General features: G+C 43.6%; 3 protein-coding genes across 5 annotated transcripts; 2 read left to right on the top strand and 1 right to left on the bottom strand.

Annotated features, from left to right (window-relative positions):
* Positions 1-3,531: 3,531 nt before the first annotated feature.
* Positions 3,532-36,805, top strand: COG2 (component of oligomeric golgi complex 2). Its single transcript, XM_050894829.1, has 18 exons — positions 3,532-3,599; positions 4,432-4,593; positions 5,390-5,455; positions 6,392-6,472; positions 7,100-7,203; positions 8,519-8,627; positions 10,388-10,567; positions 13,574-13,698; positions 14,960-15,086; positions 18,938-19,077; positions 22,375-22,436; positions 23,718-23,869; positions 25,288-25,488; positions 26,323-26,395; positions 27,081-27,223; positions 30,141-30,280; positions 34,551-34,731; positions 36,370-36,805. Exons 1-18 carry the CDS (start codon positions 3,543-3,545, stop codon positions 36,469-36,471), a joined length of 2,205 nt encoding a protein of 734 aa, XP_050750786.1. The 5' UTR covers positions 3,532-3,542; the 3' UTR covers positions 36,472-36,805.
* Positions 36,806-42,039: 5,234 nt separating this feature from the next.
* On the bottom strand, positions 42,040-48,645 carry AGT (angiotensinogen). Its single transcript, XM_050895113.1, has 4 exons — positions 47,835-48,645; positions 43,690-43,954; positions 43,057-43,201; positions 42,040-42,231 (listed from the first exon to the last, which is right to left on the bottom strand). Exons 1-4 carry the CDS (start codon positions 48,622-48,624, stop codon positions 42,040-42,042), a joined length of 1,392 nt encoding a protein of 463 aa, XP_050751070.1. The 5' UTR covers positions 48,625-48,645.
* Positions 48,646-66,696: 18,051 nt separating this feature from the next.
* On the top strand, positions 66,697-94,069 carry CAPN9 (calpain 9). 3 transcript variants are annotated; one of them, XM_050893346.1, is made up of 20 exons: positions 66,697-66,909; positions 71,588-71,657; positions 72,118-72,236; positions 72,844-72,977; positions 73,568-73,736; positions 75,304-75,387; positions 75,626-75,711; positions 77,447-77,524; positions 81,994-82,154; positions 82,852-83,009; positions 83,672-83,880; positions 84,525-84,561; positions 86,086-86,166; positions 86,667-86,724; positions 87,301-87,365; positions 89,745-89,813; positions 91,216-91,294; positions 91,966-92,082; positions 93,108-93,166; positions 93,992-94,069. In XM_050893346.1, exons 1-20 carry the CDS (start codon positions 66,697-66,699, stop codon positions 94,016-94,018), a joined length of 2,073 nt encoding a protein of 690 aa, XP_050749303.1. In that variant the 3' UTR covers positions 94,019-94,069. The 3 variants fall into 3 exon arrangements, with proteins under 3 accessions (XP_050749303.1, XP_050749305.1, XP_050749306.1); XM_050893348.1 differs by lacking the exon at positions 77,447-77,524; XM_050893349.1 differs by lacking the exons at positions 71,588-71,657; positions 72,118-72,236.
* Positions 94,070-111,192: the final 17,123 nt, after the last annotated feature.

Genomic DNA, 111,192 nt, shown 5'->3' on the forward strand with positions numbered 1-111,192 from the left:
CAATGATGACTTCACCACGTCCCTGGGGAGCTTGTTCCAGTGAATGATTGTTCTTACTGCAAAAAATTTCTTTCTTATGTCAAGATGTATGTTTGTTTGTATCATAAATATAAAATAAAATTTTAATATAATCACAAAATAATGGCATTACTGCATTTTCTAGTTGGCTTCCGAGACCCACCACTTGAGGAATTTGCAAACTTCTTCTTTACCTTGTTCATTTAGGACCAAGGCTTTTTTAAGCATGACTGCAGCCTCACTGGCTGCAGTAGGATTATTTACGCCTTTGGAGTTAGGCACGGTGTTAGTGTTGCGGTGACTGACAGTTATCACAGAAATCAGCAGCATTCACTCATTGGCTTCCGTGTTCAGGACTTCAGCCAGGGACATAAACTCTTCTACCTTTATTCATGTAAGCAATTCTACTCCCAGAAGAAAACAAAATAAAGGCACTCAGTAAGATGTCAGTATTAGGAAAATATCCTTTTCTGCCTTGAACTTCTGTTTATTAATTGGCGTTCACTGTTTTTAACATCTACTGAAAGCAGCTAACAGAACTTTTCTTCCACGATTTTGCCAGACAGCCAAGTGATACCTTGATGGAGATATCATTTTAGGAAGGCAAGATATTAAAAGTAATTAATCAGCACTGGCACATTAGTTTGTCTAATACTATGTACATTTCCTGAAGGTTCTTGGTACCTGGAGTGTCTACCACAAACTAATTGTAGTATCTTTGTCCTGGCATGCAGCACACTGTCACACTTTTCTCCTTTATCATAAACTGTACGCAATGCCTTCAGCTTTTCAAAATAATAAAACCAGACAGAAATCTTAAGAATGTGGTGGGAGGTAAACCTAGCTACTTTCCTTCCCAATTTAATTGATATATACTGGAATGGAAGTATTTCCAAGATAGTGCATTAGTCATTGGCAGCCTTCAGGAAAATGATGATACAATTATATGAAGCATCATTTGTCATATCATTACACATCCCTTTAAATGTTCTTTATTTGAGAATAAGAAGGGATGCTGGAATCTTTAAAATTCAGCACCCACACAAAAACTAAAAGTAGCTCTTCTACTGTCTGGCACCTACATCATCCCTATTCAGATAACAGCAATAATACTGAGACAGACTTTCAGATGCTCTCTCTTCATTCATCTAATGGGTCCATTAATGATATGTTATCCAAAAACTGCAGATTAAATAGTGATTACAGTTTTCACAAGAAATCATTGTGTCATGTCTTCATGGTTGGGAAAGGATGATGGGAAAAAGAGTTTAAAACTGTGTTTTCTAAGCCTGGAAATCTTGGAACGACAGTGATGAGAGTCAGGAAAGGAAAGGGATGAAGGGGCTTGTAGTAGAAATGAACTAAGTAATCCTAGCACAAAAATAATGGAAGTAAAGAGAGCTTCGTATGACTCTTTGGAATGGCTAATTCTCTCACTGCTTTGCTAGTCTCTTCCATCTTGGAGAAACTTTACTTTGTGCACCACTGCCCCAGGTGAAGATAGCTGGTCAGGGACAGAGTGTGGAAATAACCCATGAGTCCTAATTCTGGTTTTACTGTTAACTTACTGAAATTGCAGTTTCCATTGGCAAATTATTAAATTCCGCAAACTTCATATTTAACTTACAATGACATCAATAAATGCGAAGAGTGTAAAGAGCTCATCAATAAACAAATTCATGTGGAAGCATACTTTTTATTTCCTCAAGGAACTTCGTAATTAGAGATTTGTAAACAAAAACATAAATGGCAACAGTAGGTCTTTCTAGAGCAAGATTTGTCTTAGCTAATACATAAGACCGTAAAAAAGTAGATGTAACACCTTTGTTAAGGAGTTAACATTAAAAACTGGTTAGAATTTTAATTTCAAGCATCCTGCTCATTAAATTAAAAAGATAGCTGAGTAGTAATGTGGCTTTGTTCCTGTACCAGAATGCAGACATTTAAATATCACAACATAAGAAAACTTTTTTGATCTGATACGTATAGTCATAGCTATTGCAAAAAAGGGCCACTGTGGATTTATGTGGTGGGTGTATCATTTCTGCTCTGTGCCTGACAGCACGTGACAGCTATAAGCCATGCCTGCCAACATTTGAGATCTCTGAGAGGGCTGGACACTGTGAAATATGTTGGTCTTGAAGAGCCTTCCAAAGGGACAGGGTGAAAGCAAGCAGGGGCAATTAGCACACAAGGAGCCAGCCAGCAGGTGCACATGCCCACCACGTTCCTCACCGAACTGCTTGGCTCTTCATACTTCTTATAACTCAGGGAAGTCCTAATGAACTCAGCGCCAGCCATGAATCACTGGCACGAATCGCCGCTGGTTACAGGCCAGCCGGGCTCTGCAGAGGTGCTGCCGGAGTTAGGTGGGGATATATGTGTTGGCCCTGCCGAAACCCCAGCTGCCCAGGAGGTCTGGGGGTCTCCAGCCCAGCGTACTGCTGCAGTGCCACTGAAACCACATCCGTCGGGCCCGGGGAATCTTCTTCGCCCTTGCCAGTGGAGCAACCAGCAGAGCTACAATGGATGCGCCCTTACAACTGCTTGGTAAGGTGCTGGGCTCCCTCCTCATTTGAGCTCACCGAGACAAAATTAAATCCATAAAATGTATGTGCGAGGAACGAGATCGTTTGCCGTCTTCCATCCTGAGGCGGCAGACAGCAGGGAGGCTTTTTATAGCTAAATTTGTCTTCACTAAGGCATAAGCGACTTTGAATGAAAGATTTTGAAGGAAACAAGACCCTAACAGAAGAGTCTGCTGAAAAGCAGAAGGATGGAGGAGGTAAATTGTGCTCTGACTCAATTCCTGATGCTCAGGACCACGTGGGCACAAACTGCAATAAATTCAAACATAAGGAAAAGCTTTTTTTGCTGTTAAGAGTGGTCAGACCCTGGCACAGCTTGCCCAGAGAGGCTGTGGGGCCTTCACTCCTGGCAATACACAAATCTCAAGGGGACATGGCCCTGTGCCTCCAGCTCCGGGTCACCTCCTCAGGGCCAGGGGACTGCACTGTACCATTCCCTGGAGCCCCTTCCCACCTCTGCAGCCCTGGGTCTCCATGGCTTGTGCCATGGCCCTGACGACTGGCCACCTAATGTTTACGTGATAGGCCGGTTTTACGTGCTGGGGGCCTGCCGTGGGGCACCAGGCACCCACTTCAGCAGCGTAGCCCCCCCCGACTTCATACGGCGGCATGAACCGGAAAAATTCCTCCGAAGAGGCTGGGTAGGCCAGCTTTAAAGGCCCGCGCCCCACACGCCGGCACACACACGCCTCAGCCGCCGCCCCGCCATTTTGAGATCCCTGCCGCCCCGCCCCGCCCTTGGCCGCCTGCAGGGCCGCTTGGAGCCCTCCAGGGGGCGCTGCCGCGCTGGCGGGCGGCCGCTGCGCCTCTCTTGGCGCACGCTTTTGGCCTGCCCCGCCGGTGCCGTGCTGGCGGAGGAGGCGTTGCTGTGGCAGCGGCGGGGGCTGCGGTCGCGTCGGGCCTGGCGGGCGGGGGCCGGTCGTGGAGGCGAGGAAGATGAACCTGCCGCGGGGCCCCGAGAACCTCTGCTTTGACAAGGACGAGTTCATGAAGGTGGCGGGGGGGGGGCTGCCGAGGCAGGCGGGCTGCGGAAGGGCGCTGTGGGCCCGGGGGGGCCCTCCTGAGGAGGGGGGTGGCGGGTTCCCTGGGGGGTGAGAGGGGCCCGGAGCCTTGGTCGGGATCTTTTAGCTCTGCCACAGCTTTTTCCCCGGGCTGAGGCCCCCGGAGAAGCGCCGAGTGTGTCACTGAAAGGGAGATCCGGGCCGTTTGCAGAGCCAGGCGGCTTGCACCTTCGCGGTTCTGTCCAAGCAGGGGTTGCGCCTAAGTCTGGCGAGACTGAAACGGAGTCTGAGCGGCGGGGCGGAGGGGGAGGCCTGCCCGAGGAGAGAGCCGGCAGGTTTGTCACCGGGTGATGCGAGTGCCTCTGTCCCGGGCCGGGGCCGGGTGCTGCAGCTCACCTCCTAGGGCAGGTCCGAGGCGTACTTCCTCCAAATAGTACTCTGCGTGCTTTGAAGCCAAGTTGCAGACAGACTGATAACCAGCATTCAGGCCTCGTTACTTGGAGAGCTTAAAGTAGTTCTTAATACTGTATTTTGACTTTTGGTTGGCTGGGGTTTTTTGAAGTGTATACAGGGAATATACAACCCTGTATTTTGGAGAGTGAGTCTTTTAAGTACTCTGACCCATGACATGGTGTGCTTTTGAGATTAAAGACCAAGACTTTGGAACATTGGAAACTACTCTGTTAAGTAGCCTTTTTGCCCCCCACAGCTTTAGTTTGGTTAGCTCACTGGCATATGGAATACTATTTTGGGGGTGAGGAGAGGTGTGTTCCTGGTTTGAACTCTTTACTTACATCCTTCTCTCTTTCCTGTTTCATTTTCAGCCGGATTTTGATGTTGATCACTTTGTATCAGACTGCAGGAAACGTGTGCAGTTGGAAGAGCTCAGAGAGGATCTGGAGCTCTATTACAAACTCCTTAAAACTGCTATGGTAGAACTCATAAATAAGGACTATGCAGATTTTGTTAATCTCTCAACAAATCTAGTAAGTGTTACTAAGTTGTACTGTGTAGTTCAGACTTAATATGGTTTAGTGGGATTTTTATTTTTCATATGAAAAGTATAGGGCTTTTATTTTGGCATTGTTAGATTTAAGACATCTTAAACTGTGACCCCTTGCTTTGAGAGAAACTGAAAGATTCATTCCTGTAGAACTTAGCTACTGTACAGAATTGCTCTTGACCTGTAATAAATGTTTTAGATGTATGCTTTTTGTCTCGAAAAACTAATTCATTAGGAAGTTAGACTCCAGGCAAACTTTTTTTTCATACTGGCAGTAGTTGTAAAATTGAATGAAATTAATAATTAAAATAGAATAGGAATGATACAAATAAGGCCATTCTGAAGGATTCTTTCAGGAATCTTTAAATTTACTATACAGTCAATATATCTTAAAAAAAACCCCAGCCTACTTGAGTGAAAATTGTAATCATTTTCATATTAAAATGTCTTGTCCACTGTGTCTTCTGCTCTTTCACTCCAGTTCGTCCAGGTTTCAATTATACATGTTCAAAGACTGAGATTTAACATTTTTTTAGGAAAAAAAATTTCCATAGCTCGAAATTTTCTTTAATTTTTGGTTTTGTGTGACAAGCAGTGTGATATCTTTATGCCTGTAATTGAGGTGACATATTTTTGTGTTGTATTTAAAACCGGATACTATAAAGGGAGGTATCTTTTCTCAGTTCTCTTTTAGTACCTGTAAAATGACAGGCTTTGTCAGTAATTCACGTATGAACTTATCAAAAAAGTCATAAATGTTTTTACGGTGATTTCTTTAGGTTGGCATGGACAAGGCTCTTAATCAGCTTTCAGTACCCTTGGGACAGTTAAGGGAAGAAGTTATGGTATGCTCAAAACAATCATTATACACAGCTTGGTAAACTTCAGCTTACTTTCATATGATGTATGGAATGTCTTTTACTCATGTTAATAATTATTATAATAAACTTCTCTTTGAAAATTGATGACTTAGAGTGGTAGTAGGAGAGGCAGTGTGTTTTCAATCAGTAGCAGTAGCAGTAAATTTACATTTTCTGTAGTGCCTTTCAACCAAGAGATAAAGGACTCCTTAAACATGATAAATGAACAGACTCTTGCAAGACAAGTCTATGGTGAAATATTGAAACTGTTTTAATACTTGAGTAACTTAAAGATGGTAGTAAATAACTCAGATGCAACACAGTCCCATTAAGGACTTTCTTTGCTTGGTCCTGTGGTTTAACTGTAAAAGATCACCCTCTTGAAGGTGGGTCTTATTCTCGCTCTTCCACAGTGACTTGGTATTTAGCAAAGTGCAATTTTTTATCATCTTGGGAGCCGCTTCAAAGGGATGTTTGCTACATAAATGTGCCTTCAAATTATCACAGCCTTGATGTCTAAAATAGAAAATAGGTTCAGTTAGCACAGAGAAATGTGCTATTATTATGTGAAAATGCTACTTAAATCTGATTTATAACTTCTGTTTCAAGACGTAAAATCATATTGGTTTTATTGCCTGTTTCTGGGTGAAAGGTGGTTTGTTCTCTGTAAGGTACTAAAAGAACACTTCTGGTTGAAATAATGATACTTGTGGTGGCAGTACTTAAGGAGCAGGTTACACTTTCAGTTATTTTGTCTTATTTCTGGCTTTTTCACTCAGAGGGCAGTTCATGTACTGTAGCTTTTATTAGTCCTATATTCTTATTAATCTGTCTGTTGTTTTAAGTTTAGATTTTTGAGTTAAGATTTTTTTAAACCTTCAGTGGGAAGCCAGCTTTACATACTGACTTTCTCTCTCACAGAGTCTTAAGTCATGTGTCAGTGAAGGAATTCAAGCAGTAGATGACCGGATGACTAAACAAGAAGATATTAGAAGAAAAAAGGTACAACAGACAAATTATTACCTTGAAAAGGTAGTCCTTAGGATGACTTTGCTTTTGCTGTTAACCCAGAGAAAATGAAATTTAAAAAGTTCTAGGCTGTATAGATGCACACTGTGCAGGATTTTGTACTTGTAAAAATAATTATTGACATTTTGGTTGCCAGACTTAATTTTTTACAGTGTCTAGTTGATCATAAATATTTTACTTTATTTGCCAAAAACATATATGTTTGATTTGCTTGGGTTTTTTAAATTGTAGTTACCCTTGTTTCTGCTTGTAGTGGTATATAAACTTGCTTATTATGAATGTAATTGAAATACAGCAGTTTAATTTTTATATGGGGGGGACACACACTAACACTTGTCTTTGTGCTTAACTTGGAAAAAAATCAGGGATAAGAACAGCTGTTCTATGTCTGTGACAAAATTTGTTTGTGGGGTTTTATGGACTTATGTGAGCAATACTTCAACTGAGACATGACTCAAGTATGAAGATGGAGGGAGAAAACTTACACCAGAAAAAAAAAAAACAAACCCAACTAAAAAACCATCCAAAATATCTTCAGGGTCGTTAGGTAATGTAAATTGGGATTGGGGTCAGACATGAGAAGTCTTTCTTTAATTACAGATGTGTGTCCTGAGACTTATTCACGTTATTCAGTCTGTTGAGAAAATTGAGAAGATTCTACATTCCCAAGGCACTAAAGAATTGTCCTCATTAGAGGGAAACAGGTAAAAAATATGTAATGTTCAGTTTTGTTTGTAATTGATGGGACTAACTTAATATCATGGTATTGTTGTAGATGAATTTACAAGCATTAGGATATATCTTTAGAAATGTAACTCTGATGGAATAAGTGACTTATTTTAGTATTTTCTCAGTTTTAGTCTTCTGCAAACTGGTCATTCACAGAACGTGTAACTCAGCCTCCAAAGTTCTGAATTACTTGTAGTGCTTTCGCTAAACGTGCTTTTTGAAGTTTGCATGCAATAATTTTTTTTTTTGCTTGGAAATCACTAATCCTGTCATGTCTGAAATACTCTCTACAGTTTATTCCAATATCATTTGGAAGTCAAATGGGAAATAGCTTTTCTTGTTTTCCCTGCTTATGTATAACTGAAAGGACTGCTGCAAGAATAGTCTAAGGCAGGCAAACTACACATGTAATACTTCTGGTACAAGGAAGGTTTGTGACAAATTCCAGTCAGACTCCCAAGTTTTGGTTTTTTTAACAACTTCATGGAAAGTGTGCTCTCCCTCTGCCTTTGCTGAGGGTTGGGAGATGTCTTTCAGCCAGTTTTGGAACTGATGTACCAGCCACACGCTTGAAATAGTTGGCTGGGATGCAAGTGCAACTTAAGCTGGAAGAAAAAGACAATTGCGTGAACCTGTTTGAACGTGAGACTGTCTCTTCAGTTTAGTGTGCTGGATCACATGGTAGTGAGAAGGGGGAGGTAGACAGAAGAATAGGTTGATACCTAGAGGGACAAAGCATATGCAGATGTTTTCAGTCAGGGTGAGGCATTTTGCAGACTTACATTTGGAAGCAAGATTCTACTTGAGTGGCTCAAAATTTGGCTAATTATTGGCACTCCGTAGACCTGAGAAGGGTAGGACTGTTTCTCTAGAGATAGCTGTCATTAGTTTTACCACATGACAGAAAGGGGGAAATAAACAAATCTGGATGGTGAAGAGCACTTACTGCAGTTTCTGAGCTCTGTAAGACTGACTTTTCGTGTGACAATAAACAGCACTGCCATATAGAAAACATTGCTTCGTACTGCTGAGGCAAGATCTTATGTTCCTGTCAGCTTCTGCTTCACCCACTTCATATCTTAGTAGCTCTAAACCAACTCTAATCATGTAGTCTGTTCCAGATTATTATTGCACGATTGCAGTAGTTGTAGTAGTACCTATCAGAATTCCAAATATTTACAGTAAACCACAAAAATTGGGGGGGAGCATTATCTATCTGCTGCAGGTGAAAGTGAGTTGATTTGAAAGGATCTAACTGTGTATTCTCATTTTGTATCATCTCTCTTCTAGCCCACTTTTAACTGGACAGGTTTTAGAGAGAATTGCCACAGAATTTAATCAACTACAATTTCATGCAGTACAAAGCAAAGGAATGCCACTTTTGGACAAAGTGAGACCAGTAAGTATTGCATCATAGCCAACTTAACACTTGTAGGATCAAGCAAAACCAATATAATTGGAAGACAAACGCCTGTTTGCACAGAGTTTTACTGAATTAATTTACGGGGGGAAATGGGTTTCAAGAGGTCGTTTTTATCAGTTGACTGGAAGTGTTGCTTTTTCTGAGGGTTTATGCTTTGTTTGCTAACTTCTTTAGGATAAATTACTTAGAATAAGAGTAGGAAATACGACAGACATTTTTGTCAGCCTAATGTATCTTGCGGTTTGTCAGCTTACTGATATTCAGGCCTAGTTCTAGAGATTTATATTGGTTTTGTTAGCTGAGTGTACAGACCAGAATATAAATGGAATGTGCCTACAGAGTGGCTGGCTTGAATATATTCAAGTTTGTCTTTTGGTGAAATTTGTTGCCTAACTGGCTATTCAGGCTGGTATGCTAATCTCCCTAATATCCTGTTTGTAATAACTATCTACTGTAAAAGATGAATTGATGTTTTGGTGGGTTTTTTTCTTCCTTCGTTGGAGAGAGGGAACAAATGAAAACTGGTTCTTAAAGGCAGATGTTATGAATATGGAGACGGGGTAATACTTTAAGCTGATTAGCATGGAGCTGTCATTCTTGATGGCTTTCGAGCTAGTGAGGTAGTTCATAGTTCCAGTTTTTCACTATGTACGTATGCCTGTTGGCAATATAAACATGTTTCAGCTCAAGACTTCCATGGTACCGTGTTCATTCATGGACAGTTTACAAGACTTCTGGCCACTGAGTTGTCAAACATGGATAATAACAGGAGTAAGCGTGAGCAACGGAGTAGTATTCATGGTGGGAGAACCTTCGTTACTTTGTTGTGTGACTTCCTTAATGATGCTTGCCAGGACTTCTGTCTTGTGCCTGTTGTTGCTAAGGTTCATCAGATTGTAGGTTTCATGACTAGTCAGCAATTGGGTTACTGACTTTGCATGTGCAGAACAAATTCTGTGGAATCATTTTAGGATGGATAGACACAATACAGCATGCAAAAGGGCAGAGAAGAAATTTGACTGGTTAAATTGGTAGTTCAACAGTGACTACATCAATGTGTGTTGCTCAACTTGCTTCAAATACAGAGTTGTAAGAGACCGTCTTGGGCCAGGAGTATGTCTGCAGGTAGTGTAGCAATGAGTTGGATCTAGTGGAAGAGATGTAGCAGATCAGGAAAAATGGTTAGCAAAAGGGAAAATATATGTTGACTGAAGCAGCTGTTTGGCAGAAGCCAGAAGGAATCTAATGACATATAATTTTTTTTGCCAGTGTCACTCAATGTCTTTGATTTGCAGTAATTTGACAAGTAGTGCTGGGAACACACTATCATTTGAGTTTTTGACAGTGAGGGATAAATGCCACAGTTGTTATCCCTGGTGACTTGTTGTAAAGCTTTTGTGTATTATGACACATAGTGGTTCAGTTGAACAAGGAACAATTATTGACCTATTTCTTCAGGATAAAGGGGACCTTAGATAAGATACTGCATAACTTACAACATATAGAGGAAAATAATTGCCTTTCAACCTTATTATAATAAATACTGTGTTAAATAGCATCAGTAACCCGTTAAGCTTGTGTTAATGTTCATTTAATGCTGATGGTTATTAAAACTTGTACACCTTTCAAATGAAAATGGGAAGCTGAGTTAGGTATTTCTGGAAGAATTTACTTCAGCAATGATGGCAAGACTTTGCTTTTGGTTTTTTATTACTATATTTTGTTTCTCTTCATAGCGTATAGCTGGAATAACAGCTATGTTGCAGCAGTCTCTGGAAGGGCTGCTCCTGGAAGGCCTTCAAACTTCAAATGTTGACATAATACGTCACTGTCTTCGCACTTATGCAACAATTGACAAAACACGAGATGCAGAGGCATTAGTTGGTCAAGTGCTTGTAAAACCTTATATAGATGAGGTAAGATAAAATCAAGAATCCGAAGAAAATGAATTGATTTGCAAACATGCTTATTTTTCCTGTTAACCTCCAGCTTTTGTTAGCAGCTTCAAAATGCCTTTGTGGAGAGAGCATGAGAACTGAGCCCCAACACAATGTCAATTTTTTTGTTGTTGCTATTCAAGAAAAAAGGGTGGAGGAATTCTCTATCTGCCTGTCACCAATTTCAGATTATATCCAGTTGGGATTCTTTTTCTTACCTACATTTTTCTTGGGGTGAGGAATCCAAAAAACAAACCTTAAACCAAGCATGTGACTGGAGTAAAATCCAATTTATTCTGCACCAGGGTGCATCTGTGGGAATTGGATCAGATCTGGGGTTTGCACTTCTCCATGGCTGGCTCAGTAGCAGGCAAATGCAGCAAAAATAGTTCTTAGCACAGTGTCCTTTTCTTCCCATTGTATGAAGAAGCAGTTTCTGCAGTTCCCAGCTGTACCAGGACATTATCAAGAGCAGGAACAAGTGTTTGTTTGGGAAGCATTTGTTGTTGTCTAGTGGGAAAAATGTGTCAGATGGCCAGTTTCTCAGTTCATAAGAAACTGATTTTAGTAGGCCATCAGTTAACAATACCAAGTTGGACCAATCACAAAGTACTGATTGCGTTTTCTGAAATTAGAGGACTTTCTGCTAATTCTCTTGACTGTGCAACTTGTTCCTCACCTTCTTGTAGCGCTGTTTGTTCTTGCCAGTTCTTCTGGCCTGAACAGTTGGTGACTAGTCTACACTACTTTTTTTCTTTTTGTTGTGGTTGATGATAACATAATTCCTCCAAAAAAAAGCTCAGACAGTAACCTGCCACGATAGTCAGCATGTCAGTCAGTTGTGCTCAGTTTTTCTTGTATGTCAGCACACCTGCAGTTGCCACTAAAAACATTTTTAAGGGCCTACAATTCTATTATGGTAACTCTAGTTTCAAGCTTTCAGTAAAAATCTAAAAATTCATTTTAAGATAATTGATAGTCTGCTGTGTTTGAAATTACTTGATAAAACAGGTTGTTGTTACATTTTTAATGAGTGTGCTGAAGTGATGTTGCTGTAATACCAAGACTTCTTTTGACCCTTTTCATCAGTGTGTTGGGAATTATGTCCAGGTCAGATAACGATTCCATATCATTTCAGAGGATATTTGTTCCCTACTGAGATCTGAATCAGTGCCCTTTTACAATGTAATTACTAGTGCTAACTGACTGCTGTGTTGCAGGAAGTTTCCCTGGCTTTCACTAGATGGTCAGAGTATTTCATAAATGTGTAAAATTCACTGTCTGTAAAGAATAAGTTAAACTGGGCCAGCACCAGGGCTGTAAAGTTGTTGTTCTAAAACTAGCATTATGAATCTTTCAGCAGTGTTAATTTTCCTGCTCCTGTGGGGAGGAAAAACTGTGAAGTACAAGAGCTGCCTTGGTGATTGCAAATATACACTCGCTTGAATTTGTGCATGTTAATAGAAGGCAGAATAGATCTTCCCCTCATCATTGCCTCTGTACTACATAGCGTGTTTCAGTGGCTTTGAGTCCCAAGTTATGCTATTGATGTATCTTTCCCTTTGCTGTCAAGATTTTCTTTTACTGTCATTACTTTTTAAATTGAGATATTTAATAACATTCTCTGTTCTCAGTAAACCATGAGAGGCATGTTATGATGTGAGGTACTCTTTTCTGCTTTCAGGATATTTAAAACAGTTCATTCTCTACTGGTATTTTACCAAAAAAATGAGACTGCTTATAGTATAGAGTTAACATTTTTATTAAGACCCATAAAAGCAATGTGAACATTGTTTCTAAAAATATTGAGTGTGTTTCTGTAGGCAATAATACAGTTGCTTTTTCTTACACTGATGTGCCTTTCTGAACATAAATGCAGAAGTGACCTTAAGGTATTTGCTTCCTTTTTTCAAGTGAAGAGTTAATCTGTCTAAGTGTTGGTGAAGGAATTGTTCTTCTAAATCAAGATAGGGAAAAGAAATTACCTTTTTTTTACTCACTAGTGTCTTCAGCAGCCAAGAAATGGAATTGTTAACTTTCCATTCCCTGTGAAAGAATACTATGTCTGATAACACCTGAGCTGTATGTCATTGTCAGTAGAATGTTTCTTTTCTGCTCTTGGGAAAGAAACATTTAAAATTACTCTGGTTTTCATTTGTATGCATACAGATTTACAAAGCAAAGCCAGCTCCTGGCTTTTGGATGGGAGAGGGAGTCGAATGGTGGTGACCTCTCCCCTTAAGGACAAACTTCCTTTGGGTACTTGCTAATGCTGTAGCAACTGCTGCAGTGGGGGACAGGTTGTCTTCCCCTCTCGGTTTTCTCAGTATCTATTCTTTCCCCACTTCTGCACCGTTCTGCTTGTTTATCTAGTAAGAGGCAAAAGTGTTCAGACAGGTGGAAGAATACCAAGAAATATAAGCTACTGTTCTTTTCCTGTATTGTCTAACTACTGTCTGCCTTCTCTTTATGGCAGAGATTATCCCTTTTCACTGAATATGAGGTACTGCCTGGACAAGCTGCTTTGCTAGCTGCGTTAAGGCTTAGCATTGTCACAGAAGATTCTTGGCTATTGGCTTACCTGCATTTGGGATTGGACTAACAATCTCTAAATTTAGAAGAAATGTTTTACTTTATTCTGAGGTCTGATTAGCTTTTGCCAGTCACTCGTTTAACTTCACAGACTGCATCAGGTGACAGTGTGTGCACTGGGTGGGGAGCCAGACATGGTGGCTAACATCTAAAAGCAAGGAGCTCATTTCCATTCTTGGGGCCAGTCTTGCCAGTTAAAGTGCTGCATTAAAGGAAGTAATAATTCAAGCTGGCAAGTTATAGTTGGAAACTATAACATAAAAAAGTAATATACTGACTACCTAATATTTGGGGTTATAGTGTTAGGAGTTTTGAGTGAGTAGACTGTGAGTCTTGCATTACAGTATTTTATATTCACTTTTCTGACATTTAACACTGAACTCTTCCTGGCAGGTAATTGTGGAACAGTACGTCCAATCTCATCCTAATGGCCTTCAGGCTATGTACAATAAACTATTGGAGTTTGTTCCTCATCATTGCCGTCTCTTGCGTGAAGTAACAGGGGGAGCTATTTCGAGGTAAATATCTTGGGGTTTCTTTCAGTTGCGCTAAAGTTACAGCAAGTATCATATACTTTTGAAATGCTTTGCGTAATTAGCTTCCATGTGCAAATGGCTTATCTGGCCTTTCCTGAAGATTCATAGTCAAGTTTGATTTCTCTCTCATGTCTGTGTTTTTCAAAACAAAACAGTGACCAAACTTTCTTGGTGCTGTGGCCCAGACCTTCAGAGGAGGAAAAGAAAATCCTGTATTTCAGTAGTAGAATTGAGTACTATTCATAATACAATGTGTCCGATACCTTGTTTTTTTGAATCCATGAAATATGATTGTACACTTCATCCAAGGAGAAAGGCATAATAAAGCTATTAAAAAATATAAGTTCAAAAGTTATTGGGTTGTTTAGTGCACATCAGAAAAGTGGGGATGACCCCCAGAGGTTTGACTGATTTATTGCGTGTGCTGGAACTACAGGTTTAATTGATTTGTGCTTCCACTGTCTTCTCCAAAAGTGCTTAATTCCTTATGCCATTAAATTGCCTGTTTTGAAGTTTAAATAATTCAGGTCTACTGAATTGTATCCATTTATTTATCTGTTTGCAGGCTGGTTAATATAGTAGACTGCTGTAATTAGCAGAACTATGGATGTAGCCCCTAGGGACTGCAGAATTACTTTTCTAATGACTCCTAAGTTTTACTAACATTTCAATTCTTTTAATCCCTCAGCAAGTTTTAATCATTCTTCTTAATAATGGAATGCTTCTGCTTTGTACTGTGGTATACTGAACTGGAATTAAATGCTTGTATCTCTTCTGCTCTCGATTTATAAATTTTCATAATCAAGGTAGCTTTTAATATTTTGCTTCAAAGCACAATATCACATGTAAATATAGCTTGGAACAATTATGAAAAAGTTCTGCTTCTTTCCATTGCATTAGTCACATTACTCCTACTTGGTACCTCTTTGAAGTTTGGAGCCGTTAAAACTTGAAATATACAAGTAAGAATAGGAGTTCTCAGCTGAAATGTACTCATTTTCCAGAACACACTTACAAAATATATAACTGATAAAATTTTAAAACACTTCGAGCGTTATAAAAAATACCTTGCATTTGATAAGAAACCTCAAAGGAAGAATAGTTTAAGGGAATCAGCATACCTACGTAAAAAAACTTAATTACGTTTTGTCTAATGCAGTGCATGTCTTTTTCGTTATACCTACCTCCAAATAGAAGCCTGGTGGTAAAATATAACCATGGAATAATTGCAATTTTATTTCAGTGAGAAAGCAGATATTGTTCCTGGATATGATTTCTTAGTGAATTCAGTGTGGCCACAAATAGTACACGGTTTAGAAGAGAAATTGCCATCACTGTTTAACCCTGGAAACCCAGATGTGTTTCATGAGGTAATTCATTTTAATTTTTTCTATTTGTGATTCCTTTGACACACACAAGAATCAAATGAGTCATGTTCTCTAGCTTTTTTTTCCCTGCTGCTGTTGTGTAAATTCATGTTGTTGCCTGGCTTGGAAGAAGAGGTTATCTCAAATCACTTGATTTAATTTTCATAGGAATTAATTCTCCCCTCAAGTTTGTCAGGAAAGCCCATACAGAAGTTATCAGAAGCCATTTAGTCATGTGAATTTGGCCTTAGTATTTGTTTTAGGTGTAGATGTTCATAGTTGTAGAATTGAAACATAAGTGAAGGTGGGAGTGGACGACTTCAGTGTTCGCCCAAGACTAGGACTTCTGTATAGCAAGGGCTGTCATGTTAATTAAATACCTGGGTTACAACTTGCTCTATGCTATGGGAAGGTTAAAAAGATTCTTTGTTTTGCTTGTTTTAGCTTTTGCTCTCTTTCAGTATTGCAGATTATGTTGTGGTTAGAAACACAAGTCAACTAAAAGAAACAAAAATACTTGGAAGCAGTGTGATAAGGTTTAGAACATAAAAGAAGTATTTTCTCTGGTATCACAACCAATTATGAAGCAAGCTTACATTATTACAAAATGAATTTAAAGTACTTGTCACTCTTGTACTTTCATCATGGGCAGTGCTGCTTTGCTTCTAAAAGGTTATCTTTTACTAATGTTGAAACCGATCTCTTGGTCTAGTATGAAGATTGGCTCTGGCAGTACTTTATTAGTATGTCACAAGTAGAAAATATGAGCTTTCTGCTTTTCTTCATGTCCTGTCTGTCCATGTTTAACCATGATTGCTGAAATATGGGGTTTGTTTTTTTTTTTTTTCCTTGCAGCTTGACTTATGATTAGTGTGAAACCTTTTATTTTCAAGATGGAGATGGCAGGCAGTGATAAATTGTCTGAAGGAAGGCATAGTAGGCAGATCAGGACAGATGGGAAATGTTAAACTGCTGGTGGAGGTTTATAAGGCAAATGATTCTCCCCTTGTTCATACAAAACTGCTTTTACTAAATACTTATATTTTTCTTGGAATTTAAGATCTCTTTCATACAGATACAATTGAGTAATTGAAGGCAGGCAGGCATGACAGTGAACGTTTGCAGGGCTGGCTCTGAATAAGAAGCAAACAAAATGGATGTTGAAGAAAGTTGTGGTCATGCCGTGCAAATGACACTATAGGGTGTTCCCCCTCCCTGGTGAGAATACTTAGTTTCCCATAAAGCTTCAGTCACTCTTAAAGCTTTCACCTAATGCCCTGCATGCTGCAAATTGTGAGCCGTGCTGGGCTTTTGTCATCTGTGCTGCTTGGTTTACACAAGAATGTATTTTATCGTCAGAAGAGCTGGATTTGCTGTTTTAAATGAATTATTTTTAAAAGGCTGTCATCTTATATTAAGCTGATATTGACCAACAGTGACGTTGTGTTTATTTAAAAAAAAACAACAAAGAAAACATAAAAATCCAATACCCCCCCATGACTTTCAAGTAAATCATGTAGTAGGTCTAAATTACTTTCCAGACTGCTTTTGACTACTTAAATGACTCGGAGTCTGAATCATTAAAATATTTTATCTAAGAATCAATAAGAAGTTGAAATGACAAGTGTAAAAATGCTCTTATGTCTATCTAAAGACTAATAGTTCTGAATTAAGAGGTGGGAAAAACCCCTTTAAAATTGTTTCTGCACTGCTGATAATCCAAGTAATGCAACACAGATTTTAGACGGTAATCTTCTATCCCTGTTTTCTAGGTTGATAGAAATGCAGAAAAGTCTTTTTTCTCCAGGTTTGTTTGCGTATGTATATATGTATAGGTTTAATGCTGAAAAGTTTGAATATGCAGTATTATCTGTTAGGAGGTTTTTAGATGTAGAGGAGGGGAATGGAAAAATATATATTTTAAATCCTGTAAAAATCAGACTGGCAGTGTTAAGCATGTGTGTTAAAATAACTATTTACTTGTGCAGAGTTTTTTTTTTAAATTGTTTCAGGATGTCATGCCCTTATTTCTGAGTCAGATTTGTAGATTTACAGGTATTTGAAAGAATACTTCTTTTATCCCTAAACATTCATTTGAGATTGTTTAAGTTTAGATTCCTCTGTTTGAAAATTGCTCCATTTTGTTTCACACTTTAGCTTCTCTTAAATAACTTTGTACAGTCAACAATCCAATCCTAGAAGCTGAAATGGGAACCAATCTTGCAGTTAGTTCCCTCTCTTGGATGTAATGTTATCGATAACTAGATAAATGTCTCTTGAGTTGTCTTTTATTTTGAAAGTAATAGGTCTTTTCAGAGTGTTTGGTTTATATCTCTGACTAATACTTAAGGTAGCAGAGCATTAACAGCTTGTTTGCCTTTTTACAGTGCTGCGTTTATTATCTAAGAAAGGAGGCCTGAAAAAGCACTAATCTGTCATTCATTCTGGATTTAACTCCTGTACCTTTTACGGTTCCATTGTGTTAGAAATACAGCGACGTTGGGAGAAAAGTAGTTACCTAAAAGCTTTTGTGTGCAATTTCCACAATACTATCTTGACACACTGAGACTGCCATGTCACAAGAAAAATGTTCTCTAATTACACCTTTAACAGCAAGTTACGAACTTATACACAACACAAAAGCATGCCCACGTCAGTGCGTGTCCTGTGGTCGCAGGAGAGTTTCTGAGATCAAAACCTGTAAGTGGGAACTCAGGGGCTTCTCCTGAGAATGTTTTACTGCTTCGTAGGAGGCAAAATCACATCACTCGCATAGTGCTCTGGATTGTGGTAAAAGCCTTGCTGCTACAGCCCTGCTGCAGCTCTTACTGCAGTGAAGTCAGAAGCACTGAGAGATTTGGTCAGGCTTATTTCGTTAATTCAGCAGTGGCTTAATGAGCATGTATGATAGGTTTTATGGCTGTTTTCTGTTTTTTTTAATAGAAGAAACTTGCACGTAAGCCAAACTGTTTTTCATTGCACAGAGGTAGAGTTTAACTGTAGCTGTATTTTGATTTTAAATTGATTTACATAACTTTTGTGTTCTGTTAGCAAGGTCTGTTTTGTGTGAAATAACATTTTTATGCACTATTTTGCTTCTGGTTTTTGCGCAAGTGTTTGGCTTTCTCTTTGTGTATGATTTAATTTCTTATTTCATTATTTTCAGTGTGTTAATAAGTTACTGTTGAGAGTAAGCCCACAGTGCATTTGAGGATTAATATAATTTCTCTTTGCTTGCAACTGACTTAATACTATTTGTAAACATCTTATTAGAAGTATACACTGGATAAAGTTAGTTTATCTGAAATTGTTTAAAGTTCTTCTGCAAATATTTGGTATTTGCAAAACATTTTTAGGGAGACAGTTCTAGAAAAAATCCTATAATACAGGTCCTATATAACAGAAAAAAATATTATGCTTTTGTTCTCGTGTGTGATTGGTTATGTGTACTTCTGGGTTTTGTTCCTGATTATTTCTGTTTGTTCTATACCTTTATCTCCTGCGACTGACTCTGTTCTTAGTGCTGTGCAGCACTGTTGTTCCACCCCAGTCATTCAGCTCAGAAATACTGATGCATCTCTCTGATCAGTTCTGCTTGTACTTGGGTAACTTCATGCTTTTTAGAAGTGTCCTGCTTTTCTTGTCATAGAATAACACCTCCTAGTTAATTGGCTTTGGTTTCACTGCAATCCAGGATTTTAGCCTTGTATGATTAGATGATGGGGGCAGTGTCAGCCCATTCTGAACCTCAAGCTTAACCGTAGTGTGATACAAGAGTTCTGCTGAATGGGTGGTGGCCTTCCTTGTTTGCTGGGACCCTGTGTGTGATCAGAACGCTCATTCTCTTTCTGCAGAAGTACACTACTAGTATGGATTTCGTACGGAAATTTGAACGACAGTGTGGCTCCCAGGCCAGCGTGAAACGGTTAAGGTCTCATCCTTCTTACCACAGCTTTAACAACAAATGGAATTTGCCTGTATATTTTCAAATAAGGTTAGTATGCATTTTTTTTTTTGTTCATTCTTTCAAAAGTAGAGTTCAGTCACAGCAAGATGATCTGGCTTAGGGTCGGATCTCCTCATTGTTCAAAGTTTCACTTGTCAACAAATCATAGTAGAAGTCAAACTAAGAATTTAATTACTAATTCAAGTAACTGTTTTATATATCTTTCAACAATTTCGCAAAATCACAGCCAGCTACTATTCAATATGTACTGTGTTGTTACACTGAATTTGATATGCTACTCATATGACTTTCAGGAACAGATCTAGATAAGTCTTGAAATCTTGTTTCAAATTCTTTTGCTCCAGTGTCCCTGAAACTAAACTGTATGTTGAAGGATGCTACTTGTGCAAACCCAGAGGAATACTTACTATGAGGGAAGAAGTCTTTCTTCTTAGAAATACAGAATTAAAGGACTTGACAACTTGTAGCTTTTCCAGATCTAGCCATGTTTCTGACATCCTTTTTGTCTCATAGGATGTGCTCTGTAAAGTGCTGGGTCTTGTAGCGTTGCCTTCCCAAAAATTGCCCTACTGTTCCCTTTTCCTGAGGAGCTAAGTAGTAAGTTTTAGCTTACTTTTCCAGCAGGTCTGATGTACCTGTAGTATTACCTTTTACAGATCTTGCAGCTAGAAGAGAGTAGAGAGACCCAAGAAAGCCCCGTTTTAATTCTAGTAATGCTAGAATTTTAATGAGCAAAATAGAATGTAAAACCATATTTTTAGAAAGTGTAGTCTACACATCTGATTTTAGGGCTGGATAACAAGCCTGCAGGCAAGAAAGAGAACTGTTGATGAAGTCTGCTATGACCTAAGTGTGCTGTGTGTGATCTCTCTTTGTCCAAATCCTTCTGAAAGTCTCAAAAGAAAAGAAAGAAAGAAAGAAAAAAAAAAACAAACAAAGAAGTAGTAGAATTTCCAAAAGAGGGGAGAGAAATTGATGTTTATTTTTAACCGGGATCACTTTAGTGGCCTTTTTTATTACATGATTCTATAACTGGCGATAATAGTACAACCGCAGCCACACATTTATACAGATTCTTTAATCCAGGATAAATCTACATTGGTGCTGAAAAATTCCATCCAGGAATCTTATGAGTGCTGGAGCTAATGTAAGTGACAGGAGCATGGGGTTGGGAGCCGGGTCTTAGTGTTTTGGTGGTTCACTGCGTTTTATAAAATGGTAGCCCCAGCCTCTGACATCCTGGTTTGGTTTTTTGCTTGCACATCTGTTCCTGCAGCTGTGTAGTGAACTGATATGAGGATCTGTTACCCTGGGCAAAAAAAGGCTGACATTCAACTCCAATCAATTTCTCCAAACCACTTAACTGTACAAATATTCGTGCTGGCCCAAGGGAAAGGGCAGGAGTACTCACTACAGTAGCAGTGCTGAGTGCACAGACTAAAAATGTCCATGGAACTGTAGCCATTATGAACCTTTTAACAGATGTATATCATTAATACGTCTGTGAGTCTGCCCCTTTTGTTTGAAAGTGCAACTTTTCTAAGTGACCACCTGATCAAACTTTGATACTCTTGCTCATAAAATTGAAATGGAGCTTCAGCATATTCTTTCTGTTAAAAATGTTCTTTCCCATTAGGTATTTTGAGCTCTGACTGATTAAAAAAAACTTCAAAAAAAATCATTTCCCTTTAATTCAAGATTACTGTAAATCTAAATAGTGCACTATTTCAATAAATGATTGGATAACAGCAGCTGGTTCATCTTTGACCATATTATTCCTATATGTTGGAATAATCTGATAACTTTCGGAAGTGCCCATGAATTCTTTAGTGCACAACTGTGAAAATAATGCAACATATTCATTATATGTATCAGGGAAGCTTTTTCTTTGATACATGTTAATATCCTTAAGTCATACAGGATTTTTATTGAAGTATTATCTCACACTATGGCATCTATAGTTAAGATTGTTGGATTTTTTTCTTTTTTCAATTACAGAAATTACCCAGAACAGTCAGCCCTCACTAAAGCCTTTACAAACGATCCTTTGAGGAACAGATGGATGTACAGGCATTTCTTCTGTAGCAGAGCTGGCACAAACAGCCCCAGTAACTCTTTCCCTTGCCATTCCTTCAATTATGTCAGCACAACTGATTGTGGAACTGTAGTGAACCCCACATTGGGAAAATTTTTTTCCTATGTAAGAAACATTCAGCAAAAATTATGTCATTGTTAAAAATCTGATTCCATTCTCTAATCCTTTTCACCATAAGATTTAAAGACACTGCTATGTCGGTGGAAGCAGTGCATAGGCAGGAATGAGGTTTTGAAGCCATTTCACAAGTATTTCTGAAATATGTTTAGTTGCTAAACATGCATCTAGTCCATTAGGAGTTTGAACGAGAAAAGCCAGGTGGGCCCCTGTTCTGATCTGGAAATGACAGTTAAGAGGCTTTAAGAGGAGCCTTACAGGTTCATAATTAGTAAGTTTCATAGAAAGGCTTACAGAGTTACTATGATGCACATAAAAGCAAGAAAGGGGAAACCAATGACAATAGAACTTGCTATAGGGGAGCTTAAAATGATAGCTTTGTTTCAGCATTTAGAGGGAAAACCTGGTTAAAGAAGAATTTTCTGCAGCTCTTGCTTGACAAGTTTTAGATGAGGGAAATGCTATGTTGTTTATCCAATACGCTTTAAATATGGAAAAGTATCAGAGGTTTCAATATTAACTTTGCTGTTATACCTAAAAAATTGGGGAGGCAGGATTTTTTTTTTACTTTTTTTGAAGGGTGAATTTTTAAAAACGGGGGTCAAGGTATCCTGTGAGGAACTATTGATTTTTATCAGGTACAGAATTGTTTGCAGAACCTTATGCCACTGTTCATTAACAAACATGTAGAAAGCTGAAGCCTCCAGTGTCACATGACGTATCTGAAGGTCAGCTAAAGCAAGTATGAGACAATGTGTTCACTTTTAGTTTAAAAACAGTAACAAAACTAAAAACTTCACTCCTCAAAAAAGCTGAGGACTTGACACTCTGTGAGCTATCATTTTGATAATGTTTGCAACCGTGACTTTGATAATTTCCCAAAGTATAAGCTTTGTATCTGCCTGTAAAATGTCAAAGGTTCTCTTTCAAGTGTTTGAATGTTGGTCTGGTTTATATCCCAATTTATGTTGGGCAAAAATAACCCCACGTTTAAAATCTGTGTAGCATTGATAGCACATTGAAATAATATTGAAATAAACATTCAAAAGATGTTTAGGCATCAATTTAAGCAATTGTTGAATTGTAATATTCAAAACTGTTCTGTCTCTCAGATTCAGAGAAATAGCAGGAGCCTTAGAAGAAGCACTTTCAGATACACTAGAGGAAGCACCAGGTAAACTTTTATTGCAAAAAATAATTTCTCTATTGTGGAGGAATCAGTGGTGTAAGTAGCAGTGGTTACTGTCTGTCTGTTGAGTATTTAGTAACATACATCCCGCAGGTTCACATGAGCTTTCTGTTTTCTGATGAACTGATTAAACAGTATAATAGATTTTTATAGCGAAGGCAATATGAGAGTATTGTTCAGCGATCACTTTACTTACTAAAAACACCCCTTTTGGCAGCAGCCATTAACATATTTGTGGAACTGTCCCCTCAGTACAAAAAGGAACTAAATTGGCATTTGGCATCCTCTAAGTGACAACCAAAAGGCTATGCTGTGTTATTGGGCATAGTTTTCTTAATTGTTGTAGGGCTATGTAGAGGTGAAAATGGCTATCTGTTGGCAGCATTTAGGCTTGCTATGTTTTATATTGTTGGTGTCTGCTCCAAAAACATACGTTGGTTTATGAGCAGATGAGGAGGTATGCACAGAAAGGATTAGAGTGGAAGGGAAAACCTGGTATATTCATTAGAAGTATATTGTAATCAGAAAAACTTACTTCAGTTAACAGAGTAAATACTTAGAAAGAAGGCAGCTAAGAACCACGTAAATATGTGTGTCTGTGTGTGTTTATATGTACGCACATGCTCTCTGAAGAGAGCAAGGAGAAGAAAGTCCTAATGGAGACGAAATGCATAAATCCTACCACTTCAAGGCGTTTGCCTGGAACTTGCAGACACATTCCTTAGCTCTCTAATTGTATGCTATAAAATGTTAGTGTATGAACTGCTTTAGAAGTATTTGGTTTAAATATGGATATTCCTACCGTGTTTTAAATAAATATTTCTAGCAGATATCTGTGATATAACTGTGACAGGATCAGTAGTTTAGTATTACTGTTATGGCTGGCAAGCATGTCTAATATAACTTCTTCATAAGACAGCCAAAAATTATCCTGGAAATGTTATCTCCTGAAGTGGATTATTTGGCCAAGCTGTTCCTGCCTTTGCAGGCAAATTCTCGTTTGTTGCTTTTGCCTGCACAGCTACAACAAGACTGAGTGGAATTTGAAATCTAAGGCAACGAGGAGCTAATATTTTAAGAGTTTGTTTCAGACAAAGCTTAATAAATCCTCTCTGCTAGCTTTGTGATTGTGTCTCTTTGGAAGACTTTTTTTTTTTTAACCTTTTTTTTTTTTTTTTTTTAAATCTCAGGTAATGCAATTACACTGATGTTACATCTTTTTAAAATGTGCTTAGGAACTTGACCTTTGTTGTCTGATTGTTCTAGCTGGCAGCTCATACTGTCTTTTGGCCACTCACATGGTCTGGATGAGTCTTCTGAAGTGCTGGTCAGATCAAATGTTTTTACCGTTATTAGCACACCGTCTGTGGAAACTTAGTCTGCAAATTTTGGCACGCTACTCTGTGTTCATTGGTGAGGTAAGAGAACAGCATGCTTATGGTTTTGGTGATTGGGTATGTCTATCAGTAAGAGATCTTTTGAAACAAAGTATGTGACCTCCTTTTAAGCACTTTTTTCCTGAACTTAACATTCTTTATCAAGAACACTTTCAACTTGTTCATGAGTTTGTTTTATAAAAAGTATCACTGCAAAATATGTTGTTAACCACAAATACCAGTGCTGCTGCGTATACTGATGGTTGCCAAGGCTGTACTTCCATATATGCTTAAGGCTGCCTCTGCCACTGAAAGAAGTAGCCACAATCTTTTGGTTTTGTTCTGTTTGTGTGTTTACTCACTGATACAGTGAACAAGGTTGTGAAACTGAAACAGGTGAAAACTAACCATGCAAAAAAAAAAAAGGGGGTAAGTTAATCCAGATCAGTTGCTCAGTGTTGAGACTGTAAAACTGGAAGTTTCATGGGCAACTGACTCAACATCAATGATTCCCTGCTTCTGCACAGGAGAGGTTGTGCTTTGCTCTTCTACTCCCTGCTCCCAGCCATGCAAATTTCCCTGTTTCTTGTGTTGTAGAAAGACAGCATGATAGAATAAGTGGGATTTAAAGGGACTTCTGGAGGTCATCTGGTCCCAATTTCTGCTCAAAACAGGCCCAGCTTAGATAAGATTGTGCAGAGCCTTTTCAAGTTGAATTTTGAGTATATCCAAAGATGGCGATCTCACGCCTCTCTGGGAACCCTGGTCCGATGACTGACCACTTTTTCCTCATATTTGATCAGAATTTCCCTTGCTACAGTCCACGTCCATTGCCTCTTACTCTGTCACTGTACCTCAAGGAAAAGTCTGATTCCATCTTCTCTATACATGCCCCTTAGGTAGTCGAAGACAGCAGTAAGATCTCCCTTTATCCTTTTCTTAAGACTCAGTGACTCAGTTCTCTCAGCTAAATTGGCTCATGAGAAGTACTGATAAGTAGGAGAGTTAAAACACAGTAGTTGAGTGAAGCACGTGCCTGACAGCAGAGGGCTTGAGGAGGTGGGAGAAAGGGGTTGACAGCAGTGAGTGATTATGAATTTTGTATTCCAGCATATGAAAATAAACTGTGTTTCTGCGAAGCAGATAATGATCAGATTTTTGGTCTTGCACATTTCTCCAGTACAGTAGTTCATTTGAACACCACACAGGTGAAAATTGCTGTAGGACTGGACTGCCCTCTACTATACTGACAAATTTGCTCCAGATCATCCAACTCCTTAGTGCACCAAAAACTGGTTAAAAAATATCTTTTTTTAACATAATTTAGGAATGCTAATATCCCTTGTAAGTGTGGCATTCTAATGCTGAGAACTTACAAATCCTTTATATACTGTTTCTGTTTGTCCAGCTTTAACTGCCTTCACTATTGCTAGGGTTCACATCTCAATTTCATGTTTCAGGTTTCCGTAAGGCCCATTTCCAGTGAGAATACGAAAGAAAGCAAAAAATCTGTGCCAGCTGGTAGAAAGGAATCTTCTGTAAGCCTCAACCCTAGTGAGGACCAAGGGAATGGGTCTTCTCCAGAAAGTCAGCCATTGCCTTCTATATCTAGTACTCAGTTGGTATATGTTGCTGCAGATCTGGACAAACTCCAGGATCAGGTTTGTGCTTGTGACTTTACTTACAAAAGAGTCTTTGTTGATCTGTGTACCAATATTGTTTGGCATCTTGTCAAGGATGTTAAATTGTTTAAAATAATGTACCATAAAGCTATTTTTTTATCTTAAATGCTACAAACTGGAGTAGTCTGATGTAGAAAATATCGCCTGAAATAAATGGTCTACTCTGTGCTTATTTGGAATGGCAGATTACAGAGAAATCACTTCAGGTATTTAAACTGTTTTTATCAGTAGCTGCTGGACTTAACCTGTAAAATAATATGTTTCTGCTCATTTTTGGTGCAGAGTGTCACTGTGCCAGAGTCTTACCTTTGCTAGTAAAATCTCTGTTGCACCTTGGAGTGTGGTGCAATATTCAGCTTTAATATTATGTTCTCATTTAAATGTTTGCTGGTTTTAGTCTTTGAGGTTGAAAAAGGTTGTATCATCATGATTATACTTTACTAATGATCCAGAATCTTGAAGAGAGATGTATGGTATTAATTTTCTTCCAGTAGGAATGACTTCTTTGTATTTTTGGTCAATAAGGCTGAAATTTCTGTAATTTGTGAAGTTGTAAGTTGCATCTGGGTTGATAATATTTTGATAATTCTAAATTATTTCCTCTGAGGACAATAGTAAGGTAGGGGATTTAGTGCATAGGCCTTAATTCCCATGAATATTGTATTCTTCTAGTACTGGTTTCCCATAAATGCAGTAAAAATATAGAGAAGATTGAAGGTGTCTTTTGATGCACTGGAAACTTACAGAATGTAGGAAAAGTAATTAAAATATGTTTATAACATGACTGTATCTCTTTTGGGTTTTTTTGTTCAGATTCCCGACATCTTAGAAATGATTAAACCAAAACTTGAAATGATTGGCTTCAAGAATGTATCTTGTATTGCAGGTAAAGTTGAGAGCCTGAATTTAGTCTCTTTCCCCTTTCTCCCAAATCCCCGCTGCTAACCAAACAAAATCAGCTTTTATACACAGTTTCGTTATTTACAATGAAAAATTTGAAAATACTGATGTTTATTACTTAATGAAGCTTGCTTTGGATTTAAATTGTTAAATAGAAACTATCTTGAACAGACGCGTTGAGTCTGGAAAACGTTTGATTAAAATTGAGTGAGTCCGCAGTGCTTTGGGTTTGGGGGCTTTTTTTGTTGTTTTTGGTTTTTTTTTTTTTTTTTTTGGAAGTAACTTGTCATTGTCCAGTAATTAGGATGCTTCTCCAAGAAGTGGGGGACCTTAGACTAGAAGATTCATACCATATCTTTAAACTCCTACTTGTAGAGGAAATCGGGAAGAAGTAAAGAGAGGCTTTCCATTATCCAGTTGAAACTAAAATATTTTTCTAAAAAGATTTTCTCTCTCTGGCCTGAGGAATCATGCAGGGAGGAGAGTTATCAAAGTTTAATAGTTAAATACCTTAACTTCAGAGGACAGAAGCAATTAAGTATTTATGCTGCTCCCTCCCAGCAGCCATCTAGGATAGTGAGTGAGATTGGGATGATGGAGGGGTTCACATAATTTATGTTGTGATTGGGCAGGGTAGCTCAGTTTAAACTTTAGCATTTTTACTTCAATAGGAGCCTTGGAAGACTCAAAGACTTCTTTATCAGCCTGCGTGCCTGCCTTGAATAACAGGATTATCCAGGATCTCAGTGAGTCCTCCTTTGCTTACCTGAAGAGTGCACTGGAAGTTCCAAGATTGTATAGGAGAACCAATAAGGTCAGTGCTGGTTGCAGATGAAAAAATGAATCTCAGAAAGGCCTATGCTAAGAATGCTAACCGGGCAGTACATTTATGAGTTCTTCAGGCCTGTCCATATCTGCTTGACAGTCAAGAGCCCTGTTAAATACCTTGAGATAATTTAGTGATTTACTGTTTACCTCATTGCAATGGAAAAAAAAAATGGTATTTTCAAAATTTTAGGTAGGGTAGCAATGATGAGAGCACAGGCCTGAGATAGAAGGAAGGGCAAGGAGTAGAACTGTTGATGTGCAAAAGAAAAAGGGTTAATGAGAATAAACATGTTTCCCTCATGTCATAGTATATGCCATAAGATGCAGTGCTGCTGAGTGGCAGGCTTCTTTTGGGAGGATGACACTTCTGCCTGCTATGTCAAGAAACTTCTTCCCAGTGAGCTAGCTGCGTGGATTTGATTCAAGAAGTATCTTGCACAGAAGGAACAAGAGGAGAATGGCTAAAAAGAGTAATTTGTTGAGAAACTAATAAAAAGTAATGGTGAAATACGGTACTGTCGTGGTTTAGCCCCAGCCAGCAGCTAAGCACCATGCAGCCGTTCCCTCACTCCCCCCTGCTCCCGGTGGGATGGGGAAGAAAATTGGGGGAAAAAGGTAAAACTCATGGGTTGAGATAAGAACGGTTTAATAACTAAGGTAAAATATAATACTAACAATAATAATAATGAAATATAATAATAATAGTAGTAATAAAAAGGAACATAACAAAAAAAAAAGAGGGGGGAAAAAAGAAGAAAAAAAAAAAACCAGTGATGCACAATGCAGTTGCTCACCACCCACTGACCGATGCCCCAGCAGCAATCCGCCTCTCCTGGCCAACTCCCTCCAGTTTATATACTGGGCATGACGTTCCATGGTATGGAATACCCCTTTGGCTAGTTCAGGTCAGCTGTCCTGGCTGTGCTCCCTCCCAGCTTCTTGCACACCTGCTTGCTGGCAGAGCATGGGAAACTGAAAGGTCCTTAACTTAGGATAAGTGCTACTTAGCAACAACTAAAACATCAGCATGTTATCAACAGAATTCTGACACTAAATCCAAAACCCAGCACTGTACCAGCTACTAAGAAGAAAATTAACTCTATCCCAGCTGAAACCAGGACAGGTACCAAAACCAGTTGTCTGATCTTGGCTTGTTCTACTACTGTGACTTGCCTTTGTCAGTCTGTCTGCACAGTCGTGTCGGTAGTTAGCTTGGTATCATTCATGCAATAGGGAAAAATTTGAGTAACTGGAGCCACAGACTACTACTCCTTGCCTAATCTGAACACAGAAGGCAGGCTGAAATGGGCGAGGACACAGTTCTCTCCCATTCACCCCTCTCCCCTTGCTTGCTCTTTCTACTTGTTTGTGGGGTGTTTTTGGTTGGGGGTGGGGGGAGGATTGCCTTGGCTCACCAAAATCAAAAGCACTTTCCTGGCTATCACAGAAACTGCGCTGCCACCAGCAATGCTGTACTTTTTCAATGGCTAAATGGAAAAAATTAGAGCAGTTAAGTCTACTTCTTTCAAGGATATTAAATTTTCTTTGGGTAAGCTGGAAGAGAAATTGTTCCTAAGGGAGTAGTTTATTACTTCAGTTTATTACTAGGGTTTCTCACTATCTTAGTTTTAAGGACATACTTAATCAGAAATTGTATTTAAAAAGCAGAAACAACCTCAAGGCTAATAAATTCATCTATGTAGTGACTAGATTGTTCTGTCTTTAACAGAGAATATTTTTACTTAAGGAAAGAGTAGAACAAAGTATGTAAGTCCAAGGAGGGTGAAAAACCCAACAACCCTACAGTGCTTAGCTCAGTTATCTGAAAGCAAACTCTGTGTAGTGATTTAGTGGACTGCCATCATCTCTCAGTTGCCCATGGGATGTTTAAGCAGATAGTGGGCTAACTGTGCCAAAACAAAGACATAGGACCTGGCCACCTTCAAGTCAGTCGAGTTGCTAGCTTGAGTTCTGTACTCCCTGAGTGTGACTGCATTGTTCTCTTGGCCGTCAGTCTAACTGGCTTTACATGGTGCAAAGCCTGAACTGATAAACAGGAGAGAGACGACTTGGGCAGAGACGGTACATTATTACAGTCATGTTCAGTTCTGGCAACTTTATTTTTACTGTGTTCTAATACTTTGATTTTTCAGCAGAATTCAGAATTTGGCATGAGTATAGTCTTTGCAGGAGTCGAATGTGCAAAGACTCTTTTGCTTGGCCAAGTTCTAAGACTTGGAACTCTTAAGAGGTTAATGAGGTATTTCAGGAGTCAAGAGGCTTTGTGTACCCTAGATATGTTCTGTTGCTTTGCAGTGCACGGGGTTCACCCAAGCTATGTGTGGATCATCCCTGGAGAGATGAAGCATTCTGCAGCCAAAACTAGCTGAGAAGAAGATAATGAGGGAATATTAGTTATCCCAAAAGCATTCTTCTGGAAAATATACCGAGGGAGCGGGATGGTATAAGAACAGAAGGAACAATGTCTTCAGTTTAGTGAAGTATAGTACAAAACAGTAGGTATTTTAACAAAGATATAATAGTCTGTTGTAGACACTGAGTCTGCTCAGCTTTCTCTGAAATCAGTGTGAGCAGAAAGTGCATTCAGGATCGTGCCCTGATAATAGGAGTGGCTGGCTGGCACATACATCTCTCAAAAAGCTTTGGTCATTTTGAACTTTGTTCTATATTGTATCATGTTGTATAACACTACTGAATGATTTTGTGATGGTGTCTTTCCTATGTATGATGACCTCTTCATTGATTTGTCATGATTGGAGTATGTATCTCTTCGCTTAGGTGCAGGCTTAGTGTTTTATACATGCACTAGAATTCGGTGTTGATACTTCAGTAAGTAAATTACTGGTTCTTTTTCCCCACCTTGTTTCCCTGTCATCTACCAGGAGGTGCCAACTAAAGCTTCACCTTATGTTGACAGTGCTCTTAAGCCCTTCTACCGACTGCAGAGTGAATACAAAGATACATTGAAGCAGCCCATGATTCATCAATGGTTGGAAGGTGCCCTCTCCAAAAGCACACAAAAGTAAGAGAACCATACAGAACATTCTTTGCATTAATTAAAAACTCCAGTGTCCGTTGAATGGGCACAGGGAAAAAACCAAAACACTATGAATTAACACAACTGTAAAGAAAACAAGAATATACCACTCTTTCGGTAGGGTGTATTTCTTCAGATTTACTCTGGTGTTGTGTATTCAGCAGATGAAAAGCAGGGCAGGGAATCCAGAGACCTGGCTTCCGCTGAGATCTGCGCAAACCATGATGTGGTGGATAGGGCGTTTGAAAAATTGTCTAGCTCTAGTAATACAACAGTGAACTAAAAATTTGCTTTTTGTTTCAGAATTGACGTAAGACCTTAACCTCATGTTATTTTCAGTGAACAATGGTCGCATTTTCAAAAAACTTGAGTTCTACTTTCCTTTGACTCTTTTAATGTATGTAATGATTATCCAGCTTTTTAGTGGTTTAAAAAAAAAAGCTGTGGATTTTTTTTAACTGCTGAAGAGCTAACTGTTCACAGTTTAATAAGGCAGTCATAAAGCAATACTTTCTTTAGTAGATTTCCTGTTTCCTAGTTAGCATCCTGAGGACTTCTTGAGCATGAATATCCATCTGCATTAAGTTCTTTAATGGATTTTGTTTCTGTCTGTCTAGCTGTATTTTAAATTCATACTGCTGTGGGATGTTGCATTCTGTGAGTTCAACCAGTTAAACTGTGTAACATGAGAAAGCGATACTGGCTTTTGTTTGGAAGTTCTGCCAGATAATTTCACTGGATACCCCATACTTCTGGCATTGTGGACAATTTATTCCTTGCGCCAGCTATAATTTTTTTTATATCTCTGTAATCTTGCTTCAGACCAAAGAGTCCCCGTAGCCTATTTTGATGTTTCTTTCCTCTCCCCATCTTTATAGTTGTTGTTTGCTGGTTTTCTTTGTTCTTTCTGGTCATAGATGGTATGATCAGAAGAGTCCATGCAGGTTACAGTGTGATGCTGTAATTTCTGTCTGTCCTTACATGGTTTTCCAAATAATTCTTAGCATATTATCTTGTCTGTTGACTGCTGCTGAGCATTGGATTGATGTTTTCTGAGAATTAGCCACATAATACTGAGGCTTTAAACTGTAGTCAGAAAGTGAGTTCTTGCCCACCCTTCGCCTCCTTATCCCTCCCTGCTGCTCCACTTCTGGCACATCTCAGGTACTTATTAATGCCCAATGCATCTGCAGTGCTTTGCACTCACTTTTTTGGTTATTCAGAATAAACTTAAAATTATAAGACAATTTTGACACTCAAATATTCACCAATGGTCCTTAAAATTATTCTTAAGTATTTTGGACAGGGCTAAGCATAGATTGGTCTGGATTCCACTGGTCACTTCCATTTTGCACAAGAACTGCTTTTTCAAGCTTGGTGTCTCTTCTTTTAACCAGTTACTAGTCCATAAAAAGAAGCTTATTCTTAACCCACAGCAGTTATGTTTGTTTAAGTAACATTGCTGAAGGACTCCAAAGGTTTCTGGAATGTCAAGTTGCATGCTTGTAAAGCTAAAATATCTTAGAGTGAATTCTTGTCTTCAGTGAATCTGGTGACACCACACAAAGTAGCTGTTCTGTAGTTCCTTGGATCCAGCCAGAGCTGTTTTTCCCCCAAAAAGCAGTTTCTCACTTCCGTGTCAGCGTTACCAAAACCGACTAAAGTGCTAGGTTAAACACAGTGGTAGTGGTTAAAAACGGATAAGATTGGCAGGTTCATTTGTTAATTCCTTAGAATTTTCTGTTGAATTCTGTTTTCCTGATTTGTTGTTACTATTTTCATCAGTTTGTTTTAAAATGTCTTATCCTCACTGAATAAGAGAAGAGACGAAGAAACTCAATGTCTTAAATGGAGGAATATTGTAGTTTCTTCATTGAGAATGCAGATGTGAGTAATTAATTTAATTTCCTGCTGTGACAATATCTTCTTGCATCCAAATGAGAAAGACAGAAAAGAACATAAACTGGTTAAAAATCAGTGAGGACTAAACTTGTTTAAATGACAGAAGAACTTCAAAGTACAGCAGAAGTAGGTCTTCACAAGTGAGTGGGACTAGGAAATACCAAGATACAAAGAGAGCATGGTTGACTTATTGGTATACTTTTACTTTTTGTAGAATGGTATCTTGAAACAGTTTCCATGGCACTGGCAAGCACTTTTTCTTTAGCCATTCCTGTCTAATTATCCCTTAAAAAAGCTTGCCTGCTGTCTGTTGCCTCCCTGTTTAAAAGTAAGCATCGGGAAGATTCTTTCAACTTTCTTAATTCTTACAGTAGTAGTTTGATCACTGTCATAGAGAGGCTCTTGGAAAGTTACAGATTTTAGCCAGTTATAGAACATAGCTCAATCTGGTCACTTCTCTTATGGATCCTCTAATTTCCCATTGTTACATCTGTTTTCTCCTCTTAGCTATTCTTAACAACTTGCTGTCCTGGGCATCTGTTAATTTATATGATATTATGCCCTTCCCATTTAGGCATGGGATTTCAGTCCGTAAGGCTTTTTGAACTTTTGTTGATTAGTTGATTTGTGTACCTTGTTTGATTCTATGCTTTCTTTAATGTGGATCCCAGTATGTGGGTGTACTGGGTTGACCCTGGCTGGATGCCAGGTGCCCACCAAAGCCACTCTGTCACTCCCCCTCCTCAGCTGGACAGGGGAGAGAAAATATAACGAAAGGCTCGTGGGTCGAGATAAGGACAGGAAGATCACTCAGCAATTACCATCACAGGCAAAACAGACTTGACTTGGGAAAAAAAATGAGTTTAATTTAAAAACACCTTCCCCCCACCCCTCCCTTCTTCCTGGGCTTAACTTTACTCCCAAATTCTCTACCTGCTCCCCCGGAGCGGCGCAGAGGGATGGGGAATGGGGGTTGCGGTCAGTTCATCACACATTGTTTCTGCCACTCCTTCCTCCTCAGGGGGAGGACTCCTCACACTCTTCCCCTGCTCCAGCATGGGGTCCCTCCCATGGGAGACAGTCCTCCATGAACTTCTCCAACATGAGTCCTTCCCACGGGCTGCAGTTCTTCACGAACTGCTCCAGCATGGGTCCCTTCCACAGGGTGCCGTCCTTCAGGAACAGACTGCTCCAGCGTGGGTCCCCCATGGGGTCACAAGTCCTGCCAGCAAACCTGCTCCAGCGTGGGCTCCTCTCTCTCCACGGGTCCTCAGGTCCTGCCAGGAGCCTGCTCCAGCGCGGGCTTCCCACGGGGTCACAGCGTCCTTTGGGCATCCACCTGTTCCGGCGTGGGGTCCTCCACAGGCTGCAGGTGGATATCTGCTCCACCGTGGACCTCCATGGGCTGCAGGGGGACAGCCTGCCTCACCTCTGCTGCAGGGAATCTCTGCTCTGGCGCCTGGAGCACCTCCTCCCCCTCCTTCTTCACTGACCTTGGTGTCTGCAGAGTTGTTCCTCTCACATATTCTCACTCCTCTCTCCGGCTGCAATTGCTGCTGCGCAGTAACTTTTTTCCCCCTTCTTAAATATGTTATCCCAGAGGCGCTACCACCGTCACTGATGGGCTCGGCCTTGGCCAGCGGCGGGTCTGTCTTGGAGCCGGCTGGCATTGGCTCTATCGGACATAGGAGCAGCTTCTCACAGAAGCCACCCCTGTAGCCCCCCTGCTACCAAAACCTTGCCACGCAAACCCAATACAGCGGAAAGTGGTGTTTTATTCCATCTATACCATTTCTAACTTGGCATTGGTGTTCTTCTGACTTTTCCTGCCAGCTTCCTGAGAGTCCTATTTAAATCAGTTTCTTCATTTTAGAAATAGACATTTCTGACTGGTGTGCACTTGCATGCTCTCATATACATGTACGCTTCTATAACTTGTTTAAAACTATGTATTTTTTGGTCTGTCACACTGTTACTCGTCCTGTTTGTAAAAGGAATTTTACTTAGCGCTCTATTGGTTGTAAATAAAGGCTGATTCAGACTGATTGAAATTGAGCAATTGCATTCCTTGGTCTCTATTGAGTTCAAACATTTTGAGCACGTCAAAAATGTTGTGATGAGAAGGAGGCTTCAACACTGAATAGCAGTCTTCAGATTGACCTCTAGAACTAATGATGGAAATACTGATTAATTGATAATGATGGAAACATAAGTAGCTTCCTCGCAAGGAAAACCATTCCTCCCAGCATTGTTCAGCATTTTTCTCAGGGCCAGTGATGTACTGATGTGTATCAAGTAGTTTTTTCTGTAAAAGTGTAATTTTTTTCTTTCTCATTAATCTTCCTTAATTTAGGTATTATGAAACTGTATCTGACGTGCTAAGTTCTGTTAAGAAAATGGAAGAGAGCCTAAAAAGGTTGAAGCAAGCCAGAAGAACTGCAACTTCAAACCCTGTTGGTACAAATGGGGGCATGAGTGACGATAACAAAATCCGACTTCAGCTGGCCCTAGACGTTGAGTATTTTGGAGAACAAGTAAGTTATGAGAAACAAATTTGTTTACTATTATTACTGGTTTTGGAAGGGAGTGAGACAGAGGAGAAAAGGGAAGCTTGACTTAGTTTTTTGGTCTTGAAGGCTTTGTCAGTGTGGTTTTGGTTTTTGGGGTTTTTGCTTTGCTTTTTCCACATCTATATAACGGAGGTGACTTGAGACCTTGGTGACTGTAGATACCACTTGAGCAATGCATGCTTTCCTGTCCTTTCTTACACAAATGCAAAGCTTGTATTTCTTACTATTCAGAATTCAAGTACTGCTTAGTGCTTAGAAGCGCAAAGAAGAAACACTGTGTGGACAGATCAGAGGGCAGGGACCTTCCTTAGCTCTGATGGAAACATCTTTATGGCCCTGCTTTTGTTTGCCTTCTCTCTGGATATTTCCAGCCTTGACTTACTGTATAGTCAAGGGTCTATCCCCAAGAGCTTTGAAGACGTTAGCCTTATTTGTTGTGCTGCGTAACTGTAAGTTCCTTTCAGTGCCAAATATGAAACCTTAAATAACAAAACAAATAAAAGAAGAAAATATTCCAGAAAATGTGTGCAGTAGCTACATCAAATTGTATAAGCGTACTATTTTGTACTCATTTATTTCTGAAAATTATACGTAGAAGTAAACAAGCTTCCAAGTGCAAGTCCATATCATCAGTTGCCAAGCAGTTGTCATCAGCCTTGTTTATGAGCAGATGCTGTTGATGCATTGTAACAGGTAGATAAAGTCTGCCTCTGTGTGAGCAGATGCTTTTCTCATATCTGAGACTTATCACAAAGGAAGAAGACTTGGGTGGAAGTACGGAAATCTTACTAACAAGAACTGTTATTTGGCCGGTTTTGGCTGGGGTTGGGCTTTTGTTCTTTTATTCCCATTATGTGCCCTAACATCACTGCAATGTGAATTTAAGCTGAACTGGGATAGATTACTCGTAGTCATTTAGGAGCTGGTTTGGTACATGTGAACATTACAAAGAGTTCCAGCAGCAAACGTCTTTTCAGAATCATTTCATTATGTTTTATTTACATCCAGATTTTTCTTTTTCAGTGCACTCTTAGTTTTCTCATGGCCCTATTTTTCTAATTGTCAGAGCAATAGATTTCCTGGGTAAGAAATGACTCGTAGCAACCTCTCTATTTGTAGAGCTGTTTGCATCCCCCAGGAAGTTTGAGGCTAGAACCATAGGCTTTTGCAGCCTATTGAAATGCTTTCATCATCATGCTGTTGGCCGTTCTTGGATGTATTCATGTTTATCTTTAAAGTTTTGCCCAGAAACCTCATTTGGGGTTTGAAAAAATTTCAGTTGAAATCAATGCATTAAAAACAAACTTACAGCCAAGTTTCTCTTTCTGACTGTTCCATTGGAAAACTTCCCACTGGCTTTAGTTACAAGTTGCCTAGAAGATGGTTAAAGATCTCCCTGCAAAGACACTACATTAACTGGAAAGACTTAACTGAGCAAAGTTGGATACAAATTTTTTTATAGTGTGCACTATATGCAGTTGTGGGTTTTTGCCACACGTTGATACAGGACAAAACATATGCTTTGCTAAATGTTTTAAGTAGAATAATTAGTGAGCTTTTGATGTTTTAAAGAAAATTAATGTTTCTTCTGTGTCTTTTTAGATACGAAAGATGGGACTGGAAACAAGCAGCATAAAAAGCTTTTCAGCCCTTACAGAGCTGGTTCTAACTGCCAAGGATCAGGCTACAGCGGAACAATCCTAGATATTTTTGAAAGCATGTGATTGAAGATAAACAATGTCCCTAAAAGAGAGAGAATTTAACTCTTCTTTATTTTACCAAATAAGTAGCAATGAAGTGCTTCCTAATGTATCTCGAGCAACAAATCAGTGCATCTTCTGTCAAGATAGGCTTGTTTCACCAAAAGACTGAGAATTTACTGTAGTTTTCCATTATATGGAAAGCAATCAAAAGTTCTAAACTTTCTACTGTAGAATAAAAGTGGAAGAAAATGTTTTTTTATTTTTGTTGTACATCTTAAAATGTAGAAGAATGAACTTATATGATGAAAATAACGTGTAATAAATTGTCTTCCTAACTTTTGATGTCCCATATGTTTTTGAATCAAATGTATTCATTGATGGCTGTCAAAAGCTTTCAAAGGGACTTTATTCCAGTTCTTCTGGAATAAAGAAAGTGCTGACAGGAATAGGAATCTGCTATTTCTTGTCACTGCTTTGCACTTACCTGCTTTCCCTCATCATGGGTTGTGGTTAGCTCTTGTTTAGGTTTTGAATGTTTTCATTTTATGGATTTGTTTTTTTCACAGACCTTATTGGTGAGAAGTGCCGCATAAAAAAAGCACTTAAAGTACTTTAGATTTCAAAAATAATTTCTAGTATCAGTATCTAACTTACTGGCTGTTACATTCAGGCTGCCTGGTTTCCTTCGAACGAAAACTTAATTCAGTAAGCTAGAATTTATTATTTCTGATTTGTGTTATATTTTCTGTTAGAATTCAGGGGAATATTTTGCCTGAATACATGTGGAATTCTTATAGCTTCAGACCTAGTTCCTTCAGTACAAGTTGCATCTTTATATAGCAGGAAATTTCAAAGTGTTATTAGGGTTTTAAATGGTAGAAGGATTAACAAAGAGCTCTCTTGAACCTAGGGTGATTTGCCTATTGACACTTCTCTTTTATATGTGAGGGACAGATAACACAGTCTGGGGACAGCAGGAGGTGAATTTAAGGCTTTCAAATGAGAGAAGGCCCTGTGTGAGTGAAGGAAGGTTTTGTTTGTGGGTTTGGTTTGGTTTTTTTTTACCCTGTGAAAGTTTAGCACTGGAATTCTAGTTCGTGTTTGTTAATTAAAAAAAACCATTTCTTTCTAAAATATTTAGAGAGCTTGGGTCTTAATGGGGGAGCCAAAGATAATGCAGATCTTCCAAGTACTTAGAGATACGGAGTTCATAGCACATCACTGTTATGTGGCATTGAAGTTGTAGTGAGCAAATCTTTTACAGCATTAAGGCTTTTATTCCTCACAGTTGGAGAATTGACCATATTTTAGTTGAGAAGACACAACTATGTGATCACTGTGCTTTTGAAACGATTAAGATAGGTGATTATTATGACTTTTCTAAAATTCATTTCATGAAGAGGGGCAGTGGGTAAAGTACTCCTGCTTAAAATTATGTTGATTCTCCTTGCATTCAATCTGAGTGATGGAGAGCAGGATTTGCTCTTCTAATTTGCTTAGCATCTCTCTGTTCGTGGCAACATGCACAACTGAGAGAGCATCCACATTTGTTGCTGAAGAAAGAAACAGCAAAGTGAACCAACTTGCTGGATGTCAGATCTGTTTGTCTCATTCAGTGATGTGGAGATCCTCAGCCAGCCAAGGGCTTAGGTACGCACTACTGAATGAACGTAACTCTTACTGCTTATGAACAAGAAGTTTGTCGTCTGTATTATATTTTTCCAGGCTTCTAATTGACGAACCTAGAAAGCTTGGTCTCCCTGCACCTCTTCATTTTCGTTTATTAAGAGTCAGGAGTAGAGACGTCTTGCTACCACTAGCTACTGCTGTTTTCAACAATGTTTTCTTATCATAAAATGAATGTGTAAGTTGTAGTCTGAGACTGAGATTGTAGTACTGTAAATGCATTGTGCAACTTCTTATTTTGGAAGGTGTGTATCTCTATAAATTTAAACTTCTGTAACAGCTGTCACAAAAGTAGCAGGTTCTGAGATCTGTGCATACTAGTGATTGAAGATAGAACAGCTTGCTTTGTATCCTCCAAAATCAGAGAAAATGATGCAATCTGTGTACCAAACCAAAAAGGCACGAAAAGATTACTTGCCCTTTTGTTGCACGTGACTTCCCACGTCTTCCTGCAATAACAACACTTCCTACTTGTCATCATCAGCTTGCTGAGTATACAGGCTGAACTCTGTTCTTTTCCATTGAAGACCAACTTTAATTTCAGGGCAGGAAATAACATTGTATAGCAAATCAAAATTATTGAATGGTCCTATGATTGCTGTAAATGTCTACATCACTGGTTTTATGTCAGTTCCCCATCTTTTATTTTTGTTCACTTGAATAGCATTTAATTTTCTTTCAGTGGAATGCGACATTAGTTAAGAATTTGTGTGATACCCCTGTTGAAAGAAAGAAGAGGTGTGAATTGGCTTTGTCTTTGGTAAAATGAATTTTAGCATTTTCAAATACTGTGGATCAGTCGGGAGGAGAGGATCTACCGTGTAAGTGTGTTCTGATAGAGGTGTCTTCTGCTACTAATCCTCTTTCTTCTCTTCCTCAGATTTTTTTTTTTTTAAGTGGACTTCACTTCATGACAGTAATGCAGATTTTGTGCCTTTTTCTTCTTCCCTTCTAGGACTTCTAGAAAACTTGCTATGCCTTTCTAAGTCTGGAAGGAATTTAGCTGAAAGAGGTTTAGTATAATAGCATTGAGGAGGGAAAGAGCAGTGGCATGTTTTCCTCTAAAATGGTAATTGGATTCTCAAGTTTGTGGGTTATACCAGAAGTGGACCAGACTGTTTTAACCTCATCACCCAAAGATAACTAGCAATATGTATATTTGGCTGGACCACTCAATATTGAGGAATATTTACTCCTTTTTCCATCAGCAGTTGTATTTTCATGCTTGAACTGGAGGGATGAGGAAGCAAACGGCCTAGATTTTTTTTTTTTTTTTTTTTTAAAAGCTTATCAGCATAATTGTCAGCTATGCTCAGGGATAAACTATGTTGTTTTGATGAAACTTGAAAACCCTGTCCTTGTCTTTGTTTTCTTTCTCCAAATCTCCCGTCTGTGAGAGCATGATTTTAGGTGCTTCATTCACTAGACTTGTTGAGCTGTAGACTGCGGCTGAGAGCTGAGTGTGTGCACGATGCTTAGGATGCTTGGAATGTGCATCATTGTGTGCCTGGCAGAGGAATTTAGTGGAACTGGAGGAGACCACTGGAGGAGAGTGAAGAGTATAAAATGCCATAAAAATTTTAGATATAAAGTTGATGTCAGAAACAAGTCTCAGGAGAGTATACGTTGTTGGGGAAGCGGAGAGATTTAGTTGGGGGGTTTTGGGGGGGGCGTTGGTTTGTTTGTTGGGGGGTTTCTGTGGGTTTTTTAACCATTTGAAGATCTAGGAGAATGGGTACATATACAGACAGCTTATCTTTTTGGTACCGTAGCACTTGCTCCAGCACCTCTCTTCCCAGTCCTTGCTGTGGCCATTATATTTTTAGTTCCCTGTCTCTGCCCTTCCTTCCTTCCTTTTCTTCTCCAGGGTGTCAGTGGAGAGGTGCTCTCCACCACAAAGTTTCTTTTCTGAAAAGTGTTTAGGTTTGTGGGTGGTCGATTTATTTTGTTTGTTTTTCTGCCTGTAACCACTGAACAAGGTATGGAATCCTCCAACAGCATGCAGCCCCTACCTGTGAATAATGGCATTTTATCCCAGAACTTACTGGCAGCCTGGCCAGGGGCTCCCTTTCATTATCCTCCATCTTCATCATCGAAAGGGAACATTTTGTGGTCTGAAATTTTATTTGTGGCTGATGCAACCTTCTGACTTTAATGAGTAAATGGGATAACTTTTAAATTAGTATGAACACTTGGAAGCTGCCTCTTGCATGCTTACAGCTACATCATTGGCTGTATTGCATGATAATTTGCAACTTACTGTCTTGAAAAACATAAATCTGACCTGGAGCAAATTTCGGAAGCCAGAAAAAGGGATGTAGTTACGGACATAAACCCAACTGAACTGTGGCAAAGCAACTTGGAAGTGGTTTTATTTGCATCTTTCCATCTCTGCATAGTTATAGTTAATTGCTTCTGTATATAATACAAGTACAGTGTTCAGATGTTAGAGCATCTGGAATACATACAGTATAATCGGATAAATACGTGGATGCTATATCATAGCACTTGAAATCCTAGTATTCTCAAGAGTGAGTTGTGTTATTTATTAGTCTCTTCCATTAAGCTAGAAGGATCTGTCACGTATCTACACCACCGACAGCATGCCACTGGCACCAGTGGGTTTGGATTAGATAGACATTTGTGCCATGGTGGATGACAGTGAGCTACCATGCTCTGTAGGATACATCTGGCATCATATACCAAAGAGGTTTGCAGTTATCTTCTGAACGCCATCAGTGCTAAAGACAAATCTAGAGATGAGAGGTGGAAATCCTTGTTCCACTGAGAGGCTTTCATTAGTACCAAGATTTCACTCCCAGTTCCTCACTTCCTAATTCAAGAGTCGTCTAATAATCTGTTGTTCCAGTTTAATGTTTCAAACCTTTATGACTCTCTTAAGAATTGGATTGGACCACTGAAACCTCTTTATTCGTGTGTAGCAGCACAGCCACCATTTATACTGGTATAGATTATTGCCATTAATACTATTTTTTAAGAACATATGGTTTGGATATGTTAAAGTTTATGGATCTGGGCTTTAACCAGTAATGTTCTTTTTCACTATAAGGCTGTAATAAATGCCTCTCAGGTTAGAAAGTAATCCAAGGAATGGAATTGTATTGGAATAGTAGGCCTCATGGTTTTTTCCCTAAAAAAAAAAAAAATTGGAGATAATTCTGTCAGGCTATGAGAATTTATCCATCACAGTTCATTACTGCTACCAAACCCTATTTTTAGCTTTTCCATAGAGTTAAGAAATGAACATATCCATCTGGGCTGCAGAAACTTCCTCTAAATGTGTTTTTGCTTCCAAGGCAAAAAATCTTGTCTCAGTGGGACAAGTGAAGTCTGCCTGTGCTGTTGGCAGCATTTTAAAGGAAAATGTTGCTGATGAAGCTAGAAGTCTCTCTGGATTACTGTAAAACTTTCATTGTAACATAAAAGGGGGTCTCTGTTGCAAAACTGACCGAACTAAAAATTAAAAAGTGACCTCTTAAACAATGAAGAGGTCCTTTTCTATACCTTTTTATAGTAAATGCTGCTTGCTTATAAACCTGTTTTTTTAAGTCAATGCCCTGCTGGCTACTACTTTGTCCCCACTGCATCGAAAAAGGGAGCTGGGGGCAGAAGGGAGACAAAGTGGGAATAAGGAAAGAAGAGAAGCTGGAGGAAGAGTTTGAGTCACCTCAAGTGAAATAGATGAACAAGGATGAAATGTTGCAATGTTTTAGCTTTCAAAAAGCTGTATTTCAAACACTACCTGCTTCATCTCAAAGCTAAGTAGAGCACTAAACAAGATCATAAAAATAGCTGATGAATAAGAAAAAGACGATGGGAAATGTGCATCATTCCCCTCCATCCCCATCCCATGTGCTTGCATTTAAACCCTGTGCAGAGGGTTTGTTATTCTGCCAAGGAAAAGCATTGCTCTTGACTTCTCTTCAAAAACAGCTAAAAGGAATGGCTTGTTCAGTGTCACATCCAGGAACACCCCATCTTCCTTCTGTGCTGTGGGGTCTTCTGGCTGATCTGTTCCATCACTGGTCAGTTTGAAAAAGGCTTTATTTATTACCTGTAAGGCAAAACATGCGAGTAACTGGAGTCATCAGAGCATGACAGTGAAGAGACAAATGAGAGTTTGAGTAAATGATAAAGTACATGAAGTAATCAATAACTTAGATCGGCTGTAAGCAGCACAGGATAGTCTCCATGGATGTTTAAAAAAGACGTTGGAGTACTTGTTCTATAACACGTGAAAAAGCTCTACAACTGCTTGTACACTTGGGCTGTGTGAAATCCTGGTACCCTTGAAGCCCCTGACAGAACTTCCAAGGTAGGGCACCTTCTTAAATAAAAGTAAAGGCACTCAAATTGCAAATTATATTCCAGAAGTACCTTCTTTTTATGAAAGACAGCCCTCTCCTTCAAGCTCTCCCGTCTTCCTCTTGGGACTTGAACACTGGAGCTTGTCTTCAGGTAAGGTTTTCTGCTGCATGCACCTCTGTGTGTGTGATTTCTGGGAGTAGTCCCTAAGTGATGGAGGATTATCCTCAACAGCCCAGTAGCTGCAGCCTCTACTACGCACTCCAGCTGTGGTGCCTGGAGGCGTTTGAGCTGGAGGTGGTAACAAATGTAGTCTGATTTGTATGTACAGTGCCTAGCAGACTCAGATCTCGAACTTCATCTCTGTGTTGCATGTTGTGTTTGCTGCAATGATGAAATTTGAATATTTTAAGGCAAACCTGTTGCTGCTGATAGGCATATTCACATCGTTCAGTCATCTTGAGATGTGTTCCATGTGGCTCTGACTGGTTTGTTCTAGGTGAATTTATACAGTGAAAGAGGCTGAAACTGAGCAGGAGGCATATTTTTTAAATGCCAGTGATGTGTACTGTACCTTTCCAACTGTTAGATTGGTGTCACTTATTTTACTGAGATCTGCCCCCTTCCCCAGCAGTGCAGGCAGTTCCATATCTGCAAGAAGCTCCTGTAGATCAGAGCTGCCTTCTATTGTTAACTCCGGCAGCGTTAATTTAATTTCTCTGCGGAAGAGAGAGAGAGAGAGAGAGAGACACAAGTGAGTGCGTGCTCTCCACTATGAAAGCATGGTGTTTGGGCAGTCCTGGGGAACGGGTACGTGAAAACAGCCGCAAGAAGTGCTCGGTATGTGGGGACAGACTGCTACCAAGCTACCGAAGGGCGTCATGTTACTATTTCCAAGTGGGAAGTCACCCTAAATCTGCCCCGAGTATGCTATTAAACCCCAGATCATCCCACTTCATGGGTTCTGTGTTGTCAGCTATGGAACGGCACTCGCTTGTTTCCTTGAAATACCCCCAGACAAAAAGCCGATCCCGCCGAAGTCGAGCTCCCTCGGAGTGAGGCCCCCTGGGCTTGCAGGTGTTTCTCTTTGTGCTCGGTGTTAAACCCTCCCTGTCAGGATCCAACCCCGGTCAGCGAGCGGGCAGGCCTGCGCCGTGCACCCTGTCTCGTTCGTCCCTACAGGAGGGCGCGTGTGCCCGAGCCCTACCTTGGGGACAGCTGCTGAAGCCAGGCCGAGGACTGCAAGGGCAGCTCGGACTCCACGTGCTCCAGGTCACTGCCATTGACGGGCTGCAGCAGCACCAGCAGCGCGGTCTTGCTGATGGGGACTTCCACCACAGAAAAAGTCCCACTGGCATCAGTTTTGTGCTTGAATGTCCCCGTGACTGACAACATAGGGACCAAGACCTTCGTGTTTGAATCCACCCAGAACTCCTGAGGGTCTTTGAGCCGGGAGGCTTGCTTAACGTTCACTGAAAAACAGATTAAGAAAGAAGAAATGGATTCTTCTCTTTCTTCACTCCTCCCCTCTGCCCCTTAGCTGGTATATATGTTTGTTTAAAAACAACACACTGTGCATTAGACAAGGGCTGTGTGTATAAAATCATGTTCAGCTACTGTAAGCATATGTATCCTGCCTTTAATATGCCTTCTGGTAGCATCAGGCAGAGGCTGGTGCAGGCTCACAGCACAAGGACCGCAACCATCAGGAATGCAGCCAAAGCTGCTATATTTCTAGTGGCTTTGCAGCCTTTCCTGGGCACAGTATTTCTGCTTGCTTGGTAGCCTGCTTCCTCACAGGCTGCCACGTGGCTCCCGGTTGGCTCACAGGCCTGTGCGGAGGGTCTGCTTGGATTTCCTCTCCATCCTTCAAGTGGCGGTGACGGCACGTTTTGGAGCATGTCCATCAGGGCCAGCCCTTGCTGCAGGAGCGCTCTCAGGCAGCCGGGTGGGCTCGGGAGAGGGACGGCAGCGTAAGCTCTGGCTGAGGTCTCACCCTTGGGGATCTTGTGAACCAAAGCAATAGGGAAGGTAGTAAGCATAACACCGAAGTGTTGATTGAGCCAAGGAGGTTAAAAAGCACATACCTGAACGCTTGCTAAACCTTAATATAAATTTCTTACCCAGTTCACAAGTATGGGAAGCCTTGCTCTCACCTCCTGCTGCTTCTGTGCAGCTTTGCATTTCAACATGTTATCTGCTCACTGCCATAGATCAGTGCTGCTGCCCAGTTAGGCAGATAATCCTGTTGGCATTAAAGAAACTACTGCCATCAGCGAGAAGGGCAAAGATCAGAAATCTTGAAATTGCTGTTTGATGGAATTAGGGAATTAGGAAAACAGATGTATATGTTGTGGTAAAGAAAGGAACTCCTTGCATTAAAGTAATTAATATTGGTATAAAACAGGTCTAGCTGTACTATAAAATTGGTCTAGCTGTACTATTAACTAGTCTATTCTCCAATAAATCCAGATAAATGCTGGACCCTAACATATTAAATATGTAGTAAGTGGTTTTGCATAGGAACACTTGCCTCTTAAATGAGCTTGCATAAAAAGAGCATTTAGGCACTTTCACCTACTGTCACTTCACCAAAAAGAAGGAGCAGGTAGGAGATGTGAAAGGTGTAAGCCAAACAAAGAAAAAGGAAGTGGAGTTGTTCATCTTTTTTTCTTATTTTATAAGAATAAGAGATGAAAGCAGAAAGGAGCCACTTTCACAGGGTCTGTATAACCTGCAGAATTTATTCTCACAGGATAGCAAAAATCAAGACTGTAACAGAGTTAAATAAAAGGAAAAAAAGAATTCAGCATTCAGATAGCTAAATGTATCAAGGTGGGATAGTGATTGGTTTTAAATAGTCTTGGGCAAGATATTGCAAAATTTCAAAGTTCTGCTATTGACTTTGGGACTGAGCCTATTAGTATTGTGCCAGTTGTGAACCATGACAAATCATCACCCCTGTGCTTGAAACGGCTCCCTGTGGCCTTCTGCTAGGTGAGGGTCTGGAAATCTGCCCTCAAACTTGTAACTAGGTGTGTACTCCCCTGAAAGTGCTCTAAAAGGTGTTAGTAGTCTTAATATAACTATTTGTTTCTTACAGCATTTTTTTAGGACATGGGAGAGATGTATTTACTAAAGAAATCCTGCTTTTTGCCTCAGACACCTGGAATGTAAAATGAGGAAAACTGAAGAAGATCGACATCCCTTCTATAGAAGGCACATTGGAAGAAATGGTTTCTTACAGTGAGATCTCTGGTATCAGGACACAGAAGCTGTGGGATTGGGCAACCTTTTGGCAACCACATCAGAGCAGGGAAGAAACCTGTGTCTACAATATAGGGAAGATAACTGAAGTGAAAAAGGCTATCAATCACAGAGCGAATATGTAGCCTGGGAGAGCAAAAGAGTACTCTGCAGTACTGACTTCGGAGTACAGGAAAGAAACATTGGACCTCTCTGCTTCAGGTGATGATCTCCACGTTCTGTAATACAGGCTTTATGCCAGCCTGACAAGCTTAATGGGAGGATGACTTTCTGTGGAAAGCTATGACTTTTTACTTTGAAAAAAATATATAGCAAAAAGCATCCTACCAAATTTCTAGTTAAAACTGAAGTTGTTGAAGGTTGTCTGTTCAAAAGAGGGTTTAAATGGGAGAAGGTAAGGGCGCTTAAGATTATGCAGTCCCACGGTGCTATTTTCATTCACTAGTTTGTAATTATTTTGCAACTTCAAACAGAAAAGAAGTCTATCAGTAGAATTTGCACCTGATGCTCTGCATTGGATTCTAAATGGCAGCCCCTGCTCAGCAGCAAGTCTACAAATGTGAAAACAACTGCGTGCAAGTGAGCAAGAGTTGAGACCATTGGAACATTTAGCTGTTGTTTTGTATGGATTTCTGTCCTTTTATCAATCCTATGGCTGTTGATAGCATCTCAGGAGCATATATAATGTGTTTCAGACCAAAAAAATGTACTTTTTTGCCTTCTGCAGCTATAGGGACAGACATGGAACATGACAGCATCAGCTGTCATGGTTGCCCCTCCACAACCAAATGGCAAAGCAAACGCTGAAGTCGTCTCCTGTGTTTGTTAGAAGAGAGTTGCTTATCTAATTCATTTGTTCTTGAGCCAGTTTTCTCTATACCACGTCTGGAGACTGCAACATCTCAAGTGCACCCTTCTGAGACAGAGGAGGTAGTAGAGCTGACCCAGTGACTCAGACCCCCGAGCATGTGTTCCTAAGCTAATAAAATTACAAGTTTCCAATACAGAAGAAGAGGAAAAAATTGTTCTGCTAAAGGAAAACTCTGCTCTTGTAACCATGACCAAGTCTGTAACACAAGAATTATTTTTGCAATATCATCTCTATGCTAGACCTTACCCTGAAGAGAAGGGTGATGCTCACAGCTCCCTGAGGAGTTGGGATCAGTTAATGACAGCACTCATGAAAGCCAAAGAAAACCTGATATCCAGTTTACAGGTGGGAAGATGAAGGCACAAAAGCATTTCATGGGCTCCACCTTTAGCAGTAGAGGCCCGCTTAGAAACTTATGGCTCACTGCAAGTTTTCTGAAATACGGTCACTGATAGGCAAGCTGTCCTAAAGTGTGCAATCTCTGGTATTGCATTAAGTCTCAAGGATGTTGAAAAGCAGCTACACTCAGAAGAGGAGGCTCAGTTGTGGTACAGGGGGATTTCTGTGACAACAGCATGGAACGACCCTAAGTAATTAAGAGATTGCCTTAATTCTTCTAGTTTTGTATATGCTCCCCGCTTCCATAACTGGTAGCTTGTTTGGTTGCTTTCTGAGCCAGATGTTGCCTCCAGACTTCTGTGTTTAATAGCCACTAGAGGAGTCGTGTCCATTATATTTTTTAGCTTTTCTTGACTCTGTACCTCCGGCCTGTTACCCCCACCTCCCCCGTGGAAATACAGATTCTGGGGAAAGGTATTTCTTTGGCTTGCTTTAAACCTACTTCCGAATCATTTTTGCTGGAGGCTTCTCATGACTTTTAGTTCCTTTGCAGTCAGAAATGCTGCACAATCGTCTCTTATTCACCTTCCCACACCTCTCCTAATCCTGAGCTTCCTGGACAAGGGAAATTTCTTGGAGGCCATCTCCCTCCATGTCCTCCCCATTGCCCTTGCTGGCTCATGGCAGAGTGCAGGCAGGACCCCCAGCACAGTGGTGGGGAGCAGGGCACTGTACATGGAGCAGTGGTCCAGCCTTTCATCTGAGCCCTTCCCTCTCGCCGCTGGCCAGGCGTGACCTTGCTTCCTTCCTGGGAGCAGGGCCGCTGCCCATCCTCTACCCAGCCTGCCCCCAAAACGAGCAGTGCTGCCTCGTACCTGCCAAGCGGACATCCACCACAAACAACAGGTCAGCAGATGGATCGATGTCTGTCAGTAAGCACTTGCTTTGGCCCTTGCTTTTGGCCTCCACGAAGGCGTTTATTTGCTTTGCTGCCTCGCTTGGGTTTGTAAAGTCAACAGCTCGCGCATAGAGAGCATCAGCGGAGTGGAGCAAGTCCTGCACGAACAGTTGGGATAGAGGTACGCCGGGGGCAGAGAACAGGCAGAGTGTCTTGGAAAAGAGCAGCTCCTCATCCCTGCTCTTGACGAGGCTTTCGATCATCCTCAGGCTGGAAAGAACTTTGTGTCCGTCCACCCTGGAGGTGCAGTCAGGGTCTCCAGAGGGGGGAACAAATCCCAGCAAACCCTGCAAATCAGCTGCTGTCTGGTTTGAGGCACCCAGGTAGAAAGACACCAAGGAGCCATAAAGACTGGTTGGGGACAGGAGCACGTTTTGGCCCTGCCGCGCTTCCCGCAGCACGCTGTAAAACCGCGCACCCAGGACGTACACAAAGTCCTTCACGTAGCTCAGTTTCTGCTTCCCCTGGCCACTCAGGCTTGGGGCTTCCAGCTTGTCCTTGTTCAGGTCATCTTCATAGGCAGGTGTGGTTTGGGACTCTATGGAGACGGGGACAAAAGTTTTCTTTCCCTCCTGGACCAGGCTTTCCAGCTCCTCACAGGTACTCTTGTTGAAAGAAAACAAATTGAAGGGGTGGACGTAGACCCGGTCACAAGTCACTGCGGTGAGGCACACCAACAAACAGAGAAGATCTGCTACCAGGTTCATGTTGAAAAATTGCTTCCACGGTGTCTGCTGAAAGCAAAAGTGGGGAGGAAAGAGGACTGATCAGCCTGTTGTAAATGCGGTTTCTCTTACTTGCAGGGTGAGGTGCTAGTGCTGCGTTGGAGTTAAAAGGGCAGGAATTTCAGTATTTAGTATTATTAGTTGGTCTGACTCTGCCCCTTGAAAAGCCCAGGGTGAGATGTCCACCAGTTTCAATGGCGGCCGGTGGTGAAATGCTAAGCACAGATTTGACTCCATTACCCTCTGCAGTACCCTAACGACTTAGCACGGGAAGCAATTTGGTTGTGCATGCTGACTAGTTAGGCTTGCAAACTAGAGTGTGCTAGTTCTGGCAACACATTATAATAATGCAACTATATTGCTCCTGGGACCTGGTCAGAGCTATCTCTGCAAAATGCTGCACTAAATCTTGCTGACACATGGACAGGCTAAGTGATTTGCCTGCTGTTATGTGGGAACTGGGTTTGGAAACCAGGTCTCTTAAGGTCCAACCACTGAACAATCCTGCTTTGTATGTCTAGTCAGCATAATACTTGGCACTAGCAGAGCATTTTGTGTTTTCATAGCCCAGTGCAAACATTCATTCTAGCTTCTAGGCAAACACACTCAAGGCTTCCTTATACAAATGTGCTAACACTGAAACCATTTTCATAGCACCTTCTTTATCTGAATACGGAGTTAGAAGGGGTAAGCTGAGTTTTACTCCACTGTACAGGCAGTCTTCTCCTTCAGTAAAAGACCACCTGCTGCTCTTGGTTTTCCTGATGAGAAGTAGAGAATTTTACTGGATGTGGATGTCACTGGTGTTTTGGCACAAAGGATCTGGTGCATATTGGGAGTGAGAAAGTCATGGGCACACATACACACACACACATACATACACACATGTGCAAACAGACTGACAAATTTTGCATTTTTATAATTCTCACTTTTCCTATATCCAAATTTTGATAACTAATAGATCTGCTGCACCTTCCCTGGATTTCTAGCATACGACTTTGTGTATTTGAAATCCAAATGCATTGGAAATTACGCATCTATAACACTTATCATTGGCCAAAATGCTGTTATTCAGAGCTGTATTTTTATTCTACTAGTCATTTCTTGTTTATTGTAGCTCTGTTCACCCTCGTTTGCCCTTTCCAAGCTCTGCAGAGCTCATTGGATGGGCAAAATGCTAACAGCCTTGACAGCAACCAAGCTCTGCTCTCTGCCTTCTTTCTCCAATATTTTTTGAGTCACGCCAGCCTGTCAGGTATTGTAATTCTGGTAGCCTGAGCCTTTTGAGAGGACACAGTGCAATGTCTGTCTCATCAACACTTTAATTTACACAGGGTGGAAGTGTCTGGGTTTAAATCCAGCCATTCAAGACCTGGCACCTTCCCAGCCTGATTTACGATGTATAACCATATTCATCTCACTGAGGAATCCCTAAGTGTTTCGTGCCTAATAATACTCCGGTTTGCAGTATCACCACTCTCTTGCAAATACAAAAACTGAGACGCGCAGATGCTTGGTAATTAGACATACCTTGCTAAGTACATATGCCTGCTAACGTGCACGTCTACATTCCCAGGCTGTAGGTTCCTATCTAACAGCTTGGTTTGCAAATGGAATTTCTGCTGTTGTGATGGTCCCTCGGGATGTCTGAGTGACTTCCTAGCGGGTGCCTGCGGGTTTGGCCTGAAACTATTTGCTCCCCAGAGGCATGCAGGGGAGGACCTGCTGTAGATCTCCAGCCCTGTGCCTTCATCCAAGGATTACTCTTCCCCATTAACTCCCACCCCATCCTCTAAATTGGCATGTAGGCAGCGGCAGTCGGTGCTGCTGTCCCCTCTGCTCCCTGCCCTGTCTTCGCCTCCCCAGCCCCGCTGGCAGCAGCTGACGTGCATCACAGGGCTTCTTCATTGCTTATGACCAGTTAAAAAATTATCTTGGGAGGTGCCTTCCCAACTTCATCTTCACAGTTAGCCCAGCCACTGTGCTAGCGAATTTCTAGACTACTTGCTGCATTTTCCAGATTGGGACAGCTCAGGAAAACAAACCAAAAAGCCACAAATTAGAGGCACTGCCCTTCCCACCGTGTTCTCTCCATCATACAATTCTTTTGAAGCATTTCTTAATCTTTCCTGTAGCAGCAGGGAGGATGACTCTGTGCCACCCAGTCAGGCTGTGCCATTAGGCACCGTTGGTGCCCGGTGGTTACTTCTCTATGGCTGCCAGAGCCACCATGTTAGCTCTTTTCTCATGAGCAGAAGCAAGAGGAGCAGTTCTCACTACCCGCACTTACACTAAGCCCCATCTGTGGAAAGCCAGCGTGTTCTATTTCCCTGAAGTCGTCAGCCCCAAGCCTTTCAGAAAAGCTTGCAAATCTGAGTTGAAAAACTGGCATTCAAAGCAAATCCAGTAAGTGTGCTTACTCACCTCCGTCCTGGTGTGTGCCACCCCTCCGATGCCGTCCCCCCTTGGGCAGGCTCCTGGTGACACCTCTTCCCCCTGGAGCGGGGCAGCGTGATTGCAGGTGGATTTATGCCCTTTCCACGGAAGGGCCCTTTCCACATGTCTGCAGTGGCATTGCGCAAAGCTACTTTACATCACAGGCTGGGGGGCCGAAAAAACTTAGCTCAGGCCAGACAGGACCTGATGAAACCTGAGCATGGCTTAACACCAGCTGCATAGAAAGTTCCAGGGATGGATACACAACCTTTAACCGGACCCAGCACGTCTGCGTAGCCTGCGGTTACACATTTACTAAGACAGACACAGGCGTTTGACTATGCAGAAGAACCGATTATAGGAGCTGAAAATAACTCAGCTTGTTTTGTGCCAGACTGAAAGGAATGCAGATTTCTTGTACCTGTATTTGTTGTACAGTCGGACCAGATTTTTTCTTCTCGGATAAATTGCCTTTAATCTATACCTTGCAGCCTGGGTACCCATCAGTGGGTGGGACATGTACGCTACTGCAGAGTGAAATGGTTAAGCTCTCAATTTTTACCCTTTCTTTCCCTCTTGATCTATCCAGAAGATCAAAAGTTTGTTCTTTTTCCTCTTCAAAACAAAATGTGTTGAAAAGGAGAGGATGAAAGCTAGATGGATTAGGTTGCCAGAGCCAGATCACAGAGACTTCATCCCTCCCAGTCTCAGCTTCCCAAGTCCTATTTGGCAAAAGGGGTGGGATTTGGAGATCTTTCTACTGCTTTTGAAACAGTCCTTCAGTTTTGGTGTGCCCCTTCTTCCTCCTTAAGCAAATAAACAGTGAATCAAACTGGGGATGATGCAGTTGGGTTAGACTGGGTCTCGTTCAGTGCCCCTGTTATAGTTAGTAATTAAAATCCCATAGCTGTAATGGGAGTAGGGCTGATTTAACATCCATGCCCTGATTTTAGAGAGCCAGTCAGGCATGGTTGGTACTGCAGGACCCAGTTACATCTTGGGTTCAAGCAGAGAGCTGAGAGACAGGGATGTTTTCAATGCATCTGGGCAGACGGAGCTGGTGGAGCTGAAGGCAGAGACAGGGACAGCCGAGTCCTGCCAGCCCGAGCGCTGTGTGCCAGGTGCCTAATGCCAAAGGGATGGGAAATTTCTGTCTCTGCAGCCCTGCTTTTCATTTAAACAATCTGATTACCTTAGCTCTAATGAGGTCTGAAAGCAGTTCTGAGCACAGGCCCATATGACATGCTTATCGTGCACACAAGGCTTAAACAAACAGCTTGAAATATTCAAGATGTTTTGTCCTCTTGCTGCCTGAGCATCTCAGTCGAGAAAGCATCTGGCAACAGAACAGTCCCTGAGCATTTGTCCCATCTCCAGACAGCTATAAAATGTGTGCAGCCCAGCCACACATCCAGGCAATGGGAGAAGTATTTCCTCCATTAAAAATGCATTTTGTTCAGCTAAATGCTAAGAGAAAGAGCTAGGTTTCGGGTTGCAGTCCCCCTTCTTTCCTCTCTCCCCTGGAGAGTCCTTCCCGCAGGCAGGCTGGGGGAGAAAGCTGGGCCCTTAGAGGCCAGTGGAGGTGCGGGTGGGACCTGTGACGGCACAGCCCAAATCTGTGTCTCCTGCCCCTCCACCCGTACAGGTCCGCACGAGGCACTAGGCACCAGCAGTGTGCACAAGTGGCCAGACCGCGCCGTGCCTGTGAGCTATAGCTGGTCCGCTATGTCCTCCTACGTGAGGCTTGAACACAAGGAAAAAGCAAACCCAGCCTGATACTCTCAGTATCAAGGACACAGAAACCAAGGTGAAGGGCACCTTGTGTTCTGTAAAACTCTGAAAAGTATCCTTATTAACAAGAATTATTGACTTTGGCTAATAAGCTACAAGTGATGCTAATAATATATACTACAGCTGCCACACTTATGTGTTTGCTGTGGACAATAAACACTGGGAGGGGAAATCACGTAACCCGCAGCCACTGTATTTTTTTTCCTTAAATCATTATGCCTCTGTGCTGTAGCACCTGGAGTGTGTTGCTGTTTGGGTATCTCCTGCTTCCGGCTCCCCTGAGGACCATGACCTAGTCGTGCTGCACCTGGTGGTCTCCTTTTGCTATAGATACCAGCCCCAAGTCAGAAATCCTTGGCTGCAGGGGATGCTGCCCCGCAGAAGAGGGGGAGCAGGAGGCACCTGAACAATAACTCCAATGTGGTGCTCTGGTGGCTCTGTCACATAAAGAAATTTCAGTTTTTAGTTGAAAGTTCTCAGGGTTTTCGGCTAAGTTGACCTTTGGGACTCTTTTGGTGTTTGTGCACTCAGTTCTATTGTTTTCTGTCAACAAAAAAATTGTCAATGTCTTTGAGGAGCGCAGGAGTCTTTCTCCCCGCCCCCAATCAATAAAGTCATCAAATTAAAATACCCAGCTTTCTCCAGAAATAAGTTTCACCAGAAAATGTTCAATGATCCGCTTTCACCACAGTGCTTCTCTTGCTTTGGACTGCCGGGAATTTGGCTGGCCTCAGTAATAAGGGAGAACCTTTGATTTCACCTTACATTCATGCCCTAATACAAAGCTCAGACACAACTCCCCCCTAATTTGCCAGTCACTTATGCTCACTCAATTAATATTCCCCTATTAAGATGCATCATGCACTAGCACAATTCTTAGATCTTTGTCTTTTATCTTCTCACAGTTTCTACTAAAGGAGAAGCTTTCAGACTATGAAGAACATAGACTGCTACACCTGGAACGTATTTTATCCTAGTAGGACTTAATTACAGTTAGTCTTTCATTTTACTTCTGAGCCATTTTTAAGCGGGAGTGCATGAGCATTATTCCAATTACTATACGTGGACCCTGTTGTTAGGCTTTTTTTGTTGGGTTGCCATGGTTTTAGGAACAAGTGTTTGCTTAAAGATAGAGCTTCAACTTCGGAAAGAAGAGAGTCTCTATCCTGCCCTTCGGCCCTAGTATCTGAGGATTTGGCTCCCTGAAGAAAGCTGTGCCAGAAAACCTGCATTGGGCCAAACTTGGGCGAAAAGCTTTCCGGCAACTAGGAACCGAAGAAGGTGAAAGCAAGGCTGTTCCTACAGGCATCCCGTGTGCAAAGCAAGCCCAGGGCCCACGCAGGTTTCCTAACGAATCTCTCCCTGCAACAGCCGCAGTAAAGGTACAAAGAAACACAGACGTCTCAAACCTGCTCTTCAGCGAAGAGGTTCGTGCTCTCCTTTTGCCCCACTCTTCCCGATTTTGGAGGGGCACTTGGCTTCCCCTTTTATATCTGCTCTTGCATAAGCATGGCCCTCCCTCCCTCCCCCCCCCCCCCCCACTGCCCTCATTTCTCTTCAAAACCTGCCTCTGTTTTTCCTGCTTGTTATTCATGGTCACTGCTGAGGGGGAGCAGAGGGGTGGAAAAACACTGGTGCTGCGGTTACGGGTTCCCTCGCAGCCACGCTCAAAGGGATCAGATCTCCCGGTCAGCCTCGCTCTTCTGAAGTGCTAGTGGGGAAGCAGTCCCCTGCCCCATGAAAATTTCTTGGCGATGGTGCTGTTAGCATCTTCGTATAAATACCATCAAATAGGCTTCAGAAATTTTAAACTTGGCAGAGGAACACTAAGCCTACAGCCGGCAGCGTGTAATTTGGTCTTGAATGGGAAAATGATTTTGTCCGAGCTAGAATTTCGATTGATCGGTCAGGCGGCTCTTCTTTTGCTGAAGAACATCACGTCTCCGATCTGTCGAAAAGTGTTTTCATTGATCCAGATCATTCTGGGAAAAGCTGTATGAAAGTCAGCACTTTGTGTGAAGACAATAGTAAATATTTTATTCTGTTTTGTTCAGTTTGTTTTCCAGCTTTCCCAAATTTTGCTCTGAGATCTGAACTCAAAGGGGCCAGACATACTCCTGTGATGGTGTTCTTGTCTCCTGCGAGGTTATGGTGGGAGTCATGGAGGAGGGATAATAAATTACTCTGCTCACAGCCTCGGACCACAGACCTTCACATGGGCTCTTCCTAGGTTGAGTTGGCATGTCTGACCTACATAGATTATTAATTAATATATGGCTAACTCAGACATAATAGCATGTACATGGTTATATATCATTCATTACAAGACTAAAAGTACCTTGAGTGAGAAGTAGGCCACAAACAGTTCGTTTATACAACCTGTGGGTTGATGTTGGTAATTGTAAACCTCTACACCTCATCAGCGTTCATAATGTTCCCTCTCTCTTCTGCTTTGGTAAGGGAAGACAGCGTGGGGTCTGGACAAGGCACCCAACGGAGAGGGCAAACAGGTATTGGGAAAAGGACAGGAAGGAAAGGAAAAAGAGGATGCCCGTGTGGGAGGACCCGACAAAAGGAAGACAGGGAATATCGCTTCATCTGCTGGTGCAGTGGTTGCCCCAGGTGTGGCAGGCAGTCGTGATGGTGGAAGGACCACCGTTTGTGAGACATCCAGGAAAAAACTTTGTAGAGCAGCCAAGTGCCTACAGAGACCAAGATGCTTGCTTCAGTTTGGAAGAGAAACCACTGGTATGGCGAGTATAGATGTCAAATGATGAAGGTGAAGAGAAAGTCTTGAATCACTGTTTTGTAACAATGCCAGAATCAGCGGGTTCCCAGTAAAATTATCAGGCAGCAAATGTAAATGAAAGGAAGGGCCCTGTCGCATATATAAACTGCAGGAGGCACTGCCATAGGATGCTGTGGAGACCGAAAGTCTGAGCTGGTACAAAAAGAGATTAAATGAAATCACGCAGGGCATGGCCATCGGAGGCTGCTGAACATGATGGCCTAAGTGCGACTGCCAACTTGGGAAATCTCCAGACAGCCGGCTGTCATGAATTTTAGCTTGATCCGTATAACAGCTCTTGTGCTCCTCTCTAAGGGCTTGTCTTCAACTCGCAATGGAAATAGAGATGTCTGAGCTGAGGCCAGCTTACGCTGGCACATTTTGCAGCAGAGACTGGAAACACTCTTTCAGTAGAGCTATGCCAGTGAAACATCACACTCAGCAAACCCGACCCTCAGCCTCGGCATTGCTGGACTGTGCTCCTGTGCACAGTGCGTTTAGGAGCACGCTGCTATCTCTTCAAAATCAACACAAGCCCTGGAAAATATGAACAATTTTCAAAAACTGCAGGTAGGCTTTTGTCGTGGTTTGACCCCAGCCAGCAACTAAGCACCACACAGCCGCTCCCCTCTCCCCCCTCCCAGTGGGGTGGGGAGGAGGATTGGGAAACAAAGGTAAAACTCGTAGGTTGAGATAAGAACAGTTTAATAACTAAAGTAAAATAAAATATAATACTAAATAATAATAATAATAATAATAATAATAATAATATATATTAATGCTTGTAATGAAAAGGAATATTAAAAAAAAGAGAGAAATAAAACCCAAGAAAAGACAAGTGATGTACAATGCAATTGCTCACTACCCGCTGACTGATGCCCCAGCAGCGATCCTCCCCTCCCGGCCAACTCCCCCCTGTTTACATGCTGAGCATGACATTCCATGGTATGGAATATCCCTTTGGCTAGTTCGGGTCAGCTGCCCCGGCTATGCTCCCTCCCAGCTTCTTGCACACCTGCTTGCTGGCAGAGCATGGGAAACTGAAAAGTCCTTGGCTTAGGATAAGCGCTACTTAGCAACAACTAAAACATCAGAGTGTTATCAGCAGTATTCTCACACTAAATCCAAAGCACAGCACTGTACCAGCTACTAAGAAGAAAATTAACTCCATCCCAGCAGAAACCAGGACAGCTTTTAATATTAGTTAGCCACTTTTCAGTTTTTTTCTGTCTTAATCAGGGCACGTGTACTAACCAGTAGCAGAATTACTGCACTGGGGTCTGAAATGTGTCTCTGTCTTCTGCCGGACCTTTGGGCTCTGTTCTCACTTCAGCTGCACACAAAGTACTCGGTGACTTTTTCCAGAGTAAATAAGTAGGGAAGAACGGGTACAGCTCTGGCAATGGGTCAGGCAGGTTTCTATACATTAGTAAACCAATTTTCCCCCCGTTCTGTGAGAATTGTGGCAAGCTGCCATGGGCCTGATTTTATTTGTTTATTTTTGCTATCTCTGGTGGGAAAAGGCTGTGCAAAGTAATTTTTTTTAAACTGTTTTAATAAAACTTTGATAAGGAATAGGTTTGCATGTGATTTTTCCCATGTTTTCTCTGTCCACCTGACCTCTGCCCTTGTTGGCTGGAACCACTTTTCCGTGAAAGCAGCCGGTGAGCATGGGGAATGTACTCAGCTTGCCCAATTTTTTGTGTAAAGAGGATTGCAACAATGCTTTTCAATAATAGCATTCAAAGTACAGATGATGAAAGAGAGAGATTATCCCGCTGCTGCTGTGGGTTCTCACAGCAAAGAGCAATGGAAAAATTGGTAACGCAGCTGCTACAGACCCCAAGGACCACGTGTGCCACCCCTGTGCTGGGGCGGAGGGACACAGAGTGCCAGCCTGGATGATGTCAAAGTGCACATGGTGAGTGGGCGGCCGGATAGCTGACTCAGGTAGCTGGGGCCTCCCCGAAAGGGCATGTGTAGCACGGTGCTCCCTCCTCACAGGAGGAGAGGTGACCTGGCTGTGCCGGCTGCCCAGGTGGCTACTGCCCAGGTGGTACTGCAAACACTCCGTGATGAAGGAGGGAGCATCACTGTCTCCGCATCTCTTTCTGCTTCTTAAGGAACAGTCCCCTTGAGGAGGTCTGTGTGCTGATGATCCCCTATCTGTGGAGCTCTTCTAACGATTTAATACCCAAATGGGCTTTTATTAACACTAGCATATGTTGTTCCAGCTTATAATTACATTTGGTTTGTTATGGCTTCTGTTTGCAGGCCCTGAGTATAGACATTGCTTCGAATTTTTGTAACCCTATTTTTTTTCGCTCCCTGTGGAAGACACAGTTTTTAATAGCATTTTAAGAATGGTCTATGCACAGCCTGCACATGCACACAGAGGCATGACCGTGTGCCCACTGTGTGTGTGGGTGAAGGGAACCTCCTACCCTGAGGATCTCAAAATACTTTGCAGTCTAACAGTTATATTGATGATCTATAATTGATTTTGGGTCCCTCCCTGTGGTAGGTGCTGTACCTGTGAGGAGTGAGAGGCAATCCTGGACTGAAGCAGCCAGGACAGAGTGAGCCTGTCCTAAGAGGGAAAGTGGACACGAAGAGGTGATGTGATTCACCTTCAGTCACACAGCAGGTTGGCAACATCTCAAGGACAAGCAGCCAGGTTTCTTGACTCCCAGCCCAGTGTGTTACCTATTTGATCACGGTGTATCTTCATCCCTCGGATGAGGGCTGCAAGTCAGAGGAGCAGGGATGGCAGGGCCTGCACAGTGAGATGCCTGCCTCAAAGAGCTGGGGCCAGCTTTGTTACCAGAATTGGTACACTTTTCATGATACTCTCCTGATAGATGCCTTTGTGTCAGGGGGGGATTTTGCATTGTCCCAACATTTCCCAGCTGGGTCAACCACTGAAGTCTTCAAGCTGTTCCCCAGGATGAGCGAGGGAAGCAGCCAAGTGACTGCTGTCTGGGAGATGCCACAATATTCAGCTCCAAAAGGCTCCACCACCAAACATCCTGCTCCCCTCAGTATTGCAAAGTTGCTGCATAAAGCTCAGTGAAGATTTACTCCCTGGGGATCTTCTAAGTGAGACCTTGGGAGGGTAATCCTTGCTGGCACTACTGGGATTTTGAAACTCTCATTGCACTTTTTGATCCCGAGCCAAATTGTCCCCGGGGCACCATGCATGATAGCTGTCTCCTAGCCTGGAAATTCAAAGCATAGCCATAGAAAGACCTTTGGAAGCTGGGATACCCCTATTCCCTGTGCAAACTCAGGTTCCCCTTCATCTTCTCCCCAGCCTCCCTGAAGCCACCTCCACCCCTCCTCCCGCTCCTCTGCCCACAGCTTCTTGCCGTGGGTGGGCAAATAAATAGTTGCAAGCAGCAGGACTCTGCTATTTTGGCTGCTATTCAGTGTTCCTCTGAGAAGACTATCCGTGGTGGCCTCCTGCCTCACTCAAGGAGTGGTTTTAATCATATACAGTTTATGCAGTTCATTAGTGAGAAACAGACTGGCTCCTTCCCCACTGTGGGGGTTATGGGACTTTTCCATTTTCTGGAGTCGTAGCCACTGAAAGACAGCTCCCACGCAGCCAGCCAGCTACAGGGGTAACACTGCAACTCTCTTGGGCCAGCAGCAGCAATTTTCACTACTCCAAATATAAAAGGACAGACCCATTTGTGACCTGAGATAACGGTGTGGCTTTCAGGTTCGCTTTAATTTGAGGGGTGCACAACTGATGATAGCAAAATTGTTGGCCACGTTGGACTCCCTCCCGCTTTCAGATCCTGGAAGAAAGATGGAAAGGTAGAAAGCAGGGAGAGAGACTGAGCCAGGCAGCATTACATTAAGGCTGCCCATGTTGCTAGAGCCTCGCAGGACCTCTCCCCTCGGGGCTGCTGTGCAGATCCATCACCTCCTTCAGGACCAGCTCCAGCCATGACACGCAGGAGTGGGAACTCACTTCCCACGCCAGCGCCGATGTGGAACTATTCGCAGGTCTAAAGTTTGCAAAAGAAGGTGAACAGGGGGAAGGCAGGCGCTAATCCAGCTGGCTGCAGAGCTGCAGGGATGGTGGCAGATCCCTCTCTCCTTAGCCGAAGCTGCCTCCGTGCGGAGCGCCTCCGCATCGCCGCTGCCAGCGCGGCGGGGGCTGTGCCGGGCGCCCGCCGTCACGGCTGCAGTGCCAGTAACATTTGGAAATGTTATTACCTTACTGCACTTTGTTAAACCAGTAATTCTGAAAGCAAGAGGAGGGAAAAGTTAAATTTATGCCCAGTGGTGTTTTTTTACAGGAAATAATGAAAGAGCTTGTAATTGAAGTTTCTGGCGTTTCAATAAGTAAGTGGCAAAAATCGGTCTTCTTGCAGATCAGAATTTCCTGCTCTTTTTTGTTTTTACTGGATGATTTTTAAGCAAAGGCTTAAATGTTTGCTGCAGTTTTGGGTTCATTTTATTTTTACTTTGCTTTATTTTTCCACCTTTTCAATGTTAACTGTCAAAACATGAAATAACATTTTAGCTTACTGCTTAGAGGATAAAGCTGAGGAACAGTAAATTCAGCCCAGGATATTCCTAGTGAGAAAAGAATTAAGATTCCTTCCTGGTCAGGATGCTGAAACACATTCTGATGAAAGCCTCTGAAAACCATAAGCTCCCCCCTAAAAAAAATCAGTGGGTGCTCTTACAGCTATTCTCCCAGGAAAAGCTGAGCTGCCGTAGGGATTGCCTCTGACAGGGGGTTGAAAACATGCTGCAGCTTGGCTCCTCTCCCACACTGCTGCTTGGTGTTTCACAGTCTAAAGAAAAAGAATAAAAATAATCTTAAAAGCCCTCTTTTGTTTGTAAAATGGCCCCTCCTCCAAAGTAATGAATTAATGCAGCCATGTGTGCTTAGCTCTGACAAAAGCCTGGAACAACAGCTCAGAAATCCGTGCCTGTTTGGTTGGGTAAAGCACTTAGATGGCTGTCTAACGATATTTCAGCTGCCAGCACAGATAATGTTGTCATTACTTACCAAAGCACACAAGAAGACGCGTTTCGTATTTGTTTCTGGGTGCACAAAAGTGAGGGTAGCCCATCGGGGATGCTGGGCAGAAAGCGGACAGGCAGAGCAGAGCTGCCTCCCGGCCCCGGGGTGCCGTAAGCATCGGGGTAACCTCGGCAAGGTGGGCTATGGTGGGGGAGCTGCCCCATGGGGTCACCCCCACTCAGGGCGACAGCTCAGCACCCACCTCCCCTCGGCCCTGCAGGATGTCTGGCCCATGTCAGCATTTCATAGCCAGGCATGGCAGTGGGCAGTGATGGCAAAGATGCAGGTGGTGTGAGCACGGATTTGTCCTAAGACCACATTTGGGATTGATGCCTCTTTAGGAGAAGGACCTTTTGCTATTACACAGCACAGCGAAAGCAGCCAGGCTGTGGCCTCTGGCCTCTCACCACTATGCAAAATGATAATGAACGTTCACTGTAATTTTAGGATCCTCCCTTGAATGAGTTTGATATCCTGCAATTCCTCCAAGATATTTGTTTTTCTTTAATCAGCTCAGGGCAGGATTTTCAAAGGGCAATTCTTAAACCCCCTCCCTTTGATTTCCAGTACCCTTTTTCTCATTGCTCTCCAGCATTTTTCGCTAGGCTGTCCGTGACATTTTGTAGGGCTCTCCAGTCCTCAGGCCTGGCTTGCAGTGCCTGCAAAACCCCTAAAACCCTGCATGACCTTTCTCCCCTCCCCTCCCTCTGCCTCCCTTCTGCCTCTGGAAATGAGGGAGAGAAGGATGCTCCAGCCCCTCTGTAGCGAACCCTGGAAACGCCAGAGAAAAATGTGTATTACCTTATTGCTGGAAGCCAAAGGAAAAGTTCTTAAAAAAACAGCCCCAAGCTGGGCTCAATTTCATCTGGTCTCAGCTGTTGTTAGAATAATATAGCATGTCCCCAGTTAGCAAAGATGTGTGCAGAAGCATGTGCAAAGCCTGCCAGGCTGCAAGCCACCGGGCAAAAGTCCATGCTCTGCATTGAGCCAAAGTAATGGAAAGTATAAGAAACAGCATGGTTTCATGTGACCGTGACTGTGGCATTTGGATTTAAATCAATGCAAGGTTCAGAGGGCGCCAAGCAGTATGAAATGAGACTAATCTCAGAGACAGAACAAAGATGTTTTATATAACTTCATACAAATCCAGAGGAGGAAGGAAGGACAGAGAGCTACTGAGCATCACAGATGGTACCTCAGTCCACATATTAACATCTACCCTTAAATCTTTGCAAATCTTTGCAAATATAAGGAGAGCTATAAAGGGACCAAGACAAAACTAGTCATGTCTCACAAACCCCTGGAGAAAGAGCACAAAATGAAATAATCCAGCCTAAACCAGTCCCTTAGAGAAGGTCAGATGACACTGAAGGGGCTTAGCCAGCAGGCAACAAGCACTGGAGAATGTGGGATCAGTCAGGTCAAAGGCTATGGATAAACCCTCCAACGTTAAACTGATGATAGGGCATGAGGTTTAATGATAACAGTGTTATGAAAGACTTAATCAGGTTGCTGTCGTTTGAATAACCAACTCTAAATCCTCCATGACCAGGGTCCACCTGACATTAATGGGGAAGGAATTACATTAGTGTGACTCAGAACAGCACATGCCAGATGCTGAACAGCGGGGGCTGAAAGTCGGAGCTGTAGCATGATGCTAAGCAAGGAGGCGAAGGAGAAGTGGAAATCATAGTTTCCTACATCAGGCCTTTTGGGTTCCCTTTATGTCACCTTCTACTCCATGAATTACAGCTGGAGAGAGAGAGAATAAGTCTCTCTTAGATAAAAAACACTTAAAACCACAGAAAACCAAATCAGACTTTCTGCCTTCTTGATGAAAACAAGAAGATCCAAGGAAGTCTGACCCGATAGCATTGATGATATAGAAAAAGAAATTACAGAAATTACTCTGCTCCTGTTCCTATCAGCAGTAAGTGTGCCTGAGGCTCTGCTCTTGGCAGAGGATGCTTGCCCTCTGCCAGAGCCACCGCTTCTTCAGTGCAACACCCACCCGGCCCCCTCTGTGGATGTCGTGGGATGAGCAGTGTGGCTAGGCAGGAGGGCGATGCCTGCGGGCAGCTGCAATTGCACTGGTGTTCACACTCTCTGTGTGATTTGGAGCCGTGGCTGAAGGTAATAGATAAAACTCCTGGTGTTTCAGGAACAGCCATTTAACGATGGTGCCTGAAAGAAAACCATGTTCAGCTTTAACATACGTTGCCAGCCTGTGCATCACTCATGCTGCTACATTGTCACCTTGAAATCTTGCCTGGTGATGTGGCTCCTAGAGAGGTCTCTGCAGACCACAGAAGCCTGATGATGTCCAGAGGTGGTCTGTTGGGAATTAATTGCATTCAATCTGACATGTATCTCTTGGCTGGCAGCGCCTTCACATGCTGGCAGGCACTCACTTCGCAGACCAAGGACAGACCTGCCCTATCACCCCTGCTGGGAGAGGGCCAGTGGGCTGGAAACCGACTGTCCCCGGGACAGTGTAACCGTGGAGGAAGGACTTTATTACTCAGGGCTGTCTTGTATTGCTTTAGTGTCACAATATGTCTGTTGCAACAGCTGCCAAATGTAAACGTACACAGCCTGGTGTCACAGCCTCTTACCATCTGTGTTCACCTGCTGTTCCAGGGAGTGTTAAAATCTACCCTGCTTTTACTCAGTGGACCAGCACGTGTAAGAAGCAAAGCTGTTCTAGGTCAGTGGTTCAGATCTGGCCCCGCCACTCTCCTGAGCTAGTAGCAACACATTGCTGGTGTCTGTCCATACGTCGTAGTTTAACCCCAGCTGGCAACTAAGCACCACACAGCCGCTCGCTCACTCCCCCGCAGTGGGATGGGGGAGAGAATCGGAAGGGTAAAAGTGAGAAAACTCGTGGGCTGAGATAAAGACAGTTTCAATAGGTAAAGCAAAAGCCATGCACACAAGCAAAGCAAAACAAGGAATCTATTCACCACTTCCCATCGGCAGGCAGGTGTTTAGCCATCTCCAGGAAAGCAGGGCTCCATCATGCGTTACTTCCCGTTACTTGGGAAGACAAACGCCATCACTCCGAACATCCCTCCCCTTCCTTCTTCTTCCTCCAGCTTTATATGCTGAGCATGACATCATATGGTATGGAATATCCCTTTGGTCAGCTGGGGTCAGCTGTCCCGGCTGTGTCCCCTCCCAGCTTCTTGTGCACCCCCAGCCTACTCGCTGGTGGGGTGGTGTGAGGAGCAGCAAAGGCCTTGACTCTGTGTAAGCACTGCTCAGCAATAAGGAAAACATCCCTGTGTTATCAACACTGTTTTCAGCACAAATCCAAAACATAGCCCCATACCAGCTACTATGAAGAAAATTAACTCTATCCCAGCCCAAACCAGCACATCATAACAGAGTATCACAGGACCTGTGTTTCACTTTCCTCCTACCTACAACAGTCCCTGAGTATCTGCAGAGAGCACCAACTGGCAGCAATAACAAGAGTCATCTTGGGGGAGAAATGCACTTCTCACTGCTTTCAAAAGGGGATTTTGTGGTAAAAGAGCAAAACTGCTTGAAGTCCCTTTCCTTGTAAAACACTTCAGTGGGGTAAGTACATAAATGATAGATATGTTTGTATCTTTCTGCCCTTCCAGACCAGAGAGCCTCAGAGATGAGCCCATGATTCTTAACATGTGACTGGCAAAGTGTTGTATTTTAATGAGAACTGAGACATTTTATTAGCATTTTCTTCTCATTCCTTTTTTCCACCTGCCCTTCCCAGGTACCATCTCTGCTGGGCACTTTCAGTGCCTTGACACCAAGGCTGAGATCTCAGAGACATGAAATTTCCCTGCAGTGTCATGACATGAAGCAGCAGGGTGAGGAGAGGGAAAGGCTATCTCTGCCCTCTGGGAGAAAGGCTGCAGTGTGAAAAAATCCCTTATTACACACCAGAGCATTCACATAGGAGAGAAACTGCATGAATTCCCCTGCAGCAGGACGAGCACCCATAGAGCTCAGCCCACACATTTTTGTATGCAGCTGAACTCTGAAAAGCAGAAATTCCCTGAAGCAATATATGGTTACTCTCCTTGGGCCATAGCAAGTGTGGAGGCTGCATGTCTAGGATGCTGAACATCTCCTTCCCCAGTCAGCATGTTAGTCTGGTGTATGAGAACAAGCCTTGGCCCACACAGAGGTGCTGTGGATAAAGTAAGTTCCTGGTTTTGCCACTGGCTGAATGTGGGATGTTGGATACGTCACATCCCTGGGCTTGTGTTGGCACTTAAATGCCTTTTGCCTGCCTTAGCCCCTTGGCTGGGATCTCTCTCACTTGACTATATGCATTTAATAGCTGGGCATCTACCCTAAACTAGTCCATGAGGGTCCATCTACAGGCAAATGAAAGACACAGTCATCTCCAGTGGGATCTTATGGATGGGTACACAGTGAATCACTTTCTGGAGGTGCCAATCTTCTGCACTGACTGTAGAAAAAGCTGAGGTGAGTAGCTTAGACTCTATTCTGCAGACCTAAAGTTCGATCAAATGACAGCCACATTTGGAGCACTAGGCCTGCCTCTTCTCACACGTTTGGACAGCATCCATACATTTGGACAATGGGAACTCTGTCTCAGCAGGGAGCCTGCAGATATCAACAATGGATGCAATTATGGGGAATAAACATGGGAATATATGCTCTGAAAAAGAAAGCTTTCCTCACAGCACTGCTGTGAAAAATAGCAGAACAGAAAGGAACTAATTCTGTTTCACGTAATTGCTCTCCATAAATCATCTCTTGGCAGCAAGCTCGACTGGTCCACCAAAGGGCCAATTAAAGCAAAGGGAGGCTGAGCGCTGTTTGTACTCAGGGCTGTGTTTTGTATTACAGGAACTGTAATTTGTTCCAGGAGGGTGGCATCTCTCCCCTTTCCAAGCAGAGAGGAATATCCATGTCCGTCTGGCTCTGAGCCTTGCCGTTATTCCTTCAGAGCATCCACGGTGCATTGACTGGCGTCCTCTCCAGCACAATGTTTTACTGTCCAACGTGAGATACAATGCTGCAGGTAAAAGCTGGGTAGCGGAAGAAGCACAGCGACAGACAAACAAGGTCATGAAATCTGGAAATCAGCGGCAACTATGTATGTATTTGTTTTTAAAATCCCGTGTTACAATGCACATGGAACTCCTTCAATGCACGGTCCATTAAAATCCCTCCTCAGGGTAACATTTGCTGACACTTTCCCTGGGTTTGCCCTGCTGCTTGGTACGCGTCCTGCTCTGAGCCCTCCCCACTAGCCACCACCACCCCTCCTGCCCACACCCAGCCCTTGCCCCATGGCTGGACCCCTGCCAGCAGAGTGGCCCAGCCCCTGGCCACCCCTTGGCCCTGCCGTCCCTCCTGCACGGCATCCGACGGGGACACCACCTGTCTGCCAAGACGGCCCTGCCGCCAGCCACGCTGGGCTGCTCTGCGGCTACACCTTGCCGTGCGGCCCTGGTTTCTCTCCCGGGGCTTGCTGCCACTGCATGACGTGAGGGCTCTGGCTGGGTGCTGCGTACCTCGAAGCCATCCCCGGCCCGGTGGCAACCTCCCACCCGGCCCAGCCCTGCCGGGGAGCGGTGCCGGGCCCTGTGCGTGCCCTTCCCGCCTGCAGGCACAGCATCTCTGCCCCGGGGGAGGACAGGGCACCACCTGGCCGCTCCCGCTCCCGGCGTGGCCGGGGCCAGCCACTTTCCTTCCCTGTTTGCTTTCAGGGCGTTTGTCTCTGCTGCTGTTCAGAGCAGCCGGGAGGTCGGTCGTGCGCTGCAGCGCAAGGAGGTGCGACGGAGGAGGGCTGGAGGACATTGCTGGTTCCCCCACAGCACGCTCCTTTCCTCCCCCTTTTCCTTCACAAGGCGCTAGAGGTATTTTTGCTCCCTCTTCCTTTTCCTCCTGTTCCCCTCTCTTCTTCTGCCCCTACTGCCTGCTAAGCCTCGGCTCCCCGGGATCTCTCTCTGGCAGGTGGGAGGGAGCCATGCCCTACCTGTACCAGGACTCGAAGCCGAGGCCGCCTGCGCTGTCCGGGGCCGCCCGTGCCACCCACAGCTCGGGGAAGGCCTACGAGGAGCTGAAGCAGGAGTACCTGTGCAGGGGGGTCCTCTTTGAGGACCCCGACTTCCCCGCCTGCAACTCCTCTCTCTTCTTCAGTGAAAATCCACCTATTCCCTTCATCTGGAAGAGGCCCGGGGTGAGTATGCCGTTGTGTTCTCTCCTTTCATCCTGCCAAAGGTCAGGCGCCGCTGTGCTTTGGGATCACACCAAACGTGTGGCGTGTTCAGGGAGATGTGGAGACGAAGTGCAGGGGGAAACCCTTCCCACCTCAGGGGCAGCGGCACGGGGTTGGGATGTCACCCACAAAGAGCTCAAGCTGTGGGGCGAGAGGGCTGGAAGGCTTCACCCCATTTTTTAATGTAGCTCATTGTATAGCCACACTTTATGCATGTGTATTTATGTATATGCATAAACAACTTGTAATCAGCCTTCTCTCTTACATTATTGCCAAACAAAAGCAATGTTAAGATGAAAATAAGAGGACATGCAAGGAATTAAGGGTAAAATATATTATGATGGTGTTCTAACTATGTAAAAATCAAGTGTTGTTAATGTAGGAAGTTCATAATTAAGGTTAAATTTAAAAAATTCAAACCTTTTAACTTTTCTCTCATACTTACTTGCTCGCTTCCATCATGAAACACTGAGAGATTATGAATACATGCCATGGTTACTGAGCCATTCAGCAGCAGCCAAGGACTTGATGAGTATCTCTTAACGCATCTTGCATCATTAATAACACAGTGAGAGCCTGAAGCTTCACTAGTCACATGCTCTCAGATCACAAACCCAACATCACTCCAGGTTCCGTCTCTCCACTTAACTCTGTAACTAACAGCCACAGAGAATTTGTGGCTACATGTCATTTATTTGCTAATGACTGATGTTTATTCTCTTTTTCTTCATAGTCTGAAAGCTTCTCCCTTAGTAGAAAACTTTCCTTTGGCAACACTGATACCAAGGGAGAAAAAGAACAAAATAAGCGTAAAGAAGGGTTTAAATTTTGGCTTAACTTAATCCACAATGATAGGCATTCAAATGCCTCAGCGTCTGATAGTTAACATAGTGCCACTACAGAGCAGAATTAAAGCTATTACTCCTGGACAAGTTTCAGCTATGAAAAAATAGGAGATCCCTACACATGGTAAGTGCAGCCCCCACAGGCACTGCTGCCTGCCTTGCCTACCTGTGCCCCAAAAGCCAGGTGAGCTGTGGGACTGCCCCCAGCACAGAACGGGGCTGTGGGGCTGAGATGCTTTTGGTGTGGTGACTCTGGAGTGCTGTGGGGCATCAAAAATGCAAGTGCCTGCGACACTAAATCAGAAAGAACTTTTTTCCTTTGGCCAGCCATTGGTGCTAGTTTGTCTTTTTTTCCATTTGGGGCTTCACAATAGTTAAACTTGGCTGTAAAATGTGACCAGGAGCAGCTGAGAGCTTGTGTGTCCTTGTGCGTGGCACCCAGGGATAGTGGAGAGCAGTCTGTCTGTTGTAGTTGTTGCAGTTGTCTTCAGGATCTTTGTATGCTGAACTGGAAACATTTCCAAGATGAGTAAGTTACCTGAACTGGGATCTGCCCTTACACTCCAATTCCCACCATGCAAAAATGTGAACTTTTTTGAGCTGCACAGTGAGAAATAAAGCTCAGGGAGCTGAGAGGATGTGTCAGGACAGGGTTCTAGTTACGCTCTTCTCTGGCTCCTCAGCGTTTAAGCTAAATCAGTTTCATCTCTATTATCCATCAGGAACAGCAGCAAAATAGAGGCACAGTAACACCATTTCAAGTTAACATGTTTTACTTTGCAAGTGGGATATAGGCCTGGAGCATGTGCCAGGTTAGTTGCCACAGCTCAGCTGGCGAAGCTGTGGTGCCAGAGAGGGTGAGCACAAGAGCACAGCCTCTGTGTAGGGTATCTGTGTTCAAACTGCTTTTCACGGTGACTGGTTTTTACTGCCTCTCCTACCAGTATTTTACAGTAGCTTGGATGAAGTGTAGCACAATACATGCGGGTAATTGCAGGGCCAAATAATGTTAGTCTTCAGATTTACACTCTGAATTTAATCTTTAGTAATGAGAGTAGAGAAGGCTTTCTCATTATTTTGACATGCATATACCTGCATGTATACACGTTTGTACACAGCATGAACAGGACCCTCAGCTAGCCCTAATCTGTAAATCTCCCACTGCAATCAGTGAGTGACATGGATCTGCACCAGATGAATATCTCGCTTTCTACATAAATCTTAAGTGCTCTAAGATTCAGAAAGATATTTAGTGATTTTGTTTAGCAATCCCTTTTCATTACAAATTAAACCTTTGAAACTGTACCTTATCAAAATTTTAGAATAATCTGAAGAACAGAAGACCCTTTTCTCACTGTATTTCCCCTTTTTCCTTCCCTTCCCTTCCCCTCCTTTCCCTTTCTTTCCCTTCCCTTTCCTTTTTCCCTTCTTAATTTGTATCTAAATTCAGCTGCTGGGATAAATTCAGCAGTTCAGTGTCTGGGAAAGTTAGACATACAAGTTGAAGAAAGGAAAAAAAAAAAAACCCCAAAAAGGAAAGAGAAATGTGTTTTACCAATGCCAAATCAGTCTATGGTGTACAGGAGGAAGTAAGAAGGAAATTCTTCTAATATGACAGGTACTGTATGCTGGAACCAGGCAGAGAAATGTAATCACAGAAATAAGGCCACCTAAACAGCCTCACCCTCAGCCTGTCTTAGGTCTCCATGTACCCCCTCTACCAATGTGAGACAGAGGCACAGGGGATGCAATTAGTTTTCTTTTGAGTTTAAAGAGACACAGCTTTGATGTAGCATCAGGAGAGTCACGGGTTGCCCTGTTTCATCTCTCTGAGGACTGCACGTACCTACTTCTAGGCAATATCCTTGTGCAGGCAAATCCTTGAATTACTGTATGCTGTGTGTGAATGCAAGATCCAGCTCTGGGTTTTGTCCTTTAACATGCTGAAAGCCCTGATACACATTATTATACCATCCAGTCTGCAAATCCCTTTAAAATTAATGTTATTTTTGCAACATCCACTCAAAAACTGTGGAGTGTGGTTTTCTTTTGTGTAGCAGAGAACGTGGTGCAGGTCCAGTCAAAATCCTTTCAATTCCTTTTTCTTGTTTTTTTTTAAATTATTTTTGTTTGCTTTAGACATAGGAGGTGATTGAAAATATTTTTCCATATGTCAGTTGTAGAGCTGTGTAATAAGCAATGAGCCATGAATCTAATGTTCAGACCCATGTCAGTGGAAAGGTTTTTTATCTTGTCCCTTGCTAATACACAGAGTTTCTTGGTAACAGCTAAATACAGTTCTTGCCACGAGAATTATGTTCCCCAGGAGCAATGGTGCTAAAACAAGGCATGTTATTAAAGATCAGCTACTTTATCAGCTGTTGTTATATTAATGTCTAAAGGCAATGAGCTGTGGTTTTTATCTTTCATGTCCAGTCCCAATAAGACTGAGTGTATTTAACAAGCAGGCGGGCCAGGTAAGGAGGAGCTGCTGTTTGATTTCCCTTTGCTCCGTGCACTGGGGACACGATGTGCTGCCGTGCCTCCTCCCCGGGGCACCTGTGGCTGAGGCACAACCTGGCCGCCACCTCCTCCCCAGCAAAGGCAAACAAAAAACATGCAAACCAGCTTCCTCCTGAATATCATCTCTGCAGGGTGAGCTTCGCAGGAGCAGTGCTGGTTCACTGGGAACCGTGTCCTGGCTCCAGCGGTGGCCAGCAGCAGATGCTTCAGCAATAAGAGCAGGAAGCTGAACAAAACTATCAATATCCCGCCCTGATGGCCTCACAAAATACAGTGATATGAACCAAAAGCAACTCAGTTTCCTTCTAGGCAAATGCAGGGGTTAGATGACTGAACGTGTTCTTGTATTTTTCCCGTGTCTTTGAAATTTTTTTTATGTTGTTTTTGCAAGCTTCTGCCACTTAGGCAGAAGGGTCTGCTTCATGCCATAGTGTCTGCAATAACATATCAGGGCAGACTGATTAACTACAGGCATATTCCTCTAGTAATACATTAGATACCCTCCTCCTCCCTTTTCTGTTCAGTTCAATCAATTAAATTCAATTTACAATTCATGGGAAAGAGGAGAAGAGAGGGGAATTCCTGCCACATTTATTGGTTTACCACTGTAATTTTTCTATCCAGCTGTGGTGCTAGTAATTGAACTAAAACAGTCAAATGAATGCTTGAGAATTGCTTTAATGCCACCATGAGCACCAGTCCCTCTGACCTCTGAGCACACAAGGGTGGGTAGTGTTAGTTCCTCCTAAAAATTAAAACAAACAAGGCTGGAGTCTACCTTTGTTGTTTGCTTATTTGAGGAGGAAATGGTCTCATGGTTGTCAGACACTGTATGTTCCAGTTTTTATGTGCAGGTAAATAAAAGGCTTAATAGTGCATTTAAAGGTAAATTGCTAATTTTAGTTTTTCCAGCCATTGGGAGAAAACAAACAAACAAAAACCCCATTAACCAGGGTTGTAGCCTCACATAGAGATTCTGGACCAGGTTGTGCTATGCTATTTTAACAATTGCCTACAGATGAATAAAGAATGCCAGCCTTTCATTAGCAGCCAAATAATTAAAAAAAAATGAGGATAGTTGATTCTTTAATTGCTCCACACTGTAATTAATTAGCAAGGAGTCCCCACTTAGTTTTTTGTGCTGGCTGCACTGCTGCAGGATAATATAGCTCATGTGGCACACACCGTACTGCACATCTGGGCTCAGAGTGATGGTGGTATTTTCCTGGCACGTTCTAAGTCATTTCTGTGTCTCTCTCCCTCTCTTGCAGGACATTGTCAAAGACCCCAAGTTTATCCTTGGAGGAGCCACAAGAACTGACATTTGCCAAGGGGATCTTGGTGAGTGATTCCCCCTGTGTGGACGCGTTCATGCCTACACCCTGTGAGGAGCAGCAGGAATATCCTCACACGAGGGAATGTTGTCCCTCCTGAACTGGTGGGAGCAGTGAAGCTGGAGGTACCGCCCATGCTCACCTTGCCCGCAGCCACCTCTTTGGTAGCACCCTCCCATCCGTGCCAGGGACCATCCTGGTGCAGTGGGATTCAAGCTCAGGGAAGGATCTCCACGTGAGGGTACTGTGAGCCCAAGGGAGCCTTTTGTCTACCAGCGCCTGTGAACTGCAGCACAGTCTGCCCCGGCCAGGCAGGGACACACTTCCTGGGGACACATGGGCTGTCTTTTGGATTTCAAGAGCCGTGGCAGCTAGCTGCCATAACTTCTCCTCTGGCCCCTACGCCACCTTCTTCTTCTCTTGGAGGGAAGAAAATGAGGGTTTTTTTCCCCCTTCTCAATTCACAGGTGACTGCTGGCTATTAGCAGCCATAGCTTCTCTCACGCTGAATGAAAAAACACTAGCAAGAGTGGTGCCACTGGATCAAAATTTTGGGCCAGATTATGCTGGAATATTTCACTTCCAGGTAAGATGAAATCTGGCACAGCATGAACACATTTCTGTCTTTACTTCTCATGGTTTATTTTGCAGTGGGGTTGCCAGTTATTGCAGAGGAGACATTGAAAAAACAGGGATTGCTGAGCTTACACTGTTGGTTGTGCTTTGAGAAACAACCTAGAGGGCTACGTCAGCCTCCCACAGGCACACACGTAGCTACTTCTGCTCTGTGAAGAGATATATGGCTTTAGAAATCATTTCACATTTTCCTGGGCACAAAGCCCTACTTAGGATATAAGGCCTTAAAGGAGTTAGACTGGGATCCATAATATGTGTGTGTCTTAAAGGTGTCTTGAATCACGTGGTGACCACTTGTGTAGCTACATGAGTGATGTTATCCAGACAAGGAGCTACAGTACAGCTCTACACTTTTAGTCTTAGTCTTTTCTTAAGATAGATTACCCTTCCTTCAGAGCAGCCTAGCGTAGTATAGTGGGAATAGATGATTTACGTATCACTTCTAATCAAGCCTATGATTGTCACTAACTTACAATTAGAAGTGCTGGGACACCAGAGTCCTATGCTCAGGAAATGACATGCTGTCAGCAAATTCATGCCGCATCCTTTCTAAATAGTTTTGGCAGCACAACGAGTGGCTGGATGTCGTGATTGATGACCGATTACCCACCTTCAAAGACCGGTTGGTTTTCCTGCACTCAGCTGAACACAACGAATTTTGGAGTGCCTTACTAGAGAAAGCCTATGCCAAGTAAGTCACACTGCGCATACATAATTCGCTATTTGTACATGTATTATGTACAATTTGTACATACATTATTCACAACTCAAGTCAACAGCTTCTATCCAGTATTTTTTGGTGGTGGTGGTGGGTTTTTTTGCATTTGCTGCTGCCCTGATCTAAAAACATTATGTCTATCTCTTGTGAGCTGGTCCAGCTTCCAGCGCATCATTAGATACAACCTTAGCTGATAGCAATAGAGTTGGATCAAAGCCTGAATCCTGCCATTTCTGTCTCTGCTGAGACCTCAATTGATGGTTCTGGCTAACTCTGTATTTTTAAATGATTTGGCAGGTAGCAAGCAACTGACACGCACTGGCACTAAAGAAAGAAAAGCCCCAGGCTTTAAGGATATGGAGAAATGAATGAATTAAAAATGCAATTAACAAGGAAAGCAGAATGATCCCAGTACTCCTCCCATATATCCTGGGTATATTCTGGGGTACTTCTTTTGACTTCAGTGCTGTTGCTGCAATTTTACGCCCGTGTGAGAAAGCTCTCAAACATGGGTATCTTCGAAGTTTTGAAAGCATATCTCACAATCAGCATGTGTTTTCCAGGCTGAACGGCAGCTACGAGGCTCTGAAAGGAGGCAGTACAATAGAGGCCATGGAGGATTTCACTGGGGGCGTAGGAGAAATGTATGAGGTTAAAAAGGCTCCTGACAATTTCTATGAAATCCTAGAGAAAGCTCTGAAAAGATGCTCAATGGTGGGCTGCTCTATTGATGTAAGTAAGAAATGGGGTCTGAATTTCTCACTTTAGTTTTGTGGTTTCTGCGTTAAAAAAACCCTACTTTTTAAAGACTGGTTAAATTAATGACAAGTAGATGGATATGCACTTAACTCTGCAAATAATAGCTATGAATTGATAGATACGTAATATTAATGTAGTCCTTAGTAAAGTTTTTTAAAAGAAAAGAGAAAGATTCATCACTTTTCAGCAGGTGATGGCCACGGTATTTAAGGCAATAATTACATGAGTATGAGCACTTGGTGAGAGTGAACTTTATTTCCTGACTTATTTGGTCACTTAACATTAAAATTGGCCATAACTTTTTGAAGACTTCCTGGTTCCAGAGACTACAAAACTGGTTTTTTTCAGCCCTGAATTCTGTAACAAAACCTGTGGGGACTTGGGGGGACTCAAGACAATTTTCAGGATCAGTGTGTGTGTTTGCAAACAGGGGCTGGGGCTTAGGGTATGTCGGGTTTATCCTTCCAGAGACTAAAACCTCCAGCTTTCCCAGAGAAAAGGTTGCTGGTGGGTAGCACCTGCATAGGTTACTTACTTACACTGCTCTGCCAGTGTGTCTGACCCAGGGTAAAAGGAGCTGTCCATGTGTCCTTGGCTTTCTGGTGAAAAATGCCTAAGCTGCTCAACAGCAAGAGTGAAAGCCCTGTTGCTGTTCCTTGCTGACTGTGCTCAGTGGGAAAGGCAGTTCGGAAACAAAAGTGTGCCAGGTTTCTCCACTAGAATGAGCAGCTGGAGAAAAAAGTTTCAGAGCAAATGAAAAATCCCGCCAAGCACAAAATGTGTCGTTTCCCTTTCGGGCACTTGTAACAAAGGCAAAGGAAGTGCCCAAGCTGGGGGAGAAGGAGAGAGGCTTTCGTTTGCCCTCTGCCAAAGAGCCTCATCGTTGAATATTTGTCTCAAACCCATCAGCTGCCTGACTGAAAGCAGGGCTTTTCCACAAGCTCTCTTTTTTTATTCAAGACTGTGCCCTCAGCTTTGGGGTTCAGTGTTTTCTGATGTGAGTTTCCCTTTCTCCCCTGATGAAGCTTTGCTGCTTGCAAAGACTAATTAAATATTTATTGAACTAGAGAGAGAGAGTGATACTCAGCTGGCTGATGGGACCCTTCACTGCCATCACTGCTCCATCAATGTCTTTTTACAAGAAATGAGACCATATCAACATCTGATCTCAGCCTGAGAGCACCTTTTCCCATCTCTTAGCTGACACAAACTACATTTGAATGGGAGTTAAGATTGAGATCCTGGAAATGTAGATGGTGTTGATACAAAATCACAGGGGCAGAGAAGGTATTTCAGCCTGGAACCACTTTATTTTCCCTCTGAGTGAACAATGCTAAAAAAAAAAAAAAAAAGAAATCCTCTCATCTCCTCAAAAGGCACCATTACACCATCACTGTCTGCATTGAGGAGACAGACAAGTTCCCTGTTCATAGCACTGGTTAGCCGCTGACGTCCCACCTGATGCTTGGAAGGGACCAGATGACACCACTTGCGATCTCATTCTGAAGAGAGAGATTCACATTTTTTTCCCATATTTCAGACCAGCAGTGCTGCCGAGTCAGAAGCCAAAACCCCCTTTGGCCTTATAAAGGGCCATGCTTACTCCGTGACTGGCATCGATGAGGTACGTTCAGCAGCATGGGGCAAGGAGAGACCTGGGGAAAAGATAAGAGAGTGTTCCTCAACCTCAGGTGCCAGGGCGAGTTATCCAAATGCCCATGATCTTTCCCTCCCACATCTCCTGTAGCAGTCTGCTCCTTTTGCCCCGCTGTTACACCAGCTTGCCCAGCCTCTGCACACTGGAGAAGTCCTGCTCCCTAGCTACTGACACTTGGTATTTTCTCTGTTTCCTTCTTCCCCAGGTGAGCTATCGGGGCCAGCAAGTGCAGCTCATAAGGATAAGGAACCCCTGGGGACAGGTCGAGTGGAACGGCCCTTGGAGTGACAAGTGCGTGTCCCATACACGCTGGCCTCGCAAAGGCCAAATCCCAGCTGCTGCTCCACAGCTACCTTTCTGCAGCCCCAGCTATTCCACAGAAAATTAAATCAAGAGTTTGCACATGCGTAACAGTATTACTACCATACTAACATGTCACCCTCAGTATTTTCAAAGCTGCTCAATTATGGGGACGCTGTCAAGCCCATGTCACTGTCAAGCCCATGGGGACACCAAAATCTAGCATTAGCAAAAATCATGCATTAATAAAAATGGGATAAGTTAATCTTAAGACACTCCCAATTGGCAAAATTATACATTTGAAGTGATTTTATTTTTTGCTTATGTAGCTTATGAGTCTCTAGTTGCTTTTACTGTTCTGGGTTTCTAAACATGTCAGGAATAGGCAGGAACTTTACAGGTTATATATGACCGTTAAATGAGTCCCTGTCAATGTGGTACCCACCAAAGCTGTGGAAGGACTCAAAGACACAACAGGATTGGTCTGAAAACCAGTCTGTTTTTACTACCAAAGGTAAACAAAGTGCAAATAATACAAAAGAAAAAATTATATAGCAAAAACCAACACTCCATTCCCCCCCAACATACACTTTTCAATATATTTTTGCACATATGCATGGCTTCTTTTTTGTTTCACTTTCTTCTACTAAGTTTTTTTTATTCACACAGATGTAGAGCAGAGGAGCCATAACCTGCCTGGCCCTTTAAAATCATTGAGACATATAGTCATCTGTAGGACTACTTTGAATGTCGCTGTCCTTAACATGACTCAGAAATAAATGAAATATTTCCATATCAGCTCTGATCCTTTGTTATCTTGAAAGAGAAAAATGTGGATAACTGGCATATATAATGAGTGATTAAATCTCAAAAAAATGGAGAGGTTAAGATCAGGACAGGCATCTGGCAATTTGTGCTGTTTATTGAAAAGGCTGTCTCTGCAAAGCAGAGCTCTGATTCTGCACTTGGGAAGTTTTCTGGAACTCAAGATGCAGGGAGGCTCGCAGGTCAATACAGGAATCTGTATTAACATTTTGCAGTGGTTGCTGGAATTAAAAACCACAACACAAGGCGCCTGCTAGTCCCTGTTTATTACGCCAGATTGGAAATGTAGTAGGGCATTTCCAGTTTTTCCAAAAAACTTTAGCAGGCTTTTGTTGGTTTTGACCTGCTACAGCTGGAGTTGTAGGGGTGAATGAAAAGGTGGCAAAGACTTTACTTGGAACCCCAGTTACTCCAGCAAATCTCTCTGTACAGGGGAAGGAGCCTCTTCAGTTCCCATTCACTCAATTTTGAAGAAACATCTGGCCCTAAATTACTGACAAACATAAAAGAGGAGATGGTGCTACAGATGGAAAACAGATTTAAGGAGGAGTGTGACCTACCAAAATCTTGAGGTTTACCAACAGCCCTATTATACCCAACCCCAACACCTGACAGCAGTCCCAACTCTGAGTGCAGGCAATAACTCACGCAGGACCATCCTGGAGCAGCTTTGGGATCTTTGGCCTGGTCCTGCTTCCAGCTACATTAGTTGGCTCTCTGCGACCATGAGTGACAGCAGGATTCAGGAAACCTCTTAAATGCATCTGTATTTGTGTGAGCCACTCAAATAAAATACATCTGGAAGAACAACAGCCTGCTGCTGTGTCCAGCCTGTCGTTCTGAGCCAGGGAAAATTAATTGCCACATACCCATAGTAAAGCTTGGGTTTGTTTTTTTGCAGCTCTCCGGAGTGGCATTCAGTCAGCCCACTGGAGCAGAGACGCCTATCTCAGGCAGCACTGGATGATGGAGAGTTCTGGTAAGCCACAGGTTTTTAAAGTATGTGGCTCTAGTCAGAAATCAAGGCACAAGTGACCAAAACGAGCAATAAGGAAGAAGTCTCTGTGTGAGGAAATGCTCAGTTTCTGCCTAGGAGAGGGCAGGTAGAATGCTCACTTGGTTTTCCGTGCATTTCATGTGTGCCCATGTCTATTTTAATAACAAAAAGCATTTTAAAAGTCAGCTTAGTTAATGGTATTAGTATATTTCAAATACTATGTGTCTCCCATGAATGTAACACCCTTTAAATCCTTCCCATGAACAAAGGCAGGCTCTACAGAAGGGAGCATTGTATTGCACTGTATCACCTATGAAATGCCTTCAGGGTTGATGCTAGGCATACACTGGAAAGGAAGGGAGTCCTGAAAAGCAATACTACTTGTTACAGAAAGTAAAAGAACACCAAGATATGTGTGAAGTGATGGAAAATTCTAAGAAAAGATGAAATGAAATGGAAAAAAACCATGGTGGAAATTGGTTTAGAAGTGTGAAGTGTTCTTCATGCCAAATTCACGATCTCAGACAGAGCAGATGGCTGACTTGCACATGATCCCCACCCCCGTATCAACCGTGCTGTGCACTACTGAGAATGTGTCTGGTCACATTTTCTAGGGCCAGATGCTCATCTCTTTTACACAGAGGTAAATCTAGAGAGGTATGCAGTGGGGCTATTCCAGATTTTTCCTGCAAGTTAAACCAAAGCTCAGCTTAGGGATTTGGGATAGACAATGCAGCATGTTAAGTCACATAAAATGATTTATCCCAAACTTTGATAGCTCTGGAGGGAAGTAGGTCCAGTGGCTGATCCATTACTTAAGTATTTTTACGTAGGATATTTTGAGTTATTTTGCTATTGACATTGCAAATGCCGTAGGGCATTTCCAGTCTTTCCAAAAAGCTTTTGTGGGGTTTTTTTTGTCTGTTTTTGACCTGGCTACAGTTGGAGCTTATGGGGTGAATGAAAAGGAGGCAAAGACTTTATCTGGAACCCAAGTAACTCCAGTAAGTCTCTCAATACAGGGCATGACTTAAAGCCTGACTGTGTAATGGACAAGTGTGCAAGTAGGCATCAAATGAGCAATGGAATTCATGAAAAAGTTGTGTGTCCACCAGAGCTAAGCTGTTAGTTAAGTAAGTCCTCGGAAGGCCAATAAAAATTAATGAGGTTGAGCATACCCAGACAAATGTTGTCCTTCCTCATTCAGCATCTCAGCCATTCAGAGCAGAAACAAAAGCCATTGGGACTGAAACTTCCACTGAATTGGTTAAGTGGACAAAAATAATATGCAGAAGATAAGAAATGCTTCCAAAACCAGTCAGGCAAGTTTGATACCAGCTAAACCCTCCACCCAGTCCATCAGACTTATTTTCCTAATGCCTTTTGACTTCTGTGTATTTCTCTAAGGAGTGTTTGCCTCTTTGCCCCTTCTAAGCCACACCTTGATGGTTTCACCATCAGGCTTCACATACAGACTTTGCATGAGCAATAATGTGATATATCCCTAAAGACATTAAAATGGTCAGATGAGGAAAGAGATGAACATAGCTGCTTCTCTCTAGCTTTCAGTTTGCTCCTACTGTGGTTCTTGCTGATGCAGTTTAGCTGAGGAGATGGCAAATGACCTATTTTCCTGCTTCTGCAGCTGAGGACCTTCAGCTGGTCTATTCGCCATTCCTGGTGGTGACTTGGCTTGCCTGCCTGGAAAGCTGGGGTAATCTTTGTGAGGTGCTTTGAAACCTGCTGCTAGAAATAGTGAGTAGCAAAGTAATTAGGCCCTCAAGAGTTCAAAACATATTCTCCATGACATGCATTATCTTTGGGCTTAGCAAATAACGTAAGGTGCAGTGGGGGTCTTTTCCTTGTTGACCACAACTGGTTTCTACTGAAGTAGACTTAATAGTAAGTTTTACAGTCAGCGAGCTCTTTGTACGTCATTTCTTAATGTGTCTGGAAGCTAAAAGGGAGCCCAGGAAACCTACTATGCAATCATGAAAAACTTCTGTAACTGTGCTGCAGGTTTTGGACCCCGCTTATTCCATGTGCTGCCTGCACACAAAGCAATGGTCATTTCTCCTACACAGGCTCATTTCTGTTAAAATTAAAGAGAGGAAGAGGAAGAAGAAATATACCTGTTTATTCTCGTGTATTGTGTTAGATTTCATCCTAGGTGGCACAGGAAGGCTAGGAGGAAGGGTAGTGCAGCAAGGGAAATTAGATCAAAAAATATGGAACATTTAAAGCAAGATAAGTGTCATATCATCAGAGTGTCTTCAGTCAATACAAAAAGGAAGCACAGCTGTAGAAGACTACATTGGATGAGGCAGCCAAGGTGGGAAACATGGTCTGATAAGACCTTTTGTCCCTTTTGTTCTTTGGATTTGTGAGGACTGAAGAAAATCTTCATGGTAACATGCTGAGGGCCTACTGACCTCATTAACTACCCCAAAGATATTTTGGCTACATATCAGCAGCTCAGATCAGTCTTGTCCAGATGCTTCTACTAGACGCGAAGAAGGCATCCTGCTGTTGGCTAAGAAATCAGCTTCTTGCTCACCCTAGTCCCTTCCCTCCTAAAATCAGAGGGTCAGAGTCTTCTCTTCCCTTCACCAGTACAAATCCAGGACAGCCCTAGGGAAGTCAGAACAGATGTTTTACCTCTTAGGAGCCAAATCTGAATCTATAAAGTGCAACTCCTTCATCTGCTTTGCAGCACATTTCCAAAGAGCCCAAAATTGCATAGTGTGGCCAGGAATCCAAGCCACCTAGAGACAGATTTTGCTATGCTGCCCCTGCTCTAGTGTACTGAGCATCAAAGTGAGAATTAGCAGTGCCTAGGGCTAGCAATACATGGGAATAGCCAACAGAAGAGAGGACAGAGCTCAGGGAAGCAAACCCTGCTGTTTCTTCCCACACTAAAAACAAGTTGTAAAATGGCCCATAGCAAGTGTAAATTAATACTGCCACAGACATCTATTTCTTATGCAGCAGAAAAATGGAGCTAGCTGTGTTTGGTGAGCTACACTGAGGGCTAGCTGGGTCCTATCTGCCACTGCCGCAGATAAACATGCGATCTTGGAGAGCTTTTGCTCTCCCACTACTCCATTTTGTTGTCAGGCGTCAGCCACTGGAGGAAAAGGATAGCTATAGAAGTTCATGTTAGGGAGGAGATCAATTTCTGTACATTATTTCTATGGTCCAAGGAGAGAGAGGGGCTCTTATAGGTAGCGATTCAGAGCAGAGGACACATCTGGATGCTAAATTGCCCTCAGGAAGGCCTAATACCTCTCCCTTTTTACAGAAGGAAGTTCAGCCTACCAAGGCTACCCTTAGTCTTAGAGCATATGGGCGTCCTGTCCTTGCAATGCCCACCATGCAAGCTGCTGTCTCTTAGAGAGCTTCCCTGCTCTGTTTCTTTTGCCCAGGGCTGCACACCATGCCCAGTGGTGCCTGACTCTGGCTGTCCCTTCTCTTGGCTGTTTGCTCAGTTCTGAACACGAGTCTCCTTGGCCAGCAGGACTGTTGGTATCTTTTTGCCCTTTTACTTGCTAGATAAAATCACATGGCTTATCTGCTTCTTGGCATGCTGAGCAGGCTAGTTTCAACCAGCCCAGCCTAGCAGCTCAAAAACATCCATATTGTGGCATTTGCTTCCTCCTTCCCATGGCCATGTGTATGTGTCCACCTTGGGTATAAAATAGATGTAGTGCAATCTACGTGACACAGTAGTAGGCAGCAGTGTCTATACCACCTTCAAGGGCAGATTGGAGCCACTACTCAAGTCCAAACACACTTTTTGTCTCTCGTGTTTGGTGTATGTTTTTGGTAGGACAAGGTCCCAGGCACCCATAAAGGAGGGGAGGGTGAGCAACTTGAGCCTAGGCACCTTAGCAGAGGCCCAAATGTGACTTTAACTGCAATGCAGACAGGCTAATCGTACCATGGCTTGGCTAATCCATCACCACGTGTCCCTTGTAGTACTGTCATGCGGCTGGCATTGAACACACAGCTGATTTGTAGGCAAACTTAGCTCCGGCACAAATGCCAGCCATCCTTTGATTGGCTTTTCAGCAATATAGATGCAGGCATTAAGGCCAGGATGGTGTTGGTGAAATAACTCTTTCCACCATAGGTTTTGTGTCAGTGTCACTTCTTTTCATCTCATGTTCAACTGTAACTGAATAAAACCAATGGAGTTATAGTGTAAAAAGAAAGGTGTAAGAGATGTCAGAATGAGACCCAGACAATGAAGTTGCTTGTGTTTTACACCACAGTGAGTGAGAGCTAGCTTCTCCCCTGGTGTACATTGGCGTATCTCCACAGTCACTGAAACTATTCAGATCCACATGAGCTCGTGATCTGGCCCTGGGACTCTGGGGAGTAAGTACTTCTGGTGGGCATCCTTCACTGAAGTGAATGACTGCCTGTTCCTTCCCATGTCTTTCACTCAGGATGAAATTTGAAGACTTCAAAGTGCATTTTGATAAAGTTGAGATCTGCAACCTAACTCCAGATGCCCTGGAAGACAGCACTGCCCACAAGTGGGAGGTGACCATCCACCAGGGGAGCTGGGTCCGGGGATCCACCGCAGGAGGATGTAGAAATTTTCTGGGTAAATAGATACTGCTTTGAAAATGAGAAGCAGGCACTGAAGTCTTTACCCACCCTCAGCCACCTCTCCTGTTACCCCATAGCCAGAATTGTGGGTGAAAGCCAGGCCAGCTGAGTCTCAGCTAGCAGGAACCAGCCAAAGGGACAAATGTTCACATGGTCCCACTTGAGACTTTGCGGTAAAAGAGCTGCTTTCTTTGCTCTCAAGTTCGTTGGATCTGATTTGCCTCTCATTTACATTTGCATGAGCAGGACTAGCTCCAAATAAGTCACTTAAACTGCAGCAGTAAGTGTAAAATGAGACAAAAATCCAGCTCAGCCAGCATGTTTACATGGCTCTGAAGTAGCATCATGGATCTGAACTGTGTTACTCCAGACTGGCACCAGCACTATGGGATCATTGTAGCTATGTACTTTTAACAAAATCCCATCTGACAACTTTATTTAAACCATGGTAACTTAATAAAATATCAGGCCTAAAATCTTTTCTACACCTAGTTCCATGAAGGACTTTGGGATTTGGCTTATTTTCTGCAGAGCTTAGTGGAAAGAAGCATGACAGCTAATGGAAAAACTAAGTCTGAGCAAAACCTCAGCTTAATTGTCCTTTTTGTCTTCTTTTTTTTTTTTGTTGTAGTAGTAGTGGTGGTATTATTATTCTGAGGCAAGAAACTCTCTGGTGTTCTTTACATTGGCAGAGACTTTCTGGACAAATCCACAAATCAAGCTACATTTGACAGAGAAAGACGATGGACAAGATGACTGCACATTCATAGCAGCGCTGATGCAAAAGGATCGCCGTAAACTCAAGAAGCTTGGCGCTGAAATGTTAACCATCGGCTACTCTATTTATGAGGTACTCTATTGCTTTTACAGTGCAGTAGCCGCACTATCAGTATTAGCATCTGTCTCTGGGTTTGTACCTCTGCCAGTCTTCATGTATTCTTAGGTCCCTTGCTCTTAAAATAGTCTTCTCAGTTACATCAAGACCCATGGAGAATTTTGGCATGGTTGGGATGGAGTCCTCTCAGAGGAGGATTTAGGAGTCCCTACGGAGCCATGGGTTCCCAGGACAGACTCTTCGGCCCCATGATTCTGTCATCCCCTGCCTGGCTCCCGGAGAGGGGATGTTGCTTCTTATGAGTCTCTTGGGGCGCATCACACACAAAGGTGCCTGTCCCTGAGTGAGGTTGGGATTGGCAAATCTGTTGTCACTGCTCTGTGACACCCTGCCTGGGATGGTGATATTTAATGGCAGGGAATATTTAAGCAGGAAGACAATGTTCCGGAGTCCTCTTAGACTGCCTTCTGGGTGGGAAAGGACCACTGGTAACGGGTCTTTGCCATAAGGTGGGAGCTGGGCTGCTGCAAGCACCTGGGTGAAGGGATGAGAGTCAGGCTCACAGCTGGGGGAGAGGCTTGTGCCAGGGAGAGTTTGGCTCTGTGATTGGGAAAGGGGCAAGGATGGCCCCCAGCACACCCCAGCCAGTGCAGCACTGCCTTCGTTTCCCCTCCTAGAGCCCTGGCAGAGACGGACACTTGGGCAAAGACTTCTTCAGGTATCACCCCTCCAAGGCCAGGAGCAAAACCTACATTAATTTAAGGGAAGTATCTAACCGATTCAAGCTGCCTCCGGGAGATTACATTCTCGTTCCAACCACGTTTGAGCCGCACCAGGAGGCCGATTTCTGCCTGAGGATTTTCTCTGAGAAGAAAGCCATCACTGAGTAAGTCAGCAGTGAGCCCCGGGCCCTCTGGTGCTTGCCTGCGCATGGGGCCAGTGACTGCTGGGGAAAGTCTGGCTGCTGGGCACCCAGCCCTACAGCAGAGCCCTGGCATGCAAAGCTCCTGATAGTTTTTTTGCATTTGCCTATTTTTGCTAAACCTGACTTTTTTTTTTGAGAGGGGTTTAGGAGGTGGGGAAATAGGGCTTGCCATGGTGAATCTGCTGGAAGCTTGACAAGGAAGAGTTGCTAGCTGCCTGATACTGTTTGGGAATCTGTGAATGCAGCAGTGTTTGTTTCCAGCTTGTTTCCTCCCAAAGTTTGTCCAAATGACAATTTTACATTAAAAAAGGGTATTGAGGAAAAAGTGTGTGCACACTGAATAAAGAATGAGATTAATTCTTCAACAGACAGCATGCACAGCTGTGCCCTCCCTGAGTCCTGCTTAAAGTCTGTTTTAAAGGCTTATACCAAAATTTAAACAGTGCAAAAATCTGATTATCATCTGATTAATTTTATCTAAACTTAACCTGTTCAGTAAAAAATGCAGTTTTACCATTCACCTTTGGAAAATGTAATAAGCAAGCTTCCACCCCAAGCAGATGTTGAATATCTTCAGATACCGAATAAGGTTTTGTTTTCTCCAGGAATCTAGATGAAAATGTTGCCATTGATCTCCCTGAGGTAAGTCAACAGAGTTAAAATAGCAAGAGAATAGCTCAGCAGAAGCCGGCACACACTGCTTTTACTGTCTTTGGCTAAAACATGTTCATTTCACAGGAATGTTACACAATTGCCAGCTTTGTGTATGTGACTGCAAGAGTCAGTTCTGCTGAATATGGTAAAAGAGCTGTAACAATCAAAATCACAATCATTATGCTTCTGCATCCGCTTCAAGGCAGTCGGTGTCAGCCAGCACCAGAGGCAGATATCAGCCACCATGGGTGCGCTGAAAGCACACCCATTAGCACCAAGGAGGCACATGGCCATTCACATCTTTTAAAATTTTATTATGAAAAAATAAAAGGCAAGAGAATGTCCACAGACCTACATTCATTTTGCATACAAATATCTTTATTTTACCTAACAATATCCGCAGGGCTTGGGAGGGAATGCTTGATATATGTGTGTGCCTACTGAAATGATTAAATTCTTTTTGTTTCTGAATGGCCTGGTCTGCCTGCTGAGCACTAATTGCAGCTGAGTCTGAGTCAGATCCTGCTTAAGTGTATCCCTGCAAATAAGCTGTTAATCGTGGTGTGCCTTCCCATGGAAACAAGCTAAGCGAAGATCTCATGTGTCCCTCTTTAGTAAAACTCTCCTCCAGGGACCAGCTAACAAGTGCATCTCCATTTCTGGGATCTCAGGGCCATGTTCAGTAGCAAAGTAAATCGTTCGCCTGTCCCAGTATCATTAAGGAACTGCATCCAAACTTGGGCAGAAGGAAGTGAGGAACATACATACTGTCAAAGAAAGTGTAAGTGGCCAAGCGGTGTCACCAGGGCCACTCCGGTGACAGTACACTAAATAGCACCCATGTTGTATCTTCAGTGGGTAGAGAAAACAAAGCCCGATTCTTTGCTTTCTGTGCTGTGCTGTTGCCTTCTTTTTCCCCACTTTTTTTTTGCCCAAGAACTCCTCTCTGTTCACATGGTCACCCCAACTATAGCAGTGGCTCTACACTGTTGCATCTCTCTGCTCATCAGCGTAGACTGAAGCCTGGACTCTACACCCCTGCGACTGCACTGATGCACTCAGCTGGCAGCCAGCTGCAAGTGCTTCCAGGCTCAGGATGGCGCTGGGTAATGTGCCGAAGTGCAGCCACCTCTGGCTGGTGCTCTCAAGAAGGGCGAGAGGTCCCTGGATGGTGCCACTGGAAAGAGCTCAGTAGAGTTGTTCAAGGACTGGGGAAGCAGAGTGGTGCAGGGCTGGGATGAGAGGAGAGGTGTTTTCCAGGATGGATGCTCTTGGTTTTGACATAGCCAAGGCAACGGCACACTACACAATCACCCAGGCAAAGGAAATGAGGGGGTGAGACTCCCCTCGGGCAGCTAGATGGTTGGGAAGCCTCAGGTCTAGCCATGTTCAGGAGCATGTGTACCCTTATGTTAAGATGTACCATGGTCCCCTGATGCACAGGGGGGCTATGTGCAGGAGAAATGTCATGTTTTACAATTCTTATAATGATTTGTGTGGTTGATGTTGCAGCCTCTAAACCCAACCCCAAGCTCACAAGAAACTGAAGAAGAAAAGCAGTTCCGGGCACTGTTTGAGCAGATTTCAGGAAAGGTGAGTGCAAAAACCCTTGTGGGTCATAGCAAGATGTAGAAAGAGGGGAGACACTTCTGCTCCCACGCAGGGCCAGGTGAAACGAAAATGATGTATTTTGGGAGCAGTATGCTTAGTTGTAGTGTGTTGTTTGGGCACCAGATGTCACCATGCCTTATGTCTAGTTGGACAAGGGTGCAGTCCCTGGTGAGCAAGCAGGAGGACCAAATCTAGAATTCAAGCTCTGAGGGAGCCTACCTGGTTCAGTGTCCAGCTGCAGTTTATTTTTCTTTGACTCAATTGTTCCCGCTTGAGATCTCCTTCAGACAGCCTTATGCACAGCAGCACTCCTGTATTTTGCCAGCCCTTTAGTTTTTAGCCTTTTCTGGGTTTTGTACGGTTCTCTTTTCCTGAGTTTCAATAAAGTACAGATGGGTGATGTTTGTGTTTTCTGAGGTTTTGGGTATGTCTGATTACAGAAACATTCAAGTAACAGATGCTGCACTTTTTTTTTACTTTAGGACATGGAGATAGCTGCAGAAGAACTTGAATATGTTCTGAATGCTGTATTAAAAAAAAGTAAGTGCTGATAACCTCTAAGTTAAGGGCTGTAAGGAACTTTATAAAAGCTGCCATTAATTCACTTACAGATACAAAAATAAAAGCTGTGTTACGACTCCTGCCTGGTGTCCTCCAGCCAGCCGGGGCAGAGCCAGGAAAACATCTGGTCCATGATCTAACCATGAGCTTGCCCTGCCTCCAGCATGATCCATGTCAGCTCAGTGAGGCCAGCTCTCCATTGCACTACTGCTCTGCTGTGGAGAGTCAGGCACTGGGCTGGGACCTGTAAGACATGGACGTAGTTCATGACCCTGCTACAGGCCCTTTGTACAACGGGAAACCTGTTGCTCTCTGCACCTCATCTCCTGATTTACGAAACAAGGACAGCATTTCCTGTCATGTCTTCAGTAAATACTTCTTCTGTCTGGACTGTGACTTCTCTATAGTGAGAGCTGTCTTCATCTTCCAGTGCACAGGTCCGCCCACAAGGACTAAGAGCCAGCTATCTCTGCTTATGAAATCCTATTTTCTACTCTCAGTTTATAAAAGGCAGATTTGCCCAATGACTTCGTTCTTATTATTGTCCTTTTTCAGCAAAGAACATCAAATTCAAGAACTTAAGTCTGATTTCATGCCGAAATATCATTTCTCTTATGGATGTATCCTTTCGAGTAAGTGCTTGTGAGGCTAAATGAATACTGAATGTAATTGTCCGTAGCATTACCTGTCATGGATATCAGAGATGGACATGTTCATGTCATGGCAGAACACTACCCAAAGAAAAAAATTATGTGAAAGTTGTATCCTGATTTTTATTTTAGAAATTTAGGGTCAGGAGCTTCAAGACAGACCATTTTCTACTGCAGACTTAGAGGCAGATGCTTTAATGCTGAGCACTCTTAAAAGTAAATCTCAAATTACTTCTGTATAGAACAGTGCATTTTTCAAGCTGTGGTTTATTTGAAAAAGGCCTAGAAGAGATAACTCAAGGAAAGTCTGTTATCTGGAGGGTTAAATTCACCAGAGTTGTGCATGCAAGTTATGGGTCAGAAATTAAGGATCAGCAGAGTGTTGAAAATTACTGGTATCAAAGCTGTGGTTTTTTTGACAGTCAGACTAAAAGCTGGAAAATCTGGTCGTTCGGCTAGAACCTGGAACTCCAGGAAGCAGACATGTGGGCGAGAGTTGTCTGTCCAAATTTAGGCATTTGTGGTGTAGATGTCTACATCTAAGCTAGCTTTCTAGACTTCCTTTGTAGATAGTGAAAAGGATGGTGTAATTATGCTTGTTCTGGATGCGCCTAACCGTGAGGGATGCTAAATGACTGCTCAGACATGAGGTAAGATGAATCACAACCCTGGTACTTCCCCACCAGATTCGTCCTTTGCAATGTTCTGGTGCCTGTTGAGTTTGCTTAGCATGGCTTCTCCTCAGGTAGAGCTGTTTTTTGCAGTATGCTTTCCTGATAGACAATTTTGTTACATGTGAGACAAAACAGATACAGTCTTAACAAAGCAAGTATCTAACATTTGGTTTATGTCTTGCTTGTTCAGCTGAGAAGTTCTTATCTTTTGCTTTTGCTGCTCCAGTCCATGACAGGTAACATCCTCTTGAACATTTATAATAGAAAACCAAAACAGACAAAACTTTATCCTGTTAAAGCTATGTCCATAATGTTAAAATTCAGTGCAGATCAGTCGCCATGCATATGCAATGAGAAACAGGGGACCAGTCCTAAATTTCCTCCCTTAAAAACCAAGCTTCAGTAGGGAGCTGGTCCATGTTCACATCTCATCCTTACATGGTATTGGGACAGAGCAAGGGTCTGCACTTGACCCAGGAGCATGACAGCAGCCCTAGGTTTACTATTGAGGATATAACTAGATAGTTTGCATGATTTGCAATGCTTCCAAGCGAATCTCTGCATAGTTTTGAATAAATGGGGAGACATCTCTTCCTCTGCTTTGGAAGCACAAGGAACACAGACACAACCATCCCACTCTGGACATGGTACTTGGAGCACAATGTAGGAACAAAGTGACACAAATGTAAACCCAAGTCAACGCTGGGAGAGTCTCCTCTGTGTCATATGCCACCAAATTCCCTGGCTACAGTCACCATGCAGTGGCGCAGAGCAGGGGCAAAGTTCTACGTGACCCTAGGAAGAAGAATCTGGCTGGGTAAAAAGACAGACTTTTTGCAGGAGTGATAACGTCTTTGGGATCTGGGGGTGCCCTCAATAATGTCACCAGTGTAGGTGCTTAAATAACAGCAGGCTAGACCCCACTTGGCATGTTTTGACCTTTGTGAATGCTCGCTGAGCTAGTGTCCATCTGAGCAAGGGCTTTGTTCTGGCAAGTAAGACGGAAAGGAGAAGGGGAATGGGCCCATTCCTTATTTAGCATTTCAGGGCAAGTGCCCCATCCTGCAACTGAGTTGTGCTTGAGCGACATCAGCAACTCAGTAAAATAAGTATTAAGACCCTCACACTTCAGGCAGAGGGAAGGCCAGGCAGAGCTAATCACTGCCCCTCAGAACTGCTATGCAGACATTTTTTTCAGACCTTAAGGACCAGATTTTGCCAGTCTCACCCCACAACTCCCATTAATTTTTGGTTGAGCCATTGCAACAGAGCCTGGTCTCTAGATAAAAATACTGAATAGCACATTGGTTGACTAACTCCTTCGAGTACAGTAGCAATTTGTTTTAATCAGGTAATTTAATCTTCTGAATCATTTATATCCCATTTACATCCAAAGCTGTTCTTGCCTTAGAACAATCTGTCTTTCTTTCTCCTGTGGAGCCTGCATTGCTCAGCTGTGTTTTTATATCACATAATGTTCCCCAAGTATCACAGCCACAGCCGTGACTGTAACTGCTCAAGCTGAACCTCATGAGAAATCCCAGTATCAGTTTCAGCAGCACCATAGGCTTTCCAGGCAACCTAACATTTTCTGCTTAAAGGAACAGCGCTGATAAATTCAGACAGAATTTGGACCTTCATGTAACAAATCCTTTTCCTTAATTCAGATTACCAGACCAGTGGCAATGGGAAACTGGAATTTAGTGAGTTCAAAGTTTTCTGGGAAAAAATGAAGAAATGGATAGTAGGTGACATTATTCATTGTATTTGTTTCTCCGTTTCATTAGCTATTTCCTGCATAGTTTATTATGTATGTGCAGACAAAAATGGAGACAGGAGTGTTTACAAGCCATGAATTTTAACTCAAAACAAATGTTTTAAAAGTATGGGGGCTTGTTTTGGATAGTCAAAGACATTCTTAGCTTTCCATGATGCTAAACCATAATGGTTTTCTGGAAATAACAGAGATTTTTGTAAGCAAATCAACTATGTTTGGGACAAAGAATGCAACGGGCACTAATAAGCAAGCCAATCAAAATGAAACTTAAGGAGTTTCCATTACTGCTGTTGTACAGAAGAAGAAAGTGATGATTCATGACTAGTAGGAAACAATCATTTCCTAAGTCACTGCATTTCCGTTATTGATCTCAGGAGTCAACTGTACTGAAGTCTGGGAAAGTGTTGGTTCTAATTTTAAACACATTTCCCTGCCACTGTATATGGCAGTAAGAACAAGCAGGCTTGCAGAATCAGGCCACAGACTGAATATTCAAATAAAGACATCATAATTGTTTCCTCATGGTCATTAACAGTTTCTTCTGAATTCATGCTTCCCCCAAGCATTCAAAATATGCAGTTCTCTGCTTCTTGTCTAGCCCATCAGAAACGGCAACCCTTTTTCTGGGTACTAATGCCACATGTCTTTTAACAAAGGACACACTGTTTTTTAACAAGGAGGCTTGAGAAATCCTTGTATCCTGTAGGAAGATTTGCACGTATTTTCGCTGGAAAATTTTAAGCTGAATGTGACGACAGCTCTAAATAACTCATATTCCAAGGGAGAGTCACGTTTGTCGTCTCATTGAAATGATGGAATTTAACTCCAGCTTAATAATTATTTAATATTTAGGTCAAAATTCAAACTGTTTGTCCCAGTGCTCTTGGTTGTACCATTAATATGGCTGTTTAGATCTTTTATACCTGGAAGCAAATGAGTAAGTGACAATCTTAAGTTCATGTTAAACAATTTGTCTCTAGCCTTCAGAATTACAGAGAAAAACATAAAAAGAGATTAAGAGAATGCATCAGGTAAGAGTTAAAAGACAAAGAACAATACATCCTTCACAGATAAAATCACTTTTTAAAAAATCATGGCATTTTTTATGAAGAGCAACTCATTATTTTTGAATGCTTGGGTTTGGCAGTACTTGTTTAAGTTTCACAACAACCTATTCATATGACAAAGAGAATTGGGACCCAGATTTGCTCCTCAGTTACAAAATCAGACTGGATCTAGACCAAAGTCTTGTCAGCTTTCTTAAATGCTTATGCTACGCAGTTAGAGATAAACACCTTGCCTTTCTATGCCATATCTGTGCTCCCTTTCATGCAAATATTGAACTTTGCATGTGCTCCTTTCATAACAGAATATCTTTCTTCAATTTGATTTTGACAAATCTGGGTCCATGTCCTCCTATGAGCTTCGTAGTGCTCTTAAAGCTGCAGGTAAGACAAGCACTGCATTTTATCTGGGAAACCTGTCGGGCAGATTGGCTGTGGGTGAAGAGTGCTGCAAGCAATTACGCAGGCCGGGTGCCCCTGAAGGAGGTCTAAACCCCAGAGAGGACCTGGGCACCTAGAGAGGACATTGAGTGGACTAATTTTGCCCCAGGTATCCCCAACCCTGCAGGGCAGTCAGTCAGAGCAATCTTTACATTTTTACTGAGCTCTGTTAAAGTCAACAGGGCTCCACATGTGCAGGGTTAGACCCTGAAACAAACAAATTCAGAGTCCATCTCCACTCAAGGGTTGGAGGAACAGTGAGTAAGCTGTTTGTTATGAAGAGCAGGCAGTGAATTTGTATTTCATCACAAATTATTTTTATTAAAGCACCTAGTTTTGCAGAAATCCCTCCAAATTTCAAGGAGACAGAATGGTCCCTCCTACATCAAAAAGTGCATGGACTAGAAACTGCAGTGACTGCAAAATTTCTTGTTCAGAATTTGTTATTCATTGCAAGCTTAAAGAACTTGTGGTCAGATCGTTTTCTGGATGGATGTGTGCCACAGAGTATTCTCCCATTAACTGGTTTTCGAGATTAGTTAGTAGAGATCTGCAGATTCCTCCCTGGCATATGAGGTTGCTCACTTTTCCTTTGTGCATGTATCTTTGGGAAGGATATCAACTCAACAACTACCTGCTGCAACTGATTGTCCTCCGATACTCTGACGAACAGTTCCAGATTGAATTTGATGATTTTCTGAACTGCTTAATTCGCTTAGAGAATGCAAGTCGTGAGTACCTTCTTCCTCTGGAATTTCTTCCCCTTTGAAAAAAAAAATGTTCCACTTTAGGCTGTCGTTGAGCATATTGCACAATATCTGAGATCAAGTGTGTACATGGCTAACAAACAGAAAGGAGCTGTGTTTAGCATTTGCTTTTAGGATGGCTTTTCTCCTGTAAAGTGAAAAATGTTCTGCTATTAATGGAAAATTTCCCCATGTGAATAGAGCCTGCTTCATAAACTCTGCAGCAACATAGAAGGCATGTGAAGAATGCTGGCAAAGTCCATGTTATAGCCTTTCTTGTGGCTCACCCATGAGCTTAATTTGGGATCACAGAAGTTCAAGGTTCAAATATTGCTTGTGCCCCGTGCAAAGAGATAACTGGCATGCGCTTGGGCAGGTATCATCTCCTGTGCCTTTTACATAATTTGTCCACTTTGGGCTGAAGATATGGTTCCCTGTACATCGAGGCACCCTAGGTCTCTGTTCATTTGTGCGCAGGGTCACTCTCGTTCCAGAGCAGCAGTAGTAGAGATAGGTAAAATGGCTGGATAAATGCTGAAGTGATCATTAGTGCGGCTCCAAATTCAAATCAAGCGCAACTTACACTATGAGAGGCAAAATCAACTTTCTTGACTGATTTTTTTTGTTTTGTTCTTCTCTTTACTTTCTGGTTTGATCTGTGGCAACAGAAGTATTAAACTACTGAGAAAGAAAAATTAAATAAGATACATAAAGAAATGCAAATTGCTTGGCTTCATTTTGGAGTATCATCCAAATCCAACTGTTTAGCTCTTCCAGTCAAGTTCTGAAGTGAGACTTGCACAAAGGCCTTAAGTCAGCAAGACATTTCCTCTTGCAAGGACTTTGTTTTGTCAGAGCAGCTACCACCACCAAGCAATCCTAAGCGATCCGCCTTTGCGCCAGGCCTTCCCTCTCCTTGGCATGGCCACCCGTCGTTGTGGGATGGGGAGCTCATGTATGAATATGAATGAGGTGTATTTATAGCAACGGTGTCCTGTTTTTCATTTCAGGAGTATTCCAAGCACTGAGTGTGAAAAACAAGGAGTTCATTAACCTGAATATAGGCGAGGTATGAGCACAGCTTCATAAACACTGACAAAATGATGGGGCTTCTCTAGAGCTTTGTCCTCTTGTAAGAACCGGAGTATTTCTGCATGACACTTCAGGTGACATCTATGTCTGTGAGAGTGCAGGGGGCATCTGCCATAGGCTTCAGCAGGGCTGGGATTTTACAGTGCATGCACTAATTACATCTCCTCTGTGCTATTTCCTTCCTTCTTTCCTTGCCCTGTGGCATATTGACAGCTTCCCATCCCCCTTTCTAGATTCTCTGCTTTTTCCTTCCTCGGGTGCCAGCTCTCAATGGGGGAAAGGGGAAGCAGCAGATGGGGATGGGGGTCTTTCACTCTCCCTGAACCCCCCAGCAGTTCAGATCAGCCTCTCCTGTGCATGTCCATCATCTGCTTCTCACACTGCTCAGCACAGGCTTCTTATTTTCTTGTGCTCTCTTTGTCTCCCTGTTGCATATGTGGGTTGTCTCTCATTTTACACTAACCCAAAGCTTCCTGGGGCAAGGCACAATGAATTCCCTGGCACAACAAATGTGGGAGCCCATGTGGACTGCTGGGATGCAAACAAAATCACTGCTGTTATCAGCATCTGGTGCTTGGAGAGCTCTGCCTCCTTCCCTCCAAACACAGAAGCAAATGCTGGCTGACTTCTCTCCTTAGTGACAGGACATAAAAGCGTAGTGAGCAAAGGTCCTCTTCCCTGCATGGGGTCAATTCAGAGCAAGGCACTGCTTTTGAACATAACTTTCATTTGGGGAAAGGGAGGGGGAGGGAGAAGGGCCTGAAATAATTTATTGTAAAGTTGATCTTTCTTCCAATATTAGTTTATCAACCTGGCAATGAACATCTGAAGAAGTCTGACTTGGATGCTGGGAGTTTCTTGCGACATTGCTGCCGAGACTTCTGCCCCAATAGCTGAGGTCCCCTTCGCATGCAAACTTTACCAGGAGATTTCATGCAGAGGGACGTGCGTGCTGCCCACCCTTTCTGGTCTCCAGCCCTGTTGATGAGTTCAACAGTCAGATCACATTTTGTTTTTATTTTTGGTAAAGCCTGATACTGGATTTGTTATTGTAAGAGGCATTTGGATGGGGCACACATGTCTCTCAAGCAGACTGAAACTAATGTCCCTGAGTGACCACAGGTTTTTATGAAACAGGATTGTATTTACTTTCAGCATAGCACAGACTACAGTGATTAAAAGTCTTTATTGCTGCTTGGCTACAGATTACTGCAAGGTGCTTTTGAAAATAGAAGGTTGCGTAAAACTTCGTTCAGTTTGGAATTTATTTCCAGGCATGCTGTGTGGCTACATAACAAATCCCCTGTCGTAGCCACATGAATTGCAGTCCGGTGAACTGCAAACAAAGGAAGACTAGGATGAAAATTCATCCTTGAATATTTATGACAGAGGTTCCTGGTCCAGGCTTCCTTAGAAAGATGCTTAATCCAAGGTTTAACATTCAGCACATCAGATTTAAGTTAGGGAAAAATTGTTGCATCTCACCTTCCCTTAGTCCTTCCTCTGCTACCAACAAAGTTCCTCTGCTACACACTTTGCTATGTGGCCAGAGCGTGTCCCACAAGCCAATCTCTGCGGAGTTGCACACAGCTTGCCTTCATCTCCAGAGAAACACGTGGCCCCTGAGACAGTGAGATCTTGTGTGGGGCCAGTTGCCTCCAGACAGTCTGAGATTGTGTCCCACACCAACCATGCTCCAGAAGAGCAACTATAATCATTTTAGATGAATTAAATGTACCCATTGGTAAGGCCCTGATCTCTGCAGCTATAGCTATTTTGCATCTGTGACTTACATAGTGTTATTCCTGTGATGTGGGTAGTCAGTGCTGACTTAAAAAATAACAGTAATAGCAGCCAGGGACTTAAGAGGTCTTCATAGGATTTGTTTCTGTGATTATCTTCATAACTTAAGTCTATTTTATAATGAATCAACTGTCTGGATTTGTTTTCTAAAACCTTTCTTGCAGTGAAACAGATGGCCCTAGAATAGCCTTGCATTCCCTACTGTCCAGGATCACTGAGATGGCCAGGGTTTTGTTTTCTCTAAATTTAGACCTAATGAGCAATTCTGGAAGGAAGATCAAGCTGCAGTGAAGGTGAAGTTCAAACAACGAAAAAACATAGGGATCATGATGGTTAAAATACCCACTTTCTTTTTTTCTAACAATTATAATCTTGTAACTATGCAGAAAATGCTCTGGAGCTAAGTGGAAGCTGAGCAAAAGCTAATGGTTGCAGTATTTGATTAACCGAGGTACTCAGCCCCATGAGGTGTATTGATTTTCAGATGTGCTGATTGTATGCCCTTTTGACAGCACTGGAGGCAGCTGTCTAAATTTGTGAAAGTTTGGATTAAAATCTAGACTGTCCTATAAACATTCAGCCACATACTTGAAACAAAAAATCACAGATCCTTAATTGGTTCATTGTGTGAGCTCAGATGTGGATACAAATTTGTTGTAATATATCATCGTTCACAAGCTATGCAGAAGAAAAGAGATGTCTCAATGCCTGGCATCACCAGCATAGCTTTCTGTTCCTCTACAGAGAGCTGGGAACGTCTTGGCAGAATCAGGAGTGATATAAGAAAGTGATAAATATTGAGGTGGGAGCAATGGGGCACAGGTAAAAATCTCCTCTGCATTTAAAAGAAAATTCATACATTTAAGAAAAAAACACCCTGAGGTGTTTTCTGCCTACTCTGAGCAGTTGCCTGCTGACTGTATCACAAGGAATTTGAGAGCTAACATCTGAGTCCTTTATGAATCAAGCCTCTTTCCTGGCCAGCCCGCTCGCTGCAGAGAGCTAAGTCCCCGTCCTGCCTTGGGGTTTACACACACCCATAGCCACAGCGGACGTGCATGTAAGGGGAGTTAAGCACAAGAAAACCTGTACATACGACCGGGCTGGCCCATGGCCACCCAGAGTCTGTTGCAGCACTGTCCCTGTCTCACCACTTTGGCTATAAGGATATTATGGGTGCCTGTGCTGAAAGCCTTGCTAAAATCAAGGTGAAGAACAGCAACTGGTCCCCCTTGTCCTATGCGCTAGAACATTTTCTTTCTGCACTGGAGTAAGGCCCACCTTCAAAAGGGAAAAGTAACCTTACAAGTAAGTGCATGTGAAGATGGAGGATTATATAAACCCTGGTAAGGGGGTTTTTTCGGTCTGCTATTATGCTGCTCGTGTGAGTGACTGAGTGGGCGAGTGAGAGACGTTTGACTTCACAGCCCCATCCAAATATGATAGTCCTTCTCAGCCCTGCACTCACCCAGTGTCTGAGCAGGAGGGCAACTCAGTGCCCAGAAGCAGGGGTTTGGGCTTGCTGGTCTTCTTTTCTTTCAATCAAGGATCTTGAATTTAAAGCTAGACCTTGCTGCCTTCTCTGACATGAGATGTAGATGTGTTTGGCTCTGTACCATTACAGGAGCTATGGCAAATCACTTACGATGCTCTGAAAGCTATGTGAGTGGTACATTCCCTAATGTGGTACACACAGACCTTGTTAGCAAGAACTGGCTCATGCTGGGAGCCCTGCCTGTCTGCTAATAGCAACATTAATGGGGAACATGAGAGGCATTTTTCATAATTATACAACTGGAAAAAACTAAAAATCACTTAGCTACAGGGTTGCAATCTGAGCATGCTCTCCCACTCCCTCACAGAACCAAAAATCTCTCTCTAAAACCTGCTGCTAAAGCCTCAGGCCACATGTTAGCGGGGGCTGGCTGCTGCCCTGGTGCTCGTTGTCTCTCCCCTGCTCCCCTGTGCCCTCTCAGCAGCCTCAGCTCCCCAAGATGTTAGGCAGTGCTCAGAGACACAGCATGTTTCTGAGTTTAAAGGAACATCAGCTCAAGGTGTAAGCGTTTTGAGAGAGGATTCATTTGGAGTTTGTCCTGAGCTCAGCCACGTCCACCACCCTAACCACCCTCATGGTAGACTTGGCAATGGCGTTTTCCTGTCTTGAAGAAGGTTTCCTGCCCAACCTGTTGCTGAGGCCAGAAGGGATATAGTTAGTGAAAACTACCATGAAGAACTGCCATAAAAATGTAAAGAAACCGAAAAATAGTGAAATTGCTTTCTGCCATTTCTCCGTGAAAACAGAGACAGAAACTGTCAGTAAACATTTTGGGCACAAGTGTGGGCAGAATTATCCCATGTTTCTTTGAAAAGCTCCCAGGGAGTGGCTCAGCAATGCTGAGTCTTCGGCAGCAATACTTGCCTCAGAAAATCATATTTTTTTCACGGGCCTATTTTAATCCCCACTAGGTTTTTTGGGGGCCCATAAACTCATGTGTCAGCGCAGGGGGTGCATGAGGCATTGTAGAGGCGGGGGGGGGGGGGGGAGAAAAAAAGTGAAGCCTAGCCATCCCACTGCTGGCAAAGCCTCCATATTGTGGTGCCGTGGCGTCAGGCAGGAGAGATGCTAGAAGTGATGTGGCGGTTCACCCCAATTATAACAGTTGTGGTTGCTTCCCGTCATGAAAATTAAATATTTGTGAATAGATACCGAGTTATCTAAATCATTTTCATTTCAACTGCATCATCTCCCCACTTCTCCCCTGCCTCTCCCCTGAAATATTTGAGTCCTTGTGCTTTTTGACTCGTGGCAGCGTATGTTTTGGAAGCACATCAGAGTGCTGAGGGCAGTTTATAATGTTCCCAGTGAGGCTGGAACTTCAACATTTTTAAAATGAATTACAAATAATTGCTGATTGAGGTAAACACACAAGCTGTCAACAATTGCCAACAACTATCTTTTGCACGTCAGCTACTTACAAGGGCAAGTGTGTTATAAACTGCTCTCCTAAAAACTCTAATTAATTTTCAGCCCTTGCCCTTTGCATGGCCCTTCAAGGGAAGTCAGCTCCGCTGAGCAGGGTTTGGCCTCCTGGGTAGCCTGGATACCTCTTTGAGTATTATCTGCAGAGGCAGAGGGGTTAAACAGGACAAGGACAGCAGCAGGCACTAGTCACATGCCTGTTCTTCTTCTGGCCCAAAGAATATATAGCCATAACTCTTCATCGCCATTTTTTCTTTTATTTAAAATGCCCTGAACCAAAGTAAGACAGTGTATTCATCCCCATGTCCCCCAAATACACAGTCAGGAATGGTGAATATTTTCATTTTCAGGTACTTCACAAGAATACTCCCAGCGTACTTTTTTTCCTGGTCTTTCAGAGAGGAAAAAGCATTTATCCACTCAGATCCAACCAGGCATCATGATCAAGAGTGTCCATGTTTCATCTGCCCCCAGGGTGCTGCCTGCTCTGCAGGCAGCCGGGGTGGGCGGGAGCTGCCTGCATGCCTTGCCTGCAGCGCAGCGTTTGCCATGCGTGAGGGCCAAATTCCCTCGCACCCTTGGGACAGCCCACCGGGGGGGAGAGGGACAGGGATGGGCGTCCCCTCATGAGCGCCATGTGGCCACCTCGCCTGGCAGCCAGCTTCCCCAGGGACACAGCCCGGCCCCTGCCCCGGTAAGGAGGGCACTGCCAGCATTTTGTGACAATTTTATCCAGTTGCTAAGCAGCTGGGTCCCAGGGACACAAATACAGTGAAAACAAACTGCCCCAAGGGAAAATGGCTGCGCTGCTCTGGGAGGGCACTCCCTGCTTCGCACCCCGTGTCTTCCTCTCCCCTCCTCGCTCAGCCGCGCACGGTTTCGTGGGGCTGTGCCAGGGCCTGTCCCAGGGCCTGAGCGAGGGTGACTGACTGCATGTGCAAGGCTTTGGGAAGGGGCTCTGGCAGCCAGGGTCCAAGCTGAGCTGTCTTCTCTGCTCGAGGGGGTGGCAGCCCATGCCTGCCTGCGTAAGGCTGAGGGCACAGACCTGGCTCTTCCAGCCCCCGAGCTGCGGCCATGTCTGTGCAGGGCAGCATTAAGCACCGCTGGGGCCGGAGAGCAAAGCCGTGTCCAACTCGCCAGCCCAGCGCTCGGGGCACCCACTGCTGGGATGCAGTTTCTGCTCCTCTCGATGGTTAAGTGTTTTACGGCAAGTGTTCTCCTTGTCTGACCAGCAGGACCAGCAAATCACACTTTAAAATACTTACATACTCCCTCCACCATCCCCGACCTCTCAAAGGACTACTTTGTTTCAGTGCAAAGCAGAGTAGCTGAGGGAGAGAGAGCATAGGGAGCTGAGAAGACCCTTACCAGCACACCACGGTGTCTCATATCCCAGTGGTTAGAGCAGAAACAGGAGATCTGGGCTCAAAACCCTTGAGCAATTCAAATAACATTTACCTTTCTCCAGTCTCCTCTAGTTGTTAGACACTCAGCCTTTCTGCATCAGTTTAATACCCAAATCAAAGGCTGTCAGCCATCCAGGAATTAATCTCTGGGACCTTTAGAAAGATGCATCCTTTCCATGCAGCATGCAAGAGTGGGATGTGCCACACCTCAGCAGGGCATTTTAGGACACAATACTGTGTAGCAAAACCATTTATTGTACAAGGGGGCATCAACACAAGTCTTCAGGGATGCAGCCACATTGCACTACAAACCCCTTGGTCACCCAGCAGCAGGCTGCCAGGATTGGCATCTCAGCATCTGCTCCAGCTTGAAAACAGATTATCTGGTGCCACACAGAACAGATTTATCATGACTGATCCCATTCATTTCCTAGAGGACATGCCAAGTGACTGAAATAGAAACAGGGTCAGCAATTAATAGGGTAGCTCTCAGTCACTGTCACCATATGTTGATATGATGACGGCTGGTTTACATATTTACCTGATAAATAGCTTACTGAAAGTTTTAGCAGGACAGAGGTCAAGGAGAGTGGAGGCAAAACTCGAGGGGCTGTGGTACAGAAGCTGCCATCGTCACAGATATCTTCTCCAGCGTGAAAGCATGCATAAATATTTCTCTCGTTTCAGGGAGGGTTTCTTCACGTCACTGGGGAAAGGGGAGTGGATGAGTCGCAATCAGCTGCAGCCTCAGCTCAGCTTTCTGCCCCACCAGGCTCAGCTGAAGAGTGTTTGACTTTATTCCTCACAAGGACACCATATATGCTATATTTTCTTCAACTGGGGTAGGCAAACATTGAGTACAAGAAAAAGAGGTTGAGAAGTGTCTTTATGAAGGTGCCACAATGACAGTGACCCAAGCTGTGTCCTATGCTGGAGCCAGGAGCTCTGGGACATCTTTAGTACTGCCACCACAAAGGCTGTTTCAGTTTCTGATCCTTTTAATAAGTCCAGCTTTCTCTGCAGCTCAACTTTCTCTGCACCTCTCCAACAGAACCCATGGCGCTCTTTTACAGAGATGTTATTCCTTCCCAAGGCATGAAATTTCAAGCTTGTCAAAGCACTTTTCTGAGCCAACAAGAACTACAGTAGAAAAATTTTGATCGAAAACAGGTGCATGGCTGGCTGGCCGGCTGAAAAAGAGTCACAGTGCAGTTTGCATAACCCCTGGGGGAAAGACATGTACTCAGTGTGAGGAAAAGAAAATGAGCCCTGGGTTGACCATGACATTGTAAGCCTGCAAGGAGCTGGGGAGCGACGGCTCCCTCAGCAGCTCGCACTGCAGTCCACAAACATTTCATTGCAAGTCTGGCTTAACTGGGTGGTGATCCAGTTTGCCTAGCCCACGAGGGAGAAAATGTGCTGCTCCCTTCTGACAGCACGATGAAAGCGTGCGAGCCATAAACAGCCGCAATGGTCATGGGTTTAAGCCTTGGGAACCAGAAGCAAAGGCTCCATCCCCACCCCGAAGGGCCTGAGGAGAAGAGACCTGTTTGTCAGGGGGACTGAGGGTCCCACAGAGCCCACTGACATCGAGGAACGATGGTTGGGGCAAGTCTTTCTGGGAAAAGGAGGCCATCTGTATGCAGTTTCTGGGGATGGGACACTTGTCTTCATTATTTTAGCCTATAAAGTAAAGAACTCCAGTAAAACCATTTAACCTGATTAGTCAAACACCTATGGACGACGCTGGAAAGAAACTTGCCCAATTGCATATAAATTTTGCTTTCAGGCTGACCTCATGCTCTTCCAGGCATATCCTAGAGCACGGCCATCTAACTTGTGCATTGCCTAAAGAGAGGTGCCTATTTGGGAATAAAAAAAAGTCTCATGGTGTCAAAGCCCATTTGAAGAGCTGTGCGCACAGAGTGGCTTTGCTGCCGGGATGCAGCCACGTTGCACCCCAAACGCGCCGATGAGGATGGCGTGAGGGGCTGGGTAGGCAGCGGCTGGACCCCTCTGCTGTGGGCGGATGCAGGGATGTACCCACAACACCCAAGGCACAGGGACAATACGCCTGCATAAGGCAAATGTGGCTCCGTCCTTATTTTCCTCCATAGACCACAGCAAATTTCTCCAGCAAGGTGCCATTACCATGCAACACGTGCGACCTGAGACGGCCCAGGAGGCACCAGACAAGGTACCTCTGCCCTGGTTACGGCGGAAAGACACGGCCCATGATTTGGGCTCACTGGAAAGATGCTCTGTGCCTCATGTGGGGTAGAAATCACTCCACTGCTGCTCAGAATTTCAGTCTGCATTAGAAAGGCGCCTTCCTTGCTGGCAGCCTTTACGGTGGCACTGTCAGTGCCACAGAATTTCATCTTCTGCAGAAGCCTCTGAGAAAGTGAGAATCGCCAGCTTTTTTACTGGAAGTTTCAGCTTCTGTGATTACAGAGAATATCTAGAAAAAGGCATATGAGCAGTCTTTAAAGGTTCAGAAACCAGAATACAAATAAAGATTAGCCCCAATTTATTATTTTTTGAAGTCTAAACCCTGTTGATAATTTTAGTGGCCCTAACTCATGGCTTGTGAATGTTTTGATGTGTTGTTACTGGTCCTGACATGAAATAACCCTACGCTGGCTTTGTTTACAGGCAGGGATTTCCTTCCCTAATAAATGATTGAAAGTGTTCAGACAATTAAGTCTCCAGAGTTGTTAATTTAGTAGTTTCCCTGATCACTAACAACCGGCTCTTGAAAAACATTAACACCAAACTACCACAAGAGCGGGAATTAGTGGTTTAAAGACCTTTGAAGACCTAAAATTCGTTTTCTAATGCTGCATTTTTTAACTAAGTGGTATTCCTTTTCTCCCTGTAGTCTCTCTGCTCTTGGGCATCTCTCAGATGCACAAACAAGGGAGGGAGACATAGAAAACCAGTGCTTCAGAGGCATATTAATATATGTATTAAGTTAGGTGTATATACTTTTGTCCTGGTTTCGGCTAGGACAGAGTTAATTTTCTTCCTAGTAGCTGGTATAGTGCTGTGTTTTGGATTTAGTAGGAAAATAATGTTGATAACACACTGATGTTTTCAGTTGTTGCTAAGTAGTGTTTATACTAAGTCAAGGATTTTTCAGCTTCTCGTGCCCAGCCAGCAAGAAGGCTGGAGGGGCACAAGAAGCTGGGAGGGGACACCATCAGGACAGCTGACCCAAACTGGCCGAAGAGGTATTCCATACCATATGACATCATGCCCAGTATATAAACTGGGGGGAGTTAACTGGGAGGGGGGATCGCGGCTCGGGAACTAACTGGGCATTGGTCAACGAGTGGTGAGCAATTGCATTGTGCACCACTTGCTTTGTATAGTTTAATTCTTTTAGTATTGCTATTGTCATATTATTATTATTATCATTATCATTGTTTTTCATTCCTTTCTGTCCTATTAAACTGTCTTTATCTCAACTCACGAGTTTTTTTTTTCCTGATTCTCTCCCCCATCCCAGGGGTGGGGGGGCAGTGAGCGAGCGGCTGCGTGGTGCTTAGCTGCCGGCTGGGGCTAAACCACGACAACTTTATATAAAATACACAATATAAATCATTATTTTTTCTATATATACATGTATTTTATATACATGTAAGACAGCTTGTGTACAAGGCTTCAGTAACAACCCCCAGCAATGAGGCAGTTGGTCCCCTAAAGGTACTGACAGCCAAATTTTGATTTGCCATGCATGGATTATCCAATTTCACAATTAGCTGGGAAAGGGTACCAAAGCCCCAAGCCTGCTCTGCACAGACACAGACAACTGCCTGTAGTCACAGACCCACCTCTGTCCCAAGGGGAAAATTCAATTCTTCCAGTTACTCAGTAACATGTCAGGCTTGAAAAGCCAACAAAAATATCCCGTGGGTTTCATGGACCCCTGAAGGGAAAGACGTAGGCACATGTGTGTGTGCCCACGTTGGGAACCTGGATGCGGTGGCTGTAAGGAAGAGCCCACTGTGGCCGGTGCCTGCAGCGAGCGGGGAATCGGCCATTGTGGGTGCTCTCCATCAACAAACCCAGTCATGCCAAAGGCCCTATCAAACTTGCATCACTTGTTTTGCCTCTAAATGGGAACCAGTCTTCAAAACTCTAAATATTGGCCAAGTGGCTGGGCCAAGCAGGCAATAGCAAACGCAGAACTCCCGGCAAAATGCCTTTTTTTTCCAGTCGGTCCCTTTGCTGTGTAGGTTGGTGAAGCCTCTATAATGTGGTTGGTCTTCTTGAAACAAGGAACCAGCTGTGCCTGGTGTCCATCCATAGACCTAAAGGATGCACAGCAGACGTCTTCAGCTTCAGTCAAAATTATGTTTAAAATTCAGCACTTAGCCTTTCCTGTCTGAAAGCCAGCTTTAGGCCAAGCAGCATCTATTTAGATGATTTATCAAGGTATGCTGCAACTCAAGAGGGCTTTCAGTGCTCCTGAGGCTGACATTAGACATGCCAGCTACGTTTCAGTGTTGGCGGCGCATGGTGCCCTCCTCTGCTCCAGCTGGCCCTGCTGGCTGTTGCACCGGGGCTAGATGCTTGGCAGTGGGGTGACTCCCGGAGCCTGTCATTGCCCCCCTGACCCAAGGGGGTCTGCCCTGCAGATCACCTGGAAAGCTGCAAAACTGATCTGCAGTGGGACATCATCAGCGGAGAGGCCTCGTGCCGTCTCCGGGCACAGGGCAAGATATTTAGCTGTGTTTGCAAAGGAGATTAAAAATAAAATAAACAAAAAGCTATAGATCTGTGAGTAGAAGGTGCATCCAAAAGCGGCTCCAAGGCTGTCCCCAGGTGCGCACCATGGCAGGTGTTTTGGAGGTGCTGCCTCTCTTTCTGCCAGCCGTCAGCACGAGCATGGGTGAAATGCCAGGTCTGCCTTCCCTTGGAGGCACAATAAGCCACTGTTTTCCAAGCACAGGATTTTGGGGCAGCAGCAGCCTGCCAGAAACACGGCGCACAGAAATATCAGGGAGAGATGCTCCCTGTTACCGTCCTTGCTGAGAGCTGGGCTGCCCTCCCCCAGAAAGGGCCACCACGTATGCACAGCTGGGATGTGTCCTGTCCCCCATCAATCCTGTTCCCACTACGTGTGAGTGTCCTGAAACACCCATGAGCTATAGAAAGCTCCTTTTCAGGTGTGTTTGGCAACTGAGAAGGCCTTTTCTGTTCGTTAGTGTATTTTGAATTTAAGTTTCTCCATAAACTGTACTGAGAATGACTTGCTCCAGCAAACACTTGCTTTTCTTGCATACCGGTGAGTGCCACCTCTGCAGGACACCTCAGTGTGGGAAATGCTTTCAGGTTGCTGGTGGTAAACTGGCCAGCCACGATTTTGTACTGCGGTAGCATCCCTGTGCAGGCCCCTGCACGAAGCCTATCAAAGTGCGGGGACATTTACTCCACCGCTAGCCTGTGCCTCCGGCTAGTGTCCACAAAGACTTCTTTGCCATCTCAAGTGACTTACAAAGGTCTATTTCTTGCACTTCCCACCATGAGACTGCTTCCAAGTGGCTTCAGCTGATGCTTTTTGCAGCTTTTCAGGAGGTTCAAATGATGCTTTGAGCTGCATGCTGGCATTCAGCCTGAGGTGAGTGTTGCTATTTGATACCAGGATCAGAGACTCCTGCTTTCACTGGAAGTCTCGGAACAGGAGTCTCGATGTACTTTCTGTTATCAAGAGAATATCCGAAGGATTTCAGAGCAGAAAAGCTCTTTGGAATAACTTCAATGCTGGAACAAAATGATGTCCTGTAATAACAAAATTTGCAAGTTCATTCACTGGGCTACAGCTCATACAGTCAACTGAGAAAGGGGCATCCTCTTTGGCTCTTCACAGCGAAGAACTGTGGGCTGTGAGTAATTTGGGAAGGGAAACACTGCCGTCACCAGTCTCACTGAGGCTGAGACGGGCCATGAGGGGCATGAGCACATGGTCTTTACCGTGGTTATTAGCAACCACTTTTGCCAGGAAGTTTTCATATTCTATTTTCATTTTCTATTTCATATGTAAAAACTAGTTCACAGGCCCCTGTGGTCTTTAATTAGCTGGTCCTCAAAAGATGACAACAAATGACAACATTACTGTCCTTAGGCTCGTATGTGCTCTAGACACACATGACCAGCATCCCTGCAGGACAACCTGTAAGGGCATCTCGAGGTGAAGCAAGTGATCTGGGGTCACACCAAGTTTGCAGGCAAAGACTTGAGTGGCGGTATCCCACAGCAATGCCCCGATCGCTGCAGCTCGGCTGTCTGCGGCTCCCATCCCAGGTCACCCCTTCGGAACCGGAGCAGGAGGAGGCGCTTTGGGGTGGAAGCCCAGCCCTGCTGCCAAAAGGGACAGCAAAGAGCCGGGCTGTGCCGCAATCTGCTCTGAAAACAAAGTGACAGATGGAGCTGGCCCCGACCCTCAGAGTTTTGCTGAAAGGGGAAACGCTGGCAGATTTTCAGTGTTTCAATTGCTGTTATCAAGAGTGAGCATTTCTAAGCCCCAGTTTCTTGAATTTAAAAATACATGTATATATTTGTTTGCATCCTGTTGACACTTGGTGTCCTTCAGGACCGTGAACGCCCCCTTCCTACAACCACCACGGATTCTGAGTCCTGCTGTCTCCTGCGATGACCGGGCACGGGAAGAAAACACGTGTTACACCAAAATGGATTAGCTGTAGGTAAGGACTTCTAAACTAAGCACATTTTGCAGGCAGCTGGTTGCAAGCCCTGAGGCTGTTGAACTCAAAAGCGATTTTAAATGTGGCAGAAGTAACTTGAAGCCTACGAATTTTTAAACAGCAGAGCTCTGGATCAATTAAAAATCTTTCAGTGCACCTCTCCAGTAACAACTTGTTTATGTGCCACGTGCTTTTCCTCTCTCTTTAATTGGATTATAATTACTCTGTTTACAAAGCTATGCGTGGTGAATGCACTTGCACGTCTTGCCCACTCTTCTCGAGTCAATCTGGCAGCTCGGATCTGGTTCTCCCCTGTCTCAGGAAAGTCGCTGCCCTCACCAGGGCTGGTTTGCAGCCGCTCAGCCCTGCACAGGCGGCTCAGCCGCGTGAGCAGAGCAGGGAATTAAGCCGCATCACCTGTGTGCGCTAGGAGGATGCTGGAGCTGTTGGGTTCTACCTTGCTTTTGCTGCTGGTTTTTTTTAAATTTAAACAGTGAAATACCTTTGCCCCATCTTGAGGCAGTGGGAAGCTCTGAAATGCTGGATTTTCCGCTTTCGTGGGGCAGGAACCTGGTTTGCTCCCCCACCGGTCGCAGTGCCCGACCCTCGTCTGTCCAGGGTGGGTGAGGATGTGGGGTGAGTATGGTGCTGGCCTGGAGGCTGAGACACCGCAGGGTGCTGGCAATCACCTCTCCCAGCCTCCTGGGAGCCACTGGCAAACACAGCTCCCCCAGAGCCTGTGTGTTTTGGTTGGGTGCTGGTCAGGCTGGGCTGCGTGTCCTAAGAGTACCCGGAGAGCCAGAGCTCCAGTCCATCGTGGTCTGCGGGCTGGTGATGTTACAGAGACAGGGAGAAGCTGCAGAGGGGACAGGATGGGTGGGCGCTGCTGGCTGTGTGTGGTGGCACGGCTGAGCAGCCGCTCCAGAGTCTCCCTGTGATGGACGTAACGGGGAGACCGCTTCTGAAACTCTGGGTGCAATGTGTCCTACAAAAACATTTTTTTAATTGGAAGTTTAATAATTTCTTCCCTAAGTATTTCTACTGCCTGGCCAAAAATGGAGTCTAAAATTAGCTTCCCCAGATAGAGACATTTTTGTCATATTTGGTACATTCCTATCCGAATACTGAAAGCCAGCTGTTTGGGCTGGGTTACGGAGACAAATCTGTTTGTAACTATACTGATCTGGCATTGTTAGTCCTGGAATTAATAGCTTTTTTATCTGTCTACATCCTATGCTCATTTTTTCCATACTAAGAGAGTGCCAGAGGAAGCATTATAAGGGCTATATAATTAAAACCAGAAGTGCCTCCCAGTGAACTTAACAGTAAATGCTAATGGCATTTCTAGCAAAAGTAGTGCCCTGAGGGACTCATTGCAAATGAACTAAGAAGGACTCGGCACTGTTGCTTTTATGGATTTTAACTGAATCTGTACAGTTGAAAGGAGTCAGGATTTGGATTTTTTTCATGTCAGTTGAAGTCCTCTGTAACTGCGGTCACCGACTGCTGTGTAAAACCTGTGAGACCAGATTCAGAAGCCACCCCTGATTCTGTTGTTTATCATCATGTAACTTCCCTTACCAGGACATTACCATTATGACCCAGTTTTTCCATCTACTCTTGTGGCTCTACACTGGTGAAAGTCGTGTGACTTCAGGGAGCGGTGTTGGAGTGAGAAAAGAGCTGGGCTCCGCTGTGAGGAAGGGGCAGTGGGAGGCTGGTGACCTTGTGGTCCCCAATGCCCACCTCTGGGCCGATGCCAGCAAAGGGACCGAGGGCTGGCTCTGCACATCTCAGGGCTCTGCACCCTTTAGGGTGGAAAAAAAGATGCTGAGAGAGGCAAAAATAACATATTTAAAGAATGCCCACAAAAATCCAGTGGTCTCGTAATGGCTGTGCTTTGCAAATACTTCTGTGCCTGATTTTCCAGGCATGCGTGAGAAGTTTGCACAGGGAGTTTTAAACAGAGTGTTTTAGGAGACACTGCTGTAACTGGTGAAGCCTTCCTGTGGCCTGGCCACCGAGGTGCTGGCTGCAGGGGTGGGGGCTTTGGCAGGAATGCAGAAAACTGGGGAGAGGATAACAGCTCAATATGAAATGCTTTTCTGCACCGAGGGTCATGAGGACCGCACCGGGAGGCTGCAGGCGGGCTCTGGTGCCTGGCTTACATGCTACTGACAGCTAAATGCCTCGAAGGGAAAGCGTCCCATCCTGGCACAGGGCCTTTTGCTAAGCTGCTTCTGCAATAACAAACCGTGCTGCTGGGGAGTGAGCCGGCATGCCGGGAGGGGAAACCTTCCTTTAAAAGGGCAAGCCTAGTGCTGGAGCAGGCTGGGCTGGAGGCGGGCGAGCTAGTGCCCACCTTGCCGGCTCCCGGTTCCTGCTCCATCCGTCGACACCAAACCCCCCCTAGAGCCTTGGAGAGCCCTGATAACCCAAAATGGACAGCTGTCTGCTAGAAGTGACCTGGACCAGTGACTGCCTGGGCAGAGAGAGGTCTCAGTCACTGGAGCATGGCTGTAGGCCTGAGGGACCTGGCTTGGTGCTCGGGCAAGTTCCTGCTGTGCTGGGAATGGGGGGATCAAACGCCGTTCCTGGCAGAGAGGTGCTGGACACATCAGAGATGAGGGACCGCATGGGGCTACAGGGCAGAAGTTGATTCATCTAAGTCATAAGCAAGCCAGCACTGGTTTGAACCAGCTGGTGGAAAGATCAAACAGGAGCGTAAGTCGCTCTTTGCTAAGCTTGTTCTTAGTCATCTGTGCTCCTGTAACTACTGGTGAAATCTCGGTGACGAGGAGCTTCCCTGGGGCTGTTGCGGGATTTCCACACAGTCAGTTGAGTTGATATCACAATTAATGGGTCGACCTAAAGCTTGGGTCAAGGCTGGTGGTAGAGATATGGTACAACCTGACCAAAGATTGGGCACTCAAAATGGTTTGATCTGGGATTTTTTCCCCCTTCCTCAACTCCTTTTAGTGGTTTCTGGAGGAAATGCAGCCAAGATCTGCATGAAATTTAATACGCCAGGTGTGCCTCAATGAAAGCAAGTACCTGACCCCTAGCTATGTTATTAAAATGTCTTGCAACTTTACATCTTCTTGCTAAGATGACACTGTACGACTTCAGTGACAGCAAGACCATTCTCTCAGTGAGATGAGAGCCAGAGAGGACAAAACAGAGGACAAGCAGTAAGCAGTACTCCTGTGTTGGCAGGGCAGTGGGCCAAGAAACTCTCATCTATTGGTACTTTTGCTGTGACTTTGGCCAGACTCAGTTTCTGGAGCCAGCTCAGTGTGTCTCAGACTGCAGGTCATGAGATTTGCTGAAGGGCTTAGAGGCAGCGGCGCAGCCCTGGGCAGCAGCTACCGGCAGCTCAGTCCCTCCAGCAGTCGCCGGTCGCTGCCTGCACTGCTGCCAGCCTGGTGGGAGCTCCTAGGTGCCCTGCATCACCGGCAGCAGCTCGGTTTCTCCAGGACGGAGAAGTGAAAAAAAGCTGTAGTTAGTGGCCACAAGCATTTGCAGTATTCTGTGCTCTGGAGGAACCGAGCTGCAGCCAAACAGGGGTGGAAGCCAAAGGGTTCGGTACAACACACGGGCCAGAGCGAGGTTTCTTAAACATAAGCTTATAGGCACACACCAGAAGTTTCCTTCTTGGCAGATGTAAGCTCTGAAAAATGTGGCAAGGAGAGCAGGATGTTCAGTCAACCCCTTAATAACAAACAGCTGTAATAAAGTCCGGGCTTCCTACAAGTCAAAATAAATTTTGCCACCAAGCTAACTGAAGCCAGTGCTTCAGCTCACGTAGCTGGGAAATGTCAGGGTGGAGAGGACCCACGTGGTGAATTTCCTCCTCCCATTTGAACTTTGTTCCTTCTTCTGTCACCTTTCTTTCTTCTCCTGTCTCCATTGCGATGCTGCATGTCACTGCATCTTTTCATAGCAGCTGGCATTTTACAGCAACAAAACCAATCCTTGTAACATAACATACTTTGTATCTAGCTGCAAGTGGGAAATTTTCAAAGGCTGCCTTCACTCTGCTTATGGGACTTCAGAGAACAAGCCGAGGAGACGAATGGCCCCCTGAACTTCAGGGTCGCCGGCACTCTTGCCACTTTTGGTAAGAAGGGAAGCTCAGGCTGAGGTCAGGCCCTTGTATAAACCTCTGGTTGGTCACTGAAATCGTTGAACCATCCAAAAAACACAGAAGAGTCTTTCCTTCCCCCGCCCATTTTTTTTTTCATTCCCTCATTCGTTTTGGAGACAAGCATTATAGGAAAACTGCAGTAAGCTATTTTCAGGGCAGCTACATGTTTTTTGACTTGCTGGCATCCCAGTAAAATCCTGACCTGCCAAGGGTGTTTAGCCCTGTATCTTGGTCCTGTATGAGGTCCAAGTTTCGCAGCCATTAGGCCGCAGAGCCGATAAATGCTGTGATTTAGATGTTGCCTAATGGCATCTTTTGCCCCAGAAGACATTCAGAGTAAAATCCACAGTGATGCTTACAGAAAAATGGTAAGCTTTAAAAGTAACATGTTGGGCTGAAGGTAGGTAGAGACACAGCTGCCAGGCTTCAGCCAAGCCTGGCTCGGGGGTAATGGGCAGTTGTCCACCCCGGCAGCTGCTCTAAGAGAAGGTACCTTTACTGTGCTGAACACGTGAACTTGTCCTGGCAAGAAAATCAGGCTGCTGGTGAGGAGCAGGATGAGCTGCAGCCTGTCCCTTGGCACCTTCACCTTGAACAGCAGGGAGGAGAACAGGAAGGAGCAATGCCCCTGGGAAGAGGACCTTAGGGGACAGAGGGTCTGTTGAAGGAGAGGGATGAGCTGATTGTGAGATTTCCTGCTCTGCTCCATTAGGATGGAGTAAACTTGGTCTCAGATCATCACCCTTTGGCTGCAGTTCAGTACCACTGAGGAACTGCTGGCTTAGGGATGCAAACAAATCTTGTGATCATCTCCCATCCCACCTCACATTCATTGATTCTAGAGGGTGCTAGTCAAAGCTCCCCAGATGGTGGGAGGTCAGATGAAGATGTAGATCCTCGTTGTGAACTACTTGGTTATATTATGTGTTGAGGTGTAAAGCCCACTTGTGAAAAGGG

The sequence above is a fragment of the Gymnogyps californianus genome, chromosome 3 (assembly GCF_018139145.2).
Source record: "Gymnogyps californianus isolate 813 chromosome 3, ASM1813914v2, whole genome shotgun sequence".
NCBI lineage: Eukaryota > Metazoa > Chordata > Aves > Accipitriformes > Cathartidae > Gymnogyps > Gymnogyps californianus.

Coding starts and splice junctions, on each gene's coding strand:
- COG2 (XM_050894829.1), top strand. CDS start 3,543: ATGAACCTGCCGCGGGGCCCCGAGAACCTCTGCTTTGACAAGGACGAG. Junction 6,473..7,099: donor AAGATATTAGAAGAAAAAAG/GTACAACAGACA, acceptor CTTTAATTACAG/ATGTGTGTCCTGAGACTTAT. Junction 13,699..14,959: donor ACAGGGGGAGCTATTTCGAG/GTAAATATCTTG, acceptor ATTTTATTTCAG/TGAGAAAGCAGATATTGTTC.
- AGT (XM_050895113.1), bottom strand. CDS start 48,624: ATGAACCTGGTAGCAGATCTTCTCTGTTTGTTGGTGTGCCTCACCGCA. Junction 43,955..47,834: donor GGTGGATGTCCGCTTGGCAG/GTACGAGGCAGC, acceptor TCTGTTTTTCAG/TGAACGTTAAGCAAGCCTCC. Junction 43,202..43,689: donor CTTCAGCAGCTGTCCCCAAG/GTAGGGCTCGGG, acceptor TCTCTTCCGCAG/AGAAATTAAATTAACGCTGC.
- CAPN9 (XM_050893346.1), top strand. CDS start 66,697: ATGCCCTACCTGTACCAGGACTCGAAGCCGAGGCCGCCTGCGCTGTCC. Junction 73,737..75,303: donor TGGTGGGCTGCTCTATTGAT/GTAAGTAAGAAA, acceptor CCCATATTTCAG/ACCAGCAGTGCTGCCGAGTC. Junction 83,010..83,671: donor TCGGCTACTCTATTTATGAG/GTACTCTATTGC, acceptor TTCCCCTCCTAG/AGCCCTGGCAGAGACGGACA.